Source organism: Saimiri boliviensis, chromosome 1 (genome assembly GCF_048565385.1).
Source record: "Saimiri boliviensis isolate mSaiBol1 chromosome 1, mSaiBol1.pri, whole genome shotgun sequence".
Lineage (NCBI taxonomy): Eukaryota > Metazoa > Chordata > Mammalia > Primates > Cebidae > Saimiri > Saimiri boliviensis.
In genome coordinates, this window is record NC_133449.1 from 178,400,362 (window position 1) to 178,522,257 (window position 121,896).

The 121,896-nt window shown below is 45.8% G+C and overlaps 1 protein-coding gene across 7 annotated transcripts; it reads left to right on the plus strand.

Annotated features, from left to right (window-relative positions):
- The first annotated feature begins 59,987 nt into the window (after window positions 1-59,987).
- ACSL6 (acyl-CoA synthetase long chain family member 6) lies at window positions 59,988-120,958 on the plus strand. 7 transcript variants are annotated; one of them, XM_010339011.2, is made up of 22 exons: window positions 59,988-60,285; window positions 77,229-77,449; window positions 80,510-80,624; window positions 81,302-81,366; window positions 81,947-82,048; window positions 82,527-82,626; window positions 83,177-83,355; window positions 84,484-84,516; window positions 85,881-85,932; window positions 94,520-94,593; window positions 96,233-96,310; window positions 96,368-96,445; window positions 97,790-97,924; window positions 98,314-98,448; window positions 99,516-99,611; window positions 100,659-100,731; window positions 102,817-102,905; window positions 103,962-104,078; window positions 108,221-108,364; window positions 109,819-109,920; window positions 110,814-110,885; window positions 117,990-120,958. In XM_010339011.2, the coding sequence occupies exons 1-22, from the start codon at window positions 60,237-60,239 to the stop codon at window positions 118,125-118,127; spliced, it is 2,247 nt and encodes a 748-aa protein (XP_010337313.1). In that variant the 5' UTR covers window positions 59,988-60,236; the 3' UTR covers window positions 118,128-120,958. The 7 variants fall into 7 exon arrangements, with proteins under 7 accessions (XP_010337313.1, XP_010337293.1, XP_010337300.1 ...); XM_010338991.2 differs by lacking the exon at window positions 96,368-96,445 and having other exon boundaries at window positions 59,989-60,285; XM_010338998.2 differs by lacking the exon at window positions 96,233-96,310 and having other exon boundaries at window positions 59,989-60,285.
- The last annotated feature ends 938 nt before the right edge of the window (window positions 120,959-121,896 follow it).

Genomic DNA, 121,896 nt, shown 5'->3' on the forward strand with positions numbered 1-121,896 from the left:
GAAGCACATCTCTTGGTGCCCCCTCCCAGTGCAGAATTGCTGGTGTTCCAGTCCCCAGCGGTTCATCCCATGGGCTTCTACTTGACACTTGGTTTCTGGTGGGTGGCTGAGGACACTCAGGCCCCAGGTGATCATTCTCTTACTGGTCTGCCATCAGTGCCATGGCTGTTCCCTGCATTGTGGGCCTCAGCGCCTGCAGGAGGACTGGCTGCAGCCCCTGGTGGTCCCTCTGGTAGCACCAGGAGAGGAGCTCAGGTACCTGAGGACAGAAACTCTTGACACTGTCACTGGGAGCTGGGGGAGGGTCTGGCTTGGGAGGTTTAAGAGGTAGACTTGGCATGGTCTGGGGGGAGAGGTCAAGGGAGGAGAGGAGAAAGGAGGGCAACTCCCTGGTTTTCAGGCTGGGCCTCAAGATGCTGGGGCAGGGATTGGCGGGAGACAGTTGTATTGAGAGGTCTGGATTCCTGTCTGTGCTGAGCATGGATTTACCAGGTGCAGGCCTGGTAGGCAAGGTTTACAGAGAGGTAATGCAAGTGGACACAGACCATGGGGAAATCCACAAGGGACCTGAGAAGCTACAGCCAGCTAGGAAGCAGGAAACCCAAGAGAGCAGGGGTAGGGGGTCCCAGAGGGCAGTCTCTGAGGGAAGAGGGGTACCCCTGCTATGGGCCTGTGTCCGGGCCTGCCTGCCACACCCCACGGGGTAGGGGCTTTTGGTAAAGGGATGTGTGTGACGCGGGCATGGGGAAGAATTCATCAAGATGATTGGCCTTGGGTGGGAGGGAGAGGAGAGCGTTGGAGTGCAGTGTGGTGTGATCATTGTGGGAGATGGTGGATAGGAGGTTATGCTGAGGCAGGGGAATTTGGGTGCTTTGGGCTTTTGCGCATCATCAGATCAGGTGAAGACAAGGACCAGGATGTGGCTGTGGGGAGGCAGGTGAAGAGGTTGTGACTCAAGGCCGTGCTGTGAGGATAATTCCCTGTAGTTGATACACACTCCTGGCTCAGCCCCAGGCTAGGCCCTGGACCAGGAGGAGCCCTAGGTTCTGGACCCGGAGTGGAGTTTCAGGCACAACTCAGCACAACATGAGGGAGCCTTAGGACCAGCTTGGGTACGTGGTAGGCACAATTCATTCAGCTGGCATCTAGTAAGCTCTGGCTGTGTGTAGGCACCATGAATAAAACAGACATGGTTCCCTCCACTAAGAAGCTCAGTCTTGGGGGGAGACAGATTTCAAGTCTTGCTACTCCTCCTGTGGTCCCAGACCTGCAGGTCAGCAGCTCCTGGGAGCTTATTAGCAGTGCCAACCCTCAGGCCCCAGCCCAGACTTTATGAATCAAAAATTGCATTTTGACAAGATCCTCAGTGATTCACTGACATTTGAGGGGCTCTGTTCTAACTACCTCAACAATCTCAGCTCCGGTAGGTCTCCTGTTGCCCCAGGGACCCAGAGTTTGTTTCTTTCACACTCAACTGTACCTTGGTGTTACTGTCTATATCAACATTTTGGGGACTTGTGCAAAAGTAATGTAATTTCTTATAGAGAGAACCTGTATTTTTGTTTAAACATAAGTGGGCTTTTCTAGGGAATTTTAAAGCTCAATGAATTTAAAGCTGTGGAGACAAAACATTCCTGTATATTTTTTGTTTCTTTAAAAGTCAAGACTTTGTGTTGCAACCACACATGCACACAAAATCCTGAGTAGTATTATTGTAAATCTTGATATTTGCAGTGTTTGTCTCTTGTTTTAAAAATGATTATATACCAGCCTGAGCAACTTGGCAAAAGCTTATCTCTACAAAAAGTACAAAAAATTAGCAAGATGTGGTGGTACATGCCTGTGGTCCCAGCTACCTGGGAGGCTGACATGGGAGGACCATCTGAGCCTGAGGTTGAGGCTGCAGTGAGCTCTGATCGTGCCACTGCACTCCAGCGTGGACGTTTGAGTGAGACCATTTCTCCAAAACACACACACACACACACACACACACACACACACACACACACACACACACAGTTTATTAAAGGCAAAAGAGGTTGAGGCCTGTGGGATTTTCAACCAGGGGAGGTGTGGTGAAGATGCTCTGGGGGAATGGATGAGAAGGATCAAGGCAGCAGCATGGCCAGTGAGGGGACATTGGGAGTCCTCTGGGATAGAGGTGGTGGGAAGCTGGACTAGGTAGGTTCTGTTGGGATGGAGAAGACTGGCTGAAGGGAAGCGCTCTCACAGCTCACTTCTATTGAGCAGCACTTGTGAAGAGTGGGGAACTAAGTTCTTTTTACAGCTGAACTCATTTAATCCTCATGCTGAACTGTGAGGCAGGTACTGTTTTTAGTCCTGTTTTCCCAGTGAGGAAACTGAGTTTCAGAGAAGCTGAGCTGAGGCAGCTAGGAAGTGACATCACCAGGACTGAGGTAAGCAGGACAGTCCAACCCAGAGGCTGAGCACCCCTGGGCAGCATCAGACAATGACGGCCTCAGGGGGTGATGCTGTGTAGCAGTAGTGGACAGCAGGGTGAGGATGAGATGTAACTACTGTGATTACTCATGCGGAGATCCCTGAGGCCTCTTGGGGAGCAGCTACAGTTGTGGTGGGGCAAGGCCGCTGGCAGTGGGCTGAGGAGTGAGTGACGGTGAGACAGAGGGTAGAAGACACTTTGAAGTTTTATTCTGAAGGGAAGGAGGAAGACAGGGCAGCCAGAGGAGTCACAGAGTCAGAGGTGTACCTTCCAGGCAGGGACGTTTGAGCTCCTTCCTCTCTGATGGAGGTGAGCCGGAAGTGGGCAAGATGGCTGGCTGGCTGGCACAGGTGGTGCCCCACCATTAGGTGTTGCAGGCCCCTCGCAGAGAGCTCAGGGAAAGACTGGATGGCCCAGTCCGGCTGGTGCAGAAGGTGCAGTAGAGTGGGCCGGGTTGGTCCACAGCTTTGTGGTGGGAGTGGACAATGGCTTCTGTGTTCTCTGTGAAACAGAGGTAAAGTCAGCCCCTGAGGTGGGGCTAGAGGCAACGAGGGTGGTGAGGTTTGGTGGCTTGAGCTGTGACTGCCTGGAGGTGACCTTGAGGGGCTAGCAGCCTGGGGTCAGAGGTGAGGAGACTGGGAGGACCCAGGGCCTTGGTAGGCAAGAATATGGATTGGAAGTCCCCAGAGGCAGGGTGTGGGGCCATGGGAGGAGGCTGGGCCAACCAGACAGAGCAAAGGAGGCAGGAGGTGGTGCAGTCCCGGCCCTGGGAGAGGCCTAGTGACTACAGCCCAACACCTGCTGCTGTTTGAGGAGCCAGGGAGGAATGGAGGGACATGTTTCCAAAAGCAAACCTGATTCAGAGGGGGCTGCCAAGGACAGCAGGTCGCTGGCTGCCACAGCACTTCCATGAGCCCTCGGTGGACTGAGGCATGGCCTGGGTCACCCTGGGGGTCTCCTTTGAGGTTCACCTTGACTCTCTAGGAGCTTCATGTGAAATCATAGGCACGACTTCTCTCCTCCAGAGGCCACAGTCCTGCCAACCCTTGAAGAGAGACCTGGTCCCACGTAAGACGGTGATTCCACCCCAGGCCTTCGTGTCAACCCAGCCCGGCCAGGGGAAGCCTCCTCTGCTGGCTGGGCTGATTGCTATCAAGAAGGGAAATGTGCACACGTGCAGCCCGAGACTGCAGCCTGGAGTCTGCAGGGCCAAAGCCCTGGAGGTTCCAGGAGGGGTCTCTGGATCTTGTCTAATGGATCCCTGTGGGCCTGACCCAATCCCTATAGAGTGGGCCATTGTATTGGAAGTCCTGGCCCTCAGGGTCCAGTTCAGCTAGAGGTACACGCCTCCCTCTTCCCATCACTCACCCCCACAGACCTAGTGGAATTTTCTGGGGTACCCGCCACAGGCAGCGACCTGGGCCTCAGTGACTGTGATGAGCTTCTCTGCCACCCACTCCATGGCATCACGTGTCAGATTTAGTCTGCCCATGACCTCAGTTGTGCTTCTGCCGGTGGCCCTGATGACACGGCCTGGTTTTGTCATCACAGAAGCAGCTCAGGGTTCTTGGCCAGCCAAGCAGTGCTGTCAGATGTCCCCTGCCCACTTGAGCAGAGAGCTCAGGAAAAAGCCACCAAGGGGGCCCAGCTGGAGAGGCATGGTCTCCTGTCCCAACCTGGAGCTCTGCACTCTGTCCCCAAGACTTGCATAGCTGCAACCTGTGCACCCTCTGCTTTCCAGCGCCTGCTGCAGGGATATCGCCTCCTTGGGGACCGGTCTGTGCAGAGCAGAACCCCGTCCCCAGGCCCAGTCTAATAGAGAAGACAGATGGAGAATCCTCGTTCAGAATGCTATGCCTGTGGGAGGTGGAAGCCCAGCAATGAGGCAGCCTCATCCAGCCTGGACTATCAGAGAAGACAGGAGGAGAGGACAGCTACAACCTAAAGGATGATCTGGAGCCAGGCATGCCACGGAAGAAGTGCTCCCTAGGGAGCCCTGGGTTTGGGGCTGCGGGTGCTCCATCTGTTGGCCTCAAGCCTCCTATCCAGGCATCCAATATCTGGGTACTTGGGACAGCCATGTCATTGCTATTGTTATTAATAAGTGTATGGGCTTTCAGTGCCTGTCACACTCTTGTTACTCACCTGGAATACAAAGCTTTGGAACATGCATTCCTATTGCATGTATCATATCTATTGCAGACAAAACCAAGAGCTCTCCATTCTCAAAGAAGCTGCCCCTGAACTATGAAGTGACAATGTTGGGGCATAAATGCTAAGAACTTGGCAGTCCAGGCCCTCAGGAAATGCTCTCCTAAGTGGGGGAGACTTCACATGGAGTATTAGTTGTGTGGATGATGTTGCCAGGCAAAGTCTTGTCTGCCTCCCAGGCAGAGAGGGAAAGGGCCAGCCTGGATGGGTGGCTGGAGGTCAGAGCTGTCCAGGGAAGGGCAAGAGCAGATGCCAACTGGGCAGAGACACAGACAGGCCTAGGTGAGCTCAGAGCCAGGCTGCCTCTCAACCATGTGCACTCTGTTTTATCTTCCTTGGTGAGGTGAGGAAAATCCTTTGCAAACACTTTTTCCAGCTTTACTGATCTTTTCTTCACAGAAAATGATAAATAAGTTCATCTGTTTGTCTTGGAGGTTCCATATCAGAAAAAGAGTATTCGTCCATCTGGGGCTTTTCCCCATGTCTCACCATTCCCCCAACCCCCACAACCCCTGCATCTCCTGCACAGCCCCCCACACCACCGTGCTGGGCCTTTACAGAGGATGTGGACCAGGCCACTTCAGATCCACACAGGTTAGGGAAGACTATGGTACCTCTGAGCAGCAGATAATGTGGAGACCATTTTGCCTCCCCTTCCTCCTCATCCTCCTTCCCCTCAGCCTCCAAAAGCCCCTACCCACAATGGCCATTAGAATCCAGACTAAAGACAATTCTTGAACATCATCCTTGAAATCCACTGGCACCTGAACCCATCCTCTGTGAGCAGCTGGGGCCAGATGGGCACGGGGTAGGAACAGCTCCGCTTGGCCCCAGGCCAGGCACTGATGGGTTCTTGCTCTTCCCCTGCAGAAAGGTGAGATCCAGGAGCAATGGATCCTGAAGTGAGCAGTCAGCCCCGAAGGCCACTGCCCTCCCTTCCAGCTATCACTGCCATTGTATTGACGGTCACTGTTCTGGCCTTCGGCACATTCCGGTCAGGTGCACCTGCAGGGTCACACCCGAGTCTTAACCTTTATCTGGCATCTTAACTTCAGATGTGTCCACTAGCCTATTCTTTGCCTCATGGAGGATGTGTGTGGTAGATGTTCCTTCTCCAAGTATGAGAGTTTAATATTCACATTGGCACAGTGGCCTCCTTCCTTTTGTCCTGGTTCAGAAAGTGCCCTGATCCCCCAGACTCTTGCACAGTGCACCGAGAGCCAGGAGATGTGATGGTCCCTGCCCTGCCGGCCTGTGCCAGAATGTGCTGCGAACCCCTCGGCTGCTGTGCCCTGAAAGCAGCTGGGTTCCTCCCGGGGACTGGGCAGGACAGAACTGGGGGAGATGTTAGGGGAACTAGTGAAGGCCACTCCAGAAAGGAGGGAGGGGAATGGCAAACAAGGCCACGAGAACGCCCCTCCTGGCCCTGCTGCACACACTCGATCCCTGTAGAACAGCACCTTTCTGAAGCCTAAGCTGGCTGCCTTACTGAACACCCCAAAGCTCTTGAAACCTCATCTTCTTTATCTGTGTGGAGCAATCCAAAGATGGAGGCATGCGAGGCAGGGGAGCATCCTTCTGGCACTAGAGTCTGCGTCCCCAGGAGAGCCCACTCCAGGTCAGAGTGCCTGCCCTTGTCCTGCCCTTTCCCAGACAGGAGCAGCATTTACACCTCCACGTTTGCCCCCCAAGTTCTTACCCTCTCCACTGCCAGCAGCCCTCCAGCACCACCACCCAGGACCGTCTCATTCTTTTTTTTTTTTTTCTTTTTTATTATTGCATTTTAGGTTTTGGGGTACATGTGATGAACATGCAAGATTGTTGCATAGGTACACACATGGCAGTGTGGTTTGCTGTCTTCCGTCCCCTCACCTGTATCTGTCATTTCTCCCCATGCTATCTCTTCCCACCTCCCCACCCCCCATCCCTCCCCCATTTCCCCTCAACGGACCCCAGTGTGTAGTGTTCCCCTCCCTGTGTCCATGTGTTCTCATTGTTCAACACCCGCCTATGAGTGAGAATATACGGTGTTTGATTTTCTGCTCTTGTGTCAGTTTGCTGAGAATGATGGTTTCCAGGTTCATCCATGTCCCTACAAAGGACGTGAACTCATCGTTTTTGATGGCTGCGTAATATTCCATGGTGTATATGTACCACATTTTCCCTATCCAGTCTATCATCGTTGGGCATTTGGATTGGTTCCAGGTCTTTGCTATTGCAAACAGTGCTTCAATGAACATTCGTGTGCACGTGTCCTTATAGTAGAATGATTTATAATCCTTTGGATATATACCCAGTAATGGGATTGCTGGGTCAAATGGGATTTCTATTTTTAGGTCCTTGAGGAATCGCCACACTGTCTTCCACAATGGTTGAATTAATTTACATTCCCACCAATAGTGTAAAAGTGTTCCTATTTCTCCACATCCTCTCCAGCATCTGTTGTTTCCAGATTTTTTAATGATCGCCGTTCTAACTGGTATGAGATGGTATCTCAATGTGGTTTTGATTTGCATTTCTCTGATGACCAGTGATGATGAGCATTTTTTCATATGTTTGTTGGCCTCCTGTATGTCTTCTTTTGTAAAGTATCTGTTCATATCCTTCGCCCATTTTTGAATGGGCTTGTTTGTTTTTTTCTTCTAGATCTGCTTTAGTTCTTTGTAAATTCTGGATATCAGCCCCTTGTCAGATGGGTAGACTGCAAAAATTTTTTCCCATTCTGTTGGTTGCTGATTCACTCTACTGACTGTTTCTTTTGCCGTGCAGAAGCTGTGGAGTTTGATTAGGTCCCATTTGTCTATTTTGGCTTTTGTTGCCCTTGCTTTTGGTGTTTTGGTCATGAAGTCCTTGCCTATACCTATGTCCTGAATGGTTTTGCCTAGATTTTCTTCTAGGGTTTTTATGGTGTTAGGTCTGATGTTTAAGTCTTTAATCCATCTGGAGTTAATTTTGGTGTAAGGTGTCAGGAAGGGGTTTCTGCTTTCTGCACATGGCTAGCCAGTTTTCCCAACACCATTTGTTAAACAGGGAGTCCTTTCCCCATTGCTTGTTTTTGTCAGGTTTGTCGAAGATCAGATGGTTGTGGGTATGTTGTATTTCCTCTGAGGCCTCTGTTCTGTTCCATTGGTCTATATCTCTGTTTTGGTACCAGTACTATGCTGTTTTGATTACTGTAGCCTTGTAGTATAGTTTGAAGTCCGGTAGTGTGATGCCTCCTGCTTTGTTCTTTTTGCTTAGAATTGACTTGGCTATGCAGGCTCTCTTTTGGTTCCATATGAAGTTTAAGGTGTTTTTTCCAGTTCTGTGAAGAAGGTCATTGGTAGCTTGAGGGGAATAGCGTTGAATCTGTAAATTACTTTGGGCATTATGGCCATTTTCACGATGTTGATTCTTCCTAACCATGAACATGGAATGTTTCTCCATCTGTTTGTATCCTCTCTTATTTCATTGAGCAATGGCTTGTAGTTCTCCTTGAAGAGGTCCTTTATGTTCCTTGTTAGTTGTTTTCCTAGGTATTTTATTCTCTTTGTAGCAATTGCGAATGGCAGTTCGTTCTTGATTTGGCTCTCTTGAAGTCTATTACTGGTGTATAGGAATGCTTGTGATTTTTGCACATTGATTTTGTATCCTGAGACTTTGCTGAAGTTGTTTATTAGTTTCAGGAGACTTTGGGCTGAGATGATGGGGTCTTCCAGATATACAATCATGTCATCTGCAAATAGAGACAATTTGATTTCCTCCTTTCCAATTTGGATACCCTTTATTTCTTTTTCTTACCTGATTGCTCTGGCTAGAACTTCCAGTACTATATTGAATGGGAGTGGTAAGAGAGGGCATCCTTGTCTAGTGTCAGATTTCAGAGGGAATGCTTCCAGTTTTTGCCCATTCAGTATGATATTGGCTGTTGGTTTGTCGTAAATAGCTTTTATTGTTTTGAGATACGTTCCGTCAATACCTAGTTTATTGAGGGTTTTTAGCATAAAGCGTTGTTGAATTTTGTCAAAAGCCTTCTCTGCATCAATTGAGATAATCATGTGGTTTTTGTCTTTGGTTCTGTTTATGTGGTGAAATACGTTTATGGACTTGCGTATGTTGAACCAGCCTTGCATCCCCGGGATGAATCCTACTTGATCATGGTGGATGAGCTTTTTGATATGCTGTTGCAATCTGCTTGCCAGTATTTTATTGAAGATTTTTGCATCTATGTTCATCATGGATATTGGCCTGAAATTTTCTTTTCTTGTTGAGTCTCTGCCGGGTTTTGGTATCAGGATGATGTTTGTCTCGTAAAATGATTTGGGAAGGATTCCCTCTTTTTGGATTGTCTGTAATAGTTTCAGAAGGAATGGTATCAGCTCCTCTTTGTATGTCTGGTAGAATTCAGCTGTGAACCCATCTGGACCTGGGCTTTTTTTGGGTGGTAGGCTCTTTATTGCTGCCTCGACTTCAGACCATGTTATTGGTCTATTCAGGGTTTCGGCTTCTTCCAGGTTTAGGCTTGGGAGGATGCAGGTGTCCAGGAATTTATCCATTTCTTCCAGGTTTACTAGTTTATGTGCATAGAGTTGTTTGTAATAATCTCTGATGATGGTTTGGATTTCTGTGGAATCTGTGGTGATATCCCCTTTATCATTTTTTATTGCATCAATTTGGTTATTCTCTCTTTTCTTTTTTATTAATCTGGCTAGTGGTCTGTCTATTTTGTTGATCTTTTCAAAAAACCAGCTCCTGGATTTATTGATTTTTTGAAGAGTTTTTTGTGTCTCTATTTTCTTCAGTTCTGCTCTGATCTTAGTTATTTCCTGTCTTCTGCTAGGTTTTGAGTTTTTTTGATCTTGCTCCTCTAGCTCTTTCAATTTTGATGATAGCGTGTCAATTTTAGATCTCTCCTTTCTTCTCATTTGGGCACTCATTGCTATATATTTTCCTCTAGAGACTGCTTTAAATGTATCCCAGAGATTCTGGTATGTTGTGTCTTCGTTCTCATTGGTTTCGAAGAACATCTTTATTTCTGCCTTCATTTCATTGTTTATCCAGTCAACATTCAAGAGCAAGTTGTTCAGTTTCCGTGAAGCTATGCGGTTCTGAGTTAGTTTCTGCATTTTTAGTTCTAACTCGATTGCACTGTGGTCTGAGAGACTGTTTGTTATGATTTCTGTTCTTTTGCATTTGTTGAGGAGTGATTTATTGCCAATTATGTGGTCAATTTTAGAGTAGGTGTGATGTGGTGCTGAGAAGAATGTATATTCTGTGGATTTGGGGTGGAGAGTTCTGTAAATGTCTATTAGGTTTGCTTGTTCCAGGTCTGAGTTCAGGTCCTGGATATCCTTGTTGATTTTCTGTCTGGTTGATCTGTCTAATATTGACAATGGGGTGTTAAAGTCTCCCACTATTATTGTCCTGGAGTCTAAGTCTCTTTGTAAGTCATTAAGAACTTGCCTTACGTATCTGGGTGCTCCTGTATTGGGTGCATATACATTTAGGATCGTTAGCTCTTCTTGTTGCAGTGATCCTTTTACCATTATGTAATGTCCTTCTTTGTCTCTTTTGATCTTTGTTGCTTTAAAGTCTATTTTATCAGAGATGAGAATTGCAACTCCTGCTTTTTTTTGCTCTCCGTTTGCTTGGTAGGTCTTCCTCCATCCCTTTATTTTGAGCCTTTGTGTATCCTTGCATGTAAGATGGGTTTCCTGGATCCAGCACACTGATGGGTTTTGGCTTTTTATCCAATTTGCCAGTCTGTGTCTTTTGATTGGGGCATTTAGTCCATTGACATTTAGGGATAGTATTGTTATGTGTGAATTTGATGCTGTCATTTTGATGCTACCTGGCTGTTTTGTTGGTTAGTTGGTGCAGATTCTTGATTGTGTTGATGCTCTTTTACCATTTGGTGTGTTTTTGGAGTGGCTGGTACTGGTTGTTCCTTTATATGTGTAGAGCCTCTTTCAGGAGTTCTTGTAGAGCAGGTTTGGTGGTGATGAAATCTCTGAGTGCTTGCTTGTTCACAAAGGATTTTATTTTTCCATCACTTATGAAGCTTAGTTTGGCTGGATAGGAGATTCTGAGTTGAAAGTTCTTTTCTTTAAGGATGTTGAATATTGGCCCCCAATCTCTTCTGGCTTGTAGGGTTTCTGCTGAGAGATCTGCTGTGAGACTAATGGGCTTCCCTTTGTGGGTAAGCCGACCTTTCTCTCTGGCTGCCCTTAGCATTTTCTCTTTCATTTCAACCCTGGTGAATCTGACGATTATGTGCCTTGGGGTTGCTCTTCTTGAGGAATGTCTTTGTGGTGTTCTCTGTATTTCCTGTATTTGAATATTGGTCTGCCTTGCTAGGTTGGGGAAGTTTTCCTGGATAATATCCTGAAGAGTATTTTCCAGCTTGGATTCATTCTCTTCATCACATTCAGGTACACCTATCAGACGTAGATTGGGTCTTTTCACATATTCCCACATTTCTTGAAGATTTTGTTCATTCCTTTTTGCGCTTTTTTCTCTGTTCTTGCCTTCTCTTTTTATTTCATTGAGTTGATCTTCGACCTCTGATATCCTTTCTTCTGCTGGGTCAATTCGGCTGTTGAAGCTTGTGCATGCTTCATGAAGTTCTCGTGTTGTGTTTTTCAGCTCCATCAATTCACTTATAATCCTGTCTATGCTGTCCATTCTCGTCAGCAGTTCGTCCAATCTTTTTTCAAGGTTCCTATTTTCTTTACGTTGGGTTAGAACATGTTCTTTTATCTCACTGTAGTTTCTTACTACCCACCTTCTGAAGTCCGATTCTGTCATTTCATCACCCTCCTTCTTCATCCAGTCTGGTTCCCTTGCTGGTGAGGAGTTGTGATCCCTTTTAGGAGGAGAGGTGTTCTGGTTTCGGGAGTTCTCATCCTTTTTGCGCTGGTTTCTTCCCATTTTTGTGGGTTTATCCACCTGTTGTCTTTGTAATTAATGTCTTTCAGATTGGGTCTCTGAGTGAGCTTCTAGTTCGTGGATGCTGAAGTTACTTTTTTTTTTTTTTTTAAGCTTTCCTTCTAACAGTCTGGCCCCTCTGCTGTAGGACTGCTGAGATCCTCTCCAGGCCCTGCTTACCTGGGGGTCACCTGCAGCAGCTGCAGAACAGTAAGGGTTGCTGCCAGTTTCCTCTTCTGCTATCTTTGTCCCAGAAGGATGCTCGCCTACTGTCAGTCTGTTCTCTCCATTATGAGGTGAGTCTTTGGATCTATGGGGGTCAGGGAGCTACTTGAGGAGACAGTCTATCTTTTATTGGGGCTTAAGTCCTGAGTTGTGAGCTCCGTTGTTCGTTCAGAGCTGCTGGGCAGGTATGTTTAGGTCTGCTGCAGCTGAACTCATAAAGCACTTTTTGTTCCCAGGTGCTCTGTCCTAGGGAGTTGGAGCTTTATGAGTTTCTGTTGCACTACTGCCTTTTTTGATTTTTCTTTCAGGTCTGACCCGCCCAGCTAGCAGCACGCCTAGCTACTGTCTGCCCGCAGGGGCTTTGCTGAGCTGCTGTGGGCTCCGCCCAGCTGCCCTGAGCTCTTCCCTGCAGTCCTGTTTATATGGGCGTAGTTAGAACTGTCTCTGCAACGGTGGCCCTGCCTCTGTTATGGCGGACTCTCTCTGTTGTGGCAGGTTGCCTCGGCAACGGTGGGTTGCCTTGGCAACGGGGGCCTGCCTCCATAGCGGTGGAGAGTCTCAGTAATGGCAGAAGCCCCTCCCCCGCCGAGCCCGACCGTCCCAGTTCAGCTGTGCTTTGTTTGTAGGGCTCAACCCAGAGGGTTTCCAATTACTGTTTTTGTTTTTGTTGTTGTTTGGGGTGGAGGGGTGGGACCAACCGAGCCTGATCACCTGGCTCCCTGACTCAGAGTCTTTTCTTTTAAGTTGAACAACCCCGCGTTCCAGTCGCTTGTTGAAAAGGCGCTGGGATCTCCCGTGCTGCGACTCACTGAGTTGGCTCGAACTGCGGCGCCGGCTCCTGGTGGATTTTTTGCCTAGGAATCTCCTGGCCTGGCTCGCTATTTCAGATGAATGGGCAACTCTGCCGTCTCAGGGCTCTGATCGCCAGCTAAGAGGGCTCCCAGACCAGTGGCTTTTGTATGGAGAACCGCAGCAACAGAGCGTGGTCACAGCAGCCGTGCGGGCGGAATCAGCCCCACGGGGGCCAAAACAGCCGCACAGGCTGGGACTGCGACGCTGGCGACCCCTCTGCCTGGGTATCTCCTGGTCTGTGGGCAATAAGAGTTCGTCTGGAAATGCGGCGTCCACTCACCCTCTGCACTTTCACTGGGAGCTGAAGTCCTGAGCTGTTCTTAGGTGGCCATCTTCCCAGCATTCCCTGTGTGTATTTGACCTTCTCATTCTTAAAGTGCCCACCTGGTCATTTCAGCTTCCAGAAGCTGACTGGCCTCTCTTGTCTCTGGCCCACAGGAACTCTTGCAAACTTTGCCCATCTCCACACCCCCACCCCCACCCCAGGGAAGCTGCCACTCTGGCTCGGATGCCCATTGCCCCAGGCTGAGCATGGCATCTGCCACGACCCTTCCACCTTCTCCACACCTGACTCAATTTTCTGGTTTCTTCAAGGGAAGAACCACAGCTGCACATCCAAGAAAGCGGTTAGAATAACTTGTTGAATAGCTTCCCATGAACCCTGGGTGATACTGAGCTCTTGCTACTAACCAAATCTCTCATGCCTTTGTTCAGGCTCTTGAACTCCCAGCCCTGAGAGCTGGGCTCAGGTCCTGGGTCACCAGGATTCCTTCGAGGTATCCCAGGAACACTTCACTCCCTGTTATAGACATCAGTGGTTGAATGTTTAGCTCCGAGTGAGCCACTCAGTATTTATCTCAGGGGAACTGATAATCATGTGTATTTCTGTTGCAGATTACTTAACTGTTATTCACTTCATTGTGAAATTATTTTATTTTAATAAGGGCACCCTCTTAGGAGCCTCTGAGCAGAGCTCAGAGTGGGTATGAGAGCATCTTCATTTCTTATTTTTTTTTAATTTTTAAAAATTTTTTACAGCTTTTTTTTTTTGAGAAAGAAAAGAATAATAAGAAAAAGAATAAAGAAGAGGAAGAAAGAGAAAGAGGAAGAGGGAGAGAGGATGGGGGTATTGCTTTATTGCCCGGGCTAGAATGCAGTCTAAATATGGGTATGCCTATAATTGTCCTTAATAATGGAGACATGAAAGAAAATGAGGGAAAAGAGTAACAAACAAGGAGCCAACCAACATTTCCTTCAAACTTCTAAGTTGATGTGATGTGGTACTGATAAGAGTGTATATTTTGTGTATTTAAAGTGGAGAGTTCTGTAAATGTTAATTACGTTTACTTGTTCCAGATCTGAGTTCAAGTCCTGGATATCGTTGTTAATTTTCTGTCTCATTGATCTGTCTAATATTAATGTTGAAGTCTCCCACTATTATTGTGTGGGAGTCTAAGTCTCTTTATTAGTCTTGTATGTCTGGGTATTCCTGTATTGAGTGTGTATGTATTTAGGATCTTTAGCTCTTCTTCTTGTTGCATTGATCCTTTTATCATTATATAATGTCCTTCTTTGCTTCTTTTGATCTTTGTTGCTTTAACGACTATTTTATCAGAGGCAAAAATTGTAACTTCTGCTTTTTATTTATTTATTTTAGCTCTCTGTTTGGTTGGTAAATCTTTCTCCATCCCTTGTTTTGAGTCTTTGTGTATCCTTGAATGTGAGATGGGTCTGGATGCAGCATACTGATGGGTTTTAGTTTTTTATCCAAATTGCCTGTCTGTCTTTGGATTGGGGGACTTAGTCAATTTAAATTTAGAATTAATAATGATATATGTGAGTTTAATACTGCCTTTTAATATTAGCTGGCTATTTTGCTCATTAGTTGATGTAAATTCTTCATTATATTGATGCCCTTTACTTTTTGGTATTTTTTAGAAAGGCTGATACTGTTTGTTTCTTTCTATGTGTAGTGGTTCTTTCAGAAGCTCTTGTAAAGCAGGCCTGGTGGTAATGAAGTCTCTGAGTGCTTGCTTGTTCACAAAAAACTTTATTTTTCCATCACTTATGAAGCTTAGTTTGGCTGGATGTGAAATTCTGGGTTGAAAGTTCTTTTCTTTAAGGATGTTGAATATTGGTCCCCTCTCTCTTCTGGCTTGTAGGGTTTCTGCTGAGAGATCTGCTGTAAGTCTGATAGGCTTCCCTTTGTGGGTAACCTGACTTTTCTCTCTGGCTGCCCTTAGTATTTTCTCCTTCATTTCAACCCTGGTGAATCTGACGATTATGTGCCTTGGAGTTGCACTTCTTGAGGAATATCTTTGTGGTGTTCTCTGTATTACCTGGAGTTGAATATTATCCTGCCTTACTAGGTTGGGAAAATTCACATTCAGGTACACCTATCAAGTATAGATTAGGTCTTTTCACATAGTCCCATATTTCTTGGAGACTTTGCTCGTTCCTTTTTATCCTTTTTTCTCTAATCTTGTCTTCTTGTTTTATTTCATTGAGTTGGTCTTCGACCTCTGATATCCTTTCTTCTGCTTGATCAATTCGGCTGTTAAAACTTGTGCATACTTCACGTAGTTCTCATATTGTGTTTTTCAGCTCCATCAATTCACTTACTTTCCTCTCTAAATTGTGTATTCTTGTTAACATTTCGTCGAACCTTTTTTCAAAGTTCTAGTTTCTTTGGATTGGATTAGAACAAGTTCTTTTAATTCACAGAAGTTTCTTATTATCCACATTTTGAAGCCTGCTTCTGTAATTGGAACACACTCGTTCTCCATCAAGCCTTGTTTTGTTGCTGATGAGGAACGGTGATCCCCTGCTGAGGGAGAGGCATTCTGATCTTGGGTATTCTCAGCCTTTTTGGGCTGTTTTCTTCCCTTCGTTGTAGATTTATCCATCTATGGTCTTTATAATTACCGTCTTTGTAATTGGGTTTCTAAGTGGACGTCCAACTTATTGATTCTCAGCGCCGAAATCTGAGCAACCCACTGCGCCAACTAAATCAGCGGCATTAAGATTGATGGTGCTTTTCTGACTCTGCACCAAGAACCTACGCTCTGAGGCGCCGGCAAAACTGCCTCGCCTGTCACAAGAGTCGCCCTGGCGACCCGTGGGGCTCCTCTGCTGGGAATCTCCTGGTGCGTGAGCAACAAGAATTCATGTGAAGGTGTGGCATCCTCTCGTTCTTTGCGCTTTCACTGGGAGCTACAATCCCAAGCTGCTAGTGATCAGCCATCTTGGATCTCTCCGAGCATCTTCATTTCTCAGATTTCAGAAGGTTCCTTCTCCTCTGGGAAAGTGAGCACTTTGTAGAGAGTCTATTCGCAGTGCTTCATTTCTAGAAGGCTTTTCCATTTGACTTGGGTCTGGGTTGCAATTTCCATACTCCACAGTTAATTTCTTTCATGCCACAGCTTGAATTCCTCTCAGGACTCTATCTTTGGGGATTTTCCTGGTGTTTCCCTAGCCTATGCCCTGACTGGGACCACCCAGACCCTACTCCTTCTCCCCGGCTCACTCACCCCTCTCCCCACTGCCCACACCAGCCTCCAAGGGCCTCTCTGTCCCATCCACTTCTCATCGCTCCCATGGACTCCCTAGTCCTGGTCTAGGCCTGGCCACCTTGATTCCCACAACAGCTCTCAGGCCCAGGTTCTGCCACCCCATGTCTCCCAGCTGTCAGAGCAGCCTTTCTGGGTGCCTCTCTGCTCACATCACCTCTGCTGTTGGCCCTCCACTGATTTATGGTTGGTTCCCTGGGACCAGGATCCAGGAGAAGCACAAGCCAGTTTTCTTCCTGTGGAAATCTCCACTGAGGATTCCTAGGGCTCCTTCCAGTCCAGGGAAAAATGGGTCTTTTTCATTTTAGGATCCCTGTCCCCCGAAACTCCTTTACCCTTATTTAAGACTTCAATTCTCTCTCTCCCCTCCTGCCCTCCTCCACCTCCTGGGAACGATTCCCTGGGGTCTACTGGATAAGAAGCATTTGGCCTGGGGCCAAGCACGGTGGGCACTTTGGGAGGCTGAGGTGGGCGAATCACAAGGTGAGGAATTCAAGACCAGCTTGGGCAACATGGTGAAACCCCATCTCTACTAAAAATACAAAAATTAGCCAGGCGTGGTGGTGGGTGCCTGTAGTTCCAGCTACTCAGGAAGCTGAGGCAGGAGAATCACTTGAACCCGGGAGGTGGGGGTTACAGTGAGCTGGCCACTTAGAAAGAGTGAGACTCCATCTCAAAAAAAAAAAAAAAAAAAAAAAAAAAAAAAGAAGCATCCGGCCTGTACCACAGGAGATAAAATGTGCCCCCAGTTTTTTTTTTTCTTTTTTTGAGACAGAGTCTCACTCTTGTAGCCCAGGCTGGAATGCAGTGGTGCAGTGGCATGACCTCAGCTCACTGCAACCTCTGCCTCCTGGGTTCAAGGGATTCTCTTGCCTCAGCCTCCCAAGTAGTTGGGATTACAGGCGCCTGCCACCATGCCTGGCAAATTTTTTTATTTTTAGTAGAGACGGGGTTTCACCATGTTGGCCAGGCTGGTCTCAAATTCCTGACCTCAAGTGATCCACCTGCCTCAGCCTCCCAAAGTGCAGGGATTACAGGTATGAGCCACCGCACCTGGACCCAGTTTCTATATTCTGAAACCCTCCTATCAGTCTCCATCTAAAGCACTCTAATGACAGACACCTGGCAACTGTGGTGTTGCCTCCTTCCGAGTTAGCTGTCCACTAGAGTCATCTGCCTGTTCTAAACTACACCCTTAGTGTTGGGTGACAGTAACAGGATGCTGGATAGGATTTTACCAACTGCCCTGGAAAAGACAAGCAGCACCCAACCATGTGCCTCTGAACCAGGAAGAAACCATTCAGACAGAGGGCCCTAGAGCCTTCTACCCTCCCACCATGTGGAGGAGAAAGGACATAGGGTTTCCCATTGCCTAAGTGGACACCTAAAAGTTAGAGGGCCTTAAATCTCTGATTAAGATTATTGCCTTCCAGGTGAGGAGACCCATCAGGCAGAGGATGCAGGACAACCACAGGGACCAGAGCAATGGGGCTCATAAGAGGCCACACTATGGGTTTCCTTGATGGGGAACTGTGAGGGAGGGAGGCCTCTGCTTGTTCTTACCGGAAGTCCTGTAGGATACATACACATGCCCCATGGGGACCCACCTGCCACAGACAGCCTCACAGCCAGATATGCCCAGCCCGAAAAGCAGCAACAAATCAGCAGATGATGATAGGGCCTGTCATGTAAGAGACAGGTTTCTTTGCACCCTCTTCCTCCCTGCCCCAGTACACCACGGAGGAAAAGGTCCTGAAGAGGGAGGAGAGAAGAAAAAGGCCAGACCATGCCCTTCCCTGTGCCCCCATTTCAGCTCTCTGTGGCCAGTGCCAGCCAGCCCTGGGGAGGGGAAGAGATGGGTATCACATTGGAAAAGAGATTGAGGCTCTAAGCTATGCTGGATTTTTTTTTTTTTTTTTTTTTTTTTTTAGTGCTGCAAGTGACTCTAGAGTTGGGAGTCTGCCCTGGAAGTTGATCAGGGTCAGGAGTGTGTGGCAGGAAGGGAGACAGTTGGGGCTGGTGATTGGAATAAACAAAGTGTTCTGTGTGTGTGCCCCAGGCTCCAGGTGTGCCACAGCCAGGTGCAGACGTAGAGCACCCAAACCAGCTGCCCATGGCCCTGCCGAAGCTCCCCCATTCCCTTCACTCAAAGCCAGTTATTCCCATGCACCTGCCTCCCTATTCAGAGGCCTGATTAACCTTTCCCCAAGGAGACCTGTCAGGTGTGGATAACCTTCCCTTCCTGCTGAAGTAGAAGTCCCCTGAGACAGAGAGGAGAGTTTGGACAAATGTTCACCGCTCTGTCTGATTAACATGCATCTTCTTCCAGGGCATTTTTTTATGGAGCTAAAACCCTTTAGCCCCTGGACCATCACCCTCTTTTCTCAGAGAAAGCCCTCCTCCAAGGCCTGCCCTTTCATCAGGACTCAGCTCAAGAAGATGCCAGAGGTCTTAGAGCCCAGATCCACTTTCCCAAATCCCCAGGTAGGGCCCCCTGTCTCAGGCCTGGAGACCTGGCTCAGGCATTGTGGGAGCCAGGGGTGATGCCCACCCCCTACTCTTTGGTTTCCAGTTCATACAGTGGGTAGCTCTGAGTTACAGCAGCAGGAGAAGAGTGACAAGCAGGATGGAGCATAAGTGCCAAGAGCCCTGAGTAGTGGTCAGAGAAAGAGGAAGCCACAGGGCCCTGGATCACAGGAGTGTTGTGTGGTCCCAGACGGCTGGGGCTCTTGTGTGTAATTGGGCATTAAGGGTCGAGTGACCCAGAAGTCTGGAGGACACAGTATTCTATGACACAGGCCTGGACCACACAGGACAGGTCTCACTGTACCTCCCCATGTGAGCTCCACATTCTACAGACCTTGCAGCTTTTGATGGCATCCAATTCCGGGGTGAAGGAGCAGGCCTATAAGAATACCTCGGGGCCCTTATAAACCCTACTCCTGATTCAGGGAGTGGGGGCTGCAGGGCTCTGTGTTTCACATGAGCTCCAGGACAAGCTCACTTGCCCGTTACTCAGCGCCCTCCAGAAGCTCTTCCCAACCAGATAATTATGCACATCGAGTTTTCCAAAAGAGCTTTGAGCTTTAGGGGTGAGAAGATCATAAGCCAGACCTCAACATGGCTGAGCACAAGAGCGCATCAGCCAGGAGGAAAAGTGTCTTTCTGTAATTTGCCCACTTGGAGGGCAAATTCAATTACCCATGCAAAGGCAGCTCATGTTAGCAGAGATCGGCTTCACTTGACTCATCGCTGTTGCCATCCTTTAATTTATATGACTTCTGCGGTGAGCAGGTCTATACACCTACCCCTGAAGGCTGAGGGAGCTGAGAGGCTGAATGAAAAGACTGACAAGTCCAGTTTCTCAGAAAGAAGTATTTAACAGGGACTTACGAACGGAAGTGATGTCTTTGCCAGCTGAGAGATGGTGGATCCCCACAGTCGTCCTCCAGAAGTTACTCTTAATACAGCATACTTTTAGGGTAAATGCATGTGTAACTGTTCATATCTTAGATCCTCTTGCGAAACTCCTTACCACTGGTGGAGTTAGATAAGCATCTTTACAAGGGTTTATCTACATTACACGCATTGTTTCTTGACCTTGCTGCTGAACACCTTGGTATGCAGGAGTCAAACGTCAGTCACGATGGTGGTTTTGCTTCAAGATGGCGTCACTTTTGACATGCAGGCTATTTTCCTACACGTGGCTCTGATTATGGTGATTACTAATGCCCTGCTCACTGTATTTCCCCTGCAGGCACCCAGAGGCAAGTACAACAGAGACCTCTTTCCTGAAGGCCCTGTATAGCCCGAGAGCACAAGGGATTTGCCCTGGCCTGAGGGGGTTCCCAATACAAAGGACTTTCAACTTTAAAAAAAAAAAACAGGATAAGTCCAGACAAACCTCACTCTATGCTGTGCCTGATTGGTGAGTCTCCCCTCTGCATATAGAACCATACATTTGGCTTCATTTGTAGTAATTTAGTTCTAAACATTTGCTTTGCTATTGAGCACTAACGTTTTCCAAGCATTTTCTTGCGTACTGGGTCTCACAAGTTTGTGGTGGACTTTTTCAGCTCTGAAAACTTTCAGATTTAACTACTGAGTCACATTCTTGTCCCTCCACTGAACATGTACAGTATTCCATGAGGCTGGGATGAGGTTTTAGCTGCTACTGAAAAGCCTATGGCCTGGAATGACCACACTTCATTTCTGCAGAGATGCCTGTATCAACAGGGCCATGAGGTTACTGACAGTAGGTAGGAGGTGGATTTGGAGTTCCTGGGTCTGTCTCTGGTCTTGGTAATTGTAACTATACTGACCTCTCCAATGGTTGCTTTCTTAACTGAAAGTGCCTTAGTTATTCACTCTGAAACATCTAGCATGTATTCACACACCAATGTTCATAGTGGCTGTCTTATCCCGTTAGGGCTGCTATAATAAAATGCCATTCTGAGTGGCTATTCAAGAACAGAAATTTATTTCTCACAGTTTGGGAGGCTGGGAAGTTCAAGATTAAGGAACCAGAAGATTTGGTGTCCGGTGAGGGCCCACTTTCTGGTTAGTAGCCGTCTTCTTGCTATAACCTCACATTGAAGAAGGGGCAATGGAGTTTTCTGAGGTGTCTATCATAAAGGCACGAAGCTTATTCCTGAGGGCTCTGCTCTCATGACCTGATTACCTCCTAAAGGCCTCACCTACCAATACCATCATATTAGGGCTTAGGTTTCAACGTAAGAATTTTGAGGTACAAATATTCAGTCTGTAGGTGCAGCATTATTCACAATAGCTGAAAGGTAGAAAAAACCCAAATGTCCATCAGTACATAAATAGATAAACAACATGTGATATGTATATAAGTGGAATATTACTTCACCTTGAAATAAAAGGAAATTCTGACATGTGGCAATATGGATGAACTTTAAAGACATTGTGCTAAATGAAATCAGTCAATACAAAAGGACAAATATTATATGCTTCCACATATTTACTTATTTATTTATTTTGAGATAGAGTTCTCGCTCTGCTGCCTAGGCTGTAGTGCAGTGGTGTGATCTTGGCTCACTGCAACTTCTACCTTTCAGGTTCAAGCAATTCTCATGCCTCAGCCTCCTCCTGAGTACATGGCATTACAGGCGTGAGCCACCATGCCTGGTTAATTTTTGTATATTTAGTAGAGATCGGGTGTGTCCATGTTGGCCAGGCTGATCTCGAACTCTTGACCTCAAGTGATCAGCCTGCCTCAGCCTCCCAAAGTGCTGGGATTACAGGCGTGAGCCACTGCACTCAGCCTGCTTCCACTTATATGAAATACCTAAAGTAGTTAAATTCACATAGCTAGAAAGTAGAGTAGTTGTTACTAGGGGCTGAAGGCTGGGGAATGAGGAGTTAGTATTTAATGGGTACAGAGTTTCAGTTTGGGAAGATGAAACTGTTCTGGAGGTAGATGGTGGTGATGGTTGCTTAACAATGTGAATGTACTTAATGTCACTGAATTGTACACTTAAAAATGGTTAAAATGGTGAATTGTATGTTATATATATTTTATCACATGAAAAAAGTCTAGTCTGGATGTTCTCTCAATAGACCCTGAGACTCTTTCCAAGGTTTTCCACCACCCAAATCTCTCAGCATGGAGACAATGCCCAGCCAATCCCAGGGTCCTCCCCACTCTGACCCCTAGTCCTCTTTCAGCCTGGGGGCCCTTGTCCTCTTCAGATCTGATGAAAGACTCTTCATGTTGAGACCCAGTTCATGGTCCCTGCTCTGGATGGCCCTCTCAGCCTCCCTACCACCCAAAAGGCAATGCCTGTCCTCCTGCATGTCCCCTTTGCCCCACAGTCCTCCTTTTTGGTTTATAAAGGTATGCATACTAGCCCTGAAAGTTTCTATGGAGAGGCTATGTCAATATCCTCTCTAGGTGGTTGGAAAACTGCAGCTCACAGCAGGATCTGGCACAGCCCCAGGCTCCCCTTGAAATTCATTCTCTATACATTTGACATTTGGGAATGTCAGTTAAGGAGATTTGCATTTTCCATGGAGCACCCTCAGGGTGGGAGGAAGAAAGGCCCAGTGGAAAAAGTGAGGGTTCTTGCCATCTTGCCAAACTCTCTTCATTCTAAAAGTTTTTCAAATTTTATTTGGGTTTCCAGTATTTGAAGTTCAAGAAACATAGTTTTACTTTTTTTTTTACTTTAAAAAAATAGAACATAAATGCAGAAAAGAGCATAAAACATGTACACCTAATTTAACAAGTATTATAAGCAATCACCCATTTAACCATGCTCAAGTCAAAAAAAAAAATTGCCAGTGCTCCAACACTCTCCCCATATTTGTCCTCTAATTGTTACCCCTCACCCTTAGCGGTAACACGCTTATCTGTCTTTTACGATGATTGCTTCCTTGGTTTTCTTTTTTTTTAACCTGTATCTCTGGCAGTTTTTTTTCTTACTTGGTTTTCTTTGTAACTTTGTCACTTATGCATTCCTAAACAATACAATTTTGTTTTACCCATTTTTAAACTTTAAAGGAATAGATTGGGGTTGTTTTCAATTCATAATGCAAACAAATATGCTATGAACATTATCCTGGTGTATGTATATATGAATACATTTACATATGTTTATTAAACAGAATAATACACCCCAGTTCCCACCCCCAGAAATGTTCATGTCCTAATCCCTGGAACCTGTGATATGTTACTTTACATGCAAAAGGAGCTTTTGGCCAGATGCAGTGGCTCACACCTGTTATCCTAGCACTTTGGGAGGCAGAGGCGGGTGGATTGCCTGAGCTCAGGAGTTTGAGAGCAACCTGGGCAACATGGTGAAACCCAATCTCTACTAAAAATACAAAAGAAATTAGCTGGGTATGGCAGTGTGTGCCTGTAGTCCCAGCTACTCGGGAAGCTGAGGCAGGAGAATTGCTTGAACCTGGGAGGCGGAGGTTGCAGTGAGCCAAGATTGAGCCAATGCACTCCAACCTGGGCGACAGAGCAACACTCCACTTCAAGGAAAACAAAACAAAACAAAACAAAAAGGAGCTTTTGTCGATGTGATTAAGTTAAGGATTTTGAGGTGGGAAGATTATTCTGAATTATCTAGGTGGGCCCAATGGAATCATAAGAATCCTTGTAAGAGGGAATTAGGAGGGTCAGATCTAGAGAAGGAGACATGACAGTGGAAGCAAAGGAGAGAAGAGAGAGATTTTTAAATCCTACACTGCTGGACTTACAGATGGAGGGAGGGGCCATGAACCAGGGAATGCAGGAGGCCTCTAGAAGCTGGAAAAGTCAAATACAGATTGTTCCGAAAGGAATGCAGCTCTACCAATACATTGATTTTAGAATTTCTTAGTTCTAGAACTATCAGATCATAAATATGCATTATTTAGCTACTAAATTTGTGGTTATAAATTTAGTACATGCACACATACCATAGGAGTGCAATTGCTGTAGTGGTAGTCTCTCGGCTCACCGCAACCTCTGCCTTCTGGTTCAAGTGATTCTCCTGCCTCAACCTCCCAAGTAGCTGGGACTACAGGCATGTGCCACCACTTCTGGCTAATTTTTGTATTTTTGATAGAGATGGGGTTTCACCATGTTGGCCAGGCTGGTCTCAGACTCCTGACGTCAAGTGATCCGCCTGCCTTGGCCTCCCAAAGTGCTGGGATTATAGGCATGAGCTACCATGCCTGGCCCAAAATGTTTTTATTTCTACCAATCTGGTATGCACAAATGCCCCCAGCACAGCACAGCTGCTCTACCAAAATGTAGCCAGACTGCTCCTTTTAGCAGGTCCCTGATCCACTCCTCCTCACTAGGCAGGACCTCCCAACTGAGGCCTCTAGTTACTCCCAACAGAGAATTTGAATTCTTTCTATTATTGTGGTTTAAATTTTCCTTGACCTGATTATGAGTGAGGTTGAGAACCTTTTATTGACGATTTGGACTTCCTCTATTATGAAGTGCCTGTTCAACCTGTCTGCATTATTTTGTTTTTTTAGAGACAGGATCTTGCTGTCACCCAGGCTGGAGTTCAGTTGGTGTGATCATATCTCACCACAGCCTCAAACTCCCGGCTTCAAGTGATTCCTGCACATTGGCCTCCCAAACAGCTGGGACTACAGGTGTGCACCACCATGTCTTGGCTAATTTTCTTATTTATAGAATTTTTTTTTTGACATGCTGGATACCCATGCTCTATGGATTATATATGTTGCAAATATATTCTCCCACTGTTTTGTATCTTTTTGTTTCATGGCATCTTTTGAGGAACCAAAGTTTTAAATTTTAGTGTAGTCAAATATTTTCATTACAAGTACTGGAGTGTGGCCAAGATGGCCTACTAGAAACAGCTAGGGTGCATGACTCTCACAGAGAGTAATGAAAGAGTCAAGTAAATACAGCACCTTCAACAGAAACATTTAGGTATTCTTGTTGGGAGTAATAAAGAAAACAACTTGACGCACAGAGGATAGAGAAAAGCAAGGCAAAAGGACAGCCCACCCAGGAGCAACACAGAGCCAAGGGAACCTCTCCCAGACAAGAAAGTGGTAAGTGAATGCACCACCCCCAGGAAACCACACTTCTCCCATGGATCTGTGTAACCCTTGAGTCAGGAGATCCCCTCATGAATCCACTCCGCCAGAGCCTTCAGTATGATACACAGAGCAGCCACTCAGGCACTTGTGGAGACTCAGGAGCTTTACATACTCAGGCTCGAGGCTTCCTGGAAAAAGTAACTGCAACTCCAGCAAAGTGGGAGGTTAGACCCCCATACACACCCCTAGGAAGGAAGCTGAATCCAGGGGGCCAAGAAGCAACAGTCTGAAGACCCCACTTCCATGGCACCTCACAAGATAAGACCCACTGGCTTGGAATTTCAGCCAGCCACTGGCAACAGTGTTGTGCCTACCTGGAACGGAGTTCCTGTGGGCAGAGGGCTGCCATCTTTGCTGTTTGGGTGACTCAGCCATTCCAGCCTTTGGATTCTGGGGAGTCCAAACCAGCTGGGGCCAGAAGGGAGTCCCCAGCACAGTACCGTTGCTCTACCAAAACTTGGCCAGGTTGCTGCTTCTTTTTTTTTTGAAACGGAATCTCGCTTTGTCACCCATGCTGGTATGCAGTGGCGCGATCTTGGCTCACTGCAGCCTCTGCATCCTGGGTTCCAGTGATTCTTCTGCCTCAGCCTCCTGAGTAGCTGGGACTACAGGCACATGCCACCATGCTTGGCTAATTTTTTTTTTAGTAGAGATGGAGTTTCACTGTGTTAGTCAGGATGGTCTTGATCTCCTGCCCTTGTGATCTGCCTGTCTCGGCCTCTCAAAGTGCCGGGATTACAGGCGTGAGCCACCATGTCCAACCCAGGCTGCTTCTTTAAGCAGGTCACTGATCTGTTCCTCCTCACTGGGCAGGACCTCCCAACTAGGGACTTCAGTCACTCCCACTGGTGTTCTCTGGCCAACAGAGATTTGAATTCTCCCTAGAGCAAGTTCCCCAGGGGAAGGGCAGGCCACCATCTTTGCTATTTGGCAACTCAGCCATTCCAGCCTGCAGGCTTTGGAGAGCTCAAACTGACCTGGGCAGAAGTAGTAGTCCAGCACAGCACAGCTGCTCTGTGAAAGCATGGTCAGACTGCTTTTTAAAGCAGGTCCTCAATCCCATTCCTCCTCACTGGGCAGAACCTCCCAACCGAGCCTCCAGCCACCTCCACCAGTGTTCTTCTACTGACAGAGATTTGAATTCTCCCTGGGACAGAGTTAAGGGGACAGGCCACCATCTTTGCTGTTTAGGTAATTTAGCCATTCCAGCCTCTGGGCTTTGGAGAGTTCAAACTAACTGGGGCGGAAGGAATACCCCAGCATAGCACAACTACTCTACCAAAACATGGCCAGACTTCTTCTTCTTCTTCTTCTTTTTTTTTTTTTTTTTTTTTTTTTTTTTTTTTTTTTTGAGATGGAGTCTCACTCTGTCTCCAGGCTGCAGTGCAGTGGCACAATATCAACTCACTGCAATCTCCACCTCCCATGTTCAAGCGATTCTCCTGCCTCAGGCTCCCAAGTAGCTGGGACTACAGGTGCGCACCACCACACCAAGCTAATTGTATTTTTTTTTTAGTAGAGACAGGGTTTCACCATGTTGGCCAGGATGGTCTTGATCTCGTGACCTCGTGATCCTCTAGCTTTGGCCTCCCAAAATCCTGGGATTATAGGTGTGCTGCCAGACTTCTTTAAGCATGTCCCAAATCCGTTTCTCCTCATTGGGTGGGTGGGACATCTCAACCAGGGCCTCCAGCCATCATCACCGGTGTTCTCTGGCTAACAGAGATTTGAAAACTTCCTGAGACAGAGCCCCCAGTGGGAGGGGCAGGCTGCCATATTTGCTGTTTGGGTGACTTTGCCATTCCAGCTTCCAGGTTTTGGAGAGCCCAAGCCGACAGAGGGGCAGAAGTGGTACCTCAGCACAGCACATCTACTCTATGAAAGAATGCCTAGATTGCTTCTTTAAGTGGATCCTTGATCCCAATCCTCCTGGGTGAAACCTCCCAGCTGGTGTCTCCAGCCACCTCCTACAGGTTCATTCAGGCCAGCAACAGGTCCACACTGCCCAAGGACAGAGCTCCCAGAAGAAGGAGCAGGCTGCTATCTTGGTTGTTTCACAGCCTTCACTGTGGTACCTCCAGATACTGGAAAATCTGAGGTGACTAGGGGCTGGAGTTGACTCCTAACAAACTACAGCAAAGTGGCCAGTCTGTTAAAAGAAAAAAAACACTCAAAAGTTAGCAACCTCAGAGAGTGAAGGTAGATAAGCCCACAAAGATGACAAAAAATCAGTGCAAGAATGCTGAAAACTCAAAAAGTCAGAGTGCTCTCTTTCCTCCAAATGACTGTATCACCTCTTCAGTTAGGGTTCAGAACCAGGCTGAGGCTGAGATGGCTGAAATAACATAAGTAGAACTCAGAATATGGATAGGAATGAACTTCAGTAAGCTACAGGAATACATTGTAAGTCCATGCAAGGAAGCTAAAAATTATGATAAAACATTGCAGGAGTTGACAGGCAAAATAACCAGTATACAGAAGAATGTAACTAATCTGATAGAGCTGAAAAACACACAATAAAAATTTCGTGATGAATCACAAGTATTTATAGCAGAGTAGACCAAGCAGAGGAAAGAATTTCAGAGCTTGAAGACTACTGTTCTAAAATAAGAGAAGAAGAGAGAAAAAAAGAATGAAAATGAATAAGCAAAACCTCTGAGAAACATGGGATTATGTAAAGAGACTGGATCTATGACTGATTGGTGTACCTGAAAGAGATGAGGAGACTGGAACCAGTCTGGAAAACATATTTCAGGATATTATCTATCAATACTTCCCCTCCCTAGCTAGAGAGGCCACCAATCAAATTCAGGAATGCAGAGAACCCCAATAAGATACTCCACAAGAATATCATCCTCCAGACACATAACCATAAGATTCTTTAAGGTTGAAATGAAAGAAAAAATGTTAAGGGCAGCTAGAGTGAAAGGCCAGGTCACCCACAAAAGGAAGCTCATAAAACTAACAGCAGAACTCTCAGCACGAACCCTACAAGCCAGAAGAGACTGGGGGCCAGTATTCATCATTCTTAAAGGAAAGAATTTCCAACCCAGAATTTCATATCCAGCCAAACTAAGCTTCATAAGTGAAGGAGAAATAAGATCGTTTTCAGACAAGCAAGGAAAGTCATTACTGTCAGGACTGCCTTACAAGAGTTCCTGAAGGAAGCACTAAATATGGAAAGTAAAGACCAAACCAGCCACTACAAAACACACTGAAGTACACAGATTAGTGACACTATAAAGCAACCACATAAACAAGTCTGCAAAATAACCAGCTAATATCATGACAGGATCAAATCCACACATGTCAATATAACCTTAAGTGTAAATGGGCTAAGTGCCCCAATTAAAAGACACAGAGTGGCAAGCTGGATAAAGAACCAAGACTCTTTGGTATGCTGTCTTCAAGAGATCCACCTCACTTGCAGTGACACACATAGGCTCAAAATAAAGAGATGAAGGAAAATCTACCAAGCAACTGGAAAACAGAAAAAAGCAGGGGTTGCAATCCTAGTTTCTGACAAAACAGAATTTAAACAAACAAAGATCAAAAAGGACAAATAAGAGCATTACATAATGGTAAAGGGCTCAATTCAACAGGAAGATATAACTAGCCTAAATACATATGCACCCAATACAGGAGCACCCAGAGTCATAAAGCAAGTTCTTCAAGATCTTCAAAGAGACATAGACTCCTACATAATAATAGTGGAAGACTTTAGTACCCCACTGACAATATTGAACAGATAATAGAGACAGAAAATTAAAGATATTTAGGACCTGAACTTGGAACTGAATCAAATGGACCTCATAGATAGCTATACAACTGTAGCTAATCCACCCAAAACAATAGAACATACATTATTCTCATTGCCACATGGCATTTACTCTAAAATCAGTCACATAAGCAGAAGTAAAACACTCCTCAGCAAATGCAAAAGAACTGAAATCATAACAAACAGACTCTTGGGCCACAGCATGATCAAATTAGAAATTAAGACTATGAAATTCACTCAAGCCAGGCATGGTGGCTCACACCTGCAATCCCAGCACTTTGGGAGGCTGAGGCAGGCAGATCATCTGAGGTCAGGAGATCAAGACCAGCCTGACCAACATGGAGAAACCCCATCTCTACTAAAAATACAAAAATAGTTGCATGTGGTGGCACATGCCTGTAATCCCATCTACTCGGGAGGCTGAGGCAGGAGAACTTGCTTGAACCTGGGAGGTGGAGGTTGCAGTGAGCTGAGATTATGCCTTTGCACTCCAGCCTGGGCAAAAAGAGTGAAACTGTCTCAAAAAAAGAAAAAAAAAGAAAAAGAAAAAGAAAAAAGAACAGAAAAGAAATTCACTCAAAACCATACAATTACATGGAAATTGAATAACCTGCTCCTGAATGACTTTTGGATAAATAATGAAAGTAAGACAGAAATCAAGAAGTTCTTTGAAACAAAGACACATACCAGAATCTCTGGGACACACCTACAGCAGTATTCAGAGGAAAAAATGTCCTCATCAAAAAGTTAGAAAGATATCAAGTTAATAACCTAACATCACAACTGTAAGAGTTAGAGAACCTATAGCAAACAAATCTGAAAGCTAGCAGAAGACAAGAAATAACCAAAATCAGAGCTGATCTCAAGGAGCTAGAAAACACATTCAAAAGATTAATGAACCCAGGCACTGGCTTTTTGAAAAAAAAGTAATAAAATAGATAAACTGCTAGATAGACTAATAAAGAAGAAAATAGAGGAGATTCAAATAAACACAACCAGAAATGATAAGGAGTATATCCCACTGACCCCACAGAAATACAGACAACTATCAGAGAATATTGTGAACACCTCTATGCACATGAGCTAGAACATGTAAAAGAAATGGATAAATTCCTGGACACATGCATCCTCCCAAGATTGAGCCAGGAAGAAATTGAATCCCTGGACAGATAAATACAAGTTCTGAATTTGAGGCAGTACTAAATAGCCTATCAACCAAAAAAAGCCCAGGACCAGATAGATTCACAGCTGAATTCTACCAAATGTACAAAGAAAATCTGATACCATTCCTACTGAAACCATTCCAAAAAATAAAAATGGAAGGACTCCCACTAACTCATTCTATGAGGCCAGCATCCTCCTGATAACAAAATCTGGCAGAGACACACACAAAAAAGAAAACTTGAGGCCAGTATCCTTGATGTACATCAATACAAAAATTCTCAACAAAAACTGGTAAACAGAATCCAACAGCACATCAAAAAGCTAATCCTCCATGATCAAATAGTCTTTATCCCTTCATTGCAAGTTTGTTTCAGCATACACAAATAAATAAATGTGATGTATCACATAAGCAGACCTGAAGATAAAAACCACATGATTGTCTGAACAGATGCAGAAAATGCTTTCTATAAAATTCAACATCTATTCATGTTGAAAACTCTGAATAAACTAGATATTGAAGGAACATACCTCAAAATAATAAGAGCCATCCATGACAAACAGCCAACATCATACTGAACAGGCAAAAACTGGAAGCCTTCCCCTTAAAAAACTGGCATAGGATAAGGATGCCCTCTCTCACCACTTCGAGTTAACACAGTATTGGAAGTCTGACCAGGACAATCAGGCAAGAGAAAGAAATAAAGTGCATTCACATAGGAAGAGAGGAAGTCAAACTATTGCTGTTTGGAGGTGACATGATCCTATACCTAGAAAATCCCATCATCTCAGCCCCAAAGCTTCTTAAGCTGATAAACACTTCAGCAAAGTTTCAAGATACAAATAATGGGCAAAAATCACGAGCATTTTAATTCACCAACAACAGTCAAGCCAAGAGCCAAATCATGAACAAACTCCCATTCACAATTCCCACAAAAAGAATAAAATACCTAGGAACACAGCTAACTAGGCAGATAAAAGACCTCTATAATAACTACAAATCACCTCTCAAAGAAATCAGCAATGACACAAACAAATGAAAATACATTCCATGCTCATGGATAGGAAGAATAAATTTTATTAAAATGATCATGCTGCCCAAAGAAATCTATAGATTCAATGCATTCCCATTGAACTACCATTGACATTCTTCACAGAACTAGAAAAATTGTTTTAAAATTCATGTGGAACAAAAAAAAAAAGTCTGAACAACCAAGGCAATTCTAAGCAAAAATAACAAAACTGGAGGTATCACACTACCTGACTCCAAACTAGTACAGGGCTACAGTAACCAAAACAGTGTGTTACTGTTACAAGAACAGACACATAGGCCATTGGAAGAGAATCAAGAACCCAGAAATAAGAAAGACTACACACCTCCAACCATCTGATCTCTGGAAAAGTCAAGATAAACAAGCAATGGGGAAAGCATTCCCTATTCAATATATGGTGATGGGATAACTGGCTAGCCACTTGCAGAAGGTTGAAACTGGACCCCTTTCTTACACCATATACAAAAAAAGATAGATTAAAAACTTAAATGTAAAATCCCAAACTATAAAAACCCTTGGAGACAATGTCGGTTTTACCATTCAGGACGTAGGCACAGGCAAAGATTTCATGATGAAGATGCCAAAAGCAATTGCAACAAAAGCAAAAATTGACAAATGGGATCTAATTAAAGCTAAGAGCTTCTGCACGGCAAAAGAAACTATCAACAGAGTAAACAGACAAGCTACAGAATGGAAGAAAATTTTTGCCAACTATGCATCCAACAAAGGTCTAATATCCAGCATCTATAAGGAACTTAAACAGATTTACAAGAAAAAACAAACAAGTCCATTACAAAGTGGGCAAAGGACTTGAACTTTTCAAAAGAAGACATACCTCCAGCCAATAATCTTATGAAAAAAAGTTCAACATCACTGATTATTAGAGAAATGCGAATCAAATCAAAATCACAATGAGATAGCATCTAACAGCAATCAGAATAACTATTATTAGGAAGTCAAAAAAAAAATCACAGATGCTGGTGAGGTTGTGGAGAAAAGGAAACACTTATACGTTGTTGGTGGGAGTGTAAATTAGTTCAGCCATTGTGGAAGACAGTGTGGTAATTGCTGAAAGACCTAAAGACAGAAATACCATTTGACCCAGCAATCCCATTACTGGATATATACTCTCTCTTGCCAGGAATATAAGGAATATAAAGGAATATAAATTATTCTGTTGTAATAATAAAGGAATATAAATCATTTTATTATAAAGACACATGCATGCCTATGTTCACTGCAGCACTTTTCACAATAGCAAAGACATGAAGTCAACCTAAATCTCCATTAGTGAGAGACTGGATAAAGAATATGTGGTACATATATACCATTGAATACTATGTAGGCATAAAAAAGAATGAGATCATGTCCCTTGCAGGGACATGGCTGGAGCTGGAGGCCATTATCCTTAGCAAACTAGCACAGGAACAGAAAACCCAATACTACATGTTCTCATTTATAAGTGGGAGCTAAATGGTGAGAACACGTGGACACAAAGAGGGGAACAACACACATTGCAGCCGTTTGGAGGGTGGAGGGTGGGAGGAGGGAGAGGATCAGCAAAAACCACTAATGGGTACTAGGCTTCATACCTGGGTCATGACATAATCTGTACAACAAACCCCCATGACACAAATTTACCTATGTAACAAACCTGCACTTGTATCCCTGGACTTAAAAGTTAAAAAAAAAAAATAGGTACTGCTTTTTGTTTTGTTTAGGAATTCCTTCCTTGAGATCATGAGATTTTCTTGTATAGTATCTTAAAAACTTTATAGTCTTTCACATCTATGTCTTTAATTGATCTGGAATTGCATCAGGTAGGGCTCTGATTTAGCTGTTTCCATATTAATACTTATTTGTTCCAGCACTTTTTGCAAAGACTTCTTTTCCTGTTGATTTGCATTGCTGCCTCTTATATTTCAAGTGTTCATAGATATGTGGGCTTGAGTCTTTCTCTGGGTTCTCTATTCTGTTCCATTGCTTTATTTGTCTCTCCTTAAACTAGTATCACATTGTTTTAACTATTCTAACTTTATAATACACCTTAGTATCTACTAGAGCAAATTCTCCCAGCTTGTTGTTTTTCTTTAAGAATATCTTGGCTGTTCTTTATCCATATTCATTTTAAACTAGCCTGTCAACTTCTCCCACCTTGCCCCACAATGTTAGGACTTTGAGATTGCATTGATTCTATAAATCAATTTCAGTAGAATAGCATCTTTACAATATTGAGATTTCTAGTTCATAAACTTCGTGTAAGTGTGTGTCTCCCAATAAAGTTTAACAGTTTCTCAGTAGAGAACTTACACATCTTTTGTTAGATTTATTCCTAGAAGCTTGGTATTTTGGCATTATATTAAAAATGGTAACTTCTTTTTTTTTTTTTTGGAGACGGAGTTTCGCTCTTGTTACCCAGGCTGGAGTGCAATGGCGCGATCTCGGCTCACCGCAACCTCCGCCTCCTGGGTTCAGGCAATTCTCCTGCCTCAGCCTCCTGAGTAGCTGGGATTACAGGCACGCACCACCATGCCCAGCTAATGTTTTGTATTTTTTTTTCAGTAGAGACGGGGTTTCACCATGTTAACCAGGATGGTCTCGATTTCTTGACCTCGTGATCCACCCGCCTCGGCCTCCCAAAGTGCTGGGATTACAGGCTTGAGCCACCACGCCCGGCCCCAAAATGGTAACTTCTTTGAAAATACTGTGATAATAAATGTCTTTTTCTGGTATAAAGGAATGCAACTGATTTTTATAGGTTGATTTTATGTCCGGCAAACTTGCCAAACTCTCTTATAAGTACTGAAACCTTATGTATAGATCCTTTTGAATTTTCTACATATACAAATACATCATCTGTGAATAGTGACAAATTTTCTTCTATTTTTCTTAGTTCTCTGTCTTTTACTTATTTTTCTTTCCTTACTACACAGACTAGGATATCTTGTGAAATGGTGAATAGAAGTAATAACATCAGGCATCCTTGTTACAGATATCAAAGGGAAAGATTTCATCATTTTACCATCAAGCATAATGTTTCCTCTAAGTGTATTGCAGATATCCTTTATCAGGCAGGCTAAAGAAGTTCCCTTCTATTCTTAGGTTTGCTAAGAGTTTTTTTTTTTTTTTTTTTAATCATGAATGGATGTTGATTTTATCAATTTTTTTCCACTTACATTGATGTGATCATGTGTGTTTTCTTCTTCGATCTTTTGCTGTGGTGAATTGCATTAATTTACCTTCTAATGTTAAAATAATTTGTATTCCAGGTAGACCCAACATGGTCATCACATGTTATTGCAATTTTTTGGTATTACTCGTTATGCATTCTAACTTTGAAGGATCTTTGTATCTGTATTTATGAGTGAGATTTAGGGGATTATATGACCCGATTTACCTGGAACGACTCCTGTTTACACTTGTTATTCTGCATTATTATTAACAGCCCTTTCACTCTTAAAGTGCCCGGGTTTGGATGATAAAGTATATGGTCACTCTAGTAAGAATGGTCTGTGATATTATCTTCTCATATTATCTTTGTCTAGACTTGGTATCACAGCAATGTTTTCTCATTCTGTATTTCCCAGAACAGTTTGTATAAGATTGGAACAGTTATTTTTCTTGCATGTTTAGTAGACTTCACTGTTGAAGCCATTTGGGGGTCAAAGTTTTCTTACTGAATCTATTATTTTATGGGCTATGGAGTTATCACTGTTATCTATTTTTTTAGTCAATTTTGAGGTTATAATTTTATACTAATTTGTCAACTTTCTCTAAATTGCGTTAGCATAGGGTTTCTCAAAATATGTGCTCATCTTTTTAATGTCTGCAACATTAAAGGTTCTGATATTGGTTATTAGTTCTCTTTACTTTATTATTCCATTAGAGGTTTGTTAATTGTTTTAGTCTTTTCAAAGCACCAGCTTTTAGCTTTGTTTCATACTGGCTTTTTTGTTTTGTTTGCTTTTTGGATGGAGTCTTAGTCTGTCGCCCAGGCTGGAGTGCAGTGGCACGATCTCAGCTCATTTCAATATCCACCTCCTAGGTTCAAGCTATTCTCCTGCCTCAGCCTCCCAAGTAGCTGGGACTACAGGGATGCACCACCACATCCACCTAGTTTTTGTACTTTTAGTGGAGATGGGGTTTTACTATGTTAGCCAGGCTGGTCTCAAAACACGTGACCTCAAGTGATCCGCCAGCCTCAGGCTCCTAAAGTGCTGGGATTACAGGTGCAAACCACTGCACCCAGCCTTCTTTCATACATTTTATTTGGGTTTATTTTGCTGTTCTTTGCCATATTTCTTGACATGTATCCTTAATTTTTTACTTTTCACACTGTATTTTATTCTAATATATGTACTAAACAAAACTTTTTTCTGGAAACGGTCAGATAGTAAACATATTTGTCTTGGCAGGTCTCTGTCAGAACTACTCAATTCTGCCATTGTAGAGCAAAAGCAGCAATAGACAGTAAATAAACAAATAGAAGTAACTTTGTCTCAATAAAAGTTTTTTTATAAAATCAGGTTGTGGGTTTTGCCAATTTGTTCTAAACTTTGATCTGTGTATTGCTTTGGTAACATCCACAGACTTTGATGTTATACTTTTTTATTTGGTTTAAATGTTTTATAATTTTAGTTTTGATTTCCTCTTTGACACATGGGTTATTTTTGAAATGTTTCCTAATGCCTAAGTATTTAGGCATTTCTAGTTTTCTTATTTTTTTTTTATTTGTCTATTTTGGGACTGATTTCTATTTAACTGCATTATGGTCAGAGAATATACTCTGTATCAGTGCTATTTAAAAGAAATATAATGGAAGCCTCATATGTAATTTTAAATTTTCTAGTAGCCATTTTGGGAAAGCAAAAAGAAGTAGGTGGAAATTAATTGTAGTAATATATTTTATTTGACACAGTATAGTATAACCAAAACAGTATCATTTCAACATGCAATGAATATTAAAAAGTACTGATATTCTACATTTTTTTGACAATGTATTCAAATACAGTGTCGACACATCTTAATTAGGACTAGCCACATTTCAAGTGTTCATTATGTGCCTAGTGGCTACTGTATTGGATAGCACAGCTGCAGATGATGTCATGCTTTGAAATTTGTCATGCTTTGAAAGTGTCTAGTATAATGTCCATTTTTATAAATGCCCCATGTATAGTTGAGAAGAATCTGTATTCTTTAGTTATTGGTTGCAGCATTTTATCCACGTTTATTTGGTCAGGTTTTTTCACTGTTTTTAAAGTTTGGTCTCCTTACTGGATTTTTGATATGTTTATTGTCAGTCACAGAGTAGTATATAAAAATCTTCCACCATGATTGTAAGTGTGCCGAACTATCCTTGTAGTTCTGTCAGTTTTCCTTTATATATTTTGAGGTTATGCATACAAATCTTAAATTATTATATCTTCTTGAATTGAACAATTCATTGTCTTTGAGTTTCTTTGCTTCTAGAAAAGCCGTTTGCCCCAAAGTCTTATTTTGTCTTACATTTCCATGGCTCCACCTACTTTCTTTTGATAAGTGCTTGCATAGTATATCTTTCTCTAGTCTTTTACTTCAACTTCTCTTATGTTTCAGGTGTGTCTCTTATAAGCAACCTACAATTCAGTTTTGCTTTTTAGCCCAATTGTTATCTTTTACCCAAAATGTTTATTTTTAAATTATTTATTTATTTATTTATTTTTGAGATGGAGTCTTGCTCTGTCACCTGGCTGGGGTACAGTGGCACAATCTCAGCTTGCTGCAACCTCCGCCTCCAGGTTCAAGTGATTCTTCTGCCTCAGCATCCCCAGTAACTGGGACTACAGGGACATGCCACGAGGCCCAGTTAATTGTTGTATTTTCAGTAGAGATGGGGTTTCACCATGTTGTCCAGCATGATCTTGATCTCTTGACCTCATGATCTGTCTGCCTCGGACTCCCAAAGTGCTGGGATTACAAGGGTGAGCCACTGCACCTGGACAAAATATTTATTTTTCAATTTAATGTAATTATTGTTATATTTTGGATAAATGTTTTATCTTATACAGTGATTTTCATTTGTCTTTCCTGTTCTCTCTCTCTCTTTCTTTTTCTTTTTTTGGTTTTGTTCTTTTGAATTAGTTCCTTTTTGAAATCTTTGTTTTCCCCTCTACTAGTTTGGAAGCTATACACTCTGTTCCTATTCTTTTTTAGTGATTACCCTAGAAATTATAACATTCTTAACTTATCAAGGTCTAAAGTTAATTATTTTCCTCTTGAGAAATAAAAAGAGTTTGAAACATTTTAATTCCATTTACCAATTTCCTAACTTACATTTTCATCGTTGTATATTTTCCTTCTATATTTTAACTCCACAAGAGATTATTATTGCTGTTTTATGCAGTTTGTGTTTGTTCAGCTCTATACCCTCCTCTATGATTATACTTTCTCTACTCTTCTTTCATCTCAAACATTCTATGTGGAATTACTTTCCTAATGTCTTGAGAGTATCTTTTAGAATTTCCTTTTGTGAAAACTAGACGTTTACAAAATCTCTCAGTTTTTATTTCTTGAATATAAAATTCTAAGCATGCAGTTATTTCCTTTGACACCTTCAACAAATTACTCCCCTGCCTCCTGGTTTTATCATTGCTATTGAAAAGTCAGCTGTCAGTCTAGTCTCTACTCCTTTCAAGTCAATATATTCCTTTTTTCTGGCTCCTTTTTTATATTGCCTATTTGTCTTTGATGATCTGTAGTGTAACTATAATGTGTCTTCATAGTAGATTTATTTTTATTTATTCTTTTTGGGTTTCATTAAGTTTCTTAAGTGACAATTGATGCCTTTACATCAGTTTTGGAAAAATAAAATCTGTTTTTTCTCTAAATACTTCCTCTGTTTCATTCTTTCTTTCTGTTCCATCTGGAATCCCCATTAAATATAGGTTAGTTCTTTTTATTTGGTACCCATATATCTTAATTTCTCTTTTTTCCTTCCTTCTTTCCTTTTTTTCTTCCTTCCTTTCTTTTTACTTACTTCCTTTTTTCCTTGCCTCCTTCCTTTCTTTCCTTCTTTCTTTCTTCCTTTCTTTTTCTGTTTTTTATCTTTTTTTCTGTCTTTCTTTCTTCTCTTTGTGCTATAATCTGGATAATGCCCTCTTACCTGTTTTTCAGTTTATAAAGTCTCTCTTCAGTTGGATCTAGTATGCTAGAAACCTTCCCATTGAGTTTTTTAAGTGTTGTGTTTTTTAAATGCTACGAGTTATGCTTTATTTTTTATTTCAAAGCTGCTAGATTACTTTTCATAGTTTCCTATTTCCTTCAGATATTTTCAAGCTTCTCTTCTGTTTCTTTGACTCTTAACAAACATAGTTGTTTTATAATCTATGTCTGGTAATTCAAATATCTAGAGTGTTTGTGGCTCTATTTCTTTTGGTGCTTATTCACAGTGCTTTGTTTCCTTGTATGCCTGGTTAATTTTTACTGTACATGTTTCAAAATCTGTGAAAAATTATTTATGGTGATAATTGAGGTCTAAGATGAAGGTGCCTGCATTGGCTTCAGCCAGATTTATTTCTGTTTCATTCTTATTCTGAAATTTTAGGCCCCTAGGGCCACAGAGTAGTGAGGAAAGTATGCCCTATTGGACTCCCTACCTCAGGCAGGCTTGCACTTTGACTCCTGACTCCTCACTCCGTAAGACCACCAGGACTGAAGTCTAAATTTACAGGACTGGTAAATACTCTCAGAGCGGAAGTGGCTTTGGTGTCCTATACACCACTCTAAGATTTTGTTCCTCTTTTTCCTCCCCTTCAGTTTTTACTCTACCCCTAGTTTATACTCCTATACTTTTTGACCGTCTAATCAAGTGATTCATGCCTTTTATTGTTCAAGTAACTTATACCACTATATTACTGTAAATGAAATGTTTTAGTTTATTTTTGTGACTAAATGCATTCTCCATTGGAAGGCTCTTGATAAATTGGTGCTTGATAAATTCATCTGGGTCTTCTCCTATTTCCTGGGTTGTATTTATGTTCTGGGTATTTTGGAGGCATCAGAGAAGAGAGAGGCATGGGCAACAACAAACCGTGTAATCATGAATCAGTGAGGGCCGTCAGATGTTGATCTCCACATGTCATTGCAAAATCTTCCCTCATTCCTCACCCAGGCTTCTTCTTTCTGACTCTCTCAGGTCACAGACACCCCTCCACAGGGGGAAGAGGGTGGATGGCTCTGTTGCCCCTAGCCATCTGTTGCTCCTGGGCCAAACTGGAGGGTCACAGGGATCTCTGTGAGGGTCTCTGGCCCAGAAGCCTAGATTGGCCTCTGCGTGGTCTCACCCACCTCTTCATATAGAGTCTAGCTCTACATGGCAAGAGGGTACCCTTCCAAACTGAGATCCTTTAAAGCCTTCTGGCCAAGAAGTGGGAGGGACAAGAGTTCCGCTTCTCTTTTCCTAGGGACCTTCACTTTCCTTTTGGTTAACCTCATCCCAAATACTCCCTCCTACCAGTCTAGGGAAACTTTTTCTAGTTGGGCTACAGGCCTACCTCTAAATCATTTTGCATTCATTCCCTGTGTCCCAAATCCCTTAAGAGTTTGGGTTTTTGAAACTCAAAAGCTTTTTTTGTTTGTTTCTGATTCCTCTCTGGAAGTCTCAAATACACCACATTCCAGTTGTGGGAATTGGGGAAGCCTTGTGGATAACAATTTACCAGGAAAATACAACTGGGTAATATTCCCTAACATTTTCCTTTAATATAATTGACATCACAGCACTTTTTCCTTGACTACTTGGGAAGTAAGGAAAGTTATAAGGATCAGGGGCCAGGGACCACCAGCAACAAGGAGGGAGATACGAATTTGGATGGAAGTTCTGTTCTCTCCTACTCTCATCTTTCCTTTTTCACTCCTCCAGTGTGGGTTTTGAGCCCACTACCCATGGAGGCTGCTTTGAAAGGAGCAGTACTCAAGGTCCTTGCTATAGTTGAAGCACATGAGGGTTCAATTTTAGTGAGTATCTACTCCAGGGATTTTACAAAATGGTTTCAGAATCCTTAACCTGTTGCAGCAGTAGCCATATTGCAGCTCATTAACCTCCTAGGACCAGCTCCTTACATCCTGATAGCTCCTTCTAGACCAGGCATCCCCAAACTTTTTACACAGGGGGCCAGTTCACTGTCCCTCAGACCGTTGGAGGGCCACCACATACTGTGCTCCTCTCACTGACCACCAATGAAAGAGGTGCCCCTTCCTGAAGTGCGGCGGGGGGCTGGATAAATGGCCTTAGGGGGCCGCATGCGGCCCGCGGGCCGTAGTTTGGGGATGCCTGTTCTAGACTTTATAACTTATTCCTCTGCCTCTGCCTGACTCCTAAACAGTCTTGGGACTCTACCACTTAGACAGGACAGCCAGCATTCTACAGCTCCATTACACCTCTAGGCCAATGTCTCTCCTGGGTTGCTCCCTAAAGACCTCCAGGTCACCACATTGTAAGCTGGATCATCTTTCTCTAGTTGAGCGCCTTCTTCCCACAGCATTTCCTACCTGGTGACTACCACCACTATCCACCCTATACACTCAAGCCACACAGTCATCCTCACCTCCCCTGCATCTCACCCTCTCACCTCACCTCTGTGTCCAAGCACTCCCTCCAAGTACTCTCTAACCCGGGTCCTGTCCCCTGCCCCCAGCCCCATGGCTTCATACTCATTGTCTACTACAGGCTTCCCACTAGAATCCTGCCCACCAGTCCTGTTCTGTCGATCTCTCTCCCACCCAGAGCCAGATGCAATCCTCTTAAATTTAACTCCAGTCATCCCACTCCCCTGCTTCTCAAAATTCTTCAGTTTCTCTGTGGCCTTGTGTCCAAGGTCATGGCACCATGTTCCTCCAGCCTTATCTCCCGTCACTCCTGTGCCTCTGAACCCTGGGTTTACCCGGCCTGACCAACTCATGCTCTTTTCTCTCCCTCCTAGGCCTTTACACAAGTTGTTCTTTCACTCTGGAATGCTGGCCTCCTCCTCTCCTGCCCCATACCATGTCTTTCTCTTCAAACTTTAGCTCAGACACTACTCCTTCCAGGAAACCTCCATGGCTGGATCAGATAACTGCTCTGAGCTCAGATAGCACCTGTGCTCAGCAGGTGGATTGTAGACTTTATCTTCCTCATTTAATTGTCATTTGCTCATCTTTCTCATGACACTGTGTGAACTGTGTCTTATTTCCTCTTATAATCTCAGCATTGACTGAAAGTGATTGAATATCTTTTTTTTTTTTTTTTTTTTTTTGGAGACAGAGCCTCGCTTTGTCATCCAGGCTGGAGTGCAGTGGCACGATCTCAGCTCACTGGAACCAGCTGCCTTCTGGGCTAAAGCAATTCTCATGCCTCAACCTTCTGAATAGCTGGAATTACAGGCACCTACCAACACGCCCAGCTATTTTTTTGTATTTTTAGTAGAGACAGGGTTTCACATGTTAGCCAAGATGGTCTTTATCTCCTGACCTCATGATCCACCTGCCTTGGCCTCCCAAAGTGCTGGGATTACAGGCATGAGCCACCATACCTGGCCTATGTCTTCTTTTCTTCCTTCTCTCTCTTCTCTCCATCTGTCCCTTTTTCCTTCCTTTCGTTTTCCTTTACTTTGTCCATTTTTCCATTGAGGTATCAAGTGTTTTCCTTAGAAGAGCTTTTCATATATTAAGGTGAGAAATGCTTTGTCATATTGGTGGAAAATATTTTCTCCAGCCTGATACTTACTTGTTAATATAATTCATGATGACTTTCACACATAAAAGTTTTAAATTTGTATGAGCATATCTACTGGCCTTTTTGCCTTTTTCTGGTTTCTTTTGGGAGGATATCTAGTAAGAGGGACTATGAGGGAAACCTCTGGGGTACTGGAAATGTTATAGATCCCGGTTGAGTGCTGCTCACACAAGTATATATACATGCAAAAATTCACTGAGTTGTATATTTACCTATGTATATTATTATATATAAGCTATACCTAGGCCAAGTGCAGTGGCTAACACCTGTAATCCAAGCCCTTTGGGAGCCTGAGGAGGGTGGCTTGTTTGAGCCCAGGAGTTCAAGACCAGCCTGGGCAACATGGTGAAACCCTGTCTCTACAAAAAAAATACAAAAAATTAGCCAGGTGTTGTGTGCACCTGTAGTCTAAGCTGCTTAGGAAACTGAGGTGGGAGAATCACTGGAACCCAGGAGGCGGAGGTTGCAGTGAGCCAAGATCATGCCACTGCACTTCAGCCTGGGCAACAGAGCAAGACTACATTTCAAGGAAAAAAAAATTCATTCTTTGTTGTTGCTGAGTAGTATTCCATTGTATGGCTATACCTCAATTTGTTTATTCATTTATCTGTTGGTGGAAATTTGGGATGTTTCCAATTTAGGACCGCTACACCTAAAGCTGCAATCATTCATGCACAGTCATTCATTATATGGGCATATACTTTGATTTCACCTGGATAAGTTCTTTCATTGATTTTTATTTGAAAAGTTGTCTAACATTCAAAGAGAGGATAGGTATTTAAACTTTTCTTCTAGTTGTTGGGCTTAGTTTTACCTTTGGATTTTACTCTAGCTCAAATTAATTTTGTTGTATAACATGAGGCAGGAATATCAACTAGCTTTTGTTGTTTTGTTTTTCCCAAAAAGCCATTTTCCCCATCACTATTAGTGAAGAATTGATCCTTTCCCCCATTGATTTATAATCTGTAACACACTCCTGTTCAAATGTAATTATAGTAATTGGAACAATTACGGGAATTGCTCTGACCCACACACGTCCATGCCCCTCCACCATCCCTTAAATACTTCTGAGTATCCCCAGAGCAGTGGCTATGGTCACATACAACTCATAGTGATGCCCACAAGTGCTCAGATATTAGAATTATTCGCTCCCAAGTACAACTGTCCACTGATCATTGGCAGGAGATTTTAGCAGAGTCTGTCCCATTCATGTAGTGATGCAGGCATTGCCAGAGTGGGCAGTCTGGAGTGAGCCACCGTGAACAGGGCAAAGCAGCTGGCCAACCTTCCATCCAGAACTTCTTCCCGCTGTACTTTGCTAAATGAGGCTGAAAAGAAAGCTTGGTTGTAGATGACAGGAGCCTTGAATGCCAAGCGAAGGGCATTAGTCTACAAATGCCTGCTCTGCCCACAATCCTGTACTGAGTGCTAAGTATAGAGAGGTGGTTCATCTTTAGGCCCTACTCTTGAAGCTTACCAACAAGTAAAGAGACAACTATGGTTAATTTTTCTACTTTTATTGACCCCTACTATTCTGACACTATTCTGAGTGCCTATGATATATAAGTAAACAAAACGGCCAAAGATTCCTGTCCTTGTAAAGTTGAGCAAGGAGAAAGAGAAAATAATAACACTACATGCGATTCTAGTAAGAAAATGTGTGGCCTGTTAGAAGCTGATAAATGCTTTGAAAAAAGTCTAGCAAAATAAGGGAACCAAGGATACTTGGAAGAAGAGGAATGAGGGAGAGTGATGTTAAATAAAGTAGTCAAGGCAGCAACTTGGGGAGATCAGTTGCAGCCTCACTGAGAACTACACTGTTGGCTGGGCACAGCGGCTCATGCCTGAATCCCAGCACTTTGGGAGGCCAAGGCAGGTGGATCACTTTGAGCTCAGGAGTTCAAGACCAGCCTGGGCAAAGCCCTCTAAAAAAAAAAAATACAAAAATCAGCAAGATGTCGTTACACATGCCTGTGGTTCCGGCTACTTAGGAGGCTGGGGCTGGAGAACTGCTTGGATCCAAGAAAGGGAGGTTGCAGTGAGCTGAGATTATACCACTGCACTCCAGCCTGGGCAACAGAGTGACACTGTATCTCAAAAGAAGAAGAAGAAGAAGGAGAAGGAAGAAGGAAGAAGGAAGAAGGAGAAGAAAGAGAACTACACTGTTACACTGTCCAGGGCCTCTGAGAGCATAGAGGGGTACCCTCCATGATGTCAGGGGGTTTATGGAGGGCTTCCAGGAGGAGTGTCCCATGAGCTGACTCTTGAAGGTTAAGATGAGAAGTCAGCTGAGTGAAGAAAGTGGGGAAAGTTGTTCAGTCAGAGGAAGCAGCATGGAAAGTGAAAGAGAGAGTGACTCTGCAGAGGACCACAGGCTGATTATGGCTTTAGGAGGGCAGGGCTGTGCTCATGAGGGATGTCCAGCCTGGGCCATGGAGAGCTTGGGTGAAGATCACAGTCCAGGGATGATAGTCCACTGGTGGCCCCCAGAACGTACATTTGCACCCTTAGCCAAGGGTTCAGTGGGGTGCCCAGAGCTCGTGGGGTGCTTGCCATACCTGTGCTGAGTGCAGGTCTGCCAAGAGCTACCCTGTTCCTCCAGGGCCAGAGCTGCCCCTCCCCAGTATATCCAACTGGCCCACTGAATGTGCCCCCTTAATCATAGAATGCCCACCTTGGGAAGGGCTGGGGTGGGGATGGGGAAGCATGAGCTGATGTCACATGCCTGGCCCTGCCTCTGAAATACTCTGGCTCACTCTCAGCCAAGACTAGCCTGGTGGGGCAATCACTGAGACTGTGGCTGTGGCTTCTGATCTCAGAAGAAGGCAGGAAACTGTGGCCAAGGCCCCAGTGACAACATTTGCTTATCAAACGGGAGAAAGGAAGCATGTGCCAGTAAATGCGTGCAACAGCCCCGCCACCCCCAGCCTGGACCTGAGTGGCCTCGGTCCAACAGAGTCCCAGGTCTGACCTGAGGACTGCCATGGCCCACTTTCTGCCAGCTGGCATCACCAGCCCCATAGTGGTCAGGGCGGTCACTGTGGCACCAGAAACTCCGGACCCCAGCAGATGTGGAATCTGCGACCAAAGGTCTCAGCATGACTTATGATCTCCCCCGACACACCCCGCCCCAAGGCCTCTCTGATTTGGGGCTTCCTGTGACTGCAGCCACAGAGGTTTCTCAGGCTGCTTTTCTCTGATGCTTTTTCCATAGAACATCTGGGAACTGGTGCAAACCACCCTCTGGAGCCACAGTCTCTAAAAGCCTCGCAGATTATCCCCTGAACCCTCTCCATTTGCGTCCATACCTCCATTCTGTCCAGAGGCCTGGAGGAAAACTCTGGCTTCCAGTGCAGGCTGCAACCTCCTTCTCCTTCTATGATGGCCATGAATGTTGCTGGAATTCACATTCTGTCCAAACGCAGTGCCAGGACCTGGGATATAGCAAAGAATAGGGCTCGGCCTGTCAACAAGGAGTTCCCAGGGGAGAGAGAGAGACAGACAATTAAAGAGTGAACATATGCACACATAAGGTACTGTCCCATACTGATAAGTGGTCTTTATCCAACAGAGTTTGACTGGGTGGGTGCTGTGAGATTGGGCCACAGACCAAGCCTACCTGAGGAGAGGACATCTGAACTCAGACCTGACTGGCATAGGAAGAATGTGGGTGCAGTGGAGCAGGGACAGGGCCAGTGGTGAGAGTGACCAGGGACTCTTTGAGGATGAGGAGGCCAGCATGTGTGGGTGGGGTTCATGGAGAGGATGAGCCAGAAAGGTAGACAGGCTGGATCACTCATGGCTTTGTGGGCCTGGTAAGTACTCTAGATCTTCTTCCAAGTTGGCAAGTTTCAGGCAGGCTAGTGACATGATCTCATTTGGGTTTTTCAAAGATGAGTCTGGCTGCTCTGGCAGAGTGGGCAGCAGGGGGACAAGAGCAGGAGTGGGGTGACCAGTGAGGCGCCTGCCACGGCAGGACAGGGAGCTAGGAGCAGCTGCAGAGTGGCCAGCCACCTGTGGACTCTGCATGTGTCATTAAAACAGGGCTGGAAGGAACTGCTGAGAGGTGGGATGTGAGGTGTGAGAGAAGGAAGAGGCAAGGGTGAACTGGAGGATTCAGTCTGAGCCACGGAATGGATAGGATGCTGTGAGCTGAAATGGGGAAGATCACAGAAGCATGAGGGGTATGGAACTACGAGGGCTCTGTCTTCACTATTTTCTGAATTGGAGGCTCCAGTTGGCAAGTCATAGAAAGCACAAGTAAAACTGGCACACACATCAAGGGGAATGTATGGGCTCCAGCCACTGAAAAGCCCAGAGGTAGCACAGGTTCTGGCATGGTTGGGTCTGTGCTTCTCCATCAGTTGGTTTGTCCTCAGTCTGGCATCCCTCAATAAGGCAAAATGGCTGCACTGCTTCCAGTCCCGACATCTACCAGCAGTAGCGTCTACTGTCAAACCATTAAACAAAAGTCCTGAACTTTCGTTTAATTTGATTGGACTAATTTAGATGACCAATCACTGTGGCAATGGTGCAGGGTTAGACCAATTGCTTTTACACTAGGAGTATCTGCCACCAGAGCAGGGAGGGTGGGAAGGATGCCAGGAAAGTGCATCTGCACCCATGTCCATAAGGCTGTGGTTCACTGGAGAAGCCATTTACATCCAGTGGGAGTTACTAAGAGGAAAGGTGGATGTAGGAGTCTGAAGATCAGGAGAGAGATCAGAATGGGAAGTAAGAATTTAGTGGCGGGTGGACAGTACTTGCACCTGCGAGGCTGGGATAGGGGACTGAGAAGCAGGTGTAAATTGTGCTCTGAGGACTCAGCCCCAGAGCATTCCAGCACTTAGATGCAGGACATCTCCTGAGGAAAACCAGCAAATGAGAGAACAAAGGAGCATCCAGTGAGGTGGCAGGAAAGCCTGGGACGTGTGCTGTCATGGAAGCAAGAGAAGAAAACACCCAGAAAGCTGTTTCCCTGGCAGCTGAGTGGAAGGCTGCCCAGCGAGAAAGCAAGATGAGAGGCGGACCCTGGATTTGGTAACACAGTGGCATTAGTGACCTTGACAAGTCACGCCTTGGAGGACAGGCCATGAGGTGGAGAAGTGGGAATAGTAAGTGCAGACAGCTTCCTCGGAATTTTGCTGTGAATGGAAGAGAAAAGGTGTGGTATTGGGGGGTAAAAATTGACTCAAGTAAGAGTCTATCACAGCTGTAGCCAGTGCCCATGTTTTCCACAGCTGTGGTCCAAAAGGAACATCCAGGCCGCAGGATAGTCACTTTCTTCTCTATTCTGAGTTGAACTTGGACTCTGAGCAGCCCTGGGCTAGGAGTCCCTGTGCCCTATGCCCCTGGACCCCTTGGAGTCTTTCTGTCACAGCACACAGCCCATCCTGCTGTAACTACCCATGCCCACCTCTTCTCAGCAGCCCAGGCTTTTCCTGAGCTGGGGACAGTGGAGTGGAGGATTAAGCCCCATTCACAGGGGCATCAGCACAGATGGAAAATTCAAGGCACTGACAAAAGTGATTGGTAGGGAGTTGGGGACATGGGCATCAGTGAGTTGGGCTGGATAGGAATGGAAGTAAAGGATGAGGGACAGTAGAGGCCCAATGGCCAGCATAGTAGGGGGAGTGGCACAAGTGCTGGACCGTCCTGAGGCTGTGTTGTGTGGGATGTGTGTGGGTAAAAGCCATGGAAGGAAAGAGCCAGGACACAGTGGTGATGGACTGGAGGAAGAGAGCAGGAACGGGGTCCTAAAGTTCTGGGCCATTCTTGGAGGCTGGTGGTGCCTGGGCTGGGAGACGCCCCATTATCTGATGCCACGTCATCACATGTGTTATGATAAAGTTTGGCAGCATTAATCTTCTTCTGAGCTGTGTTATTTCTTCACTCATGCCACCAAACTCAAGCCCAGTGGCCTATGTATACCTGGGAAAGAAGCCACATGATCAGCTACACAGATCAGGGCAATATCTATCCATGGCTGACTTAGGAGCCGCGTAAAACCCCAAAAACTATCAGCACCCCATGTTAGTGAGGATCACCATAACCAGCTCTGGGATACAGAGCAAGAGTGGACTGGGAATCAAACAAGGAGCCGGAGCACAGGGAGTAAGTGTATGACCTGTGACTGCTGCTGTCCTGCCCGTCTCCCAAACCCGCCTTAGTGTGGTCTGTGAAAAGAAACAGCCCCTACCAAGGACTTCCAGGAGCAGCCTCCTGGGCCAGATCAGGGCGGGAGGTGGAGGGAGGGTCTGTGAAGACTTCCAGGACATTCGGGATTTTCCTGCTCTGGAGTCCAGAGGACACAGGAAGGCTGTATGGGAGCAGAAGCTGGGATGGAGGTCGCTGATGGGGGATGGGTTGAGGGGCCAATGATCTGAGGAGTGGGTGTTACAGGGGTCAGACTATTGCCAGGGGATTATGGGATGCCCCGAGGGTGAGCAGAGGTCAGAAAATGGGACCTCGGGCTTCTCGGAAAGGGCTTGGACTGGGCTGGGTTGATTGTCATGGGTGTGGCAGGTCTGCAACATCTCAGGATGTGGGAAAAATATCTTGGCCACTCATTACCCGGGTGCTAGAAGGAACCAAAAGTAACACATTTAATGAATAAAAGGAAACAAAACAAGCGGTCAAATAATTACTGACCAATTCTGAAGGCTAATTTCCAAAAAGTCAGCATAGTCTCAGAAAGAAACAACCAAAAAGGCCAGGTTAGGAAGGACTGAGTCAAGCCAGTGGGCAACCTGTCTGTCCCGGCTGCTCAGGGGAGGCCCGGGCCTCAGGCATGCCTGGGGATGAGATGACACTGACTCATGGGAAAGACGCTGTAATCAGGATCAATATGATTTTGTGGGGGAGGATGTTTGAGAAAGACCTACAAGATGTTCCTTTGCCTGAACTTTCCTTTCCTCCCACCTCTCATCTTGTGTTATCTGGATCCCACACCCACCTCTGCTGCTGAGATGTCCCTTCCCCGGTCCTCCCTCACCTGCCATTCCCAGAGCAGCCAACTCCTGAGACCCATCCAGCCTGTCTTCTCTGCAGGGATGGGCAATGCATTTGGAGAAAAAGAAACCCTGTGATTTTGAAACCTGATTGTTACATATGTCTTAATTTGCATTCCTTTCAAAAAATATAACTTCATTTTTCTTTCTGAGTACACATGTGATATATGCTCATTACAGAAAGTTTGGAGAACTCAGAAAAGCACCAAAAAGAGTGAAAAAACCACCCTTGATCCCAGCTCAGGGGTCATTATTTACTTCTGACAGATCAGTCTGTGTCTTTCCAGTCATATCTTCTTTTTGTTAATTGGAGCCATACCTTCCATTCTCGTTTGTAAATTTTATAATGGAATGTAAGCTCCATGAGAAGAGGGGTTTTATCTTTTTTGTTCATTGCTGTTTCCTAGTACATAGTAGTCACTCAGTAAATATTTTTTGGAAAAATGGATTTCATAACTCATTTTCATTTAATGCAATGCAGCCATCTTCTGGCATTATTTCTCATTCTCTTGTGCCATTATTTTTACTGGCTACATAATATTTGTCCTATGCAATAATTTATTTCTCTAAGCCACCATTGTTAGATATTAATGTTGTTTCAAACTTATTATCAGTAACTTCATGGTGAACATCTTTGAATATTCATATGTAGCTATTTTTGCACATATTTCCTGAAGATAAATTCTTAGAGGTGGACTTGCTGGGTTTACCATGCTTAGTTAAATTTTCTATGTATTTTGCCAAATTGCCTTCCCTCCCCAAAAGAGTGATCTAAACCCACATCCTAAATCCTTCTCAATAGAATCTATTATCTTGCTTTAAACTTTGGTAACTGAGAGGAAACATGTACCTTATTTTTCTTTTTATTGGCTTTTTGTTTGATTACTTTGGGGATTGGAAACTATTTACTAGCGATTTATATTTTTTATTTTCTGAATTGCTTAGTCAGCTTTTTTGGGGGTGTTTTTTTTCTAATTGATTTATAAAGAGCCCCTCATATACATATTTTTGAGTTGAAAAATTTTTAAATTCTATGTGTTATTTTCATTTAATATTTGAGCTTTCTAATCAATTGATCTATTTTTGTACTTGTACCACAGATTTTTTGTGTGTGCTATTTGTTGTGCTTGTTTACCATGGTATTTTAATGCTTAGTATTATTCTCCTTTCACAAATGTTTCTGGGCCAGCATTGTACATGTACAATTTTCAAGTGACATTTAGATTCACTTGGTTAAGTTTAAAAATGAGATTACATTAAATATAAACGTAAGTCTGGGAAGAATTAGTGTCTTTATAACATTTAGTATTTTAATCCAAGAGTATAGTTTACCTTTTCATGCATTTATGTCCTTCTATAAAGTTTTATATTGCTCTTCGTCTAGGTCTTGCACACATCTTAAGTTTATTCCCAGGTATTTTCTATTTTTTGTTGCTTTTGGAGTGAAACATTTTTTCCTGTAATTATTCTCTTTACTTTCATATGTAATAAATACCCAGCCACCTCATAAATGCTCCTCTTAAGTATAAAGCTTTTTAGTTTCTTCCTTTGGAGTTTTTGCTCTACAGGCACTCACTTTGGGTTTTTCCTCTTTCTCTCATCCATCCATATATAGATGCAGAGCTAAATGTGAGTAATCCAAAGCAGAAGTGCAAAGCAGCATGGACTCCTGTCCGCAGAGGAGTACGAGTGATCTTCCGCCAGTGAGCTCACTGGTGCTTATCTTGGAAGGAGGAGTCTTACGTGGAGGCATAGACTTGTCCAGGTTGAGACAGGAGGGATACCCAGCCAGGGAGCTGTGGAAATAGGTCCCCTGGAAGGAGCAAAATGAGTTCGGTTAAGCAGAAAGCCCATGGAGGGAGTAGTGGTTAATAAGGCAGGAGGGTTCAGCAGGACCAGGCTGTTGGGGCTTGGGCTGGCTGGAGGACCTAGACTTCATGCTTGTGCAGGGAGGACCCACCCTTGAGGAGCACAGTGATAGGAAGAGAAGAAGGGCCCAGGGAGGAGGAGGGGCTGAATGTGCATAGAAGGGGGCCAGCAAGAACAGAGGTGCCTGAAGGGAGGTGCAGGGTGAGTATGGATCTGTCTGCCAATACTCCTCTTCCTTCAAGAGCCACTGTCTGCCCCTGGCCTGCTGAGGAAACCCTTCTTGGTCCTTTCCAAGGGCACAAGTTAGAGGTCCATCCTCCTCGCTCCCAAAATGCCCATGCTGACTGTGGCACAAAAAGTACTGCCCCAGGGTGAATTGTTTTCTGACTTTCCACCAGAACAGGCCCTATTGGTGTGGACACCTGCTCAAGGACTTCTCTTTCATTCTGAAATTCTACAGCACAAAATTTTAGGGAATGCCTTTATTGATTGTCACTGGAATGCCAGAAGGCTAAGCAAGATACCATGTGCATGCTGAGTGTAGGAGGTGACAGAGTGTCAGGAAAGGGTGGCCCTGTGGATTTCAATCTGACTTTTCACAGATGTATGTGGCCAAGTCACCTCCCTTTCTCCTCATCCCACAGTCTCTGGAAATTCACCTTGTGAAACTTTCCTTTCTTCATTGCACACTTGGCTCAGCATGTCTGTCCTGAGTGTTTTACATGCCATTACTTTTTCATTGTTTGGGAATTTTCGTTGTACAGATTTTATCTTTTATTTTTGGAAATGATTTTGAGTGAGGTTGGAGTGTAAGATGGGCTGGTATTTTGGGTGGATTCCCTGCTGCTTCTGTTCGTCACTGAGAGCTCATGGTTGGCTCTGGTATTTTTACAAATGTAGGGGAGATCTTCTGTTTCTTTCCCTCTGGGGTTTACCCCTACACAACCACAGCAAAGCTGTAGCGGCTTCAGCAATGAGAACAAAGGCTCCAGTTACTGAGGTTTCTGGGGTTACACTTGGTATGTTTTCTTGCTACGAAACAGAGTGCCTGCTGAACTCAGTTTGCCTCTTTCCAAGGAATTAACTCTTTTTCTGCATAAGAAATTCCATTGCCTTTTCCACATAAGAAATTCTCTATTTCTAATTTTAAGAGATTTTATTGAGAAAAGATGTTGAATTGTTGTGAATTCCTCTTTGTATGATCTTTGCCAGTTTTCCCATTAATAGGTATAATGGAAAGAACACAGGCTTGGAATTCGAATGGCTTCGGGTTCAAATCTCAGGCCAGCTGTGAGGCCTTGGGCAAGCTATGTCAGCTCTCTAAGCCTGTTTCCTCATCTGTAAAATGAGGTGTTAGTCAGTCCAAGCGACCACAAGCACTGTAACCTACTCAAGCCAGCTAAAAGGGGATTGAGATTGATTAGTCAGTCATCGGAAGTATCTCACATGTTCCAAATGCAGGCATGCAGATGGGCTTCTAGGGCTGACTGGAACCAGGGATGTAGGCATGGTGGGAAATGAGAGCCACTGAAAGGTCAGACACCATTCTGGACTGGCTGAAAACTTTACCTGGGCTTGTTTTGAGATGCAGCATAGTTGGTTTTGAGTCCTTGTCTAGTCTGATTTTTGCACTGATTTCCCTACCTGTTGTCTGCCCTATAGATAATCCAGCAACGTATTCCTGTTTTTCCTCTCTGCCTCTCTGGGCATATTTGCTTCACTTGTCATGCTTTCTGCATATATATATATATATATGCTCTGCAGAAAAGGACTAAAGTCCCAATTCAGAGTTCCCAGGGAAGAACTATGATGGGTTCAACTATTAGACCAGCTATTGGTCATGTAGACCTATGATAGGTGATCAGTAAACAGGGTCACACTGTGTGACCATGGCGGCTGCTATCATAAAGTTGTGAATGAATGAAGGGCATAGTGAGAGCAGGCATTCGCTAAAGAAGCTGCTGCAGAGATAATCCTAGCATCTTTATATTTTAGCATGGGGGGAGAAGAATGTGAGCCCATCATGCAATTGTGCTTGGATGATGCTCAACAGTTCTGTGGGTTCTGCCCCTGGCTGGTTGTTCCGTGTCAGCCTGGCACCTTGGAGAGAGATGCTATTTTATTTTCATGGAATTTCAATTTATATAGTTAATCCATCTGTTAAAATTTTATTCAGGATTTCTGTGCCTGTGTTTATATTCAATATTGGCCTATTTTTAGTTCAAAAAAGTTGATGTCACATCAAGTCTTGGAATTGTGTCTATATTTACCTCATAAGTTGAACTGGATGACTAATAATGTTTTTATATAGTTTTAAATAATTTATATGCAGGAATTATTTAAGTTTTCACCATTTTAAACATTCTCCCTAGGGAATAATGAATAGTGCATTGGGGAGGGAGTTAGAAATCCAAGATTTGGTCTGGTCTTAGTCTTAATTTTCTGTGTGGCCTGGGACAGGTTCCTGCCCCTCCCTGGGCTTCTGTGGGATTAGGGAGGACAGGGCAGTGGGCTCCCATTGCTTTTCAGGCCCCCACCCTGCTGGCCTTTCTGGATGTTCTGCCATTGGTCCTCTGGGTTGTTTCTCTTGTCAGGGCCCTTCTGCACCTTTCTGGCACCCTCTAGCAGATTTCTAGTGAGTGACTTTTTTCTCCACCTTCCTGTTGCTCTCCTGGCCCTAAGCGTGTCCTTCTAAAGCACAGATTTTATTTTCCATGGGTCTGGGTGCAAATGGGCAGGATCCAGTGTCTTAGGTGTTGATGTCTTGTTCCCTGTAATAAGCTCTGTGCATAGGACACATTCTGCCTGCCTCCAGAGAATACACCCCCATCTTCTGAAAATTCTCTTTTCTGACTTCTGGCACCTGGCCCCTCCTCGAGTTCCTCCTTCCACCACCTCTAAAAGGCTCTGGCTCTTCCCCCTTCTCTCCCTCTATAACATCTTCCCAGGCTTATAGGAGCTACCCTGAAAGTCCCTGTGACCACCTACAGCCCTGTTCTCTCTCTCTCTCCAGTCCCAGCTCACTGTGGTCCTCTAATAGCCACAAAACAAGAGGGGGCCTGGGGCAGATGCCAAAAGACTCCAGGGTCAGAAGGTGACAGGTCCCAGGAGCAGCAACTGTCTACTCATACCCTGCTGGTCAGGCCATGTGGGAGGGGGCATCACTCTGATTTCCTTAATGGTCTTCACATGACCTGCTTCTCCTTCTCCAGCACCCTGCTCCTTACTGAACCAAGAGACACTAGAAGTGAATTCCTCTTATAATACAAAAATGTTTATTCATTGTAGAAAATTTGGAAAATACAGACAAATTTAAAGAAGAAAAAAGCTTTATTATCTCGTCACTCACTGAAAACTACTATTAACCTTTCTATTTTTTCCCATGAATATATAACGGCTTCTAAACATCATTGGAATCATGCTGACTATACTGTTTTATAACCTGCATTTTTCAACTGGCCGCATGCCATGAACATCTCTCTGTGTCATTGTGCAGTCTTCTGCATCATCATTTTTGTGGGTAGGAAAGCATATGCCATCCTATAGATATCCAAAAATGTTTCCAACCTTGTGATTGGGCATTAGGGTAGCTTCCAACTTGGCACTACTGTAAATAATATTGCAATGACAATCCTTTTGAACAAATAATTCCTGATTTCCGCCCCACCCTGTATCACATACACACACTTTATATTAATTCCTGAACAACCCTCCACTGATAGTCAAAAGGTAGAATTTTTTGAGGTTTCTATTACACCTTACCAGAATACCCCTGGAAAGGGTTTTCAGGATGTCAGACCCTCAGACACACAGTTTCTGATCATCTCTATCCGGCTTTTATTGTTTAAAATTATCTGGCCTGGCTGGTGGGCTGGAGCTGCTTAGGTGGCCACTGGGGGAAAAGGTCTGGATTCTCAGTGAATGAGAAAAGTGATTGGAGTGGGTGGGTGGGGTTTTCCAGATGAATGAGATGGGGCTTATGGAAAGCTGGTCCTCTCTCCTATCACAGGGATCAGCACTCTGCGATGCCACCATAGTCTCTGGAGGAAGGAGACAAAGCATACAGGCACCAGCTTCACATTTCACCTAGGTGGGCAGTTTGTCTGAAAAGGGCAGCATTTCTTTCTTGAATTGCCTGACTATGGAATTTACTCTTTTGTCTTTTTCTTATTGATTTGGATTACATGTCAAACCCTATGTTGTCTGTGGCATAAATATTTTTGCAAGTTTTCTATTGATTCTTTAGATTTTTGTAATGGTGGTTTTTAACATGTAGACATTTAAAATTTGCATGTAGTCAGACCTTCAAATCTACCAGTCTTTTCCTTTGTGGTTTCTGCCTTCTCTATTGCACATAAAAAGACCTTCTCCATCCCCAGATGGTGTAAACATTAATCTATATTTTCTTCAAGTTGGATTCATTTTCAGTCTTTAAAATGTAGTTTGTTTCCCATTCAATTCTGACCTCACGTGAGTGGGAGACATATGTCCCCTCAGAAACCTGGAGGTGCCACTGGCTTGACCAGTGCTAACTCCCAGCCCAGTGGACTCAGGACAACTTCAAAGAGCTCCATCTTTGCCTTTCCATAGCTCTGCAGAAATCTCAGAAGCCCCTAAGGTATTTAATTGGCATTTTTAAAAGAAAAGAATCTCATTGGTTGTGACTGTCTGGTTGGATCAACAGATAATTTTCAATTAAAAGAAACCCTCCCAAATAAGCAAATTCATTCATGTTTGACAGATGGACAATGGCATTTCCGCAGGGCAAGTGCTCTCCTTGCAGGCGGGCACCTTTGGTTTGTTGACTGCAACATCCCAGGACAAAGAACATTGCCTTGCACATAGTGGGGACTCAACATGTACTTGTTAGATGAATGAATGTACAAATGCTTATCCTGTATTCATTGTTTAAAATGTAAAGAGGTAATAACATGGGAAAAAAACTCATGTTGTCAGGTTTTTAAAAAGCAACATAAGGGCTGGGCACAGTGGCTCACCCCTGTAATTTCAGCACTTTGGGAGGTCGAGGTGTACAGATCACCTGAGGTCAGGAGTTCGAGACCAGCCTGGCCAATTTGGCGAAACCCTGTCTCTACTAAAAATACAAAATATTAGCCAGGTGTGGTGGTGGGTGCCTATAATTGCAGCTACTCGGGAGGCTGAGGCAGGAGAATCACTTGAACCCAGGAGGCAGAGGTTGCAGTGATCCAAGATCATGCCGCTGCACTCTCCAGCCTGAGTGACAGAGTGAGACTCTGTCTCAAAAAGAAAAAAAAAGGCAACATAAGATACTGAATAAACAATATCCATTATTCATTCATTCATTCAACAAATATTTATTAAACTGCACTACACATGGGGAAAAGACATGGTTGATGAAATATTAAACAAGTTAGCATATTGTATTAGGCTGCTAGAGCTGCCGTAACAAAACTACCACAAACTCAGTGGCTTAAACAACAGAATTTTATTTACTTATGATTTTGGAGGCTGGACATCCAAAATCAAGGTGATGGTAGAGTTGGTGTCTGGTCTGCAAGACCTTTCCTTGTCTTGCAGATGATTGCCTTCTCTCTGAGTTCTTACAGTAAAGTTCAGGCCTTTATTCCTGATGTCACTCTTCTTATAAGGACACTAGTCCTATTGGATTAGTGCCCCACCCTTATGACCTCATTTATCTTTACTTACCTTAAAGGCCCTATCTCTAAATACAGACACATTGAAGGTTATAGCTTCAATATATGACTTGGGATGTGAGGGACACAATTCGGTTCATAACACATATGTAAAGAGCTTGGAAATAATGTCTGGCTCATACTAAGCCATATGTAAATGTTGGATATTACTGTTGTTAGAAAATATACAAAACTGCATTGATTATTATTGCATTCTCATTGAGGGATGAAATTATAAGTGATCTTATCTTATACTTTTCTATGTTTTCCAAAATTTCTACATTGAACAATTTTACTAACTGAGGAGGGAAGAACACCACTATTCAGTAAAAAACATGGTTGACAATTGTTTGCAGCTCTCCAACCATTTTATCATGTGTTAAAAGCCTTTGCTCCAGATGGGGTAGCTCTCCTTAGTGGACTCTTTGGTGGACTTCAAGTTTTTGGCTCAAGTCTCCGAATTTGTGGTTTTGGGGATAAAAAGAACCAAGGACCTAATTCAGCTCACCCAGCCTGTCAGCCAGAGCTTCTACTAGGAGATGCAGTAATGGGGACAGAGGATGCCCATACTGTGTGTCAGCACCACAATCACACCCTCTGGAGGGCTGGAAAGACCTTCAGCAGTGGGATGGTGAGTGGATCAGTTTGAGTTCTTGGCTCCAACAGACTAAACAAAGTCCGCACTGACCATTTTAATCAGAAAAGGGGTGCATTAAAGAATACATTCATTTATAAAAGCCTGAACTTTTGTGGCAGTTCAAGAAATGGGCTCAAATTTCAGTTTCCAAAATGACTCCCAGAACCATCCACCATCCATAGCTTTCTGTTACCATCTTTGTGCCAGCAAAATAGATGCCATGTGTAGGACTTTCTCTCACTCACTTCTGGCTTTTATATCAAAGGCTCACAAAAGTGTGTTTCATCGGTACAGTCTAAGTCACTTATCCACTCCTAGCTGCAAAGGAGGCTTGAAAAGTGAGTTTTCTGGCTTCTACCAGAGATACTTGCAGTGTGCAAAACTATCAAAATGTAGGAGAGTGTTCAAAAATGTAGGGGAGAGAGTTCACCACTGTTAGAGAGGCATGGCCCAGATGTCCTAAATGCAGAAAAACCTCAGTCCAGAGTGGCTGATCCCATCCTATGCTGGTCTTATGCTCACTAGCAGACTGGATACAGAATGGACACTAGACTTTGAAGGCCTAGAGGGTGGTCACTCAGCTGTGATGGTGAAAAGCCAGCAAAGGCAGCAGAGTCACAGCCAGTTAGTCTTGGTACTCGAAAGCCTTTAGATGGGTCCTGCCTTTACCAATGAACAAAGAAAGCAGCAGAGGCTTACCCACAGTTGCCCAGCATGACAGAATCAGAGCCAGGACTGGGAGTGGTATCCTTTGCCCCACTATGATGTCTAGCAAACTCTTACCCCAAGATTTTGGGCTCAATTGAAACATTTTTTGAATATTTGAGGTTTCCCTTGAGTTAGGCTAGGATCAACTCTAGCCTGAGTATGTATTAGTCATCACATACTCAACATGTTGGACTGCTGTTATTTCTGCTTTCTAATTTGTCTCACCCCAACCCCTAGTTTTCGGGAGGCAGTGGACACAGAACATATGTACGTGAACATTAGCTCAAAGAGTGAATAAATGAAAAATGAATAAATGGGAGTCAAGAGTCCAGAACTGCTATATGTGACCTGAGACAGTTGTTTGCCTTTCCAGACTTTAGTCTTCTGCTCTGTCAAATGGGGTGATATCCTCTGCATTCTTTGGGCCAGACCCTGTGTCAAGGCTGTAAATAGATTATTAGACTCCTGCCTGCCAGCCCTCTCAGAGATGCTGATCTGGGAGGAGATAGATGTGAACATGGCTGGCCACTGTGGTGGCTGGGTTTGCTGGCTAAGGGCTAAGAGGGATATCCAAGGGCTTCCCAGCCTGGCCTGGGCATTTCTGGGCCCTGGGTTCCATGGATGCCCATGCGGTCTAAAGCCCTGAGTCACAGCATCTGCCCATGCCTGCCGATGGACCATACATGGAGACCCACAGAAAGGGAAGAAGATCTTGGGAACTCAGGTCAGAAAAGAACAAATACCATTACTCAGTGGAAGGAACAGGCTTAGAGAGGTGAGAGACCTGTCCATGATCCCACAACCAGGCTAGGGCCTTCCTGTCCCCATCCCTCAGGGGAAGCCAAGCCATGTTCAGAGGAAAACAGAAAAATACTTGGCTAAGCTAGAATCAGTCACAGCTCCAGTACTGGTTTTTGAATTAAAATATTCACAAGTAGCAGAGACATCTGTGGGGAGAGTAACGGGATGCGACATCCTGCTGGAGGCCAAGCTAAATGTGTCCCATGACATCACTCTGAAGAGGAGGCTGCCAGAGCCACACAGGGCCTGGAGTGCTCCTGCAGCCCAGTGCCGCAGAGGCCTGGCTCCTGGCTCCTGGCTCCCTGCTCTGTGAAGAAATGCTCTGTTGGCCCCCTGGACTTTAGGGAAATTATCCAACCACCTCCCTAGGCCAATCTGATCTGGGGAGATAGTTTCTTTCTGCCCAGCCTTCTGGTTCCCTTGGGTCTCCTCCTCAGTACCAGTAGATCTCCAGTTACTCTGCTACCAGTGGGAGTGCAGGGGTGGGGGGGATGCTGACAGCCCTGTTACTTGCTGGGAGGAGTGCTGCCACACAGCCTCTGTCACACTCTCTTGGAGGAGCCCTACCAAACTTGAGATCCCAGCAAAGTCCCTGCCGGGCTGTGACTGAGTTCAAGCTGGAGCAGCTCTCCCAGGAGTCCAAATCCTATGATGGAGAAGGTGTAGGATCCTATTGCAAAGACTGGAAGTGACTCAGAGGCACACAACCGCACTCTTGCACCACCACTACAAGGTGCACACAGGCCTGGGCACATACATGTCATGTACTTGTACTACAGATACAGGTCCCCCCACACTCACACCCAGCTGCTGAGCTGCGTGCACATTCACTCATGGTTGTTGGTCTCTGGTGGGCCTGAAGAGATCTCATGCTCTTCCACTCTCTGCTTCCCGACTTCTGCTCCCTGATTTCCTACCCTCCTCTTCCTGGGCTGAGGCTCAACCGGTTCCTGGCCTGGGCCGGACTGCCTGAGCGCTGTCCTCGGTGCTGGAGGCCTGGTGGGCTCCGCTTGCTTGAGAAAAACAAGCAAGGACTTTGGGAGGAGGTGATCTTGCATGGAGGTGTAGATGTCCATGGGGTGCCTAACAGAATGCCTACTTTTATTCTTTCAGAAAATGTGCAACTGGGCTTCCTCCTTTAAATTCCAGACACTGAAACAGGTGTCCAAACCCTCAGCCAACCAGTATGGGCATCTGTGTCTGTGTGTGGCTATATGGCTATTCATTGTGGCTATAAGGGGCTTTTTCAGACCTCGTGGGCCACACATAGTTATGTATGAAGACCATGATTGTCTGCTTCCTCGTGAGACACTTGTGATTCTATGTGGCTGCCTGTGACCATTCCTCATCGCTTTGCAGAGGTGGCACCCAGAGGCTCCTTATGTCTCCAAACTCGGGTCCTAGGGCGCGTTGGTGTCAGCGGGCACCAGCCCACAGGGGTGTGCACCTCCCAGGACAGGTAACCGCGACCCGGCTGCCATTCGCGCCTGCCCAGCCATAAAACCAGGCTGCGAGTCGCGCGGGGCAGGGTCGCGCGTTGATGGGGCGGGTGGCGGCGGAGGGGGGCTCAATGTCACGCTCCGGAGCTCGTCGCCCGTGCGCCCCCCTCCAGCCGGTTTCCCCAGAACGCCAGGTACTGACGTTGGGGAGCCGGGCCGGAGAGGGCTGGTTCGCTCTGCGGCCATGCCCCTCCCCCGCCCGGGAGCTCGGCGGTTCAGACAAGGCGGTCAGCCCCAGACCCGGCCCAGCTGCGGGGCTGGCAGTGAGGCTCGGGTGCGAGCGCGCGCCGCGCCCTCCCCCTTGCGTTGTCTCCGCAGCGGCGCGGGGAGGCGGGAGCTGCGGAGCCGGAGGGCGGGGGCTAAAAATACCCAGCAGCTGCGGCGGCGGCGCGGCTACTGCTGGGGCTGCTGGACTGCGGGGCTGCGGGCCTGGGAGGCCGGGCCGGGCCGGGCCAGGCCCCGCTGACCGCCATGCTGACCTTCTTCCTCGTGTCGGGGGGCTCCCTCTGGCTGTTCGTGGGTAAGTGCCCATCCTGTCTGCGTCCCCGACTCCCATCTCCTGCAGGCTGTGGGGTCTTCGCCGGAGGTGGGGGTGTTACATCTCTGCGGCCGCCGAACCTCATCCCCAGCTGCTGAGCTGTCGAGTCAAGGTCCCCAGGGCCGCCCGGGTACTCCCTCCGCCCCCAGTTCCCGCGGGCTCCGGGCCGGGTTGGAGGAGCACCTGGGTCTTCGGACGGGGATGGGGGCTTGCTCTCTGCTATCCCACCACAAGCCCTCCCCCAAGTTCTTGCGTCCCCCTTCCCTGATGGCAAGGACCATCTGCGAATCAGATTAGGCCCTGAGCCAAGGCCGGGGACAGACATTGCGTCCTTGTCCATCTCCTGGGGCCAGAAACCAAGGATGTTGGTGCCTATGTCCCGCAGCAGGTCAGCTATGTAACTATGACTGACCTGGGCTTTCTGATCCCGGCGAGAGGCTTCCTCACGATCCCTCCTTGCCCTCCCTTCAGCCAGAGTACAAGATTTCTGTGAAATCTCTGCTGTGTCCCCACTGTTTCTAGAGCCCTCCCCTCCATCTCACAGGAGTCAGCCTCACCTCTGCACTTCTTAGGCGGCTACGAGGACCCCTGGTTAATCCCACCTCAGCGCTTCCCTCCCCTCACCCCCCCATACACCAACACCTGGAGTCTCACCACAGGCCCTTCTACCTGCCAGTTCTATTATCCGTACTGGCTACTCCCCTCTCTGAGCCTGGGGTCCTCCAGAATATAATACCGCTAAGGGATCTCCACCCCCACCCCCAAGTGCAGATTCAGCCTGATAATTTATGTGCAGTGCTTGATCCTTAAATTGGCCTTAAACCTGGCCTAGGCCATAGCAAATGCTCTATGAATGTTAGTGTTTATTATTATCTCACATTCAAAGAACGTCATCAAAAGCAGTAATAAGTTCTTTCTGAGCCAAGGAAGTTGACCCTTTTGAAATCCTTACCTGAGACTTTGTACGTGTTGTTTAATATTCATGGAAAATCCTAGGAGGTCACTGGTGCCATCCCTTTTTTTACTGAGTTCAGAGGTGAATTGACTTGCCTAATGTCATATGGATATCTGGCAGACTGGGACTCCATTCAAGGTTTTAACTGATCAACCAATGCTAAGTGCTTGGCTGGATCAGGCCTGAACCTGGAGGGTTGGTGGGCCAGGTAATCACTTCTCCCACCCCCACCATTGCCTTGAGTTAGGCCACAGGGACACTTCTCCTGAGCTGGGGCAGTGAGTGAAGCCTCCCTAATCCCCTCAGCTCCCTAAGCGCCTTCTGTCTGCCAGTGTCTGTGACCGGCTGTGCAGGGCCACTCAGTCCTGAGGCACATCTAGCAGGCAAGGACAGGGCTAAAGCTGGGGTCGGAGGTAAAGGGCAAGGATAATTAAAATCATGGTGATAGTGGTAGTAACAGCCACCATTTAGTGCTTGAGTGGTGGATGGTCTCAGGGCCTGTCCCGCCTACCAGGACCCCTTTGCCCTACCCTCAGGAGGCCCCCACCCAGCCATGGGTTCAAGGTCAGCTCTCTGAAGACTTGGTCTTCTGTGGCTACAGGGAGGTGTCTAGGGGCGACAGGACCACTTGTGACAGCGGTCATCAGCAGCCTGTGAGAAAAAGTCCCTCACCATGGGGAGGTCCTTGTCTTCGAGCAGGGTTAGCTGACACTGACTCAGAGTGGAGTCCTGCTTCCTTGTGGAGCATTTCCCAAAGTGGTCAGCTGCCTCCTCTAATGGAAGACTAGGGGATCTGCCTCACTGAGAGACTATACAGGGCCTCAGAACCGTCAAGCAGGAGCGATTCTTGGGGCAGGTAGTGGCTCCTTCCACAGTGGCCAAGCTTCTTAATGCAAAAAGCAAGAGACTGAGGCTGGTCTATGGTGCTCATTGGATAGAATACCCCAGAAAAATGCTGGGGCATTTTAAGTTATGTGTCCATCCTCCTTGAGACTCCACCTGGGCCCCAGCCTTTCTCTGGGGGCAGAAGAGACTCCTGAGTTAAGAAATGCAGTCCTGTGAGCACACCTGAGAACATACTCTGCCTTGTCATCTCCAGGGTTCCATGGTCCCATGGCAGCTGCCAGATCCCTTCCATTAAGCCAGTAACAGGAGGCAATGTCTCTGGTTAGTAGAGTCATGTGCTTTTTGCCACCTAACCTGGCCCTAGGGAAACAAGGTAGGGCCAGGCAAAGGCTTCCCTCAAGGGCCCTCAGGGAGAGATGATGAAGTCCGGGATGGGGGTATGGTATGCACTTGGAGGAGGAGCTGACTGTCTGGGGGAGGGAGCCATCTGCTCTGGGCTGTGTCTGTCTTGTTGCCTGCTAGAGAGACCAGCACTGAGTCCTGAGCCAGCCCAGATCTCACCTGTGTGTTGAATACTAAACAAGGAGAAAGTAAAATAAGTCCAGCATGAGTCAGATGCTGGGTCTGGTGTGGGGAAGTGTGCCCTCAGTGCCATAAACACCTAGAGGACAATGGGAGCCATGGATTGGAGCTTCTGCCTGCCTATACAGCACCTTTGTGAAAAGTAGAAAGAGGACCCACTCTTGGTGGATAACTTTATAAAAGGGTACCCCTGCCTCTAGGCTAAGGCAGCCCCATGCCGCAGGGTCTAATCTAACCATCAGTGACATCTGAGTGGCCTTCTCCAGCATACAGGGGAATTTGTCGGAGACAGGGAGGCCAAGCTCCAAGTGGAGGAAGCTAGACCAGCAGAGTTCATGGGAGAACGGCCATGGGAGATGGGTCTTCAGGGTCTTGTGCCTGAGCAATGTGGGTTGTGGGAGAGGATTCTGGAGAAGGTTGTATTTGGGTGGTAGAGGTCACCAATATTTAGCTGCTGAGTCAAGAGGAAGAGAGTGGAGGCCAGGAGGGCAGTAGGAGGTCGTTATGATGTTATGGATAAGAATAGACATGGTCCAAGGAGTCACAGACTTGAGTCGAGGCTAGACTCCAGTAAGGAGATGGGATGTGACCCCCGCCGCCCGGCCTCTGCCTTAAGAGATGTGGAGCTGGCCCTGGTGGGCAAGATGAGGTTGCCAGTGTAAAGAATGGTTTGAGACGCCTCTGGCTATAGATGCCCAGGACAAGCATAGACTTGCACACTTCAGGCCCATGAGATCCACCCCTTTCCCCACTCTGGGTAGAGAACTGGCTTGAGGCCTGGTGGGGTTGGAGATGGCAGTTATGAATTCAGACAGATGGTAGAGCTCCAGGCAGAGCAGGTGGCTCTGTGGCCAGCTGGGGACGTGCCTCACAATGAAAGCCTGAATTTGTACAGGGTGCACCAGCATGGATCAGGATTTTGCCCTCAGCACCTTCTCACAGCTCTCCAGCCTGTGTGGTAGGATCATACTGACACCAGGGGGCAGCAGAACCCAGTCATTATGCTCTTCAGCTAGTGTTCTGTCCCTTGTGATTATAAGGATTCTTAGATTGACCTTCAAAGGGCTGAATACGGCTCAGCTACAGCCCCAAATGGGACTCAGGACTGTCCCATACCTGGGGTGAGTGAGCATGAGGCTCTGGCTTGTTTGTAAAAATGGGCAAAAGTTACAGGCTTTTGTATAACAGAAGCTACACTGTATGTCCAGCCAGCACTGGGCACATAGTAGGCACTCAAATATTCATTAAGTACTAGGTGTGTGTGGAGGGGTGTTTTTATGGGGTTAACTGTTGTGGCAAACAGGCTAACTTTGCTGCCATTTCACTGAGCATCTACCATGTATCAAGCACCCTACCTGTGATTCTTCAAGGTTTCCTTCCACCCTCCCACGACCCTGTGTGCTGTTGTCACCATTGCCTACGCAAGGCCCTGAGACTCAGAAAAGTTCCATAGTGAAGCAACTTGTAAGAGTTGTGAGTTAGGCCACATTCTCAGACTTTCAGTCCAGGGAGGGACCACCAGGCATGATCAGCAGGGCCTGAGCCCCTTCAGCAGGCTTGTCAATGGGCACAGGCAAGGGAATGGTCCTTGGACAGGAGAGGTTTTATGAGAGGGCACATGTGAAGTGCCAAGAGCAGGGGCTGGCACACAGGGAAGGGCTCATTACATGTTAGCTGTAATTATAATAACTCATTTTAGGCTTTCCTTAAAGGAGGTCCAGGATTCTGACATGCAGAAAGGGAGTAGGGAAAGAAAAGGCATTCCAGGACAAGGGACCGGTGTGAGGAAGATTGGTTAATAGGAATGAATGAAGTTGAAGGACAACTGCTGTGCCAGTGAGGTTGCCAGAGCTGAACTCTGCAGGAGTAGGATGCCAGGCCAAGCAGCATTGGCTTTATTCTCTGCAGTCGTTGCATCAGGGAGGTGTGGGTAGAACTGGGCATGTGGATGGCCAAGGTGACACTATTCCTGTGCTCTGCAAGCCTCCTCCACAAGTCCTATGGTCTCCTTGAGGGCAGGGCCAGGTGTCTTATGTCTGTGTCCCTAACCAAGAGTTGGACACACAGGGTACATAAGTGTTTATTACATAAACTAATGATATAAAGAATTCCCTGAGAGTAATTTATTTTAATAATGATGTGTTTTATAAGCTATTTCCTTACCACAAGTCAATCAGCAAACAACAGATTTTGAGTGTGCTCCTGCTAGGATGCCAGGCTCTGTGCCCAGCTGGGAGATAATGCCAATATGGTAGAAGCAGTAGGGAAAAGCAAGTGAAACTCCTTGCAGGAAGGGCCAGGTTACCCCTCACCGGAGAACCCTGAGTGCTGAGAACCAGTGCAGCTTGGAACAGAAGGAAGTGCTCCAGAAGTGTTTGGTGAATGAATGAATGAACTAGTGAACCCACAGCTTCTGGGTGACTGGTTTCATGGAAGAGTCTTCTCCAAGGGCTGTTGCTTCCTTAGAGCTCCAAGGTTCCAAACTCTTGATAGATGGGGAGCTTGAGCCACTCTGCCAAGCATAAATGAGAGGAATTCCCAGTCAAGGTCCTCACCTCGCTGGATGGTCTGGTGTGATGGCCTCATTCCTTGCCTTGGCCTGGCTAGAGTTCCCACTAACTAACCACTGGGTCCCAGGATTGGTGGGGTTAGGGAAGTGCTGTGGCTGAGATGCTGCTTTGAGCCCTTGGGTTTGTCCTTCAGGGTGCCCAGGGGTGGTTCCTCATCATTTGCTTGGCTGCTCTGGGAGATCCGTGGTTGGCGTGGTTATTCTTGGGCCTACTTCCTTTGTGTAGTTCCTAATTCACATGAATCTTGGGGCCTGGGACAGGCAGAAATGGGAAGATGGAAAGTGGATTGGAACAGAAATTCCAAGCCAAATTGACCTATCTATTCTGGGACCCAACTAAGACTCTCAGAGCTGGAAGGATTTCAAATCCAAGAAGGCCTACCTGATTCTATTTGCCAGCTTTTCCCAGAGCCACCCTTCTTCTCCCTGCACTTAGTCCAGGCATTCAGTAGGGGGTGTCCAGGGGAGTTGGGAATGGCTTCTGATTTGCCATATACCCATTCAAGCCTATGTTCCAAGATCACTGTCTCCTGGGAATTTAGAGCAGGAAGCCAGCCCAGTGAGAGAACAATCAGCATCTTAGTGCTTAGCCCCTGGTATAAGCAAATGTGGGTTGGTGCCTGTTAGGGCCAGGAACAGACAAACTGATAGCTATTGGAGGAATGAGTGAGTAAGGTTGTTTGGGCAGCTCTGGGACAGACCCTACTGACTGGTGCCCAGGACCCTGCCTCACTCCCAGCACAGCCTGGCCCACCAGTGTAAGATGTGGATTCCAAGACACTGAGCAGGACTCAGCCTTGCTACAAAGCTCTGCTTTTCCCCACAACTCATGGACTACTGTAGGGGTCAAGACTCCCCTGTGAGACTCCTCCTGCCCACTCACCCCTGTCCCAGCCTTAGCTTTGCTGCAGACCATTCTAGACACTGACTGCTAAATCCTGCCTGCTAAATAAGCAGAAAGACCAGTGGGAGAGGCAGTGAGATCAACCAGATATTGGACAGAAAGGCTACACAGCAGGGACAGTTAGAGCCGGGACAGGGAACAGCAAAGTGGGAGTGAGCCAGTGAGATTGGACAGGGAGGTTGGCTGGAGGCTGGACACCAAGGTCTTCAGTCCAGTGAGAGGAAGCCAACTGTCAGTATGGAGAAAGTGGATTCAACTGAGAACCATCCAGGCCTGCAGTGACCACTTTGCTTTGGAAGGGGCAGCAGCTCTGGCCATTCTGCTCTGCCACTAGAGCTGAGGCTGCATGAAGCCACCTAGACGCTAGGATCCTCTTTAGTAGCTGGAGAACTTCAGTGTTTGTGGTGACTGTGTCTTCCAGCAGATGGGCTGGATGTGATTCTTTGGGGACACCTTCAACTCATGAATATCCTTTTTTTTTTTTTTTTGAGACAGAGTTTGGCTGTTGTTGCTCAGGCTGGAGTGCAATGGCACGGTCTCAGCTCATTGCAAGCACGGTCTCTGCCTCCTGCTTCAAGTGATTCTTCTGCTTCAGCCTCCTACAGGTGCCTGCCACCCATGCCTGGCTAATTTTTTGTATTTTTAGTAGAGATGGGGATTCACCATGTTGACCAAGCTGGTCTCAAACTCCTAACCTTAGGTGATCCACCCGCCTCAGCCTCCCAAAGTGCTGGGATTACAGGCTTAAGCCACCACTCCCTGGCAACTCATGCATATTCTGCAGGCCAACTCCCCTAAGCCTGGGTCCGTCTGGGTGGCAGGGAGGGTTTAGAGAAAAATGGAAGGTGGGCCTTCCCCCATCCAGTAGGCTGATAAGGGATTCGGGTGCATGTGTCCCTGATCTCCTTGCCACAGACCAGATATGGAAGGCTATGACCTGTGGAGCCAATGTTTCCAGATTACTCTGAAGTGTTCTGTCTCCTCCTATGCCTCCTGCTTCTGCTCCTTGGATAGTTTCATGACCTCTCACAGAGACATGCCTGCCACCTTGGCTTCATGAAGATACTGTGTGGCCCCAACTAATAGTAATTTCCTTTGGCCCCACAGGATGACAAGACCTATCTCCCTTGGATTTCAGGAGATCTATCTGTGGAGCATCCACCAACACACCTATTGGTTCAAAATCAATTCCAAAGTGGTTTTGTCCTAGATGTCCTCTCAGACTCAGTAGCCATATGTGTGCTTGAGATCTTGCTGTGCTATTTCTCCTGGTAGTGGGAGTCTGAGTGGCATCCATGCTCCATAGGTCACAAAGTCTGTGCTGTGATTAATGGGCAGATTCTGGTGACCATGGGGTGTCAGAGAAGCAGTGTTTTAGCTGCTGAAAGCAAAAAAAAAAAAAAAAAAAAAGATTGAAGTCTGACTTGGCATGGTTGAAGAAGGAGCCTGAGCCCTGGAAGCTTGTGATCCTGCACACTGGGCTCTGGGCTGCCCTCATCCCCACCCCCAGCTCCAGGGCACTTGTGGCAGCAGGACTGTAGGCACCACTCAGAGGACACACATGGCCTCCATTCCGAAAAGTCCTCTCTGTGTACTGCAAGGTCTTCTCTGGTACTGGCACTTTTTTCTTCCCATTTCTTTCTCCATGTTTACCATCAACACTGTGAGAATGACTGAAGTTTCCTTCTACAAAAAAACCGTTGCTACTTCAGACTCAGCCACTACTATTTTTGAAAAATAGAAAACCAACAGTGCCTCAGAGGGGGCTGATCCTCTTTCTGGATCCCACCTCCATCTCCCCGACCTTACATAGTGCTTTCCTTGGCAGCCACTGAGGCCTCCAACTCCCTCTCCAAAGGTGGGTTTCTTCTAGGGGGTGGAAGGTGACAGCTCAAGTGATGGGTGTTCACAGTGGGTCAGTGTGAACAACGTCTGATGGCCTGCCTGGGCCAGCTGGGGCCTCGTTTTGCTTTGGTCTGAAAGACATTTTTGTTTTCTGGTGAGAACAGCCCCAGCCTGGCTAGGAGCAGGCCAGCGGCAGGAATACAAACCCTTTCATGTGACAGACCCAAGTGGAGTGATGCAGTCCTGCCAGCAGCAGGCCCTCCCCTGCCGCTCCTGGGAGGTGGCCATTTGCATATTTCCCATTCATCCTGGCCTTGAAAAGGAGGCCTGAGTTCCCAGTGCTCCCTGCCTGCTAGTGTTAACTCTGTGGACACCGTAGGCTCTCACAGGCCAACAACAGAACTTGGCCACTGGTTGCTGGAGGGAGGGCAGCTTAAGTCTGCAGCTGCTGTGCCGCCTGACCTCCAGAGGGGGGATTCAGGAGGTGGCAGATTCCCGTTGGCCAGCACAGCCTTTTGCTAAACTGGAGGAAATTCAGATTTGTTTCTTCTTGTGGCATTTGGAAGAGGAATTTTGTTGGACTATGGGGATGCCAAAAATTCAGCTATTTACCAAATTTGCCAGAAAATGTACGCTTAACAAAGGCAAAACTCTTTTTGTCTTGCTCCCTGTCTAGTCCCCCAAAAATTCAATGACTCCTGGAATGGTAGGTGAAGGAGCCATGCTGGATCCCTGCTGTAGCAGCAGTCCCTTTGCCAGGAATGGAGGGGCACAGCTTGCCTGGGCACTTTTGCATCCCAAACCCCCAGGGCAGGAGGTCAGGTGAGCTCCTGGGTGCCATTAGCTTGTGGGCTGTGACCCTGAAGGCATGAGGCAGATATACAGTATATACAGTACCCATCACTGTCTTTTTCCTTTCTCCCACGGCTAAGTGCTATCCCACCAGCCTCAGCTTCCTGCCCAAGTCCTCAGTGCAGCCAGGCCTCTGCCTCTTTCCTGCCACTGTGTGAGGCCTCCTGCCAGGAGCCCTAACATTTTACAGGGTCTTCCTGTGACTTACAAACCCAATTCTGTCACTCTGCCATAGACCCGTTCTCCTCATCTTCTTCCCACGCTGCTCAGATTCTCTCCTTGCTCTCCCTCCCTGGCTAAGGATTTCTCAGGTTCTGTCTTTTGTGCATTTCTCCCCTAACACATTTCTCCCCAGGAGACCAGAAGGGATCCTAAGTGAACAAGCAGGACCCTTCCTCCTTCAAAGAGCTTCCCACTAGCTGGAGGAGGTTGCATACCATCCTGCTTATATCCCAGTCACCTGCAGTTGAGCTCTGAGTTCATGGCCCCTCCACGAGCAGCCCATATGCCCTTTACTGGTTTAAGCTTAGTTTACGCCATTGCTCTTGAGGCCAGGACACCAGCAGTCCTAAAGTGGACATGGCTGGGAAGGGAAAGGATCATGTTACAGCCACAGGATTTGGCTTCCTGCACAAGAGGGCCTGGCCAGGGGGTGCCCCTCTGCCTGTGAGGTGATGTGGCCCTTGCCAGTATTCCTAGTGTCCTGCCTGCTGCCCCAGGGCTTGGTGTGGAAAGAACTGAACTCATCCACACCATCAGTTCTGGTCATCATACCCTGTAAATATTTCCAGAGTGACCACTGCTGTTGTTTTAGCCCCTGCTGTCCCTCTTTGCTCTGAGAACTTTGTCCTGCCTGAATCATGGTGAGGACAACCTTTATCTCAGAGTGTGTGAAAGACACTGTGTATCTATTTGCTCCTCTGTTCTCAAGGCTATTCATATTTTAAAGTTCCTGAAAGCATTGTTTGTGCCTGGCTTCCTGGTGCTAGGAATGTGGACACACGTTCCCTGAGCAGGGCTTCGGGCGAGTGAGATTTTTGAGAGGTACTGTCATGAGGATGGGGAGGCCAGTGGGCAGTGGAGGCCACTAAAGGGAGGCACGTTCACAGTGAGCCTGGGCTAATTGCAACAGGTGGCTCTGTAAAGTACTCAGTCACAGCCAGCCTTAGTTGGGCCTTTCATATTCAAGGGGCTTAACTGAACCATCAGAGCTATGATCAGGCTCCTTGGGGAAGCTTGGCAGGTGAACCACCAGGTAACCTGGCAACCTCATGTCACATCCTGGGCCTCTATCTCACGGCGGATGTACAGTGGGTCTCACCTGACAAGTCCCAAGTCAGGGAGGCTCTTTGCTCCATTTCTGCCCTGGTCTTATGTGGTTGTGTGAATCTAATTAAAACCCAAGAGGAAAATGGAGAGCAAGCCCCTCTCTTGCAGCAGAGGCAAGGTTGAATACCTGTGTGGAGTGGACAGGTGTTGGGCAAGCGTGGGCTGCTGTGTTTGCACTTCTGCAGGTCAGGGTTTCACAGGTGTGACAGTGAAGTCTGTGCATTTTTTAACCTGGTAACTGGGCTGCACACTGTCTGGGTGCTCCCTCAGCTCTATGCCTCTGACACTTTATGGGATTTCCCAACAACCACTGGATTTCCTGCCCCAGAGGCTGCGTTGAAATGCATTAAAGTTAGCTTTCATATTAAACACATTTCCGAAAATATCTGGAGAAAAGTAAGGAGTCTGCTTTGAAGAAAGAGGAAAGGATTTTGTGTGCTGATGAGGGATCCCCAGATATTTGTTCATTTAATCATGGTGGCTTGGGGGAGGCTAGAGCCAAGTTCTAGGTGAGGGCTGCTGAGGTAGGAAGCTCTCCTCATGGCCCACCCAGATGATAGGGTAAGTAGTGGAAGCTGTTATCAGCTCCAGGGAAGGTATTGCAAGCCTGTGGCTCTAGACTTGCCAAGCAGTTGGGCAAACAGCTTTCAAGAGGGAGCTCAGAGCACTGGGTCATGTCCTGGGACATTCTTGCAGCAGAGGAGCAGGGTTAAATTTGGGTGGACAGTGGCCCAGTGCAGGCAGACTTGTAATTGTCTTTTACTTAATGGCAGGTGCCACCGTGAGCCTAGCTGTCTATGATCAGGATGAGCATCCAATTCAAAATACGCAGTAATCATATTTGTGTGCCCAGCTGCATGTTAGCCATGAAAGTAGGAGTGAAAACACTTTGGAAGTAACCACCCACACCCCTAACTCCACGGATCTCACATTAATGAAACCCCAGGAGTCCCTGGAACCTCAGTATCCCAGTCTGGCAGAAGTGCTGCAGGAATTCAGAGCTCAGCTTTGGTTCCAATAGGCAAGGGTATGGGTTCTGGCTCCAGGGTGTCCATTCTTGTGCAAGCCTGGCAACAGTATCTCTTAGGGCAGGCATGAGAGCAGGACTGGTGTGCTACCCTGGGATCTTGTGGTAGAGATCAGCCACTATCTTCCACCTGCTGGCTCTGTTCCTTGGTCCAGAGTGTCCTCACTCCCCAGAGCATCCCTAAGCAGATATTTTATCTGGAACTGTGCCCAGTTTCTTTCCTCTTCCCAAGTAGACTGACTGTGACCTTGTGGGGGTGGGGAGCAGAGGCAGCCCCTGGGAGAGGCTGGAGGCAGAATCTCTTGGATGGATGGTACAGTTGCCCTTAGTGCCAGAGAGCTGGCATCCCCACTCCTCACTCCCCACTACTTCCCGTCACTACCCCCCCATACTCACTGCAGTCCCCCAGCCCATAGCAAAGGCCTGGCCCTAATCAGTGTCTCAAATGGATGTGTAAGGAGGCTTTGTTCTAAAGAAACCCACTTGGCAAACTTCCTTTCAGAACTGCAGACAGGGTGGGGTGAGGGGAAAAGCAGGGGGATGTGCTGAGGCTCTGGCAAGCTGGCAGGCCGAGGGTTAAGGCTGGGTTGCTTGGCTCTGAGCTGATCTGAGCCAGCACCGCCCTGCATGCAAATGGAGGAGGGGCTGACGGGGGCCTTGAGGGGCCAGAAGCTCCTTACAGAGTTGCTCTGTGCCCTGGTCTCTGCCAGACCTGCTCCCACAGCCACCAGGGAGCCTGCGTCACCACTGCTAACGCCTCTACTGCCACCCGGCTTCTCAGAGCAGGCGGCTGTTGCCATCGGCTGTCCCCAGGAGGGCAGACTCAGGGCAGGGCCTTTGCCACTTTTGTGCTTTGATCAAGGTGTGGTAACTTTTTTCCCTGGGCCCCACAGGCCCTATAAAGGGAGGCTGGTTCTAGTGGGACCAGCTCAGCCGCCTCCCCAGTGCCAGAAGCCTGCTGGAAAGGTAGGGTGTGAATGCATCTACTTGTGCAAGTTGTCTTTGGGCCCCTTTGGCTTGCAAAGAGATGGAGTAACTGCTTCAGCTACTTACTATCTACTAAGTGTTTCCCTTACTACGTGCCTGGCACTGCACTCTCTGTCCATGAGCTTGTTTGAGATGAGGCCCAGAGAGGCAAAGTGACTTGCCGAAGGCCACACAGCTATCAAGAGACAGTCAAGATTTGGACGCAGGTCAGTTCAGCACCTGAATACCTCCTTTGGGCCCTCTCCCAAGCTCGTTTGCTAGGATCCCTGGGCCCTGGAAGAGGTTCTAGTTTTCTTTTTAGAGCTCTTCACTGGGAGTTGGGGAGATTCTTTGATGATTTGGTGGCTGAGCTTGAGCTTCCCCACTCTTCTTGAAGACCTCAGAGGTTTGCAGAGGCCCAGAACTTCATCATATGAACCCTGTCAGAGAAGCTGATACAGAGGAAGCTGGAGTGATTCTCAGGGGGAGGGAAGAATCTGAGGATCATGGAGAGCCTCAGTGTGAGCATTACTTTGGACTTTGGTCCTAAGACAGTAGGGAGCCAGATAAGGTTTTTGAGCAGTGGCATGGCATGGTTATATCTACATATCAGGAAATAACTTTGGTAACAGTGCAAGCACCTGTTAGAGCAAGGAGAGCTACGTAGAGGGTGGTATGGGAGTCTGGGCTGTGCTTGGTAGTGGCTGTCAGGCCAGGGGCTGTTGGGGTAGAGAGGATTGGTCGGGTATCCAGCTAGACGGTAAAGCCTAGAGTGTTGACGTTAGGAGGCTTGACTAGCAGATGGTTCTTGGAGCCACACCGGGGGCCCCAGGGCCATTTCCACAGTGACTTCTCTGGAGCTTTGTTTCTGCCATTCCACCACCTTGGAGCCAACATATTTCCCACCAGGGCCCCTTTCCTACTGTTCTCTCCCATACTGGATTGCCCTAAATCAGCAGAGGGCATGCCGAGGTGGGAGGAAGTTCCAGTTCCCTCAGCCTTAGCTACTATTTGGTATTCTGAACTGGTCTGTGCTGGAAAAAAAGATGTCGGATGTGCCAGGAAAAGAGGAGGCGGCTATCTTTTTAGATAGCTGGGTCTTCCTGCCAGGTGAATATTTACAAACACAGCCACCCACCTGGCAACACCAGCACCACTGATTCCCTTGAGTGCTATCCACAATCCCCTTGCATCTGACACACACACACACACACACACACACACACACACACACACACACATCTCTGCTGTAGCCAAGAGAGTCTCTTGGGGTATGGAAGGAGGCAGTCACGGCTGGGACCCTAGAGACCACCAAGCCCTACCCTAGGTCAACAGAGAGGTATGGAGGTCAGAGGAGGCCCAGGCCCTGTGAAATAATGAGATGAGACCAGACTCTAAGGCCTAGGCTGTGCCCTCCCCATGCCAAAGTCTTGGTGGCTTGGGCTGGCTCTGAGGCCCATGTCCTCAGGGGACCTGGACTCGTAGCACTGCCCTGCAGTGGCTCCCAGGTATGAAGGGAACCTCAGGGTAAATGCAAGCAGTTCTGACTGTCTGAGAAGGGCCGTGAGCCTGAAAGAATGAGACCCTTTAGTTGTTCCCCATCAGGAGGGGCACAGGCCCAGCCTCAAGGCCAGAGGAGCTGCCACTGCTGCAATAACCTCCTTTGGGGTGGGCACCTAAGTAGAAGTTATGAGGAGGAGTGGGCAGCCAAGCCCTTTGTGCACTGCCCTCCATCACCCCAAGTAGGAGGAGAAGGACTCAGCCAGGAGAAATGGTAGGTTCTTAATGTGAGGCCAGGAGGAAGCCCACTCATGTGCATGGTGAATACAAGCAAATGACTGGCCTGACTGGCTGGTCCCCTCATACAGGCTCTGGTGGCCCTGCACTTCCCCCACCCCCTGAATCTGGGCCTGGATTCTTCCAAGCAGCGGGAGCTGGTTATCTGTGGGTTCAGTGCCAATGCAAAGGAAAGGATGGATTGTGGGAATGGGTCCAGTGTTGCAGGGGCTGGGGTGGCCATACCACACGAGGGCCTGGCATTGAGACTTGAGTCCAGGCTGTACTTGTTTACTGTGTGCCTCGCTTACTGAACAAGGTGGCTTCTGCAGTGGAGTCTCTATGGTCCCACCTGAGGGAGTACCTGCGGCTGTTGTGAGGGTCAAACAATGCACTGTGTAAGAAAGGGCTCCCCAGGCATCAGGAATTCGTGAAGTTTAGGCCAAGTTCCCCTTTTCCTCCCACTGAGGACCATGATAATGTGACTACTGAAAGCTCAACATGTCCAAGAGGCCAGCCTCACAGACTTGCAGCACTGATCTTTGTACGAGATTCTGTGGGCTCAGTGCTTTATTTTCTGCACAGAATATTCTGTTCCCTAAGTGTCCCATGTGCTCATTCAACTCCAGCCTTTGTATATTTGCTTTCCTCTGCCGGGCCACCCTTTTGTCTTTATCTTTCATTATCAGCATCAATATCACTTCCTGCCAGAAGCCTGCCCTGGCTCCCTTGTACCTGAGTCAGGCAGCTTTTCTGGCTCCCCATGTCTGATCACAGCACTGTCCATTTCCTCATGTGTCCTCCCCATGGGGAGGACAGGCCCAACTATGAGCTAGATGAGAACAGGGACTGTGTGAGGGTCTGCCAGATGGGTGGAAAGACAGATGGATGACTTGGCTAATCTGGGCTGTGCTCTATAAAAACTCTAGCTTTACACTGAATGCTACAATATGCAAAGCTTAGAGTCTGTGAGCAACTGCCAAGGACCAGGGACTGGTGGTAATGAGGTATCCTTCCAGGGTTCCCTTTACAACTTTTAGGGTATACAGCTGAGCCCTCATGCTAGGCATGAGTTTCTTGATCCTTGGCTCCTCAGATTGAGTCAGTTCAGCTCCTTTAAAAAAAAAAAGTCAATCAGCTCAGAGCCTACCCTAAGAGTTGGTGAGCATGTCTGGATTTTCTACTAAGTAGTGAGTCATTTGTCTGATAGGCCTGGTTGTGATTTTATCTTCCCATCTGCAGCTTAGGGAAGTAAATGTCCCAAGGAGGCCAGCTGGCCACCTACCCTGAGTTCTCTCCAGAGTGATTTTCCCTGGTGAATCCACTGTGGCCCCTAGCTTGGCCTCTGCTTTATTATGCAGAAGCTTAATTGGTTAGATATGCTAGGAGTGGGTTGTTCCTCCAGGATGGCCTCATAACTGACCCAGCTCAAGGAAGCTGCTGCTAAAACTGGATTTCCAGCTCAGGAGCTCAGTGAGAATGCTGCACTTAGCTGGAGGCTCACCCAGATCCTGTGGGTGGCTGATGAATGTTCCAGGACTCAGCCTGCTATGCCATCTGCAGAGCATAAACTTGTTCTGTGAGACCACAGTGCCCAGACCCAATCGCCTCTGCCCGGTGCTTGGACCAGGTTTGCCCTGACCCCTTTTTATGTGTCCTGGTCTGAGCAGTCCTCTTGGTCTGGCAAGCACATTCCTTAGTCACCTCTTCAGTCTTCTGAGTATGCCAGATGCAGTGCAAGGGGCTTTATATGTGTGAATTACACTGCCCTCATTTTAAAGATGGGGAGGGAAGTGGAAATTCAGAGAGGAAGGATAGGCTTTACTTTGTATGGCGCGTAGTGAAGGAGAAGGGATTTTAACTGAGGGGTTTTTTTTCTCTGTCTCTTCAATGACTTTGCACATCACTGACTTCATCTCTGGTGTCTGTGATGTTATGGTTTGTCAGAAATGCCATTTATTGGGATTTCAGCAGATCTCTCCTCCCTCAGGGGTCAAGCAATTGTTTGGCTCATATCCCATGGCTGCCGAGTAGCTGCTATTACATTCTCCTTGTTTCCCTTCTTGGAAGCACAGCCATGCTTCCAGAGGCCAAGGGCCTGTGAGGAGGGTGCCTGTGGATGGTGCAGGGCAGCCTCGAGCCCACCCTGCCATCACTGGGCTGGCAGACCTGTAGGTACCTCTAGCCTTAGGTCCTACTAGGCAGTGACACATGAGGGGGTCCCAGTTTGGATGCCAGCACCCATCACCTGGCCCACCCTTGATACTTTCCTCAGTTTCGGACAAGATGCAGACCCCTGAGCCAAGCTGGCTGTGTATTTGCTCTGCCAACACTTCCTCACTTAGTGACCGAGAGGACGATGCAGGAGGCCCCTGGAGCCTGCTTCTCTTTCAACCAGTCAATTCACCAGTGCTTCTCACAAAGACCTTCCCTCTGTCTACCCAGGGCATCTACCATGTCTCCCTGATAGGCCCACTGTACTCACTTGGGCTGTAGTGGGTGGGGTGGCTGCCATCTGTGACATGGCAGGAGGTATTGGTCCCCTTGGGAGTGCACATAGAGGACTCCACCGAGCCATTTCTCTCTGAGCCGTGGTTTCTTTCTCTTCCTACCAGTTTAACACCTGCTCTCCTCTGCCACCTGCCTTGCTTCTGAACACTTGCTCATGGGATCAGGGAGTTATGGTGGGGCCAGCTGTCCTCATGGTACTCGGTCAGGGACAGTGCAGAGCCATAGTGCTCATACAGTCAGATAGGGCTTCACCTTCACATCATGAGGGCTGGAGTATCTGTCAGGGCTGGTCTGTGGGCTCTGCCCTTCCCTTCTCTCTCCCTCAGGGTCAGGGCCTGGGGTTGGGAGATTAGAGGTAGAGTGGGAGGAGCCTGCATTCCTCCACCCCTGAGCACTGTGCTGAGCACTTCTGCTGCCCTTCCCTCTTCTCCACACCCCAGGAGCAAAGATAAGTAAAATACTACGATAGCAGTCACACAGGAGAACAGAGCACCCAGGCCCTGAGGTCCAGGAGGCGTCATTCCCAGAGCTACCAGAGCAGTAGCCCTGGAAAATATGGAAGGAGCTGTCAACCGTGGCCCAGGGCCTGAGCATGTGGTTCTCAGGAAAACTGGGCAGGATGTCTGACTGTCAGGTGTGACCGCAGAAGGCTTAGGCCTCTTCCTGGGAAAAGCCCTTCTAGGTAGCCAGATATCAAGTCCCAGGAACCCTTCCTTACCTGCCCTTTAGGTCTCTTGCCTCATCTGCCTCTTGTTTTCAACAGAGTTTGTCCTCTCACTTCTGGAGAAGATGCAGACACAGGAGATCCTGAGGATTCTGCGGCTGCCTGAGCTAGGCGACTTGGGCCAGTTTTTCCGCAGCCTCTCGGCCACCACCCTTGTGAGTATGGGTGCCCTGGCCGCCATCCTCGCCTACTGGTTCACTCACCGGCCAAAGGCTTTGCAGCCACCATGCAACCTCCTGATGCAGTCAGAAGAAGTAGAGGTAAGTAGGGTAGGAGCCATTCTGCTATGGAAAGTAGGGGCAGAGGACAGGTATCTTGGAAGTAGAAGCCAGACTTGCGGCTTCTTTGACCTTACATGGCCCAGAGAAGCTCTATCTCCCCTGGCAGTCAGCCACCTAGCTCTGCCGAAGTCTTGGGCAGGGTCTCCTATCAGGCACTCCTTCTGCCTGTCCCAGGAACTGCCTCTGGGCAGAGCCTGACCTGGGCCTTGCACTGGGCCTTTGTTTTGCCTGCTTCCCCGGGTAGAAGGCCTTGGCTCATTGGTGTTGCAGTAGGAAACCTAAGCAGGTTCTTGAGGAGCCACCTGGTAGATTTCCTTCCAAACGCTCCTGGTCTGGTGTTGGGATCCAGAATTCAGCCCACTCCCTGGCCCTGCTCTCCTTGAGCATGTGGATTCACACATGGTGCCACCAAGGGGAAGGTGATACAGGGTTTAGTATACAGGGGTGTTCTAGGCTAAGCCTGGAAGGACTGGTGAGGTGTGTTTCCTTATTAAGCTTTTGGAATTTATTTTTGCCTTTTAAAAATTTGCTTTTTCTCCTCTTTATTTGGAATAGATAATGTATTCACATAGTCCAAAAGAAACAAAAGGAATGTGCTGAAAAGCTTCTGTCTTCTTGCCTGCTCTCCCGGTTCTCTTCCCTTGAGGCAACCTGCTAATGCCCCGTCCTGGCCATGAGCAGATGTGTAGAGATGCTCCCCACCTCTAACTCATACCTACCACATACCCTGTTGTGCATCTTGCCGTTTGCTCTTGACAGCGCACCTTGGCGATCATAAGCAAAACAGCCCTATAGGAAAGGTAGGGGCTGGGATCTTGAGGGCATTTTCCCAGCAGAATTGTATGTACAAAGGTGCAGGTGTGTGCTGCAGCACATGGGGGCTTTGTGTGGGGAGCTGGGCAGTAGAGAGGGGCTGGCCAAGTGCTGCTGAAAATGGCCTTTGGTGAATGGCAGGCTTGGATTTGAAGCCTAGCTGTGCCTCTGTGTTGTATGGTCCCAGGCAGTTTCTTAACTCTCTGAGCCTCAGGGCCCTCAGCTGTAAAGTGGGTAATAAAAAGAGCACCTGCTTTCTAAGATGTAGTGCCATGACCCAGATAAGTCACTAAGGATGGTTGTTTTTGGGTTAAGCTTGTGATTATAATGCATCTGGAGAGGTCAGCAAGGACAGAGCCCTGTGAACTGTGCAGGGACCTGCAGGGGGAACAGTATGGAGCTATTTGGGATTTTCAGTAGGGAGAGACATGGCCAGTTTATGCTGTAGAAGCGTGGGTATGGTGGGGCAAGCATAAGAAGGCAGCTTCAGGTATCTGAGTTGGAGGTGACAGTGGTCTGGATGGTCTCAGAATGGTGAGAGGGATGACCCTGGCTCATGTGCAGGGGCCACTGAGTGAGTCACATTGCTGAACTAGATGACAGGGACATGGATTGAAGCTAATCCCTCCCTTCCTGGAATGACTGAGCCTTCCCTTGCCTCATCCCCCAGGAGCTCAGAAAGCCAAAGTGACTGCAGTGGAGTAGACAAAGGAGACAGTGGTAGGAAATGAGGTGGGAGAGGTAAGAGGGGCCCAGATCAGACAAGACCTGGCAGCATTGACTGTGCATACTGTGTGGTGAGAAACAATTCACACCATGTCACTCCCCCTAGCCTAAAACCCTCTCCTGGCTCCCCATTACCCTCAGCCTTAAGTCCAGATTCTTTGCCTTGATCTGCAGCCTCTCTGGCCTCCTCCCACACCACTGCCACCTGGAGCTCCATGAACTGCCTATAATTCCCCAAACACACCTGTGCCTCCTGCCAGGGCGTTTACATGTGCTGCTGCCTATGCCCAGGTTGCTGCTCCCGCCTTCTCACTCTGCCTGGCAACCCCCATGCATCCTTCGAATCCCAGTTTGGCTGCTGCTCGGTAACACACGTGCCCAGTTGTTGAGCCTCTGCTGTCTCTGGCAGACAGTCTCTCCTTGTACCGTATCTGTTGCCTAGGTGCCAACTGGGTCTGATTAGATGTGTCCCAGCTTCTCTTGCAGGTCTTCGGTGGGCTTGGTCCTCAAAAGCAGTGGCCAAGCAGAGCTTTCCACTCCAAAACAGTTGAGAGCTGCCTGTGGTTTTGAGTTTGGTTGTTTGCTTTCTGGTTCTCACAGACATTTTTTCCTTAGACCTGATGTTCCAAGAGGTGGCAGGCTCTGGGCCAACCCAGCTCAAATAGTGCTCGAAGAAGAGGTGGAGCTATAATAACTGGAGAGTCTGGGTTTGGGCACTGTGGGGAAGGGTGGCAGGGTGGAAGGGGAGGGGGCAGGAGAAGCCTGGCTCCTCGCCCTGCTCACCAGCACAGAGGAGGTCTGCCGCCTTCCTACTCTGCACCTGCACCACTTTGGGCCCAGGAATTTCCTGCCTGCCTCTCCTCCCCCATTGCACGTGGACATCATTCAACCTGTCCTCCCTCCCTAACCTCCTAGGCCTCTGTGCCTGGGACAGAACCTTCAGCACAGTCCTCTAACTCAAATTATTATATGAATGATGGGTGGTAGCCTTCTTAGCTAACACCACACCCAAATGATCCTTAACCCGGGGCATAGCAGCAGGTGATGGGATAGGGGATACCTTTGTAGGTTGTTCCTAATGCCAAGGGATTGCCTGAACTTAGCCCATACTCCTCACAGTGTTGCATGAGTGAGCCACAGGTGTGTATGAACAGTAACTGAAAACTTGGGACATTATGTATATGCTGACCTGGTGTGTGAATGCTGTGTGTGTGTGTGTGTGTGTGTGTGTGTGTGTGTATGGTTTGTATGTGGGGACACTGGTATACCCGGCCTACATGCATGAGCCAACTATGTTGAAGTGTGGCTATGTGCAGGTTGAGTGTGTACAGTCCAGGTGTGTGTAGTCCATGTGTATGAGGGCACACAAAACATGCTACAGTGCTAACTGTGTGCACGGGTTGTACATGCGAGCTGTGTATAGCTTTGTGCATGCTGGGGCCCTCTCCTGGCTCCCCTACTTGCCTCAGCCAACTTCTCTGGCCCATGCTTGGCTTCTAGGACAGTGGCGGGGCACGGCGATCTGTGATTGGGTCTGGCCCTCAGCTACTTACCCACTACTATGATGATGCTCGGACCATGTACCAGGTGTTCCGCCGTGGGCTTAGCATCTCAGGTAAGAAGGGATATGGGGGTGTGGAGGGGCTGTGTGGCATGGGTTGAGTGGGTGCGAGGGTGGGTATGCAAACATGATACCAGGGACATAGCAGGTGAGCTGTCCCCAGGTTCAGTGGAGAGAAGCTACTCCTGGCCTTCCTCCCACCAGTCAGAGAAGCAGCATTATATGGCCAAAGGTCTGACTGGGTCAGCTTTGTTCTACCCCTTGGGGCAGCTTGATGTTAGGCCATCTTTTGGCCCATGCTCTTGGTGAGTCTTGAGCTGCCAGGCCACTGGCTGGCATGGTTCCAAACCTGAACCTCTGAGATGTCTAGGTGCTCTCAGGGTAAGAGGCAAAGAGAGGCAGCCTACCACCTCCTCCCAGTGGCCCTCAGGTGTCTGTATCCTTTGGGTCTGCAATAAAGATCACCACACAAGTTGTGGTGGGGACTGGGCACTGCATCCTTCCCCATTTCCAGACCTCCCTGATCCCTGAGGTGATGCCACACTTGTGTGCTTTAGGCCCTCCTGGGCTTCAGCAGATTAGGCAGGAAGCTGGCAGTGCAGGAGGGCAGTTCACTTGGCCCATGGACACACTACTGTATGGGATGTCCATCCAGGTTCCTGATGGGTGGATGCAGGTGGCACACCCACCTTGACCCCTCCCTGGCACAAGGCTTTCTTATCTTTCTGCAGGGAATGGGCCCTGTCTTGGTTTCAGGAAGCCCAAGCAGCCTTACCAGTGGCTGTCCTACCAGGAGGTGAGTGATAGAGGACAGACCCTACCGTGATAGGTCTGGCACTCAGGGCGGGTAGGGAGGGATGTGGGCCCCTGCTAGGTCTCAGAGGGTCATTTTTTATTTTCCTGGCCTGTCTGCCAAACTCCTGGCAACAGCCTTGAAACACTTCCAGCATCCTGGATTGGGAGTCAGGGAGGACCCGCAGACCTATAAGAATCCCAGCTGGGTGTGGTGGCTCATGCCTATAATCCCAGCACTTTGGGAGGCCAAGGCAAGTGGATTGCCTTAGCTCAAGAGTTTGAAACCAGCTTGGGCAATATGGTGAAACCCCCCATCTCTACCAAAGTACAAAAAAATTATCCGGGTGTGGCAGCATGTACCTGTAATCCAAGCTCCTCAGGGGGCTGAGACAGGAAAATTGCTTGAACCCAGGAGGTGGAGGTTGTAGTGAGCAGAGATCGCACCACTACACTCCAGCCTGGGCAACAGAGCAAGATTTTGTCTCAAAGAAAAAAATAAAATAAAATAATCCCTCCTGGGGATCTCCTTCCCCTGTTGAAGAGTCCTTGCTTTCCTATCACTTCCCCACATCTGTGTGCAGGTGGCCGACAGGGCTGAATTTCTGGGGTCCGGACTTCTCCAGCACAATTGTAAAGCATGCACAGATCAGTTTATTGGTGTTTTTGCACAAAATCGGCCAGAGGTGAGCATCTACCTTAACTGGTTTTAGAGGGATTAGTAAGGTAGGGGTGGGCTACCATGAAATAGTCCTGCTTCCACTGTTTGTAGGGCCCAGGACGAAAGAAAAAACAGAGACGCTTGGGCTATGCCATCCCCTCTCTTCCCAACCCCATTCTGCCCCTCATCAGTACTGACCACCCCAGCCAAGCTCTATCTACACCCCCACCCAGCTCTACAAACAGCTGCCCCTTGGGCCAATGGGAGATTAGAAGGCTATCCTGCCCTTAGGCCCAGGTGATCAGGGTCCCTGTCCTTAGGCCCAGGTGAACAGGGTCCCTGCTCTAAGCCCTATGCCTGTGGCAAGGACTCCACAGGCCATGGAACTGTGCTTGGGACAGTTTGGACTTGAAATCCAGAAGTTACAGAACTTCCTGGGACAGGCCTGATCCAGAAGGCTGTAGGTGAGCAGGTACAACCCATTAACTTGTGTGTCTCCATAGTGGATCATTGCGGAGCTGGCCTGCTACACATATTCCATGGTGGTGGTCCCACTCTATGACACCCTGGGCCCTGGGGCAATCCGCTACATCATCAATACAGGTAAGCCCACTGCCACCCCATCCAGCCACTGGCAGCTGGCCCCCAGCCTCCAGCTTCTCAGGTTATGCTGATTGTCTGACACTTGTAAGAGGCACTTTGCTCTCAGAAAATGCTAGGGGCTTACACTGTGGCCCCTGAGTTGGCTTCCTGAGTCAAGCTGTTCCCAGTCAGACTTCACCTGAAGGTGAGCCACAGGGCTCAGCTACCAAGAAGGAGCCTCTGCAGCAGCCTCCACACAGGGTACAACCTCTGAAGTTCATGACAGCTTGGCACAGATGCAGGGGGGTGGTAAATATCTCAAGACCTGGGATGATGGGGCAGAGCCTGGAGCAAAGGGGAGCATGGAATCTGCTTGAGAAGGTTCCCTGGCCTTCTGCCCTTGGTTCTGCCCAAGACCCATGGCACATTTATCTGTACACAAGGCCTGTCTTACGTATTTATTTACACACAAGTTGTGGGCACGCAGCCCATGGAATTGCTGCCTGGCACATGCTGCCTGCAGTCATGGCCTGGGCCCACATGGCCTGACTTTCCCTGATGGCCCCTGCAGCGGACATCAGCACTGTGATTGTGGACAAACCTCAGAAGGCTGTGCTTCTGCTAGAGCATGTGGAGAGGAAGGAGACTCCAGGCCTCAAGCTGATCATCCTCATGGATCCGTTCGAAGAAACCCTGAAAGAGAGAGGGCAGAAGTGCGGGGTGGTCATTAAGTCCATGCAGGCTGTGGAGGTGAGGGTCTGCTTCTGGGCTGTTTGCTAGGCCACTGCTGGCTGGTCACTGAGTCAGAACTTTGGTTATCTGTCCCTTTCATGTCCTAGGGTGGTGGTTTTGGGCCCTTAGGGTGTATCAGTGTCTAGATAGGGCAGGGTTTGCAAGGGCTGGTGGTGGTGGTGGGGTTGGTGCCCACAGGCATCCTCTAGGAAATAGGTGCTGTGGCTGGATAACTAGCCTCACTCTAGGTGCTGACTGGTGGACCGTGGTACCAGCTTACCCCAGAGGTACTCACATGGCCTCCGGAGCGTCCTCATTTTCAGCTAGCCCCAGCCTGTCTTTGTCTGAGGACTGCAGATATAAGTCCAGGAGTCTGGGAGAGGTTCTTGGAAATGTGATCTAAACCCCCAGCAGCCAAAAGTGATTTTTCTGTGTCTGGCCTCCCCAGAGACATCAGGTTGATGGCAGCTTGTGGTCCGCTGGGATGACGCAGGACATCCTGGCTGCCAAGGCCTCAGTAGCAGCTGATCCCCCACTATGCCCTACTGGATCTAGGCCCTGAGCCCTCCTTCTCCTCCTGCCTCCCTGCATGCTCCCCGCTGTACTGGTGATGTCTGTGCATTGTACCTTTCCCTGGCACTGGCAGCTGACCTACACTGGCAGCCCCCGCCTGCCCCGCCTGCACTGACTGCTCAGCCAGAAACCTAGTCCACCCAGCTGCTTCATCCTGAGCATGTGCCCAGCCATGCCAAGGGCACCTTAAGCCCAGCATGGTCACACCCGGAGTGCCATTGTACAGTTGGCATGCACACTATGCTTAGCCTCTCCCTGGGGTTCAGGCTCCCTGTCTTTAATATGTGGGGTGGCCTAGAACCTCTAGTCACCCTCCCTCTCTCCCAGGAGCCTCAGGCCTAGACGTCTGTCTGAGAAGAGGCCACTGAAGTCATGTCTGCCATGACCACCTCAGTGGCCTCTTTGGTATCTTAAATTCTGGGCTGGGTGCAGGAGTGAGGCCTACTGAGCTTTTTATTCTGGTGTGTGTGTGTGTGTGTGTGTGTGTGTGTGTGTGTGTGTGTGTGAGAGAGAGAGAGAGAGAGAGAGAGAGAGAAATTTTGAGCATTTAAAAATAGCATTTTCTTCTTTCAGGACTGTGGCCAAGAGAATCACCATGTTCCTGTGGTAAGCTAATCCACCTGCAGGTCTTTACTGAGCAAGATGATGTGCAGGGCTTGTCCTTAGAGTCCCTGACTGTGTACAGACCAGCACCTCTGTGTTAATAAGCAACTCCCGTGTGCAAGTCAGGAAATGCTCACTTGGGTGTCCAGGACTTCTGTGGGCTGAAGGCCCAGGGAAGGACCTGGAACAGGAGTCAGGTATTTGGGAGGGAGAGAAAAGAGCTGCCAATCCTAGCCACCCTTGATTCTTCAGGTAACTTCTTTGGGAAGTCTTATTTTCTCTCTATGAATATGGTGAACTCTTTAGAAGATGTGGTAGACAGAAGCAGTAATAGAACCAGAAATAGACTCTCAGGGCAAATGGCCTGTGGCATCTGCTGTCTTTGTTCATCTTTGCTTTGTGAACTTTTCTGTGCATCATTCCCATGTGATACTTTCTGGGGTTGAGCTACAGTGAGGACCACTGCCTCTGGGATGGGCCATGTGGGGGTTTTCAACTTTCTAAAAGGCATCTGACCTCCTGGCCCCCCTCCAGCTTAGTCCTTCCCTCTCCCTTCACACAGGCCTGCTCAGGTCACCGCCTGCTTCCCAGGGTGCTGCATGGGTAGCCCCTGGTGTTTGTCCACCTCCCACACATCAGGCCTCAGCCTTAGAGAACTGCTCTCCCATCCCTGAGCACCCTTTGTCTCTTGTGCCTCTGTGCCTGTGCCCAGGCTGGTTCTTCTCCCGAAAACACCCACCCTCACTTCATCTGGAGAAATCCTGCTTGCTCTTCCATCTCAACTCAACTGTCACCTCCTCTGGGAAGCCATCCTCTACTTGCAAGCAGACTTGGTGGGTTCCTCCAGGTGACCCCAGACTGTGTGCCCAGTGGCAGGGCAAGGGCTGGTGCAGAACAGCCTTGGTGACACAGTGGGCAGCTCAGTGTCCAAGCCACAAATGCTCCCAAGCCTAATCCCAGATACTTGGAAGAAAATGGGAAGGAAGTAGGGAGGGAACTGGGTCACATCCCCTAGAAAGGTCAGAGCTTTGATAGAGGCTGAGATGTGGCCACTGAAGCCCAATCTGACCTAGCAGAATTCAGCCCAGGCTTAATTTGGGGAGGCAGTGGGACCAGATGTGAGGTTGGTGGGACAGAGCAGTGTTCACACCCCAGTTAGGTTTCCTCAGCTTCTTTTTCTTTTTCCTGAGTCCTCTCCTGCCCACCTTCCTGAGCGCAGCATACAGGGGCATGCATGCATGCCCAATACATGCCCACACCCACATACAGCACACATAGGGGCCTGGCTGGAGGGAGAGACCAGGCATCTGGAGCCCTGGCTGGCCACACTGGGTCTCCCTAACACACTCCTCTTCTCACCCCTGCAGCCCCCGCAGCCTGATGACCTCTCCATTGTGTGTTTTACAAGTGGCACAACAGGTAAGCAGAGGCATGCAGATTTCCAGCCACGACTACCTGCACCCTTCCCTGGTGGCCTAGCAAGTGACTGCTGGAGTCTTTGATGCCCTGTTTGAAATGGGCTGAGCCTTGTCTGATGTCTGGCTCCAGACATTGGGTTTCTCCTGCACCTCCCAGTGCCCAGCATAGGAGTGGCCAGGTGCAGGTGGACAGTGTGAATTGGGAGATCCAGGATGAGGGCTTGGCACCACCCAGAGTTGAGTCAGGAGAGTCATGGGCAGCTGGATCATGTGCTGGGGTCATTTTTCTCACTGGGGTCATTTTTCTCTGGGAAACAGCTCTTACTCCCTTGCTTTCTGCCCCTGCCTGGCCTTTGTGTCGGGGACTGGGGAAAGAGTATGAGGTTTGGCGTCTGAGAGCCTCGGTTTGAGTCCCACCTCCACTGCTTGCTGGGGGACTGCCAGTCATTTAACTTCTCTGCCACCCGTGTCCCCAATTTCTCATCTGCCATGAGGATGGCCAAAGGTGCCAAGTGGGAGATGGGACAGTGTGTGAAAGGGCAGTGCAGATGCTCTGCAGGCTGGGGCTGGTGTCCTGTGAGCAAGGCTGTCAGGCAGAGGACACAAGCAGAAATTACACCCTCTGTGCTTGGAGTTGACAGAGGAGCACACATATCAGCAGTGACAGGAATAATCAAAGAAGACTTCCTAAAGGAGGCAGAATGCACAAGAGGACACAGCACAGGCACAAACCTCTGCATTTCTATAGCACATTGTCCACCTTCTCTCTGCACCACTGGGGCCTCAGCGCAGCCTATGAAGTGAGCAGGATTGTCACCAAGCCTGCTCCAAGGGGACATCACCAGCAAGTGGAAGCACCAGGATTTATGCCCTGCTCTTGTAATTCCAAGGCCAGTGCCCTTCCCAGTGCTGCCTTTTCATCTCATTTGATGACGTGAATGTGACTTGCCTTTCCCTGAATGGGCAGGAAGTCTCCAGCCTTCTTTTTCGAGGATTGGCCCATCTTGATGACAACTCTCGGTGGCAGTGAACTGGGGCTCTGCCTTACACAGATGCAGCCTCTAAAACATTTGGCAGACCTGTGACCAACCTTACAAGCAGGATTATTCATGTCAGCAGGTCATGATAAACAAGCTTTATTGAATAGAGATAGATTTTTACCATTAACTCACATGGGTTCAAGGACTTCCACTATACTAAACTCTGTCAGAAAAGTAACAACACAGCCCTTCCTCTCCAGAAGCTGACATCCAGAGCCAACCAAGAATTTAAAAATGCACCTTCAGGTTTATGTTGCTTTTTAAATAGCATTTTCCAGTGTCTTTTTGTCTTGAGGTTTTTGTTTGTTTTTTTAAGGCCATATATGCTCCTTATTGCAGGAACTAAATGCTGCTGCTATAGTGCTAAAGCAGGCAGAAAATAAGTAAACACAAGGGTGGGTGTCTTGAGTTTTACCATGTGAATTTCTGGTGACATGGTTTTGGAGAGAAGGTCGCTGCTATGGCCTTACCTTTAGACCTGCCTTCAAAGTGTGCCTTCAGGCTTTTAACAGGTCACTTGGCCACAGACATTGCCCTTGGATCTGGAAAAGAACTTCATGATGCAGAAGTGTTCTGTTCCCTGGCTGGGGAAGGCAGATATCATGTCCAGTGCTTTTCCAGACTGTAGAAAGCTGAGCCGTCCTGCTCAAGCTCTGTGTGATGGAAGCAGAATATATGGGGCTTGAAACACAGGCTGTGATTTACTTTCCCAGACCTCCCACTCCAAAGCTATGGCTGGTGCCTGGGCAGAGCTGGGGGAGGGAGCAGAGCCCTGGCCTGGTATCACCCCGCCTGGCTGTGCACTTGGATTTCCTTAGCTTTAGGCTAAGCCTGTGCTGTGCCTCTTGTGCTCATTCTCTTGTCGAGCACATCAGCCTTTTGTGTCTTCAGCATCACAGCCCAGATACAGCTTCCCTTAAATGTAAGCTGAATGTCCTGGCTCCCAGCCTTATCAAGGGCCATGTTCTTTTCTTGGGGAAAGATGGAAAATATGATCTGATCCTGACATTTGACCTGTGATTCTGGTGGAATCATTCTGGACAGATTTCTTTCTTGGCATGCGGTAGAAAGATCTGTGGTGATCCCTAGAATAAGTCAAGGTTTTGAAGCCTCTCTTCAGGCCAAAAAGGCCTGGGAGGAGGTGAGCTTGTGGTCTCTGTGTACCCGGTGACGGCTGAGGGGTGGACATGTGGTTTGCTGTTCCTTTCAAAATAACTGTTAGCTGGACTGGAATCTGAACCCACTCCCACCTCTGAAAAAAAGATAATACGTGGGTATAACACAGCCCAGTTTGGGAACTTGGGTCCCTTGAATCATAGGATGTTTTATCCTTGTGAGTTCATGTACCTTATCTTCCCAGCGAAGTAAATACTGTGGTCTCTTAAAACATACTCTTCCAGTCTATGTGCTTTTAGCACTCTTTTTCTAATTCATCTGTATTCATTCATTCAGCTCATTTTTGTGAGTACCCACTATGCATCAGACCCAGCGTTAGGGGCTGAGGGCAGAGGGATGGAGAAAACATAAGTCTGCACCTATGAGCTCCCAGCTCATATCATCAGGCAGTTACAATGCAACGTGGTCACTGCCTTGAGGTCTGCATGCCTGGTGCATGGGGTACCCAGCCACCGAGAGGTCAGTACAGCAGGACAGAAAGGATTCCTGGAGGAAGTCAGTCTAAGCAGAGTCCTGAAGGATCAGTAGCTGAAGAAGCCAGGGAAGGGCATTCCCAGCAAAGGAAAGAGCATGTCCGGAGACCTGGTGGCAGCACAGAACACGCTGCTTTGAGGGAGTGTTGAGAGGAAAAGAGAGGGCCTGGGGCAGGGCCTGAGGGCATGAGCATGAGGGAGATGATGGGACAGGAGTTCCCAAAAGAGACCAGGTAGGAGTGGCTGGATAGGCTAGAGGAGAACAGGATCTGTCAGCATCATCTGTGGTTAAGTTGTAACTGGAGGATGTCGCCAGGAAATGACCTGCTGTTGCTCTTGACAAAGGCTGGTCCTGGGGCATGGAGTGGAGAGGCTGGTTGCTGTGGACTGAGGAGTGAATGGGAAGTAAAGATGTCAATTCAGTCCAAGCATGTGTGCGTTTCTTTCAGGAAGCTTGGCTGTGCAACCAAAAGGCATGCTCCATCATGGTCATGGCAACACTGTTTGTAATAGTCAAAACCTGGAAACAACTCAAATGCTTATTTGTTTACAACAGAACATTATGCCACAATGTTGAGCAAAAGAAACCAGGCACAAAAGATTGTATGATTTCTTTCATATAAAATTATAAAACATGATAAACTACCCTGTGGTTTTACAAATCAGGATAGGGGATGCCTTCTGGGATAATAACACCCTGAAAGGGTTATAAGGAAGCCTCTGGGATGCTGGTGATGTTCTTGATCTGGGTGCTGGCTGTACAGCCAAGTTCACTTTGGAAAACTCCATTGAGCTTTATGCTTATTTGGGTACTTTTCCATGTGTGTTATACCTGAAGAGAAAGTTGGTGTTGTTTTTTTTATAGTTGACTGTGAAGGTATGGCAGAGAGCAAGACTGACAGGTGGAGGGGCCCAGGACTTTGGGGGAGGTTTTTGCTCTTGTGGAAATGTTTCTTATGGCTGAGAACGGACCACTAGAGACAGAGGAAAGGAAGAGGATGCTCAAGCAGCAGAGACCCCGAAGCTTTGGTGTGAGTTGGGGAGAGAGGAGGCCTCGAAGCACCAGGGAGGAGACGACTCTGCTAGGAAGGAAGGGGTAAGAGTGGAGTCTGGGAGGCCAGGAAGATGCAGAATCCTCTGATGGCTTCTGCCTCTTCTGTGCAGTGGGAGTCAGGGTGCTGGCTGAGGGTGAGAGGAGTCTAAAGGGGGCATGTGTGACAGTTTCTGAGAAGAGAGCCCCTCTGGGACAGAGGCTCTGAACCTCAGGGGCTGCGTTGTAGAGGGAGTAGAAGGTTGGCAGCTGGATTGGCTTGGTGCAGTTTTCAGGATGGGATCTTGGGGGAGGCCCAAGGGCTGAAGCACTTGACAGGAGAATGACTGAAGCAAGGGACACAGGAGTCAGCATGGGAGGGAAGGGCCACATGTCTGGAGTCATACGACAGAGGCTCAAAGCATGGGGGAGCTGGCTGGATCAATTCTAAGCACTGGCTGTGGGGCTGGGAGGCTGAGGGGGTGGAGGCCATTCAAATTGGGGCATCCCTTCTGTTCTAACTGAGGATGCCCATGAAAGCCCCACAGGCATCTGCAGTCATTTGGCTGAGCACGTAAATGTCCATAAGCACCAGAACTGTGGCTACTCAGAGGTAGGCTTTCTGGGGAAAATGTTCACCATGACCTGTTGGTTTTGTGCTGTTTGGTTCAAGACTTGTATGACTGTAGACACAAAATTAGGTCTTAGCACTCCTGCTGTACAGCTTTAGAATTACTTGACCTCTGTTTTTTGTGGTTTTTTTTTTTTTTTTGAGACAGACTCTCCCTTTGTCGCCCAGGCTGGAGTACAGTGGCATGATCTTGGCTCACTGCAACCTCTGTTCCCCAGTTCAAGCGATTCTCCTGCCTCAGCCTCCCAAGTAGCAGGGATTACAAGTGCCTGCCACTGCGCCCAGCTAATTTTTGTATTTTTAGTAGAGATGGGATTTCACCATGTTGGCCAGGCTGGTCTTGAACTCCTGACCTTGTGATCTGCCCACCTCGGCCTTCCAAAGTGCTGGGATTACAGGCGTGAGTCACCACGCCCAGCCTCCATAACCTCTCTTAAGCTTGTTTTCTTGGCTATTAGATGAATACATTTAACTTACTGCTTAGGGTTGTTTCAAGAAATAACTGAGTTCCCATGGATGAAATGCCCAGCATAGTGCCACATTAGTGAGTGCTGAGTACTTGACTACTATCATAGTTATTATTTCTATTCATACTGGTCCTCAAGTCTTGATTTTTGAAAAATGGGTGGCTATGGGATTGATGAAAGTAAGACTCAGACCTAAAGATGTGAGAGCCTTTATCAGGAAGATGAACACTACCTGCGTTATGAAACTTCCAGGGAATTTCAATCACTGGTAACTATTATAACCCACCTTTGACTGTTTAAAGCAGAAATAAGCAGCCAGAAGCTCCCAGCTGTGTAGCCCAGAACTGTCCCCAAACCCGTTTCCACCCCTGCAAGAGAAACCTTGAGCTCAACTTCATCCACAGCTATTCTCACTTGGAGCCAACATCCAACCAGGGCAGATCGTCATCCAGGAAAATGCCTTTCTAAATATTAGCCATGGGAGGCCTGCCTAGGAACACTGACCAAAGCCAAAATGTCATTGGCAGAATCTAAAACTTGGAGAGTTTTTCTTCAGTGGCTGGAGAGACAATTAAATACAAGAATGGTCAGCTTATGAGTGGACGATGGGAAATAGACAGTAGGTCTCATACTGCTGAGACATTGGCAGCCTAGGTAGCCAGCATCTCTTACTGACATTGCACCAGAAAAGGAGAAAACCAGGGAAAATTCTGCAATTCAATTCTGCAACCTTTCAGTCTTCCCCCAGAATTTGTTGCCAACATTCACTTCTCCTTCTTCCTTCGGGACCACATGTAGAGATGACTTAAAGAAATAATTTGGGCATGTCTGGGAATGTTTTAAAATTCTATAGGCCATTAGACATGTATAAAATGGCATTCATATCCACAAGAAAACCAACAGACATGAACTTTTCTCATCATGTTGGAGAAGGAAAGGGCTTATCTAACCAAGTGGAATTGAATAACTACTGCTGTTGTATGTGTTTTGGCTTGAACTGAATGGAGGGTTTAGAATTGTTTTTTTTTTTTTTTAATCAATGAAGACAGCTTTCTCTTGAGAGTCTTACGCCATTCACTTTGAGTTCTATCAAGGATGAACAAGTCAGCCAAACTTGCAAATCCAAAGCTCTGTAGCACGGGACTCTATTTCATAACATCTCTGATTTCATACCTAGTGTTTGGGAGAGATTCCTTAGAAACTTCCAGAACCTGAGAATCAATGGGAAGAAATTGCCAGGTGACACTTGGAATACTCTGTGGGCCCAGGTACTCTGTGGGATTTGTATATAAGGGACAACTTGGAAATTTCCTGGGTTTGAGGAAAGATGTTAGGATGAAAGAAGGATAGGCAGAGATAAAATTAGACCCTGTGGCACTTTTTCTTTTCAAAAAGAAGATATGTTGATGGTTATTGATTAGAGAAATGTAACTTTTAAAATCATGTCATAATCTTCTGTGTCCCTAGAATCACCTCTGTGATTTGCAATATGGGTAGAAGTGCCAGAGTGCAGGTTAAAAATCTCATCCACCATACATTGCAGTTAAACAGATGTGTCCGTCTCCTGAACTCAAAGATTGGGCCATGCCTGATGCTCTTATCTCTGACAAATGGGTCACCAGTAAGTTGAACAAGTAGGCCTCCTGGGATATAATTATGAGAGCAACTTTACTTTTGTCTCCATTCGTGCCTTTAAATTTGCGCTGTGGTGGTAATCTTTTTTCTGCTCCTGGATAAAAATGCAGGCATCTCTTGCTTTTTCTGGTCACTCTCAGGTAATAAAAAGCCTCATGGACATTGCAAGTCACAAACATAGTATTAATTCAGAATAACAAAAAAGGAATCAGTACACTTCACTGAGACTCCTCCCTCTCCCCAGTGAGGGCTGGCTGCAGGCTTGGTAAGGAGGGCACGGTCTTCCTCTTTTCTGTTCTCTGATGTTTCTCCTTCTCCCCCAGCTTGCTAACAGTGGTTTCTGCCCTCTCTTACCAGGTTTGCAGTGGGGTAGGAGGATAAATAAATGGAATATGAAAGTTGGAAGATGGTGTTGGGCAAACGTCTAAAACTCCCTCTGCTTGATGGCTGCCTTCATGAGCTCTCTTGATTTAGGCGGTGCCCTTCCTTGAGTTGTCTGCTGTCTGCTCCACTTCAGCTTCTGCCTGTCGTGTACACTTGATTGCTTCCGCTGATGGGCGATGGTCCTTTTGCCCTGGCAAACTGGTCTTGTGGATAAGATTTCCTGCACCCCATCATTCCTACCACTGCTCTCTGAGACTGATGTTCCTTCTGCAGACTCCATATCCAGACTCCCTGGGATTAATTTTTTTTTTTTTTTTTTTTTGACAGCCACAGTCTTAATTCACCTTTCTCATTGGGTCTCCCAGCTGCAGGGAGCACAATCAGGCTCTTCAAGTGATCCCACTAAGGGCTGAGTTAGCTTGGGTATTAGGTTGGAATTGGGAAAGAGGACCCTTCGTTCCTCCCCTTTTGATGGGCTATAGGACTCTGTGTAGCTGTCTCTAAAGAAAAATTCATTCTCTCTCTCTGTCTCTCTCTCTCTCTCTCTCTCTCTCTCTCTCTCTCTCTCTCTCTCTGTCTCCCGCTACCTTCTCATTGAGGCAAATTTTACATAGCATAATATCTACCATTTTTAAGTGAGTAATTCAAGGGCATTGAGTACAACACACTTAGTCTCTACTCAGCCCTTTTATTGCCTCATTCAGGGTGAGGGTTGCAAAGTTAACATGTTGGATTATTTGATGTTTCCTGGGTAAATTCTGAATGTAGTCTGGCCCCTCACTTGCCAGTTTTCCGGCTATTGTATCTGCTGCCTCCGTGGAAACGTCTAATTCAACATCTTTGGCTGCCTCAGTGGAAACTAACATCTTTCGTGCCTGGATTATATCTTTAGATCTTATAGAAGCCTATGAGGTGGGCGTTACTGTCCCTATCTTACAGGTAAGGAAACAGGAAAAATGACTTGCCAGTGTTACGCTGGCCATGAGTGGCAAGGCTAGGACTTGAGCCCTGTCAGATCTGTCTGGCAGGAACTTTGGGGTTGTATCCATCCCAACAGGAAATGGTAGCCACGCTGACCTTCCTTCCCAGCCTGCTGTGCCTGGGATCCCTAGCAGCCTCTGCCATCTGAGTCATCCTAGCAGTCCCTGGCTTTCTTAAGGGCCTGGAGAACCAGGTCTCACGAGCAGTAGTGAAATGTTATATAAAAATAAAGCAAGAATATCTGTGTCCCAGCTCTGCCAAGGAGCAGGCAGGAAGGGCTGCCCAGCCCTCTGGACCTCCAGCCTGGCCTGAACCTGGGGCCTTTCCAGGTGCCAAATGCAGCAGAGAAGTCCTCTGCCATCAGAGTTGGCTGCTAGACTCAGGAGACCAGCCCCACTCAAGCCCAGGGAGCAGTACAGAGCCCTTGCTGCATGTAAGGGAACTGAGGGCCGAGAACCTGTGCTCCTGAAGGGAGATGGTAAAGGATATGGTGCAGACCACAAGCAGTTGACCCCACAAACTTTGAGACACCCCATCTGTGCAGCCATGTCACCTGCCTCCTGGTCCCACACTGCTGGGAGCCTAATGGTGGGCTATGTCTATAGGATGACGGTCCTTGAAGCAGCATTCATGTGTCTAAAGGTAGCTGAAGACAAAGGCCAGAGGCTTGGGTGGGCATCCTGGGTGTCTGGGACTGCCATCTTGGACACTGTTCTCAAGAAGTGGCCCTTGAGTTTCCAACTAATTTGGCTTCTTGCTTTCTTTTTATAGGGAACCCAAAAGGTGCGATGCTCACCCATGGGAACGTGGTGGCTGATTTCTCAGGCTTTCTGAAAGTGACAGAGGTGAATAAAGTAGAATTACTGTTGCAGGTGTCTCTTGAGGACAGTCTCAAGCCTCGGAGGATTTTTTTTTATTTGTTTTTGTTTTCCTGATATAATCTGGGCTGCCAGTCACAGTCAAGAGTTTCTGTTCTCATTGGAGCGACCTCACTTTTACCATCATTTTTAACTCCTAATACGGAAATGATCCAGACTTGACAAATATCCAGTTGATTTTTGGGAGCACTAAGATCCCAGAAAGAAAAGCGTGCAAATCTATTTTTCATTTCTAACTTCAGAAATTGATATACCTATGGTTTTGTGTGTACCTTTATTTAGAAAGTAATCCTTAATAACTTATTTTTCGAATAGGTCAGGGTTTAATTCAGTCATTTTGTGTTTAAGGACTACTAGAGTCTGAGAAACAACGGCAACTGCTAATTTATAAGGCTGTACTTAAAGGTAAATCCAATATCAAAAAAGCTTTAATATCTTTTCCTGACCAAAGTGTGTTAGCATTTTATAACCGGCTAACAAAGGAGGACTTTTCCCACAAGGGGTGAGTATGTCCTGTAGTTTCCTTCAGTATAAAGGAATGCGTCTTTTCAAAAAAGTTAGGCTTTTTCTCCACTGTGGAGAAAATCACTCTCCATGTTCATGGGAGATGATATTATGGAGCGTGTGCCCCAGACACTTACATATTTTAATAGAAAACTGTGAGAGACAGTTGGTGGCTGAGCCCAGATCAGGAGCCAGGATTTTCCCAAACTGGCCCAAAAGCCATCACAGGAGCAGGAAGGCCTCTGCAAAGGGGTGGAGAGCAGGGAAGTCCAGCAGAGGAGAGCGCCTGTGGGCACAGCTCACCCAGAGCCCAAGCCTTGTGCGGGGCTCCCCTGGCTGGAGTAGCCCCTGTCCCTAGGGTCTGTGAGACAACTGTGAGATGTGGCCTGGGCCGTCCCTTTGCTGACAGGGTGCAGCAGGGCTCTGTCAGCATTCCCCTTTAAGGCCCTGGTTCCAGGGATGGCTTGTGAGCCCAGGTTCAGTCACTGTTTGGGTTTGGCCTTGTCTCCTCCTCTGGCTGCGGTTCGTACTCCGCCACAGGTGCATAGACTTAGGAGTCTCTGGGCCCCTTTCTCTGCAAGGACTAGAAAGTGCTGACTAGCCAAGCTTTTCTGAATCCCTGCCCAGGTGGCCTGGGGAGCCTGGGGAAATGGGGTGTGGGGCAGGTCCTGCAGATGTTGGGAGGCAGGGGAGAGAGCCGGGCTGGTGGGCTGGTGCCCACTGACTGCAAGTGAGAGGCAGGCCCTCCGAGAGGAGACTTCCCTGCGGAGCCCGCTCTGCTGGTTTCTGTGTGCTTCATTTGGCTCTTTGCTTCTGCAGATAACCTAGACCCACTGGCGCTGCGACCTAACACTCCGCTTCCTATGCTGCCCTGTCTCTCTGTCTCTCCTTTCTGCACCTTCGCTTCCCTCTCTCTCTCCCACTCTCCCTTACTTCTTCTCCCTTTCATCTCACCCCTCTCTCTGTCCTCACTGCCCCCATTCCCCTCCCCCTCTTCCTGTTTGCTCTCCAGGACCATTTTCTCTTTATTGTTTTATGATTCTCTTGTCGTCTTTCTGTCAGTGTTTCTTTCCTTTCTGTCTCCCATGCCCGTCACCTGCAGAAAGTGATCTTTCCGAGACAGGACGATGTGCTCATCTCCTTCCTGCCTCTGGCTCACATGTTTGAGAGAGTAATCCAGGTAAGACGCCCACCTGACTGACCGGGCCTTGCCTGGGTTCCTTCTTTTTTCTTACAGAGTCAGTGGGCTCCCACTTGTGCGGATGTGCACATTTCCTATTTGCCTTTAGCACACATGTTTGAGCGAATGGTGCAGGTAAGGCCCTGGCATCAGGGAGGCACAGTCTGTGCCTAGAACCCATAACCCTAGCAGGTGTCACTTGACACTAGTGACATGAAGTAGTACCAAACTGCCCTGTCCTCGGAAGATACCACAGGGGTCAGAGGGCTCAGAGGACCTTAGCCACCCAGCTTGTCCCTCCTGGGAGCATTGTTCCAGGGAAGCCCCTAGGCCTGCCCTGCCTTACCCATGGACACACTCAGCTGAGAGAGATCCCAGCTGATAGCATCTTCTCAGAGAGCACTGCAAGTTTGCAGAAGTGATTTACCATTCAAGCTCTGTGCAGTACAGCTCCATTTATGGCCAAAAAACTTATATTCCATAACTTTCACAATTTACAAACTCCTAAAAGAGAAAACAAAAGAGTAAAGTCAGGGAATGAAACTGGCTTGGCTCTTCAGGCTGCAGATGGGGACTGGTCTTAGGTTGGCCCTGAGACAGGCCTTGTGGAAGTACAGAGGGAGTGGGAGGAGAAATCCATATGTGATTATAGAGGCAAGGAATTCTCCATGTATGTATCACTCAAGGGACCAGCCTATGAATAAATTGTGTCTTCTAGGCCTTTCCCATTTTGCCTTGGGGAGGTCTTATATAATAGTGCAGGTAAGGCTCTAGCATCTGGAAAGCATGCTTTCTAGCTTTCTGTACCTGGATTCAATGCCAACAATTACTGTAAATTAGTTTTGTAACCCTGGGCAAGTCATGTTACCTCTCTGAGCTTTGTGTTCCTCACCTGTAGGGATACCACTTCCCTTATAGGGTTGCTATAAGCCAGAAAGAAAGGAGCATATATAAGGCCCCTTGTGTACTTCTATTCCCATTAGGAACTAGCCAAGGGCTTCCCCTTGGCCTCCCACTAAATAGCACCCACAGCCAACTTCAGCAGCATCTTCAGTATTCACAGGGTCTACACACCTTCCCAGAATTCCCTGGGGAAACCCAAGGACTCTAAGACCTGGAACAGACCCATTAATAGGCTGTAGTACATCTCAGAGACCTGAGTCCCCAGGGAGTCCCATGTCCAGGGTTTAGGAGTAGGTGAGGGGGCAGACACCAGTGAGAATGGCTGCTTTGGCATCTACCAGAGGCTCAGGATTCCATCCCTTCTCCTGGTCATCTCCCTGAGCCTGAGTGGGAGTTAGTGGGAGGTGGGGGTTGGGTCACCTCAGATTTCATCCTTCAGTGTCTCATGGCAGCAGCCAGAGCTGGGTCAGGGGGTCATGGGTGCCCTCCATGTAGAGCAGCACTTTGGACAGCTTTGGACTATAGCCAGGAGTGACCACCCTAAGGGATTCCTCCCTTCCTGTCCTCTTCTTCCAGTCTGTCGTCTATTGCCATGGAGGGCGCGTTGGCTTCTTCCAGGGAGACATCCGCCTCCTCTCAGATGACATGAAGGCTCTATGCCCCACCATCTTCCCTGTGGTGCCACGACTGCTGAACCGGATGTACGACAAGGTGAGTTCTGCAGGGAGTCTCCAGTGGGGCTGAGGGGCTCCGTATTTGCTTGTTTGGACAGGGTCTGGAGCCCCAGGCAGGCTTTTAATGCCTCTGCTGCTAGGTCCTGGAACTTGCCTCCTCTCTTGTAATTCCTGACTCTTTCTCATTCTTCCTTCTCCTGTTTTCTTCCTATTCTTCAAAAACCCCTGTGGGGGAGACCTTCATAGCATGCCTGTCAGGTAAGGCAGTGTTAACCTTCAGCTCAAGATCACACATTCAGTGACCTTCTGCAGGAGCAAAAGGGAACACGGCTTCTCTGCTGGCCAGTCTGGGCCTAATTCCTGGGGGATATGTCTAGAAGTAAGACATTCAGGCCCTGATAGCTACTTCCAACTTGTGTTCCTCAGATCTTCAGCCAGGCAAACACACCATTAAAACGCTGGCTCCTGGAGTTTGCAGCAAAGCGTAAGCAAGCCGAGGTCCGGAGTGGGATCATCAGGAATGATAGTATCTGGGATGAACTCTTCTTTAATAAGATTCAGGTAAAAAAATGAACAAGTGATTATCGATGATACCTAAGTATCCAAATGGGTGACCTTATAGGAGAACTGGAGAAATTCATCCCAGTGCCCTGTAATTGTGTGAAATAATTCATTTGCTCATGAAATCAAAGCTTAAGCTACAATTGAAGTGTTAAACTTAGACATTTTTTATTTTTGGAGATGTGTTACATTTGAGATGAGCAAGAAGAAAACGTACTCTGGATAGTAGATCCCTTGATCTCCACAGGCAACAGGGTGGCTTTGCCCTTGGGTAGTCAGGTCAGTGTGCCGCTGAGAAGCTCCTGGGCCCTACAGGTTCTCTTGCCCCTCCCTGTAATGCTGGCCATGGTGGCTTTCCAGCAGCCTGGTTCTAGCCAAATGGTTCAAAATCTTTTTCTTTCCTGGGTTCTGTTCCTTTAACGTCTCCCACAGCAGGCCAATCTTGAATTACTCATTTCTGTACCTCTACAAAAGTTTTCAAGCTCTGCATTACCCAAGGAATCTGTAGTTAATTAGTAGCATTATTCATTTTTTTCTTTAGTTATGAAAATTAATATTTAAAATATCTTGGCTCAACTTACATAAACAAAGTATTTCAAGTATTCTTTGTCCTTAGCAGTACATAGTAAATAAAGCATGGTATTGATTTATACATGAAAAAAGGCAATGCCATTATAATGGAAATAGGAATAAGTTATCGTAGGTAATTGTTTTGGATTCTTGTCAATCAATGATGGGAGGATGAGGGAGCAGCTGTGTGTTTTAAGGAAGGGAAAAGAACCAATATTATAGAATGCCATCCAGACTAATGGTACTTACCTCGAAAGGCATAAAAGAATTGGTCATATGGTGGATAGAGTTGCAGAGCTAATGATTGCGTTTATCATTAGGAAGGGGAAGGAATTTCCTCAGGCCGTGTGTTATATAGCCTCAGGCCTTCTTTCTGATCCCAGCCCTAACATCCAAGTAGGACCCAATTGTTGGATGTTGACCTTGGATGAGGCCCGGGTGGGCTGGACACCATCTCAGACATCACAAACTTCAACAGCTCTTCTCTCTTCCCACAGGCCAGTCTTGGTGGGTGTGTGCGGATGATTGTTACTGGAGCAGCCCCAGCATCACCAACAGTTCTGGGATTTCTCCGGGCAGCTCTAGGGTGCCAGGTATTGTCATTGTGTGTCCTTCCTTAGGAACAGCAGGACATACATTAGGGCAGGAAAACTACCATACCCTCTACTGTTCAGAGAAAGAGCCTGGGGGCAAGATTTTTGTGAGACAAAACTCCTTCCTCTGAGGAGGAAAAAACTTAGAGTCAGTGAACGTCAGGATGGCATTACCACATTCTGGAAAGCCCAGGTTTATCCACTCTGGGAAATTCTTTTATCTGGACCTTTGAAAGTTTTTCTCAAAGGGCAAAGGGATCAGACAAACCACAGACAGATCATCAATGTGCTAGAGAATGTATACCACACCTATACTGCATCCCTGCCTTCTCCAGCCTGCAAAATATCTCGCAACCCAGAAAAGGAGAACAAGGGAGAAAGCCCATTTAAGTGATATTTGATCCAATATATTTTGTCATCTGTCAACATTTATTTCTTTATTTTCCATTCAACTCGTATTTATTAAGTTCCTACATAGTAGGGTATTATAACATGGTTGTGGCTGACTGATTTTAAGTAAAGTAGACCCATCTTTTTCATAATTGTGCATGCTTCAATTTTTCTGCTTTAGAAGCCTTAAGCTTTATTCACTGCACTCGTATTCCACACCAGCATGGCCTGACCCCTTGTAAAGGCAGACACTCTTATGTGGTGTATTCATGCAAACAGGTGGGGTTCTGGAGGGGAATAGCTTATGGAGCCAAAATAAAACATAGAGTAGATTTTAAGATGTTTATTTTGTATTATCTAGATGAAAACTAGATCCAGTGGTTGAAAATAGGGCAGAAATCTTTACCCTAAACTATATAACCTCATCTACTAAGTGTCTGTGATAAAAGTAGCACTTCTTCCAAGCGAATGTGGCTGTGCTTATTGTGTGTGTTCAGCTTCACCTGGAGTTGTCTACCTCCAGAGCATTTCCTTCCCTCCACCATCCTGATCACGAAGCAGTCAGATGCTCATTGGGAGGTTAGCTGGCTGAAAGGGTGGCTAGTCAGCTCTTGGAAGGTGTGTGCCCACAGTGTGACTTCTGTGTTTTGCTTGAAGGTTTATGAAGGTTATGGCCAAACTGAGTGCACAGCTGGATGTACCTTCACCACGCCTGGGGACTGGACCTCAGGTAGGATGGGCTATGGGATATGGGACTGGCTCACAAGCCACTGTGGAGCAAAAGCAGCTCACTCTAAAACTCCCTCATGGAAAGGAAATTAGCATGGGTACTTAGGAAAAAAGCAAAGGAAATAGAAGATAAACATTAATGGTGGTTATGTCTGTGTTGTGGTGTTGTGACTCTGTAAACATGGTTGAGGTTTTTCCCTTTTTTATTCATCCTTAGCATACTGGAAGAATCTGGTCTAAATTTGGTAAGTAATCCATGGGCTACCCACTACAGGCCTGCTTCCCATTGGCTCTGAAGGATGCATCGCCTCAAAATGAGGATGTGGATGAGAGCTGTTCCTTTTTGAGATTGCCACTGCCTTCGAGACATTGATATCACAGGAGAACGTAGTTCCTGAAGGGCTTCTAAAATGCCCCTTTAAGAAACAGTACCCTGGCTACTAAGAACCTGCCTCTCCTTTATATGTCATGTCTAATTCATAGCTTGCTTCCTTCATTCTAAAGTGACTGTAAGCAAGGCCATGTAGTATTGAGAATCTATAAAGATCCAATAACCTGATATAAACATTTTTCCACCTGGAGTTGTATTTTGTGATCTGTTACTTCTTTTGTGCATAACTTCTATTTATCTATAAAAAGAAATAGGACAATACTAAAACCTGTGACAAAGAAAACAACGATCTCCAAAGGTGGCTCCTGTAGGAGATCTGCCAGCAGCAAAGTGATTAAATAATTTATTTATAAAATAGGTTTTATTCAACTACAGTTTTAAAAGACAGGACTAAGGAAAAAATGCTTCTATACTTGGCTTGGCCAAATGTGATTTCATTTATTTCGATTTAAAATCCATCTGTCATGTTTCTGCTGACTATCTCAAGGTACTCTGAAAATAATATTGCATTAAACAGCATATTTCTTTCATGTGCACATCATCCTAAAATTTTCCAGTTTGCAGTTGAGCAAACTTAAGCACAAAATTAGCCCTAGGCTTGGAGAAGTCAGTATCCTGAAGGATTCTTTGGTTAGTGGTTTTCAGCAAAACGGGAAACAGGTCTGTAGTAGGAGCCCATAGATGACCCACTAGTTTTAGACCAGATTCTTCCGGTATCCACCCTCAGGTGTTCCTTCCTTCTGGACATGTAACTGTTCCCCCTCACGTCATCCTTTACATTTTCCTGTGTAAACACTGCTGAGGTTTTAACCTTTTTCAGTTTATCCTTAGCACAAAACTTGAAAAGGTTTTTGTGTATGAGGATAGATATCTTTGTATATTATTGTCAAGGATTTGACAGCATCTCTTTTAAAAGAGAAACCAAGGTGGTAAGCCTCATTTTTCATGTGGCTCATTTTTCTTTCAGGACCTTGGCTAGCATCTGCTTAAAAAGCCTCCAACTTGCTAGTGAATTATCTAACAACCACAATGACTAGAAAATGACTTATATGTAATTTTGTGGTAAATTTGACCAAGAGAATTTGGAGTCTTATTTTCATGGGCCACGTTTCTTCATCCCAGCTTTCCATTCCTTTGTTATTCAAAGTGTAGTATGGGACCAGAAGCAGCATCACCTTGGTGGCTCTAAGAAATGTCGAATCTCGATTCCAAACCCACTGAATCAGAATCCACAGCTTAAGATTTCTAGATTTCCAGCATGTTAATCAACAGTCTGGTGGCTAGAGAAAAAGCAGTGATTGCTATATTTTATGATCCCCAAACCAAGACATGTGATCTGACAGTGGGGAAAATGATTTAACATGGACACTACTGTCAAAAATCTTGACCCTATTGTTGGTGCCACCCTACCCCACCCAGGATCCTGTGCACGTTGGTGCTGGGCCAAGTGTGCCTGTCCTGCTCATTAAAAATCAGGTGTAAAACAAATGCCCAGGCAGAGGTTGGCCTTTGCTTTCTCCAGAACTTTGTTTTATTACCAACATTTGCTAGTAACAATTGCCCCTTTTAAGGTATGTTGCTTTCCACCCATAATTCCCCACTTTGACCACTCAGAGGTTTTAAGGAGCTTGGAACATCTTCCGTGCTAAAACAGATCTGAACACTAACAAATACCATCTTGCTCCGGTGTTCCAGGGCATGTAGGGGCGCCACTTCCCTGCAATCACATCAAGCTCGCTGATGTTGAGGAACTGAACTATTGGGCCTGCAAAGGAGAGGGAGAGGTAAACAAGGATTTAGCCATTCATGTCTGTGGCTGCTGCATGTAGTGAGTAGAAACAAACAAGAACAGTAGGGATGGAATGATGAATTTCCTTTTGCCTTGTGTGTAAAGTCATTTTAAAGTACTGATTAATTTGACTCATCTCGACTCAGCATTTCTTCTCCTGTTTATAAGGCAACCAATAGCCAGTGGTCTAAATCAAGATTTGGATTTCCCAGACTTTTAAATTAATTAATTAATTTTTTAATAGAGACAAGGCCTTGCTCTGCCACCCAGGCTGGAGTGCAGTGGCGTGATCATAGTCCAGTGTAATCTCAAACTCCTGGGCTCAAGTAATTCTCCTGCTTCAGCCTCTCAAGTAGTGAGGCCCACAGGCATATATCACCATGCCCACATAAGTTTTTATTTTTTTGTAGAGACTGGGTCTTGCTATGTTGCCCCGGCTGGTCTCAAACTCCTGGCCTTAAGCAATCCTTCCTGCCTTGGTCTCCCAGAGCACTGGGATTACAGGTGTTAGCCATCATGCCCAGCCCCAAACTATTGTAAAAATTCATTTGTTACCCCAGCTGTGTTATGGCCTGCTGCTGTGTGAACTGTCCCAGCAGAAACTTGACTCTTTACAAATAGGCCAGATGGAGTAGATAGAGCTGGTCTGTACTTGTTCATTCCATGGGAGTGAGTGGGAATGACTGCCTGCTAATGGTGCAGGGGACTGAAGCATCCCTGGTAGAATCAGCCAGCCATCAATATCTGTGATGAGTCCCCATTAAGTGTCACAGAGCAGCATGTGGCCAAGGCCAAAGAGCTCCTGAGGGAGAAGAGATGACAAAGGTCTAGGGTGGCCATGGCAGTGGGGGAAAGAAGGGGAGGATGTTGCTTGACAGGAGACAGTTCAGATGGCTGCTGGCTGCTCCTCGTCCTCTGTTTCCATCCCTGCCATAACCACAGTGGCTTTCCTGATGGATAGCGTACCTTTTTCTCCATATGCCTGGTGACAGCCTCCCATCTCCTCATTCCTTATGCTGTGGCTGAGAGAAGCCATGTTTTTTGCCTACAGATATGTGTGAGAGGACCAAATGTGTTCAAAGGCTACTTGAAAGATCCAGAGAGGACAAAGGAGGCCCTGGACAGTGACGGCTGGCTTCACACTGGAGACATCGGGAAATGGCTGCCGGTGTGTACGTTTGGAACCATGGAGCTCCAAACATTTTGGTGGTGCGGGAGGGTATGTGGTCCAGGTCACTGAGGCAGGAGTCTTCTCCAAATACCCCTGACAATGAGCCATTCAGGAGCACCTCTGGAGGCTCTTCCTTCCTTGACCCCCAGAGCTTCTTCCTCTTCCCTCTCCAGCTCATGAAGGTGATGAAGGACCTGTGCAGGTGGGTGTGGCTGAGGAGACTGAATTCCTATCCTTAATGGTTCCAGAAAGATACCCAACAGTGTACGGAATCTGATGTGAAGTAGGAGGAACACGGGATACATGTATCTAGGACTGAAAAGGGCAGGGCCTATGAGCCCACCAATGCTGGCCCTCAGCCAAAAGGTGGCACTGAATGAAGGGGAAAGCTTGAAGCCAGGTGGGAGGATGCCTTAGTTCCTGTGGCTTTGCCAGCAGTTGCTAATGTAACCTTGAGCAGAGCCTCATCCCCCTCTGTGGCTTCACTCTGGCTCACTTACAGAACAGGCGAACAAGCCTTCATGGCATTCCTTGGCCATGGGCCCCAGTTTTTAGCCAAAACCACTCTGCCTCATTCTCTCATTTTTAAAATGGGGATCATAACATTCCTTACCTCTGAAGTTACTGTTGTGTTGTGAGGATCTGGACTTTATCCTTTATTACTTATTTATTTATGAAATGGAGTCTTGTTCTGTCACCCAGACTGGGGTGCAGTGATGAGATCTTGGCTCACTGCAACCTTCACCTCCTGGGTTCAAGCGACTCTCCTGCCTCAGCCTCCCTAGTAGCTGGGACTACAGATGTACACCATCACATCTGGCTAACTTTTTTGTATTTTTGTAGAGACAGGGTTTCAACATGTTGGGCAGGCCGGTTTTTGAACCCCTGACCTCAAGTGATCTGCCCTTCTTGGCCTCCCAAAGTGCTGGGATTACGGGTATGAGCCACTGCACCTGGCCTGGCTTTTATCCCTTAAAAATGTTTGTTAAAAAAGAAGAAAAATAAAGTTATTTTTTTGAAGAACAAATGAGATTATGCTTGTGAAGAACTTAGCACAATGCCTGGCACATAGGAGATGCTTAGATGAATACTTTGACCAGAAAACAGCTGTCACTGACAGTAACAACCCTTGCCTGGTGGAGCCCACCCCAAGAGCCTCTCCTGTGTCTTTGGGAAGTGCTAAGGTTTGAGTGGACATTTTGAGGTGTGGAGTTTATCAAGCACATGAATGATGTTGAGCCCAGTGGGGGCTGAGTGGGCTAGTGAGTGGATCTGCTCCTGCCTGGGCCTGTGTACTTCCCTTTGAGAACCCCTTATCCCTGCCCCAGGCAAAGATGTATCTCTAGTGAGTGCCCTGGCCCAGGGACTCTGCTTAGGGAAGATATGCATGATTAGACAGTTCCCAACCCAATGTGATGGCCATGAGCTGGGGACACACTCACCTGGGGAGAGGCAGAGGGGGACAGGCAGCTACTGGATCCAAGTTGTAGGATATGAGTCATGTTCTAAGAGTAGGGAGTGGGAAGGATAGTCAGGGCAGGGTAGTAACATGTGCTGAATAGAAGCACTAGATGTGCAAGGTAGCAAATTCCAACTGAAGGCTCATAGGTATGGGAGAGAGAGGCTAGAGAGGTCAGCAGGCCCTGAACACCTACAGAGGGTGGATTGTCCCGTTGGCTCAGGAAGCTCAGGCTTCAGGCCCCCTCCCTTGCATCAGCCCATTCCAAGGTCCTGCACTTCATTTTACGTGATTCTTAAAGAGGGCCCTCAATATTGTAAAAGCTTGAAGGCTCACAAATCCCTGGATCTGCTGTTGATGCTCTGTAACTTGAGTGAAATCATCCACCATTCAGGGGGTAATGTGACGCAAATAAATTGATTCATGTAGAGCACTTAGTGTTGTGCTTGAGCACACAGCCTAAGGTTCCAGGCAGGTAGTCTGTGAGAGTTCATTTTTTACATTATTATTTTTAAATGATTTTTGAAATTTAATTAAAACTTACTGCAGCTATTGAGATACTTATTTTTTCTATACTTCTCATGTAAAGCAAATCATGCATTCTTGACATAATTCAACTTAGCCATGATGTGACTTTTTAAATAATATTTTGTCTAAAAATTGTGTCTGAGCTTTCCATTTATGCCCACAAATAAGATTGATCTGTAATTTTTTCCTTTTTTTTTTTTTTTTTTGAGCTGGAATCTTGCCCTGTCACTCAAGCTGGAGTGACTACAGTGGCATGATCTCGGCTTACTGCAACATCCACCTCCCGGGTTCAAGCAATTCTCCTGACTCAGCCTTCTGAGTAGCTGGGACTGCAGGTGCCCACCACCATGCCTGGCCAGTTTTTATATTTTTAGTAGTGATGGGGTTTTACCATATTGGCCATGGTAATCTCGAACTCCCTACTTGGTGATCCACCCACCTCGGCCTCCCAACGTGAATTTTCTTATTACATACAACATATTATTGTTTTGTTGTCAGCTTATTGAATGAGTTGGTAAGTGGGTTTTTCCCTCTGTTTTCTGGAAGAGTGTGTGCAAGGTTTGAAGAATTCATTCTTGAAACTTAGGTAGAAATCGTCTATAAAGACATTTGTGCTTTAGAAAATATTATTTTGTCAAGAGATCAAGACCATCTTGGCCAACATGGTGAAACCCCATCTCTACTAAAAATACAAAATTAGCTGGGCATGGTGGTGCACTGCATGCCTGTAGTCCCAGCTACTCGGGAGGCTGAGGCAGTAGAATTACTTGAACCCAGGAAGCAGAGGTTGCAGTGAGCCAAAACTGTGCCACTGCACTCCAGCCTGGCAACAGAGTGAGACACCAACTCAAAAATATATATATTTTTTGAAATCATATTAAATAGATCAAGGAGTAAGGATGGTCTTCTGTTCCAGAAGGTCCGTGGTTGAAATCCTGGTTCCCCTATCTGCTAGCTATGTGGCTTTAAAGGATTTAATTAACCTTTCTCATCCTCATTTTCCTCAGCTGGATTACAACACCCAGCTAATGGATCATGAGGACCAAAGAAGCTGGGGTAGGGAAACTGCCTGATGTCCAGCCTGGGTTTTAAGCACAACAGAGCCTGCTCATTTTTCTCTTCTGGAGAGATTGCTCTGGCACTGGCAGATGGAGTGGGGATAGAGTGTGTTCAGAAGACCAGTCAGGAAGTGTTTTTGTTGGGAGGAGGTGGTGGATATGAGATGGATTTGTGAACAAGGACGGGTGAGCCTGACTGCTGGAGATCCCAGGAGACGCAAACAGCAACGTCATCTTCAGGTTTGGGGTTTGGATGCTGGGGCAAGCTTGTGAAGATTGGTCATGAGCTTCATTTACGAGCATGTTACATCCTCTGAGACAAATCAGCCTTGTTTTTTGAAGCATTCCAAGGGTATTTGGGTTCTGGATCTGGAGCTCAGTGAAGAGCTGGAAGCTTGGACTGACTTGAGAGTGACCAATGAAGAGAAAACAGTGGTTACCCCAAGGTGCATTGTCAGTGGGGGTGAGGAAATTGTAACATTCAAAGGTTAAGCCTGTCCGAGGAGGTAACCTGCCTGCTGCAGAGATCCTGCAGGGGCCTGGGCTCCTAGTGCCATCTGTCATGGCAGGTGGGAGGCACAGGGGCTCTGCCAGGTCTGTGCTATATGCCAGAGGATACAGAAGCTGCTCTTTAGAGGTTGAGGAAGTAGCTGGGCAAGAGACCTGAGAGTGGTCTAATGGAGTGAACCAAAGATGCTAGTGAGATAAAGGGCAACTGGAGCAAGGGTGTGTGTGCAAGGGGTGCCGTGATGGAAGGGCGGTGGGCCTCCAAGAAGGAGGAGGGGAGGACACCTGCTGCTAGGTCTGAGGGTGGCAGTGGTGGGAGGTGATGTGTTGGGGGCTAACTGCTGAGGGGAAAGGACAGTGGATGCTCATGGCCCAGCAGAGCTTGTATGTCATCAAGCTTCAGTGCACAGCAGTTCTCTCCAGGGGCCCTGCAGCTCCCTAAAAGCAGACACGATAGAAGGAAAAGAAATTGGGGTGGGGTCTGCAGGGTGGGGTAGGGCAGGGGTGAGGGATTATGGCACTGAGGAGTAAAGTCTTCAAGTTTGAGAGTGCCATGTTTTTATAAAGCTGTTTGTCCAACTCTGCAGGCAGGAACTCTTAAAATTATTGATCGGAAAAAGCACATATTTAAACTTGCTCAGGGAGAATATGTTGCACCCGAGAAGATTGAGAACATCTACATCCGGAGCCAACCTGTAGCGCAAATCTATGTCCATGGGGACAGCTTAAAGGTGAGGCCCCCGGGCTTCAGCCCTCCCACACATCCTGGGCATGCTGAAAAATCCAGATTAAACATTAACCTCCAATCGGATACCAGATTCTCCTCTGCATTTTAAAACCTGAGAGAAAACTCCTTTTTAAAGGAGAATCTTAATTACTTACAGTGTGTTAAAATGAAATTAGGTCAAGTAAGTTGCCTAAAGTAGTACTAATGAACATTCCCACTCCTTTTCACTTACGCTTCACCTATTTCCAAGGATTTTTGAGATAAAGTACTAGAGCAAGATTCAGAGTTTCTACTGTTTTTATTTTTGTTTTTAAAAAAATCATTATTACTGTTATTATTATTGAGACAGGATTTTGCTCTTTCACCCAGGCCGGAGTGCAGTGTCACAGTCATGGCTCACTGTAGCCTCAACCTCCCTTCTGGGCTCTAGCCATCTTCCTACCTAAGGCCCTTCACCCTCCCTCCCCATCCCCAATAGCTGGGACTATAGGCGCACACCACCATCCCCAACTAATTTTTTTTTGTGTGTATTTTTAGTAGAGACAGGGTTTCGCTATGTTGGCCAGGCTGGTCTTGAACTCCTGACCTCAAGTGATCCACCTGCCTCGGCCTCCCAAAGTGCTGGGATTACAGGTGTGAGCCACCATGCCCAGCCTGATGTTAAATATATTCTGTACTGTCATTGCATTTCTATAATTAAATATTATGAAATTTTTTTTAAGGAATGCTTTAAAAATTAAAATAGGCCTGGCATGGTGGTTCATGTCTGTAATCCCAATACTTTGGGAGACTGAAGCAGGAGGATTGCTTGAGCCCAGAAGTTTGAGACCAGCCTGGGTAACATGCCAAAACCCTATCTCTACAAAAAATACAAAAATTAGCAACATGTGGTGGCATGCCCCTGTAGTCCCAGCTACTTGGGAGGCTGAGGTGGGAGGATTGCTTGACCCCAGGAGGTGGAGGCTGCACTGAGCCATGATCACACCACTGAACTCCTGCCTAGGCAACAGAGTGAAACCTTGCCTCGAAATAAAAAATAATTAAAATGAAGTCTTTCATGAATGAAGATCGTATTAATGAAACCATTTCAAAGTAGCCAGGTAATCTTGAGAAGCATTTGGTTTTTGGTTCACAGAATTTGGATCAGAGAGTTGTTTGATCAGCATCCTAAAGATGTGCTGATTTGAGATTGGCATGAGAATCAACGGTGCATATCAATCTAACTTTACTGATTCTTAGAGTCCTTAAACTTACTATTTTTATATAAAACTAGAGGAATATATCAGAAAATGAACATGTGATATATTGGCAGAAATGTTTTATGATGTGAGCAAATGTTTTATAAGCATATACTTAGTTTTTGAAAAAGGTGGAGTCTGAGAATTTTAATGCTGGACCACAAATAACCACTTTAAAAGCATTTGTCATCACTGTGTTCTCTTTTGGTGAGCACTGCAGGCCTTTTTGGTAGGCATTGTTGTGCCTGACCCTGAAGTTATGCCCTCCTGGGCACAGAAGAGAGGAATTGAAGGAACATATGCAGATCTCTGCACAAGTAAGGTTGGTATCTTGGGGCTGCCTCCTGAAAAATTACTGAATGTTTTGTGATACCACGTAATGAGAAAATAGAAAAGCTGTAGACCAGTGAAATTTGAACTCGTACAGAATTTCTAACATTACTTTATACATGGTGGGGATCGATCCTAAACCAGAGATTTGTCTTTTTTTGTTACTGAAGAAACTCATATTTCTTGACAAACATTTGGATTTTAAGCCAGGAGGCATTACAGAAAGCTTATCCAGCTCTGTTACTTTGTAGCTTAGAGGAGAGTCCAGGGAGGGTGGTAACTTACCCAAGGTCACAAAGCTGGTTAGCAGCAAAGTCAGATGTGAGCATAGGCTTTCTCACTCACCTGCCGTGCTCCCTCACATATAAGGTGGATTTTGTCTCTATTGGGCATAGACAGCTAGTCATGGAATGGAAAAAGCAGCACAATTCTTCCTGCTTAGAGCATTAGCTAGTCACACCTTCCTGAACCCTTCTAATGGCACATATAGAACTCTGAGGAGGAGGTCACCATGCTCCGACTCAATGTAACTTCTTGAATCACATGGTCCATTTCTTAGCAGCAGCCATAGACCCTCCCTCTCCCACTGTGCCCTGGGCCTTGTACTCACCTGGGCGTAGCAAGACTCACCAGGCTCACCAATAAGGCTGCTTAAAAAAAAGTGGTCCCTTAGCCTGTTCACGGTCACTCCCTTGGCCATTACAGGTACTTAGTTGCCTGATGAGATGCAGTAATAGGAGTGCTGCCAGGGAGTATCAGCCTCAGTTGTTAGCACATGTTGTGGGTTAGCACATGTTGGCGCAATCACCAGTTGCACTTCAAAGTTGTTTCCTCGTTTTGAAATGTGTTCTTGACTTGTAATTTTTCTCATATGGTTTGATTCAGGATCTGAAGAAAGCCATTTTGGAAGATATGGTGAGGTTAGGAAAAGAAAGTGGACTCCATTCTTTTGAGCAGGTAACGGTTACCTTCCCCATACTCATTACAGCCCTTTAGGGAGTGATGAAAATTAAATTAACCCATGGTGACCCTGACCTAGATTGTTGACTTTTCATGGTGTGGCCTGCCAGCAGGCTGTGTGCCAATAGACCCCGAAGACCTGTTTCAAGCTGCCTCCTGAACCAAAATAGGTCACATGTCAGAAGAGATTGCACTCATTCTTATAATTACAGACTTTCATAAGGCTGAAATAATACCCTAGCTGCAACTAGTAGATCATGTGTACATGATCTGTCTTCTAAGCTGCCTGCATTACCGAAGATGACAGTCACACCTTATTTTTATTTTTATGGAGACTGTCTTCTTGGCTTTAGCAGACAAGCTTGCTTGTTAGGAAGACATTGGAAAGATTATTCTCTTCGGGCCAGTGACCTGTCAGCCCAGCATGACCTCTGTAAAGAGGAAGAAACAGAATGCTTTGGGAGAGGACACAGCAGTCCTCTAAGACTTCTTTCTGTGAGGTTGGGTTCTTACTGTAACTGGGTTCATAAGCTTACTTAGTCTGACTTACATCTACCATCCATATATCCTCTTTTGTCAAAAATTCAAAGAGAAAAATGGTTCAAATGGAAAAATATTAATAATATACTGATTTTTTAAAATGTCCTTATATTTAAAATAATTATTTTTTATAAAATAAGCATTTCATTAAAATAATTGTTTTCATACAAGTTTGTTTCCCCAAATTTAGTGGTGAGGTTCTGCAAGTTTGATGAGAATCTTAAAATTTTGTATGTTCACTTGATAACCTAAAAACATTGAAAAGCATTTTAAAATATAAAACTCTTACAGTGCTTTAATTAGCAATAAAAGTATTTTCGTTGATTACAATTTTAATTTTTTGGTTTCAAACTAAGGAAATCTAAGCATAGTTTCAGGGACTAAAAATATTGTTTATCTTTTTAAATAGATCTTTACATTAATCCATTTTGAGAAACACTGCTTTACCCTCATCTGTCAGTATGTTTTAGAGTAATTTAGGCCTAGCTAGGTAAATAGATATTTTTTAAAAGTATAAAATCTGAGGCATTCAGGTAAGTTACATTTATCTTTCTAAATGAAAAAGGTCAATTTTGGCATATTAATTATTTAAATTTCCAAGTATGCTAGAACTGACTTCATTGCCCTTCCTCAGTGGGGAGTTGAGCAATGGGATCCTCTGTGATCGTGTAGACCAGGCGCCACAAATGAATGGTCGTAGGCCTGGTTGGTCTGGGCCAATGTGGTGATTTGAAGCTCTGGCTGGCTGCTGCCTACTGGGGACAGGCTTGCCTAAGCTGCTCAGTTCCTGCGGACATCCTGGTGCGTTCACAAGGCCTGCACGCCCCCTGCTGGTGTTTGCATGTGGGACCTGCCCCAGGGCACACAGAGCGTCGTGACACCCAGATTCCTCTTCATGGAAAAAATATACCCACTCTTAAGATTATGCTTAAAAGGGACCTTTGGTTAAGTTTCCAGTGTTAACCATTGCTCTGGTTAGAGATTTCACTGAGAGGAGACATGTTCTTGACTTTCCACATGCCTTTAGCAGAGTTTCTGCTCTAATAATCTGCCCTCACCATGGTAACCTCAAATACAGGGAAGTCATGTGGCATCTCAGAGGCCTTTAGTTTTATTGCCAAGGCTGTTGCCTTTTGATTTTCTCTGTTCCCATTCTCTTCCTTGTTGGTCTGTGGCATCCTTCCCACCACAGCCAGTGTGTGCCCTCAGCTGACCACAGGAAAGCAAAAACTAAACCTCATGCCTGAGGAGGGTGTGCTCTCAGTTGTGATCCACAGCTCAACATAAATTATTTCAGTTAATCCATAATGCATTGTCAGCTTGTCCTTTTCCGTCTTCCTCAAAAATGAATGGCCAATTAAGTAGGCATAACTCTAATTAAACACACACACATACACACACATGCACAAATAGATATTCAAGTTCAGTATTCAGAGTTTAAGTCATTCAACAAAAGTTTTAGTTCAGACTTACTGGACTTGGTTGATCTGAATTAAACTTTGATTTAGAAAAACAATTGATATAATTTATTTTCCAAGAACAGACAATTCCTAGAACTATGCCAATCATTATTAATTTATGGAGATCTTCAGAAGATGTATTTTAATGAGTAGATAGGTAGCTGGGAAGTATTTGAGCATTCTTAACCATGATTTAATGATTTGCTTGACATTTATATCCCTTATTAATTTGCATAGGCAGTACAATATGAACTTTGACACTTGATAGATTTTTCGATTTCTGACTAATTAAGCCCTTACTAAAAATATTTTATTGGCGGGGTGTGGTGGCTCATGCCTGTAATCCCAGCACTTTGGAAGGCCGAGGCAGATGGATCACAAGGTGAGGAGTTCAAGACCAAGCCTGGCCAATATGGTGAAACCCTGTCTCTACTAAAAATACAAAAATTAGCCGAGTAGAGCCTATAAGCCCAGCTACTTGGGAGGCTGAAGCAAGAGAATCATCGAACCTGGGTGAGAGGGTGGACAAAGTTTGCAGTGAGCCAAGATCAAGCCACTGCACTCCAGAGTGAGACTCCGTCTCAAAAAGCAAATTATTGTATTTCCTGTCATTGTAATGATTACCTAACCAACTTGTCTTTAAATCAGAAATGAACTGAGCATTCCCTAACTCATTTAAACGTTTTTTTACTTTATCTCTCCTGTCCTAAATTACTCACTCTGTGTTTATTACCTATAAGCAATATTGTCTTAAAGGATTTCATTAAGACAATTGAAAAACTTAAAATACTATGTTTCTCTAAAATTATGAAAAGTTTGTGCTTTTATAAGTTGGCATGAGTGGACAATTTTGAAATATTTTATTCCAGTGCCATATTTAAATATTACATTATTTCTAAATTATTTTTTAAAACCTGTAGAATCTCTTTTCAGTGAAAAGAGTATAGTTTCAGAAAGGGAAGCTAACATTAGGCATCTTCTTTCTTTTCCTAACAAAAACTTTGTGAATTAAAAAATGGAAATTCTAGTTTGATAAAGTATTTGGCATAAGGAGAGAATAAGGACTCTCATACCTTTTTTACAAGTTCACAATTGGACGGTTTGGCTTTATGAGAAAATAGTTATTATAAAAAATGAACATGTGCTTTATCATTGATTTACCTCTGAAAAAAACTTACAGATTTGTGACCCACAGTTAAAGTCAGTGTCAGTTAAACAACTGATTGATTCATTTTTTTCCACTTACTGACTGTACTTCCTAGTCACTCAGGCAGGTTACATAGGTATTTTTACAGAAGGATTTAAATAGTCCAAGGGACGTAGGACAGGCCAGAGCAGGGGCTGGCAGCCTGGCAGCAGTGCCGCTCTGACCTGCTCACTAAGGCACTGAAAGGTGAGCCCAGAGCAGGCTGCTATATTGCTTGGCCTTCTGCAAGGCTGTCTTTTTTTCTTTCTTTCTTTCTTTTTTTTTTTTTTTTTTTTTTTTTTTTTTTTTTTTCGGAAACAGGAGAGGCAGGGGAGGCAGGTGAGGGGAGCCAGCAGCCCTTCAACATTGAGGTGCCAAGAGTTTGACATTTACACAATCTCTGGTCCTGTCGATACCACAGCAGACTTTGGTTTTTGCATTTTTTTTTCCCTAAAGGGTTTATTTATTTATTTATTTTTTAAAAGAAAGAAAGAAAAAAGAAAGAGAGAAAGAAAGAAGAAAAAAGAATGAAGGCAAGGAAGAAAGAGAGAACGGGAACGTTGCTTTATTGCCCAGGCTAGAATGCAGTCTAAAAATGGTTATTGAAAACCTCTTTTATGCCAATAATTGTGCTTAATAATGGAGACAGGAAAAAATGAGGGAAGAAAATAACAAGCAAGCAGCCAACCAATATTTCATTTAAACCTGTGAGTAGGTGTGATGTGGTACTGATGAGAGTGTATATTTTGTGTATGTGAAGTGGAGAGTTCTATAAATGTTTATTAAGTTTACTTGTTCCGGATGTGAGTTCAAGTCCTCGATATCCTTGTTGATTTTCTTTCTTGTTGATCTGTCTAATATTGATGTTGAAGTCTCCCACTATTATTGTGTGGGAGTCTAAGTCTCTTTATAAGTCTTATGTATCTGGGTGTTCCTGCGTTGGGTGCGTATATATTTAGGATCATTAGCTCTTCTTGTTGCATTGATCCTTTTACCATTATGTAATGTCCTTCTTTGCCTCTTTTGATCTTTGTTGCTTTAAAGTCTATTTTATCAGAGGCAAGAATTGCAACTCCTTTTTATTTATTTATTTTTGCCCTCCATTTGGTTGGTAAATCTTTCTCCCTCCCTTTGTTTTTGATGATACAGCCTCTTCTCACTCAGAATTATTTTGTAGACAGCCACATGGAGCTAAAGATGTCCCACTCAGCTATTTAGGTTTGAGCAGGTAGCTTGCCTGACAGATATTCCAAATCTACCTGTTGATGCAGTTCTTCCTTCCTAAGATAATAATGTGTTCTTTTACATTTCTACTTAACCATATAAATCACATTCTATATCTCTCCTTATGAAATGTATATTTCCAGTACTGTATTTTTTTAGTAGCTTCTGCTTGTCACTGCTGGCTTTTCAAAGATATTCACCCCAAGTTCCTATACTGAACATAGTCTCTTGTCCCAATTACACAAGGTTCTCCTACATCTGTAATTCCTGTATGTTGTTAGGAATGCAGACAAGCTGAAACTCAGGCTGCAAGAGCACTGTAGAAATTATATCTTGGCATTTGTATCTCCTTTTAAAAAAGGATAGTATTAATTTTAACAACAAAAGAAGGTGGATAGATGGTTTGCACTTACCAGAAGTACTTATATGATTGTGCTTCTATCAAAAGAGAAATTTTTTTTGAAAAGGATATTAGCACTGTCCATTTTTCAGTTGTTTTATTTTGACAGTAAAGGTTAGTTACTACTGCATTAAATCTTTGCATCTGAGGTTAAATTTGATTTTGATTGTATTAATGTTTTCTTTAAACTAATTAATTTTGTCATCAAATAGTGATTTCCAAACTTCAGTAGAACTTAAATAACATCTTGTATAAAAATTGAGCATGCACAAAACATAAGAGCAGTGCTACTCAGGTTGGTTTAAGGCTTGAATGACAGCTTCTCCATACACGTGCTTTCTCTTAAGCACCTCACCTCATCCCTCCTCATTGTCCCACCCTTCTCAGTCTCCTTTCTACCCTTATCTATCTGAACCCCATTTCCATACCAACCCCAGCAGTGGCCTCTGCAGATCTCCTAGTTCTCAGTGCACTATGGTTTAAAAACATCTCCCTTGGGACCTGTTTCCAATAAATATTGGATCTCCAAGGACGGTTTATATTTGGTAACAACAAATTAGGAAAAAAGTATATTCTATAGGGTACAAATAACAGCAGCCCTATTCCTTCCTAAATCCTATGCTTCTTTAGAGAGTTTTCAAACAAAACCCTTTTTACAAGAACCATATCTGATTTTGAAACACTTGATTGTTGATGATACCCATCTTTAGCCAAGATTTCCAGCTATTTAAGATGATACCTATCTTTAACCACAGATTATGCCATAAAGATGATGCCCATCTTTAGCCAAGATTTACAGCTATTTAAATTGCATATCCAAGTAGAAATCCTTTCAATAAGTAAGATAAAGGTTTTTCAAACTTGAACTCATTTTTATTTTACTTGAACTCATCATGTCCTCCTGAGACTTTGTATTCCTCTATGAATGGCACTACCACCTTTATGCAGCCATCCAAACCAGAAACCCAGGAGTCCTTGGGACTGCCTGCCTCTCTCCTACATTTTGCCAGTTTATCTCTGAATCATTATTAGAGCTGCTTACTTGTCTCTGTCTGTGCCACTGCCCTGAGTGTAGGTTTTTATCTTCATTCCAATGAATTGGCCAGATTCTTCTGATTAGTTGCTGTATTAGTCCAGTCTCACACTGCTGTAAAGAACTTACCAAGACTGAGAAAATTATAAAGGAAAGAAATTTAATTGACTCCAGATCCACGTGGCTGGGGAGGCCTCAGGAAACTTACAGTCATGGCCAAAGGGGAAGCAGGCACCTTCTTCACAAAGCTGCAGGAGAGAGTGGGGTGAGCCAAGGGGGAGGATCCTCTTATAAAACCATCAGATCTTATGAGAATTCACTCACTATCAAAAGAACACCATTGGGGAAACCGTCCCCATAATCCAATCACTTCCCACCAGGTCTCTCCCCAAACACCTGGGGATTACAGTTGAAGATGAGATTTGAGTGGAGACAAAAAGCCTGACCATATCATTTGACCTGCTCCCAATTTTAAATATTTCAGAAACAATCTGCCCATTTCTCTTGGAGAGATCTTTCAAAAATGTGTATTCAGCCATGCCATTACCCTAACTAAAAACCTTCAGTATTTTACTATTGTCTTTGGAGTAAAGTTTGAGCTCCTTCATAAACTGGCTTGTCTACCACTTCAGCTTCATCCCTCACACTCATTGCCTCTTGTTTTATGTAACAAGAAACCACTTAGAGTTCCCTTTTCACACTGTCATTTCTCACTCCCATAGCTTTGTTTTTGGGGTTGCCTCTGCCTGCAATGCCCTTCTCCACCCACTTCACCCCCTTTGATGATTAACTATAACCCATTATTTAACATTCACCTGATTTCAGAAGTCTTCTCTGACTGCCTCTCCCTCTCCCCTCCGATGCCTGAGATGGATGCCCTTTGTCCTGTGCATACCATACTGATAATTGCCCAATGTTTCTCTGTCTCTACTACTGGATGTGAATGTGCACTCCCAAAGGAAAGAGGCATTCAGGATTTCTCTTTGTATCCTCAATGCCTGGCATAGAGTAAGCAAGTAATTTATTTCTGTTGACTGGCTAAATGAATGAATAGGAAGGGAAAAAAGGTGGCTTTTAGATACGTAAAATGGGCTGAAATGTTCTCAATGTAATTTTGACTTAGCATAATGTCTCTATGTTATTATATCTACTCTCATGTGCCTCTTTGCTTTTTACCATGTATACAATAAATACTGTGTTCTATGTCTGTTAAATGTTTGACATTTAATAAATGAGCTATTCTGCATTTGGTTTTTAGGTTAAAGCCATTCACATCCATTCTGACATGTTCTCTGTTCAAAATGGCTTGCTGACACCAACACTAAAGGCTAAAAGACCTGAGCTGAGAGAGTACTTCAAAAAACAAATAGAAGAGCTTTACTCAATCTCCATGTGAAGTTCAAGGAAAGTTCTTCTCCGTATAATGGACTGTGTAGCAATATTATAGTTATTCTTGAAAGTAATGAGTCAAAATGACACAGGTGAAAAATGAATAAGCATCTGATTTTATGACTGAGCCTTTTCTTGTCCCAAGAGGTCTTTAACAATATTTTCTCTATCATCACTGAGTACACTTTATTTTTATTATTAAAATGATATTGTAGCAGGCTGCTAAAAATATCGCAAATGGCAATGTAAAAATCAAGACATTTTCTCAAGAACTGTGTACCACTAAAAGTAATATATTCTCAGTGTTCGCAGAACTCCTATTAAACATAAAGGAAAAACATAACTGCTATATTGTACTTAATTATTTGTGAAATAGTAACCAGATGCAGCAAATATCTAGGCAATGTGGACTACCTCATTCAATAACTGATTGTCAAAATTACAATTAAATCAGACTTCAAAAATTAAAGCTAGGTGTACAGAATCATGCTAAAACAAAACATAATAACTCATAGTCTATGTAACTTCAGATTCTTTAAACAGGACAATCCATATTGTCATATGTGAAGAAGTTTTCTCTCGGATTTTTACTTTTATTCATGAAAAATACAAATTCAGAAATTCTTTTTGTTCTTTTTTTTTTTTTTTTTTTTTGAGACAGGGTCTGTTCTGTCACGTAGGCTGGAGTGCAGAGGCTCAATCATGGCTCATTGCAGTCTCCATCTCCTGGGCTCAAGCGATCCTCCTGTTTCTGCCTCCCAAGTAGTTGAGACTAGAGGCACACACCACCACATCTGGCTAATTGAAAACTTTTTCTTTTTAGAGATGAGGTTTCACTATGTTGCTCAGGCTGGTCTCAAACTCCCAAGCTCAAGGGATAATCCTGCCTTGGCCTCCCTAAGTGCTAGGATTACAGGCATGAGCTACTGCACTCAGCCAAATTTAGATATTTAAAAAATGTGTGAAATATTTAACTTACAAAGACCTTTCAATACATTTTTCTTATTTATTAAGCTCATTAAAGTATTCAAGAACTACCTAAAAAATATATAATGTAAAAATATTCAAGGATGGTATGCATATGCTCTTATCATAATGAATTCTAAAAGTCATCTGTTGACTCTACAGTGAATGGATCCTTGAGGAAGACTTGAGAGAAGAAACTCAGAGTTATTTCTCAGGGTGGGCAGCAATTAATGTACCTATATTCCTTGCTGGGGTCTTCTAGCCTTCCATTCCCAACATGCCCATGCTATGCCTGGAAACCCTATATGACTGTAATTCTGAACAACTTAACTTTTTTCCAGTAAGAATACCAAGGCAGAAGGTGGGAAGGTGGCGACATTATCTCCAGGGAAAATAGTTTTTCAACAATATAACTTTGATAAACCTCTTTAAAGTGCCCCAAGAAAACTTTTTAAGTCCATAGACAAATATCTCCTAATGGCATAATACCATGCCTAAAATCTTTAAACATGCCCAAGTTTAACCACTAAAACCTCCTTTCCTGCATTATATATTTAGACACACCCTGTATAGGGGTGTCAACAATTTTATATAATTAAACTCCAAATATGATGGATAGCAATTAAGTTCTAAGCTATAGATTGTACATCTGAAAAAGGCATGGTCTCCAGGAAGGTGTTTTTCTTTTATAGAGTCAGGACTCTGAAAGCATATGAACAATCCACATACAATTCATGTGTTAATTTAAAATATATGAGCTCAGTGTTTGTAGTCTAGCAGCTCCTTTCCCTTGGAGGAATGCCAAGCAGTTTACAAATAAATCCTGTTAGTTAAAAACCATATAATCACATGGGCCTATTGGATAAATATGCACCAGTGATTATATACTTATATTTCAGTCTTATCAAAAGTGAATCACAGTTTCATTTGATGTTTATCTAGTCTTTTTAAATATTCTTTGGGCATATTCTCTCTGAAGACCCACTGTTGTACATATAAATTTGACATTTAATAAATGAGCTAGTTCTATGCACACTGATTTTTAAAGGCACTTCTGAATAAACTAATACTTAAAATGTCCAAGGTAACATCTGTATAGCATTAGATTTTTATATTTAATATATATTTGACTAATTAAAAGTGAAAATTGTTACCTGAACTGGATATTCATACTATTTTAAGGGAAAGTTCCTTACATTTCAATAACAAAGAAAGAAGCTGTTACCATTGTCCTCCTATTCAACTAAAATTTCATAGTTGGCTTTAGTTCCAAAAGAATTTTGAATAATGTGACATAAACAAGTAATTTAAAACTTATTTTGTTTTATTTATACTTTATAATAGATATGATTGATTATGGACAACTTAAGATTTCTTCTTTTTGCCACTTAAAAGATGTTATATTGCTAGAGTTCCAGATCTATGTGGAAATCATTACACTTGGGCCAATAAATGGGTTAGTTCAGATGTGCTCAGAAAAGTAAATAGTGGACCCTAAATATATTGCATGTACATTTATCTATTTCTCTGTTTAATGCCACTTAATTTTGTAACAAATGAGAAATGAAACCCTATGTATCAATGGAAAAATCTTTCTTGCTTCAGATTTCCCAACTTTATTCTGGAGGAGAAAAAATTTTGTATTTCTCATGAACAAAGATAGAAAAAGGTCATGTACTTATCATGGTCACATTCATTTTGGGCATTGGATCCTATTTAAGCCAGAAGTATAACAGAGAATCAGTTCCTTAAGTGTAAATATGTTCTTGAATGTCTGGCCTTTTTATCGTTGTTAAAATGTGTTAGTAATTCTCATATTTTGCAAATAGGTCCTTTGTGTATATTATAAAATATATACCAAATCTGTTTTTCCTTTTGCTGTGGAAGATGTCTTTATATAATAGTGAGACCTCCCTTGCAAATGGGAGCGGAGACTGGTCAGGTGTAGTAGGTAGGCCTAGCCCCATGTATTAGGAACTCAAAAAGTCAGAAATCCGCATTTACTCAAGTTATGATTTCATTCTAAATTTAGTTAAAACTACAAGTGTGAAAAAAATAGAACTTTCCATTGGAATATTTTACAATCAGGTAATGTCTTAAGCAACTTCAAATCAGCATTTAAGTTGATTTTATTACCTGTTGAAGAACCAATAACCTTTTCTTTTTCTGCAGTAAAGAAAATGAAGTATCCTTTATTTTCCACATGTATGAAGCACAAATGTGATATAGTTACTTAAAATATAAAATACTTTAAAATGAATGTAAAGAATGGGAAAATATATTTTTGCATGAAAACAGACTGCTAACAAACATGCTTAATATTTCAGGAAAAAAAAGAATGAATAATCTTATATAAAATTGGTAAACTATAAATTTCTTTGCCAGTTATAATTTTAAGGAAGCATTTACATGAAAAGAAAAAAGTACCCTAGTAGTCTGAATTTTCTCTCAAGTATGCTAGAAAATCCTTTCTGTGAATCTGCAATTAGCTGCAGTAAGAAGTGGCTTAGCATTCAAGCAAGGTCAATACCCCAAATGAGAAACTCTTCAGTTAGAACACATTAATGGCTGTAACACAGAGGCAGTAGTTAAATATTTTAAATGAGCATTTCTAACTTGGTCCCAATGGAAAGGGTTTCATGTGGTGACAGTGGCTTTTAAACATTCATTTGAGTGATTATTCTAATTTTCCTTGGTAAATCATTGCAACAGTTGCATGAGGGAAAATAGATATTTTTTGAAGAATTGCTTATTCTACTTTCAATTTTTAAAAATTGAGGGGATTAAAATATTACTTTTTAAATATGCAT

Bases quoted from the DNA above. Each gene is read 5' to 3' on its own strand.
- ACSL6 (XM_010339011.2), top strand. From the start codon at position 60,237: ATGCTGACCTTCTTCCTCGTGTCGGGGGGCTCCCTCTGGCTGTTCGTG. The intron at 85,933-94,519 runs GTAAGCAGAGGC...TTCTTTTTATAG, and splicing joins TTTTACAAGTGGCACAACAG to GGAACCCAAAAGGTGCGATG. The intron at 96,446-97,789 runs GTAAGGCCCTGG...CTCTTCTTCCAG, and splicing joins TGTTTGAGCGAATGGTGCAG to TCTGTCGTCTATTGCCATGG.